At 44.9% G+C, this 144,179-nt stretch overlaps 2 protein-coding genes and 2 long non-coding RNA genes across 7 annotated transcripts; 2 read left to right on the forward strand and 2 right to left on the reverse strand.

Annotated features, from left to right (window-relative positions):
- Positions 1-17,440: 17,440 nt before the first annotated feature.
- Positions 17,441-21,167, reverse strand: LOC111094801. The gene is made up of 3 exons (XR_005386416.1): positions 21,106-21,167; positions 20,282-20,439; positions 17,441-18,195 (listed from the first exon to the last, which is right to left on the reverse strand). It is a non-coding gene; the product is annotated as an uncharacterized LOC111094801 (long non-coding RNA).
- A 16,305-nt stretch (positions 21,168-37,472) lies between these two features.
- Positions 37,473-45,370, forward strand: ZBTB33 (zinc finger and BTB domain containing 33). Of its 3 annotated transcripts, none has more exons than XM_038588205.1 (3): positions 37,473-37,730; positions 39,428-39,491; positions 40,393-45,370. In XM_038588205.1, exon 3 carries the CDS (start codon positions 40,395-40,397, stop codon positions 42,411-42,413), a length of 2,019 nt encoding a protein of 672 aa, XP_038444133.1. In that variant the 5' UTR covers positions 37,473-37,730; positions 39,428-39,491; positions 40,393-40,394; the 3' UTR covers positions 42,414-45,370. The 3 variants fall into 3 exon arrangements, with proteins under 3 accessions (XP_038444133.1, XP_038444132.1, XP_038444134.1); XM_038588206.1 differs by lacking the exon at positions 37,473-37,730 and adding an exon at positions 37,884-37,964; XM_038588204.1 differs by lacking the exon at positions 39,428-39,491 and having other exon boundaries at positions 37,474-37,730.
- An 882-nt stretch (positions 45,371-46,252) lies between these two features.
- On the reverse strand, positions 46,253-98,338 carry TMEM255A (transmembrane protein 255A). Of its 2 annotated transcripts, XM_038588207.1 has the most exons (10): positions 98,071-98,338; positions 91,219-91,361; positions 81,681-81,743; positions 79,334-79,423; positions 74,181-74,249; positions 72,841-72,912; positions 72,332-72,420; positions 63,536-63,698; positions 56,557-56,700; positions 46,253-48,656 (listed from the first exon to the last, which is right to left on the reverse strand). In XM_038588207.1, exons 1-10 carry the CDS (start codon positions 98,126-98,128, stop codon positions 48,498-48,500), a joined length of 1,050 nt encoding a protein of 349 aa, XP_038444135.1. In that variant the 5' UTR covers positions 98,129-98,338; the 3' UTR covers positions 46,253-48,497. The 2 variants fall into 2 exon arrangements, with proteins under 2 accessions (XP_038444135.1, XP_038444136.1); XM_038588208.1 differs by lacking the exon at positions 72,841-72,912 and having other exon boundaries at positions 98,071-98,334.
- LOC119868506 lies at positions 82,977-90,016 on the forward strand. The gene is made up of 3 exons (XR_005386417.1): positions 82,977-83,276; positions 85,622-85,771; positions 89,162-90,016. It is a non-coding gene; the product is annotated as an uncharacterized LOC119868506 (long non-coding RNA).
- Positions 98,339-144,179: the final 45,841 nt, after the last annotated feature.

Genomic DNA, 144,179 nt, shown 5'->3' on the forward strand with positions numbered 1-144,179 from the left:
TCAAATAACACCGCACCACTTTATGGACAGTGTGGGTATCCCCAGCTCCCCACTCCCACCCGTCAGTAATGCTGCTACCATTTATCGCACTGACCTGTGTGCTGTAATCACCCGCACATTGTGGCTGTTATTCCTTTGAACAGTCGTCCTTTAGATTAAATAAGAGAAATAAAATATTCTATTTTAATCTTCATTTATTCCTTCTCTAACACCTTTCCTTTCTTTGTGTAAGTCCAAATTTCCAACCAGTACCACGTTCCTTCTCTCTGAAGAACATCTTTTAACATTGACTGGTGACAAAAATTCTCTCAGTTCTGTTAGTCTGAGTGCTATGGACTGAATTGTGTCCCCTTCCAAAATTCATATATCAAAGCTCTAAATCCCAACATGACTGTATTTAGAGACAGGGCCTTTAGAAAGGTCATTAATGTCATATGTGGTTATAAGGGTGGGGCCCTAATGCAATATGACTGGGTCCTTGTAGGAAGAGGAAGAGACACCAGGGATGCGTGCACTCATGCACACACATACACACAGAGAGGTAAGGCCGTGTGAGGAGATGGCTGTCTCCAAGCCAAGCAGAGAGGCCTCCAAAAAGGCAACACTAAAGCACCTTGATCTTTGACTTTCAGACTCCAGAACTGTGAGAAAATAATTTTTGTGTTGTTTAAGTCACCTAGTTTGTGGTATTTTGTTAGGGCAGCCCTAGCAAACTACTACAACCAAGAGAATCATTACTTTCCCTTACTTCTGAAGGATGATTTTCCTGGATATAGACTCCTTGGTTGGGGAGTTTTTTCTTTCAACACTTCAAATATTTCATTCTACTCTCTTCTTGTTTGCATGATTTTTGAAGCAAGTCTGATGTAATTCTTATCTTTGTTCCTCTCTAGGTAAGGTGTTTTTCTTTTCTGACTTTTTAAAAGATTTTTTTCTTTGTCTTTGGCTTTATGCAGTTTCAATATGATATGCTTAGGGGTTTGTGTGTGTGTGTGTGCGCACGTGCGTGTGCATATAGAGATATATATATGTATATTGGCATTTACCCTGCTCTGTGTTCTCTGAGATTTCTAGATTTGTGGTGTGGTTTCTGTCATTACTTTTAGAAAAATCCCAGCCATTATTATGTCAGATAGTTCCTGTTTCTTTCTCTCTTTCCTTTGCTTTTGATAGTGTCATTATACATATGCTGTACGTTTTGTCTTTGCCCCACAGTTATTAGATATTCTGTTCCAATTTTTTTTTCTCTTTACAGTTCAGTTTGGAAATTTCTATTGACGTATGTTTAAGTGCTCTGATTCTATCTCCAGCCCTTTCGAATCATGTGATGGGTTCATCAGATGAGGTATACTTCATTTCTGTTTCTCATCTTTCCTTTAGATTCTTTCTTAGAGTTTCTATTTCTGCTTATATTATCTGTCTCTACTTGCATGTTGTCCACCTTTCCCACTAAAGCCCTCAGCATATTAACCATACTTATTTTTAATTTCCCTTTCTGATGATTTCAGAATCTCTGCCATATCTGAATATGGTTCTGACACCTGCTTTGTCTCTTCAGATCGTTTCTTCTTTCCTTTTATCATGTAGGGTTTTTTTGTTGAAAGTCAGTTGGAAATTATCAGGTATTAGGAAGTAAATAGGCCTTTGGTATGATGTCTATTTTTAGCTGGCTAGGAGATAGGCTGTATTTACTGTTTCCTGTGTCTATAGTATCAGAGGATTCAGTTTCTACTGGTGTCTTTCTTATTGTTCCCCAGCATCTTTCATTTCCCTAGAAAACACTTTGTATGTAGAATTTGAGCCTTGTGGTTCTTTTTGGCTATAATGCACTGTTACTAGCCAGGAGCACTGTTGATGTTTGGTCAGGTCTGGACTGAGGACAGGCATTCTGTAATCCCAGGCCTAGATCTCAGTCTTTGAATGTACCTGCGTCATCCCCCCCTCTTCCCCAGCTGAGACCCTCCAGGTGTTTCTCTGCTTTCTTTCCCCACCTCATATGAAGAAGGAAGGCTCAGGGGGCCTGGGGCCAGAAGGTAGCTAATTTCCCTTACCCCAGTCCAGTCAGGCTTCTCCCTTGTTGGGTAAACCTTTGTAGTGGAGAATGCTCTTGGCTGCTTTCAAAATAGTTCTTTCTGGCCTCTCCCTGGCCCAACAGGAGGCAAGTTTGTTCTGATCATTATCAAGAAAACCTTTTGTGGATTCTAGGGGTAAGCACCACGATTGTGGAGGGGTTGGCTAACTTAGATGGGGCCCCCCAGGAGTTTTTCTCTCTCAGGCTAGTTCACACTTGGCTACCCGTAGCTCACTGAAGCTCCCCAAGTCCTGGTTGAAGTTCTGGTTGCGGATGCCAGCAGTTCCTGCCTCAGATGTGCGGAGTTGTATTCCCTGTAATCTGTCATGTCTGTCATCACTGGTTCCTCTGGGTTTGGGGTACACTTTGTCCCATGACCTCAGTTCTCTGATGCATCCAGAAAGAGTCATGGATTTTTTTTTTTTTTTTTTTTTTTTTTTTTTAAAGGTATTTTTTTTTTAAATTTTTATTTATTTATGATAGTCACACAGGGAGAGAGAGAGGCAGAGACACAGGCAGAGGGAGAAGCAGGCTCCAAGCACCGGGAGCCTGACATGGGATTCGATCCTGGGTCTCCAGGATCGCGCCCTGGGCCAAAGGCAGGCGCCAAACCGCTGCGCCACCCAGGGATCCCGAGTCATGGATTTTTAATCTGTTCGTGTTGTTTCTTGTTATGAAGATGGGAGTGAAGACTTGCAAGCCCTTTACGTGTTGGAGTAGAATCTTTCTTTAGATTTTAGACATTGTTCTTTTTGGCTCTTTGGACATATTAGAATATCTGATGAAAGTCTTTTTCTAGGAATTCCAATGCCTAAGCTTCTTTGGGGACAGTTCTGTTGATTGCTCTCTCCCCAATACATGGGCCATACTTTCTTAATTCTTCGTGTGCCTCGTAAAATCTTATTAAAAACTGGACATTTTGAATATCATAATGTGGCCACTCTGGAAATTAGATGCCCCTCCTGACAGGAATGTTGCTGCTGCCTGTTGTAGTTAGTGTCTGTATAGGACTTTTCTGAATTGATTCTGCAAAGACTCTATTCGTTTTTGTATATAGACACTGAAGTCTTGGCTCATTTAGCTCAGTGGTCGGCTAGTGGTGGACAAATATTCCTTAAATGCCTGGAACAAATAAATCTTCCCGTCATTTCTGAGAGGCTCTGTGTGTGTATTGCTTTCATCAATCAATCAGGCAGTTTACAACTCTGTATTAACCTTCACTAGCCTCAAGGTCAGCCAGAGTTGAGAAGTATAGGGCCTTCTCACACTTTCTTGAGCATGTACAATGCCCTAAGCATGTACTTGGCCTTCTAGATTCCCAGAAATATGTCAGAACTTTTCAAAGTTCCTGTGGAGATGTAGTTGCCCAGCCGATTCCTTTAAACTTCTTGGTTAGTCTGTTATTTCCTTCAAGTGTTATCTATTGCCTTAGGCATCCCCCCCCACCCACCCCCACCCCCGCCAAAAAAAAAAACACTTTCCAGTGAATGGTTTTGGCCAATGCCCTCAAGAAGAGATTTTTTTCTTTCTTTCTTTTTTTCTTTTTTTTTTTTAAGCACTAGGCGAGCTTCTCGTCAGTTCAAATAAAGATGAGTCTTTGGAGGAGGGTTTTCCAGTAATCCATTAGGTTAAATAATGAAGATTTGGGGGGATGAGGCCTTAAAAGAGGACCACTCTGCACCCTCCTAGTACTGAAAATGTGGGCTGTTGTTTTTCAAGGCTACCACAGAACTGTGGAGTGGTAGATGAAACTAGGGTAATTTAAAATACCATAAAATCGGCTGTTTTTGTTGAGATTCAGCTCTTTTGTTGAGTAAACACTCCTAGGTTGGGAGTGTAAAGTAGGACAGACGTTTTGGAAACTGTTTTTCCGGTAACTCAAACAGTTAAGCACAGAGTTACCATATGACCCAGCAATTCAACGCTTGGGTGTATTTCCCAAGAACATCGAAACCATATGTTTACACAAAAATTTTGTGAATATACTAAAACCCACTGAATTATGCACTTTAAAATATGTGAACTATCTCAATATAAATAAGAATTGAAGTTCTGATACATGGACGAACCTTGGAAACATGATGCTAAGTAGAAGAAGCCACAAGAGAAGACCATAGATTTAATGATTTCATTTGTTAGGAAGGTCCAGAATATTGCAGTTCATCAACAGAAAGTAGATTAGTGGTTGCCAGTGGCTGGGGAATGGGGAAATGGTGAGTGACTACTAATGGGTATAAAGTTTTTTTGGGGGGTGAGGAAAATGTTCTAGAATTAGATACAGTCAGGATTGAGGCACAAATTTGCAAATATACTAAAAACCACTGAATTGTACATTTTAACAAGGCAAACATCATGTTATGTGAATTCTATCAATAAAAATGTTATTTTACAAAGGAAAAAAGAATGCTATAAAGAGGATAGATGCACTTATGTATTCAAAAACTATCTATGGAGTATCTGCTGCTTACCTGACATGTCTAGGGACTAGGGACCAGGAATTGAACAAAAGTCCTTCCCCTCATATGCCTGGCTGCCTCAGTCTGAAGAGCGTGTGACTCTTGATCTCAGATTCGTGAGTCCGAGCCCCACATTGGGCGTAGAGGTTAGTTAAAAATAAATAAACTTAAAAAAAAAGTCCTTCCCCTCATGGACCATATATTCTGGTATTAGGGGAAAAAAAAGAAAATACATAGTTAAAACCTAGGATCCTAAGTGGTGCAAAGGAACAAATAAACCAGGGAAGGAAGAGTGGTATAATTAGACTTAAGGGAGTCACGAACCACCTCAAGAAGCAGGTGGCATTTTAGCAAAGTTCTAAAGGGCAGTAAAAAGGCGAGCCGTGAGAATATCTCAGGAGAGTGTTACAAACAGAGGGAACAGCAAATGCCAAAGCCCTGATGTGGGATGGGCCTGACAGTTGAGGAACAGCAAGGAAATGAGTATGGCTAGAGTGAGAAGATAGGTGGAGTCGGAGGCATAATGGGGTCACTGAAGGGGAAGGAGCTCAGCTTACATTGGGTCTTGCAGGCCATTGTCAGGACTGACCTTTGTCCTATACTCAGAGTGACCAGTGGGCTTTCTAGGGACAAAATTCTCTTGTTTGCCCCATTCCAGTCTGATTCAGGAACCTTGGGTGCACCTGGTAGGGTCCGTTGTCCAGCCCCAAGTGGAGACATGGTCCAGAGCAGGAAAGCCCAAGAGTACCAGATAATTTGCACCATCCATCCTCGCTCTGCTCTAGATACCCTCCAAGTGGGAGCAGTGAGCTGTGCCCGCTGGATCACAAATGGAGAGTGTGGAGCCAGAAATCCCTGAGCTTTCCTCGTTTCCACCTGACTGGGCCTTCCTAGGTAGGGCTAAGGAAACTGCCCTTAGGGCCGAAGGCTTTGACGGGCTGGCCTGAGGAATAGAAACAGCAGGAAGCTTCTCCCAGCGGTGAGGAAGTCTGACTCCCCCAATTTCGAGTGAGTAAGGATTGCAAGCCATTCTTCCTTCACACCTGGCAGTTATGCAGAGCAACCAAGCTGCCAGGATGAGACATAAGACAGGAAGGGGTCAGAGGCAGGCACAGGAGGAGAAATAAAAGGAATTCATGGGCATGTACCTCTGACCAGACAGTGAACACATGGCAAAACTAAGTCAAAATGATTTTTGGTCCATTTGCATCCTGTTAATATGAGCATTCTAGAGTTGATGCTAGAAGATTCCTTTTTTTGAAAGAGCCTCTCTCCCTCCATAGGCCACTAGGCCCCACATTTAATGCCAGCACGAGCAATATGGTTAACTGAGAATATATTTCTAGGGACATGGACAATTATGATAATACAGACACTGGAAAATACGATTGTGCTTTTCATCTTCGAAGACTTCCCACAGTTTGACTTTGGGAGTCAGCTGGGGGCATTGTTTCCTTATTCTAGACATTGATAGCATCTCTTAGGGTTTCTGTACTTCAGGCTTGTGATCAAGCTAGAGACATTTTGTTCTTTACCCTCGTTTACCAAGCTGGAACAGTAAGCTCACTGACCTGAGCTCCTCGGTTTGCTGTTCCAGGGTGTATTTACCCTATGCAACCCACTTTATCTTTCCGCTGGGTCTGAATTTCCTTCTGGGGGTGAAGAAAATGTTCTAGAAATAGTGAAGATTGATGTGCAAATTTGCAAATATACCAGAAACCACGGAGTCGTACATTTTAACAGGGTGAACATCAGGGTATGTGCATTGTATCTCAATGACAATGTTACTTTACAAAAGAAAAAATAATGCTGTAGAGAACATAAATCCCTCCATATATTTAAAAAATCCCAGTGGAGTGTCCACCATTTACCTGACATTTCAAGGGACTAGGGACCGGGAATCGAACAAAAAATTCTTTTCTCTTGTAGGCCATATATTCTGGTATTAGAAGAAAAGCAGTAAGCTTTTCTTAATAGTATCTCTTAATAATATCTTAAGAAGATCACTTCTTCAAATGTCTCTTAAATACACTCGAGAGTATCAAATAATTTGTTTTCTGGTTTCTTGATTGCCCTTCAGGTATGATCTAGTTTGTTGTTTCTGCTCATTAGGGTCCTAAAAGGCATTAAGTAAACTTTTCTCAAAACAAACTCCATGATGAAGCTTTACTCAGAATTGCCAAAACTTTGAAGGAACCAAGATGTCCTTTAGTAGGTGAATGGATGAATAAGCTGCGGTGCTTCCAGACAGTGAAATATTATTTAGCATTAAAAAGAAATAAGCTATCAAACTATGAAAAGACACGGAAGAACTTTAAATGCATTTTTACTAAGTAAAAGAAGCCAATTTGAAAAGGCTCCATACTGTAGGATTCCAACCGTAGGACATTCTGGAAAAGGCAAAACTGCGGAGACATAAAAAGATCAGTGGTTGCCAAGGGTTAGGTGTCATGGGGAGGATGAGTATGTGGAGCACAGGATTTTCAGGGCAGTGCAACTACTCTGTATGATACCATAATGGTGGATGCATGTCCGTGTACATGTGTTCACATCCATCGAGGGTCCCCTGGTTAATTCTCCAAACTTCTGTGGGGTCTCTCTCCTCCACTCCTGGTAGCCAGCCACATGGCCTCTTTTCAAAAATACGAAATCCTCCCAACTCAGGATCTTTGCCCAGAACGTTTCATCTGGCTTATTCATACTTATCTTTCAGGCTCATCTTTCACATCCCTCTCTTGGAGTAGCCTTTCTTGAGCTCACAGCCTCGATCTGAATCCATTGTATTCTCTCCTGTACCATGTTTCTTATGTGGACACACTTACTTACCACCATCTGTGTATTAGTTTATTGTCTGGGCCCCCAACTGGGTGGCACATTTCATGAGTGTAAGGAAGGCGTTCACCTTGTTCACTGATGTATTCCCACCACGTAGCCCAGGACCCACCTGGAGTCGGTGCTCAGTTGACCTATTGACTGCATGAATAAATGAATGGACTCTGTGAGGTTGATGTTATTAGCTCGGAGTACTTTCGTGATTTACCTGCTGCCACATAGCTAGCAGGTGGACATGAATGGAGGAGACCTCAGAATGATAGTTCCTAGGTGGATATACCACCTGGGAAAGTATTTGCTAAGAAAGTAGGTGGGGGTGGAGTAGGGAGCCTGGAGCAGGCAGGTGAGAAGATTCCAGACCAGTGACTCTCAGGGAGATGATCCCAGGTATGGGGGAAGGGGGCGAGAATGTGCAAGATGCATATTCAGTATGTTACATTTGTTGAAGAATATCTTCTGTTTTCATAAAACAGACTGCTGAGACTATCCCTTCCCTGGCTGGGAAGGAAAACAGGAAATAGGGCACTTTTCCTCTAAAAGGGCAGATTTTTCGGGTTTCCGGAAGGAAGCAGGTTTCAAAGGCGATGCAAGGGCTTTCTTGCATTTCCCTAAGCAGAGCAGCTGGCGGTGGGTGCAGGAGATGGGGGCGGGGGGGCTCGCAGAGGTGGAAGCGGGTCTTGGTGACACAACACCCCACAAGCTGCACGTTCCCATCCCCATCTCACAGACTGCCCTTCACATGCTCCAGTCTGCCCTCCACTTGGACACCACACGCCCCTCCACCCGCAGCACCCTCCCCAAGCTCCATTTTACCCCATGTCACCACCTTGGGTTTCACATCATCCCGCCACCTGGACTAGTCAGCTTGTCATCCTCTCTGCTGGGCAGTGAGTGCCTGCACTTCTCTGTGAGAATAGTTTCAGTGGCCCCATGGCTATCCGTGAAGAAAGGCTAGTTATTCTCATTAGATGGAGGGGGAGAGTGTGATCTGAAGGGAGAGGCCAACGCTGTGGAATAGGGACTGAGGGCAGTGGAGAGTGTGTCTGGGTGTGAATGGCTTTCATTTCTCTGTTGGCTTGGATTGTGGGGTGTGTTGTTTGGGCATGTTGTGGGTTTTTTTTTTTTTTTTTGTCAATATATAGGTTAAAAATAGTCTTTCTGGGGGAAAGACCCTTATTTTTCTAGAGTGCTTTGACACATTTTTGGTGAAATGCATTAACATTCCCTTTTCAAAAGACTGATGGGAAGCAAAGAATGGGAACAACTTCATATGCCAAAGAAACCGGATAAGATGTGAAGAAACTGTTGATCAACATTTAAATCCCCTCATGCTGGTTTTGTTTTTGTTTTTAAGAACTTTGCTAGGAATGAAATTAGCTAAGTCAAAGAATGTTAGAGCTGGGAGGAGCTTTTGAAATGAAAACAGCTTCTTGTTGTTACATATATGTAACAAGAAGCCCAGAGAGGGTAAGTGACTAGTCCAAAGTCTTAGAGCACTTGAGTGCGGTTGGGGGCTGATTTCTAGGCTGGAGCTCAAGTGGGAAGCAGTATCTCTCAGTGAAAGGACAGTAGTGTGATTTTTAAAGATTTTATCCTATTTTTTTGTTATATTGTTATAATAAGAGAAGTTGGGAGAACTTAATGTTTTAATTTACCTGGAGTCCTACCACTTCCCAAATGATCGTTGTTAGTATTTTAGCTGCATAATTTTCCAGACCTCTTAATGTATATGTATCCTGGCAAAAATGCTATATTTATTAAAATTGGATCACACTGTGCATACTTTCCTGCAATGTAATTCGTAACAGATGCTTAACTATTGTATTGAGTGGATGTACTCTTATCAATTTAATCAGTTCCTTATGATAGACATAAAAGCTTTTTCAATTGTTAAGCTCCTACAAAAGATGCTGCATTAAAGATTCTTGTTTGAACATCTTCTGCTGAAGTACTGTCTACTTATTGACTGGTGGGAATTTTTGTAGGAATGTAGTGCCACGGTGTAGGCTGGGTGTGAAATCTGGCTCTGGAACTGTGTCTTTACACAAATCACAACCTTTCTAGGCTCCAGTTTCTTCATCATTAGGTGGGAGTGATCCTACTACTGCTTGCCTGGAGGTGCTGGGAGGATTAAATGAGGGAATACGGGTAAAATCATTAGTACCTAGCACATAGCAAGTCCTAAATTTGTATTAGCTATTACTACTACCACAAGAGGATTAGTTTGTCAACAAAACCCCTTCAGTTTTCTATTACTCTGTAAAAAAAAGTAACCAGAGCTTCTCTTCATAAGGAGGTTTTTAGATGTAAAACTTAAACAGCTAAATTAATATTCCTATTTCTAACTTAATTTCTCCAGAAATCTTAGCTCAGGTCTTTTTTTTAAAGATTTTATTATTTATTCATGAGAGACACAGAGAGAGGCACAGACACAGGCAGAGGGAGAAGCAGGCTCCACACGGGAGCCCGATGCAGGACTCGATCCCGGGACTCCGGGGTCACACCCTGAGCCGAAGGCAGACGCTCAACCACTGAGCCACCCTGGCGTCCCTAATTTCTCCAGAGAATAAATAATAAATTTAAGTGAACTGTGGGCTGCTGAGGTACGTCCCACGCTCTGGTTCCATAGCTTAATGCCAGTCAAAACCGAAAAGTATGGCCTTTCATTGAAGGCTCTTGAGTAAAAATCAGCTGTTGGGTGATAAAGCCGCCTCTGACTCTGTCCTTTGGAAAGTGCTCAAAGTACAGCCGGTCCCGTAAAACCAGAGGGATTTCTCTGCGAACACCTGGAAAGTTCCCTCCGCCTCAGAGGACCAGGGCAGGTTGGGGAGGCAAAAGCGAAGTAGCAACAGCCATCGTGTCCTGAAGTTTGGTGTGAGGCCAGGCGCTGGTGGCACCGGTGGCGCTGGACCTCGGCCACCCCCCACCCCGGGCTGGTGCAGGCCTGCAGTGGCCGCAGGCAAGTGGAGCTCCCGCAGGATCTCTCCTACTGGCCTCGGCCTCGCTGGGCCCGCTTGCGGCTCCTTCTCCCGGCTGGAGGCAGAAAGAGGCAGAGCGAGGCCCCGGGGTCTTCCCGGGCTTTTGTCCTTGTGGGTTTGAGGGAATCCTTGGCGGGTTCCAGTTTGTCCTTGGTACAGAATGACGCCCCCGCCCCCGCCGACTCCTTAACTGCAGGACCGGCCGCCGGCGGAGTGCTCACCGCGGGTCTGTACTAGCGCCGCTCCACAGCGGGCGGTGCGGGCAGGTACCATTCCGCGGATGCGGGGGGCACGCACTTGCCCCGGGTCACACAGGGAGTGGAGGGCGGGGCGGGGCGGGGCGGGGCGGGGCGGGCAGTCGCCTCTCCAGCCCGTAGGAACCCACAGCACAGGGCAGCCCGGGGGGCTCAGCGTTTTGGCGCCGCCTTCGGACCAGGGCCTCATCCTGGGGTCCCGGGTCGAGCCCCACGTCGGGCTCCCTACGTGGAGCCTGCTTCTCCCACTGCCTGTGTCTCTGCCTCTCTCTCCCTCTCTGTCTCTCATGAATAAATAAATAAAATCTTAAATAAAAAAAAAAGAACCCACAGCACAGTGGCTGGCCCGGGCATCGTGACGCAGCCTGGCACACGCGCTCTTCACCCAGCAGCTAGCAGAGGCTTATTGACCGAAGGTCACAGGTGCAGAAGGCTACACGAGGGACCTTATTTTCACAAGACGTCCTGTCCTTGTTGCAGACCACCGGAGGATAACAATCTCCCTCCCTCTGCTCCCATGGACCCTCATAAATAAAGTGGCTGAAATAGTATATATAAAGCAATTTGGTGTGATCATCTGCAAATAACTGCTACTCTCAAAGACAGACTTCCAAAGACCACATTAAGGATGTGTGCACAAATCTTACACTACCCCCTCTCCATCACACCAGCACTAAAGTGTGATAAAAAAAAAAGAGAAGGATCCCTGGGTGGCACAGCGGTTTAGCGCCTGCCTTTGGCCCAGGGCGCGATCCTGGAGACCCGGGATCAAGTCCCACGTCGGGCTCCCGGTGCATGGAGCCTGCTTCTCCCTCTCCCTCTGCCTGTGTCTCTGCCTCACTCTCTCTGTATGTGTGTGACTATCATAAAAAAAAAAAGAGTGAGAAATTTAGGGGCGCCTGGGTGGCTCAGCGGTTGAGCATCTGCCTTAGGCTCAGGGCATGATCCTGGGGTCCTGGGATGGAGTCCTGTATTGGGCTCTCCATAGGGAACCTGCTTCTCCCTCTGCCTGTGTCTCTGCCTCTCTGTGTGTGTCTCTCATGAATAAATACATAAAATATAAAAGAATAAGAAATTTAAGAGGTACCTAGCGGCTCAGTCGGTTGAGCCTCTGACTCTTGGTTTTTGCTTCCGGTCATGGTCCTCAGATCAAGCCCCCACCCCCATGGGCTCCGCACTCAGCAGAGCGCCGGCTTGAGATTCTCTCTCCCTCACCGGCCTTTCCCCCTGCTTACTCTACAATAAAAAAGAAATGAAAAATTTAAAAGCATTGATACAGGGAATTAACTAATGACCAAAAATGATAAACTGATGCCTCCAGGATAAAGGTACTACGGAGCTGTTGAATCGAATTCCCATGTCCCCTCAATGGCGGGGTTGCTGACACAGCAGGCTCAGCCTCCCTCTCCTGCCCTTATTTTTCTCTTCCAACTCGCTAGAAGAAAGGCCACATCTGCAAGTCACGTGAGCAGAACCCTTTCCTTCATCAAGGCACGGCGTGGCTTGGCTATGGTGAGGTAGAACCATCCCACCCTGGCCAAATTTTTGTAAAAAGGGGACGATGATAAAGGTGGTTGTACAGGTTTTTACCAGGTACAGTTGTCCAGCATGGTCCCCTTCTCAATATTTAGGATATTAACACGTCCCAGGGTACCTGTAAATACATTTTAACCATAAAGGGGGACACATGGGGGGCTCAGCGGTTGAGCATCTGCCTTTGGCTCAGGGCCTGATCCTGAGGTCTCGGGATCGAGTCCCACATCAGGCTCCTTGCATGGAGTCTGCTTTTCTCCCTCTGCCTGTGTCTCTGCCTCTCTCTCTCTGTGTCTTTCATGAATAAATAAATAAAATCTTAAAAAAAAAAAAGCCATCAGTCTGGCCTGGCTCTTAGTTGACATTTTTCAGTGGGGAACAAGAATTCAGGAAGATAGTTGGGGTGGAGGGGACTATGGAAACTCGCCCTGGTCCACAACACAGGCCCAGTAAAGGGCAAACTTGCACTGTTGTGGGGCACCTGCAGCCACGGAGCGGAGCCCAGCGGACTCCACCGCTGTGTCCAAAGTCAAAGGATGGGCCCCTTGTACTGCCAGGGTTCTTGAATACACTAAGCACTGGGCAGGGGGGCCACTTGCACCCAGACGTGGGTTTACTACTAAAAAACGTGGAGTACTTGGGACTTTCTCAAGGGGCGTGTGGGGTTTCTTGTAGGGTGCATCTGAGCACCCAAGGGGCTCCGCTTTCAGCTCATTATCGCAAAGACCGGAAGCAAGCAGCCCTCACGTTAATCGCTTCGTCCGAATCACGGGGTTCGCGGACTCTGGGTGCGAACGGACCCCCACCCGGAGTCCCACCTATTAGTTGTCCACCGGCCGGAAGGGAAGAGTCGTGCTCGGAGCCCACACGGCGAGCGGCACTACCGTCGCTTGGCTGCCGGGGGCCCCGCGCCTTGTCCAGCCCTACCTCTCAGTCCCTCGCCCTGGAGGAGCTCGGGGCGACAGCCCTGCACCGACCTGCGTCCCGCGAGGCCGAGCGCTGAGCCATTTTCCCCGGCGTCTCCCAGGGCCCGGGGGCGTGGTGGGAAGTTCCGTTCTCCCGCTTCCCCGCCCGCGCCCGCGCCCGCGGCGGGCTCGCACCACGCTCCAAAGCCCCTTCCCCGGGCGGCGCCCCGCGGGAATCTGGAGCCGCCCGCTGAGCGGCCAGTTAGGACACCCGGCCCGCGCGCGCCCCCTGCCGGCAGCGCCCTGCAGCCGCCGCCCCGCCCCGCCCCGCCCCGCCCACACCGTGGCCACGCCCCGGCCGCGTGCTCGCCCGCCAAGCCCCCCCCCCCCGCCGCCCCCGTCTTCAGAGCCAAAAGCCACCTAACCGGCCGAAGGCCACCAGGGTCCCCCACCCAAGACTCCGGGGTGGGGGCAAACCCACTGGCCATCAAGGCAAATATTTTCATGCAGTGTTTTTTTTTTAAGACTTTATTTATTTATTCATGAGAGACACAGAGGCAGAGACACAGGCAGAGGGAGAAGCAGGCTCCAGGCAGGGAGCCCCACGTGGGACTCGATCCCGGGACTCGAAGATCAGGCCCTGGGCTGAAGGCGGGGCTAAGCCACTGAGCCACCGGGGCTGCCCATCACGCAGGGTTTAAATGCAAGTAGGGGGGATCCCTGGGTGGCTCAGCGGTTTGGCGCCTGCCTTCGGCCCAGGGCGCGATCCTGGAGTCCCACGTCGGGCTCCCGGCATGGAGCCTGCTTCTCTCTCCTCCTGTCTCTGCCTCTCTCTCTCTGTCTATCATAAATAAATAAATAAATAAATAAATCTTAAAAAAAAATGGAAGTAGGGAAACATCGGTCAGAATCCTGTTTTGTAAATAACGTTTTATTGGGGCTGTGCATGACACGGTGGAGCAAGTACAGGATCAGGTCCTACCTATATTTAAATTTTGATAATTTTTATATCATAAGTTATTTTTGCAATGACTTTAATGTTCACGTTAAGTACCGCACTAAACGGCGTACCTTGGGGACACCTGGGTAGCTCAGTGGTTAAGCATCTGCCTTCTGCTCAGGTCATGGTCCCGCAGTCCTGGGTTTGAGTCCTGATTGGGCTCCCTGCAGGCAGTCTGCTTCTCCCTCTGCCTGTGTCTCTGCCTGTGTCTCTCATGAATAAATAAAATCATTTTTTAAAAAAAGTGTACCTTGATTACTGATTTATTTAGTCCTACATTATATTTTGCATGGGAGGCAAAACCATCCCCTAAAGCAAACCTCAAACTGAGTATTTACATAAGTGTCCTGGGAGGAGGGGCATGAAGGGGATAGAAATCTCAAAACAAGCCTGAAATAATCTCCGTGTATTTAATGTCATCCACATCTCCAAATACCGGGCATTGGTGATTTTCTCCTCTCAGAAAGGAGCTTGCAGTAAGCATGGGTGTAAATGAAACCACAGTGCAGGTGAGTCAACCTGTGAAAAGCAATTGGGCCAGGCAGCCATTCTAAAACATGCTTCAGGACTTTTGTCCTGGGCTTTTTCATGTTGATTTTTATTGTTTTCCATGATCAGAAAACAAGTTTTGAATTTGGGGGCTTTAAGGGATAGAAAATCAGATAAATTCCAGATTATGGAAATTGCCCATTACCAATGGAAATGTTAATTCCTAAAGGAAATGAAAGTAGAACCATTTTTCTACACCTGTGCTATACATATGCAATTTTTTAAAGAAGGGTTTTATTTATTCATGAGAGGCACAGGGGGAGAGAGAGAGGCAGAGACACAAGTAGAGGGAGAAGCAGGCTCCATGCAGGGAACCCAACGTGGGACTCGATCCTCGGTCTCCAGGATCACGCCCTGGGCCGAAGGCAGCGCTAAACTGCTGAACCACCCGGGCTGCCAGCCATTTTTTTTTTTTTTTTTTTTGCAATAAAGCTCAACTCCTAACAGAAATCCTTTAGGGTGGATATGGTAGCCCTTCGTAAACTAGTATCTGTTTCTTGTGTAGTCATGCTGGAACATTAATGCACCGAGAAGCGGCTGCGTATAAGAGAGTTCAACTACTCAATTATTTAAAATATTAAAAAGCAAGCAGAAGCTCTGAGCTAAAATGAGTGATTTTCTAAGTATGTTGGCACTAGTGCAAGGGAGCCATTTGTCCACAGAACACAGAATAGGAGTGCCTAATGTCTGCTTAGTCATTTTGAGGCTGATGGAGGAAGAGAGCTTCCAGTCCAAGTCCTCCTGTTGTTTTTAAGCATTTGGTAAAGCAATGTAGGGAGAGGCATCCCTAAATTTGTCTAAAAACCAAAGCAAAAAAAAAAAAAAAACACAACAATGGATAAACTTCCACTGCTAAAAAAAGGGTGAAAATGGGTGTTCTGACACAGGGATTGCAGATGCCACACAAGTTCAATGTTATGAAGCTCTTACCAAAGGTATAAGTAAATATTCTCTTGAGGATTTTCTAATGTCTAAAGGACATTCCCCGCCCCCCCCCCCCCCCCCCCCCCGGCTTTTGGCAGTACAATTACAAACAGGTGGGTTTTCTGGAATTTGATGGGTAGGGGAAGGCTGTCAATTTTAGGTAGATTTGTACCTATGTTAATTTGAAGTACTTTTCTATTTTCTTTTTTTTTTTTTTTTACTTTTCCATTTTCTCAAGCAGTGATGATTTATTTGTGTGTCATGGGATCAAACGGTGATAACTTGAGATGACAGGGAAATTTTATCAAAGTATTGCAGGTGGAAAATCAGGATGAGCTCATTATTAGCTTTGCTGCAGAGCGTGTGTGAATGCATTGTTGGAAACAGGATGTGGCTCTAGCAGTGGGTGTCTGAAAAGCAGCTCAACAAAGCAGCCCCCTGGGATCCCTGGGTGGCGCAGCGGTTTGGCGCCTGCCTTTGGCCCAGGGCGTGATCCTGGAGACCCGGGATCGAATCCCACATCAGGCTCCCGGTGCATGGAGCCTGCTTCTCCCTCTGCCTGTGTCTCTGCCTCTCTCTCTCTCCGTGTGACTATCATGAATAAATAAATTAAAAAAAAAAAGAAAAAAAAAGTCTTGTTAAAAAAAAAAAAACAAAGCAGCCCCCTGAGTGCTGCAACCTAAGGCCACAGCTGGGCTCACCAGGCAGGTGTGGCCAGGACTTGGGAGGCTCAGGCCTCTTCCTTCTCAAACAGGCAAAGCAAACTCAGAGGAAAAGAAAAAGTTTGGTGACTTGCTTTCGCTGGGTTTATGTAGTGGTCCCTTGATGGAGTTCTGAAAAGAAAGAAAATGTTCTCATCTACTTTCAAACTCTACAGCCTGAATTCCAAGAAACTCTTAACATATGCTTTTCCTTAACTCTTTTGCAAATATAATAGACCTGTTTTATGAAGTATTGGGAACAGGGACCTAATATTGGCCAGGATGACAGCCCACTGTGGGCTCCGACTGTTTGTGGAGGTTTAACTACTGGTGCATGTGAATCCTTCTTTACATGTGAATCCTTCTTTACAATTACATACTCATGCAGGGGAAGGGCCTTAGATCCTGAATCTGAGAGAAAAAGCAAAGAGTCAGACAGGGAGAGGAGGCCCACAGTGTCACAATTTAGAATTTGAAAACTTCCAGACGGATTAAATACAATGTAAATTCTGTTAATTAGGATAATGGATGATGAGTGGACAGTGAGGTCAACTGAAATGTTTTTTTAAAAAAATAATTTTATTGAGGCATAACCAACATACATTAGATTCAGGTGTACAACATAATGAAATGTTATAATGGTCTGTATACAATGCAAAATGATCATTTAAGTCTAGTTAACATGTCATCAGTTACAATTTTTTTCTTGTGCTGAGAACTTTAAGATCTACCCTCTTAGCAACTTTAAAAATATGCAGTACAGTATTATTAACTAGTCATCATGCGTACATTATATCTCATGACTTATAACCAAAAGTTTGTACCTTTTGACCCTCTTCACCTATATCTCCCACCTCTAGCAAATGCCAATCTGTTCTCTATAAGCTTGGTTTCTTGTTTTATGGGTTTAAAAAAAAAAGATTTATTTATTTGAGAGAGAGAGCGAGCAAGAGCATGTGCAAACATGAATGAAGGGACGAGCAGAGGGAGAGGGAGAGAGAATCCTCAAGTAGTCTCCCCACTGAGTGCAGAGCACAACTCAGAGCTCGATCCCAGGAGCCTGAGCCAAAATCAAGAGTTGGCTGCTTAACTGAGCCACCCAGGCTCCCCTTGGATTTTTTTATATTCCACACGTAAGGGGCACCTGGGTGGCTGAGATGGTTGAGCATCTGTCTTCTGCTCAGGTCATGGTCTCCAGATCCTGGGTTCAAGCCCCACATCGGGCTTCTGGCTCAGCAGGGAGCCTGCTTCTCCCTCTCCCTCTCTCCCTGACTTGTGCACATTCTCTAAGATGAATAAATAAAATCTCTAAAAAAAATAGATTCCACATGTAAGATCATACCATATTTGTCTTTGACTGACTTAATTTAGCACCATGCCCTGGAGGTCCATCCATGACATGCAGGACTAGGAAGGGAGACACGGGTAGGGGCTGCATGACGAGGCTCACAGAAATCCGAGATAGGGAGAAATGCTGAAGCATACAAAACCAGAGATAGGGGTTACTGTTGGGGGTTGTGGAGGCCGAGAAAAATTAAGGCCATTCCACCTCAAGTTTAGCATTAGCACAAGTACAGCCATCTTGGGCCCCTGGGAATAAGAGCTGAACTTTACAGGAAAAACTGCAGAATGTCCTCGGCAGGAAATCCCATATCAGATCATAAGAAACTCCCCGACCCTTTCCCCATATTGGAAAGAAAAAAAAATTCCTCCACCTCTTCTGAAAATCCCCTAGACCAGCCCATAAAAAACCCAGCTGTAACCCACTTAGGGGTCCAAGCCCCTGCTCTGCTGTGTGGAGTATACTTGAACCCAAGCTCGAGCTTGTAAATAAACCCTCGTGTACTTGCATCGGTGTCGGCTCCTTGGTGGTTTCTCGGATTCACAATCTTGGGCACAACAGGGGTGAGTTAAGACTGCAGAGGAATAGGGGACCCTAAGTGTGTCTGGTCCCTGGAATTCAGCTAGATGGTTATCAAATCACCTGAATACCTGCAAAATCGATCAGAGATCTGAGATAAGAAATGCTGCAATTCTAAAATTAGAAAGGTGACTACTTTTTGGAAGGTATGAGGTGCCAAAATGTGAACCTGAGGTGATATAGCGATATACTGGAGGCTAGGTGGAGGGGAAGAAGCCTACTTAAGAAGGCTACTACAAAGTATTAGAAGTAGCCGAGCACAAAATCAGAACGTTTAGAAGTCTGCTCTGGTGGGGGACGTCCCTGGCCTAAAGGTGTTCAGGTAGTGAAGTGGGGGCGGAATCCCAGGTGGGACGGTGTGGTCTCAGGATCCCCAGGGCCACAAGAACAGTGGTGCCTGAGTGCAGCAGGGTTCCCAGGCATCAGAGTGGGGAAGCTGGGTGCAAAGAGCGGGCCTAGGCGCGGACTTTGCTTGCTGTTGCCATAAACAGAGAACTGCTGCCCACTTGCAGGACTACTCTCCCGGGCAGGAGCCGGGCAAAAGGCAGAAGCGCCCAGAGACCCCTGCCCTCCCCTGAGAGGAATGGTGTGGGTCTGTGCCATAGGAGTCTGTGAAGTTTGGAGACTCGACACTGGGTCACATGCCTAAGATAAAAATGCTCGGTCACAGGCTGGGTGAACACAGAGTGTGGGCAGAAACCAGGGAGACAAGAGTGACTGCTTTTCCGTGAGGGCTCACTGAAGAGTGGGGGGTGCAAACTTTCAGCTCGGGGGCTAGAGATGGGGGCCCTGCCATATTCATCCCCCACATCAGTGCTGAAAGCCAGCAAAGAGCAAAACAGCACCACATAGTGCAATCTGGAGCCGCTTACACTGAGCCGGGCCCCCTGGCAAGGAAGGTGCAGTTCCGCCCAGGCAAGGACAACTGAGAATCAGTGCAACAAACCCCGCCCCCAGACACCAGCAGGAGCTTCCGGCTAATACCAAGGTTAATGATCATACAGGACTGTAGAACTTCAGCGATCAGGGAAAACAGTATACAGCATTCATGGTCTTTTATTATCCTTTAGTCTTTCAGTTTTGTTTTTTTTTCCTTTTTAGCTATTATTTTTTCAAAAAAATTTTTTTAAATGATTTTATTTATTTATTCATGAAAGAGAGAGGCAGAGACGCAGGCAGAGGGAGAAGCAGACTCCCTGCAGGGAGCCCGATGTGACCCCGGGATCTGCTTGTCCAGGGGTAAGGGATTTTTGTTAAATTTTAGATTCCGGACCCCGGGATCACGACCTGAGCCGAAGGCAGACGCTCAACCCCTGAGCCACCCACGTGCCCCTTACTTTTTCAATTGTTAAATTATTTTTAATTTTTATATAAAAGTGTTCATATATATGTATATATATACACACATGTATATGTATATATATTTGGTTCCCTTTCATTATATTTTGTTTTATTTTTGAACATATATAAGTTTTTCCTTTTTTTCCTATTTTGGGATCTAGTTCATTGTTTTGTTCTGTTTTACTTCTTGTTTGATTTTTCTTATTTTGTATTGTTTGTGTTTTCTTCTGGTTTGTTTCTTTTTCAGGTGGTGGTGGTGTTATTTTTGTCTTTTCTGTCTTCTATTCTTTTCTGGACATAAGGACAAGGCAGAGAAACTCACCCCAAAAGAAAGAATGGAAGGATATACTCACTGCCAGGGATTTAATCAATATGGATATAAGTAAGAAATCAGAACTAGAATTCAAAACAATTATAAAGGGGATCCCTGGGTGGCGCAGCGGTTTAGCGCCTGCCTTTGGCCCAGGGCGCGATCCTGGAGACCCGGGATCGAGTCCCACGTCGGGCTCCCGGTGCATGGAGCCTACTTCTCCCTCTGCCTGTGTCTCTGCCTCTCTCTCTCTCTCTGTGTGTGACTATCATAAAAAAAAAAAAAAACGATTATAAAGATACTAGCTGGGCTTGAAAACAGCATGAAAGACACTAGAGAATCCGTTATGGTAGAAATAAAAGAACTAAGATCTAATCAGGCCAAAATTAAAAATGGTATTATAGAGATGCAGTCTAAAAGGGAAGCTCTAACAGTAAGGATAAAGGAGGCAGGAGAGAGAGTCTATGATGTAGAAGACAAAATGATGGAAAATAGCTGAGGGGCACCTGGGTGGCTCAGTCAGTTGGCCAACTGCCTTCGGCTCAGGTCACAATCCTGGGCACTTGGGATCTAGCCCCGCATCCGGCTCCCTGCTCAGTGAGGAGTCAGCTTCTTCCTCTCCCTGCTGCTCCCTCCGCTTGTGCTCTATCAGATAAGTAAAAACCTTTAAAGAAAAGAAAAAGAAAAGAAAGAAAGTGTAGCTGAGCAAAAGAGAGAAAAACAACCACTAAACCACAAGGGAGACTTTGAGAAATCAGTGATACCATAAAGCAAAATAGTATCTGGATAATAGGGGTCCCAGAAAAGGAAGGGAGGGCCAGAAGGTTTATTTGAACAAATTATAGCTGAGAACTTCCCTAATCTGACGAAGGAAATAGGCATTCAAGTCCAGGAGGCACAGAGAAACCCCTCTCAAAAATCAATAAAAATAGGTCAACACCACAACATATATTAGTGAAGCTTGCAAATTTCAGAGATAAAAGAGAAAATCCTGAATGCAGCTCAGGACAAGAGGTCCTTAACGTACAAGGATACAAACATTAGACTGGCAGCAGACCTGTCCACAGAGACCTGGCAAGCCAGAAAGAACTGGCATGATATATTCAGTGTGCTAAATAGGAAAAATATGCAGCCAAGAATACTTTATCCAGCAAGGCTCTCATTAAGAATAGAAGGAACAGACAATCTACAGAAACAGTGACTTTACAGGTAATATAATGGCACTAAATTCATATCTTTCAACAATTACTCTGAATGTAAATGGGCTAAATGCTCTAATCAAGAGACATAGGGTATCAGATTAGATTAAAAAAACAAAACCTAGGGGTACCTGGGTGGCTCAGTCGGGTAAGCAGCTGCCTTTGGCTCAGGTCAGGATCTCTGGGTCCTGGGATCAAGCCCCATATAGGGCTCCATGCTCAACAGTGAGTCTGCTTCTCCTTCTTCCTCTGTTGTTCCCCTGCTTGTGCTCTCTCTCTCTGCAAATAAATATTTTTAAAAACCAAGATTCATCACAATATGCAGTCTACAAAAGACTCATTTTAGATGTAAAGATACCACCAGATTGAAAGTAAGGAGGTGGAGAACCATTAATCATGCTAAAGGACATCAAAAGAAAGCTGGAATAGCCATCCTTATTATCAAACTAGATTTTAAACCAAAGACTGGAATAAGAGATAAAGAGGGACACTTATAATAAAAGAGTATCAAACAAGAAGATTTAACAATTGTAAATATTTATGCCCCTGATTTGGGAGCAGCCAAATATATAAACCAATTAACAACAAAATTAAAGGAACATTGATAATAATACAATAATAGTAGGGGATTTTGACACCCCAGTCACAGCAATGGACAGATCATCTAAGCAGAAGATCAACAAGGAAACAAGGGCTTTGAATGACACACTGCACCAGGTGGCCTCCATGGATTTTTTTGAAAGATTTTTTTATTTATTCATTCATGAAAGACACACAGAGAGAGGCAGAGACATAGAGGGAGAAGCAGGCCCCATGCAGGAAGCCTTATGTGGAACTTGATCCCGGCACTCGGGGATCACGTTCCAAGCCAAAGGCAGACACTCAACTGCTGAGCCATGCAGGCGTCCCCTTCACAGATTTTTCAGAGCATTTCATCCTAAAGCAACAGAATGCACATGGATCATTCTCCAAAATAAATCACATGCTGGGTCACAAATCAGACTGGGTCACAAAAAAGACTGAGATTATACCATGCATATTTTCTGACCATGATACGTTAAAACTTGAGCTCAATCACAAGAGAAAATTTGGAAGGAACATAAATAAATGCAGGTTAAAGAGCATCCTACTGGGATCCCTGGGTGGCGCAGCGGTTTGGTGCCTGCCTTTGGCCCAGGGCACGATCCTGGAGACCCGGGATCGAATCCCACGTCGGGCTCCCGGTGCATGGAGCCTGCTTCTCCCTCTGCCTGTGTCTCTGCCTCTCTCTCTCTCTCTCTCTGTGACTATGACTATCATAAATAAATTTAAAAAAAAAAAAAAAAAGAGCATCCTACTTAAGAATGAATGGGTCAACCGGGGAATTAAAGAAAAATTTAAAAAATACATGGAAACAAATGAAAACAAAAACACGACAGTTCAGGGCAGCCCTGGTGGACCAGCAGTTTAGCGCCGCCTTCAGCCCAGGGTGTGATCCTGGAGACCCAGAATCGAGTCCCACATCAGGCTCTCTGCCTGGAGCCTGCTTCTCCCTCTGCCTGTGTCTGTGCCTCTCTCTCTCTCTCTCTCTCTCTCTCTCTCTTTCATGAATAAATAAATAAATAAATCTTTTAAAAAAAACACACACGACAGTTCAGAACCTTTGAGATACAGCAAAGGCAGACCTAAGAGCAATACAAGCCTTTCTCAAGAAAGAAGAAAGTCTCAAACACACAAACTAATCTTACACCTAAAGGAGCTGGAGAAAGAACAGCAAATGAGGCCTAAATCCAGCAGGAGAAGCGAAATAATAAAGATTAGAGCAGAAATCAATGATATAGAAAAAAAAAAGAACAGATCAATGAAACTAAAAGCTGGTTCTTTGAAAGAATAAGATCGATAAACCCCTAGCCAGACTAATCAAAAAGAGAAAGGACCCAAATAAATAAAATCATGAATGGAAGAGGAGAGATAATAACAAACACCTAAGAAATACAAATATAGGGCAATATTAAGAGCAATTATATGCCAACAAACTAGGCAATCTGGAAGAAATGCATGTATTCCTAGAAACTTTGCACTACCAAAACTAAAACAGGAAGAAATAGAAAACCTGAACACACCCATAACCAACAAAGAAATTGAATCAGTAATCAAAAATCTCCCAACAGGGGCACCTGGGTGGCTCAGGTCATGATCCCGTCCTGGGATCGAGTCCTGAATGGGGCTCCCCACAGGAAGTCTGCTTCTCCCTCTGTCTCTGCCTCTTTCTCTGTATCTCTCATGAATCAATCAATCAATCAATCAATCAATCTTGAAAAAAAAATCTCCCAACAAACAATAGTCCAGGGCCAGATGGCCCTCCCAGTGGACTTCTACCAAACATTTAAAGATGAATTAATACCTACTCTTCTGAAGCTGTTTCAAAAAATAGAAATGGGGGACGCCTGGGTGGTTCAGTGGTTGAGCATCTGCCTTTGGCTCAGGGCGTGGTCCTGGGGTCCTGAGATCGAGTCCTGCATCAGGCTCCCTGTGGGAAGCCTGCTTCTCCCTCTGCCTGTGTGTCTGTCTCTGTCTCTCTCTGTGCCACTCATGAATAAATAAATAAAATCTTTAAAAAAAACAGAAATGGAAGGAAAACTTTCAAACTCATTCTATAAGGCCAGCATTACCTTGATCCCAAGACCAAAGACTCCACTAAAAAGAATTATAGACCAATATCCCTGATGAACATGGATGCCAAAATTCTCACCAAGTTACTAGTCAATAGGATCCAACAGTATATGAAAAGGATTATTCACCATGACCAAGTGGGATTTATGCCTAGGCTACAAGACTGGTTCAACATCTACAAATTAATCAACATGATGCACTACGTTAATTAAAGAAAGGACAAGAACCATATGATCCTCTCAATAGAAGCAGAAAAAGCATTTGACAAAATACAGCATCCTTTTTTTTTAAAGATTTTTAAAAATTTTATTTATTCATGAGAGACAGAGAGAGAGAGAAGCAGAGACACAGGCAGAGGGAGAAGCATGCTCCCTGCAAGGAGCCTGATGTGGGACTTGATCCTGGATCCTGGGATCACGCCCTGAGCTGTAGGCAGACTCTCAACCACTGAGCCACCCAGGTATCCCAACAGCATCCTTTCCTAATAAAAACTCTCTGCAGTATAGGGATAGAGGGAGCATATCTCAATATCATAAAAGCCAGGGATCCCTGGATGGCGCAGCGGTTTGGCGCCTGCCTTTGGCCCAGGGCGCGATCCTGGAGACCCGGGATCGAATCCCACATCGGGCTCCCGGTGCATGGAGCCTGCTTCTCCCTCTGCCTGTGTCTCTGCCTCTCTCTCTCTCTGTGACTATCACAAATAAATAAATAAATACCTTAAAAAAAATTAAAAAAAAATATCATAAAAGCCATATATGAAAAACCCATAGTGAGTATCATCCTAAATGGGGGAAAACTGAGAGCTTTTTCCCTAAGGTCAGAACATGGCAGGGATGTCCACTCTCGTCACTGCTGTTCAACATAGTACTGAAGTCCTAGCCTCAGCCATCAGACCAAAAAAAGAAATAAAAGGCATTTAAATTGGCAAAGAAGTCAAACTTTCACTCTTCACAGATGACATGATGGGTCATGTAGAAAACCCAAAAGAGGAAGGGTGCCTGGGTGGCTCAGTCAGTTAAGAGTCTGCCTTCCACTTAGGTCATGATCCCAGGGTCCTGGGACAGAGCCCCACATCGGGCTCCCTGCTTAGTGGAGAGCCTGCTTCTCCCTCTCCCTCTGTTGCTCCCCCTGCTTGTGCACACTCTATCAAATAAATAAATAAAAATCTTTAAAAAAAATCAAAAGATTCCACCCCAAAATTGTTAGAACTGATACATGAATTCAGCAAAGTCACAGGATATAAAATCAATGTACAGAAATCTGTTGCATTTCTATACACTAATAATGAAGTAGCACAAAGAGAAATCAAGGAATTGATTGCATTTACAATTGCATCAAAAACCATAAGATAAAAAAAAACAAAAAAAAAAACAAACAAAAAAACAAAACAAAACAAAAAAAACCATAAGATACCTAGGAATAAACCTAACCAAAGTAGTAAAGGATCTGTACTCTGAAAACTATAGAACACTTATGAAAGAAATTGAGAAAGACACAAAGATATAGAAAAACATTCTATGCTTATGGATTGGAAAAACAATTATTGGGGTGTCCGGATGGCTCAGTGGTTGAGTGTCAACCTTTGGCTCAGGTCCTGATCCTGAGCCAAAGGATCAATGCTACCCAAAACAATCTACACATTCAATGCAATCCCTATCAAAATACCGTCAGCATTTTTCAGAGCTGGAACAAACAATCCTTAAATTCATATGGACCAGAAAAGAACCCTGAAAAACCAAAGGAATGTTGAAAAAGAAAAACAAAGCTGGAAGCATCAGAATTCCAGACTTCAAACTGTACTACGAAGCTGTGATCATCAAGACAGTGTGGTACTGGCACAAAACAGACACATAGATCAATGGAACAGAACAGCAATCCCAGAAATGGACCCTCAACTTGATGGTCAACTCATCTTCGACAAAGCAGGAAAGACTATCCACTGGAAAAAGGACAGTCTCTTCAACAAATGGTGCTGGGAAAATTGGACAGCCACGTGCAAAGAATGAAAGTGGAACATTCTCTTATACCACACACAAAAATAAACTCAAAATGGATGAAAGACTTAAATGTGAGACAGGAATCCATCAAAATCTGAGAAAAGAACACAGGCAGCAACCTCTGTGACCTCAGCTGCAGCAACTTCTTGCTAGATACATCTCCAGCGGCAAGGGAAACAAAAGCAAAAGTGAACTACTGGGACTTCATGAAGATAAAAAGATTCTGCACAGCAAAGGAAACTGTCAACAAAACTAAAAGGGAACCTACAGAATGGGAGAAGATATCTGCAAATATCTTATCTGATAAAGAACTATAGGGCAGCCCCGGTGGCTCAACGGTTTAGCGCCATCTTCAGCCCAGGGCCTGATCCTGGGGTCCCGGGATCGAGTCCCACATCAGGCTTCCTGCATGGAGCCTGCTTCTCCCTCTGCCTGTGTCTCTGCCCCCCTCTCTCTCTGTATGTCTCATGAATAAATAAATAATCCTTAAAAAAAGATAAAGAAAAAAAGATAAAGAACTATAATCTTTATATTCTATAAAGAAATTATCAAACTCAACATCCAAAACACAACAAATTCAGTCAAGAAGTAGGCAGAAGACATGAACATTTCTCCAAAAGACATACAAATGTCCAACAGACATATAAAAAATGCTCAACATCACTGGGCATCAGGAAAATACTAATCAAAACCACAATGAGATACCATCTCACACTGGTCAGAATGGCTAAAATTAACAACTCAGGAAACAACAGTTGTTGGTTAGGATGCAGAGAAAGGGGAACCCTCATACACTGTTGGTGGGAATGCAAACTGGTGCAGCCACTATGAAAAACAGTATGGAGGTTCCTCAAAAAGTTAAAAGTTAAAAATAGAACTACTCTATGACCCAGCAATTATATTACTAGGTATTTATCCAAAGGACACAAATATAGTGATTTGAAGGGGCACCTACATCCCAATGTTTATAGCAGCAGTGTCCACAATAGCCACAATAGCCCAGATATCCATTCATCTGTCAATGGACATCTGGGCTATTATATATGTATACACACACACACACACACACACACACACACACACACAGAGGAATATTATGCAGCCATCATGAAGAATGAAATCTTGAAGAGCCTTGGTGGCTCTGTCAGTTAAGTAGCTGCCTTCCACTTGGGTCATGATCCTAGAGTCCTAGGATTGAGCCCTGCATGGGGCTCCATGCTCAGCAGAGTCTGCTTCTCCCTCTGTCCCCTTTCCTGCCTCCCTGCCCACCCCCACACTCTGCTCATGTTCTCTTTCTTTCCCCTGTCCTCAAACAAAATCTTAAAAAAAAAAAAAGAAGAAGAATGATACCTTGCCATTTGCAATGACAAGGATGGAACTAGAGGGTATTATGTTAAGCGAAATAAATCAACCAGAGAAAGACAAATACTGTATGATTTCACCCATATGTGGAATTTAAGAAACAAAACAGATGAACATAGAAGGGCAGGAAAAATAAAATAAGATGCGAACAGAAAGGGAGACAAACCATAAGAGACTCTTAACTAAAACAAAAAGAAGACTAGGAGGGCCAAGTGTTGGAGACATCAGAACACATTTTTTTAGTGTTTTGTTTTAAAGATTTTATTTATTTATTCATGAGAGACACAGAGAGAGAGGCAGAAGCATAGGCAGAGGGAGAAGCAGGCTCCCTGTGAGGAGCCCAATGCAGGACTTGATCTGGGAACCCTGATCATACCCTGAGCTGAAGGCAGACGCTCAACCACTGAGCCACCCAGGCATCCCCATCAGAAAGTTTTAATTCTCAAAAATATGTCCCCTGTTGCCAAGGGTCATGTTGCCATCATAATCTTAGATGGACCCTATAATGCCATTTTTGTTCTGGAGCCCAAATGGAGATGGATATTCTGGTGGCCCTGGGGCCCAGAACACCCAGGGCTAATCTAATGGGTGAGATAATGGTACTGTGGTTAAGTAGGAAAATGTCTTTTTTTTAATAAAAGAGCTGCAAACAGAGATATTTAGCATCAAAGTATGATATTTGTAATCTACCTTGGATACCTCAGCAAAAATCCCTTATTTGGTGGTGCCTGGGTGGCTCAGTTGGTAAAGCTTCTGCCTTCAGCTCAGGTCATGATCCCGGGATTCGGGATCAAGCCCCTCATCAGGCTCCCTGCTCAGAAGGGGAGTCTGCTTCTCTCTCTCCTTTTGCCCCTGCTCGTATGCGTGCTCTCTCTCTTGCTCACTCAAATAAATAAATAAAATATTTGAAAAAAGAAAAAGAAGAAAAAATCCCATATCTGAAAAAACAATGTCAAAATGCTAACAAACGGGACGCCTGGGTGGCTCAGCGGTTGAGCATCTGCCTTTGGCTCAGGGTGTGATCCCACAGTCCTGGGATTGAGTCCCACATCGGGCTCCCTGCAGGGAGCCTGCTTCTCCCTCTGCCTGTGTCTCTGCCTCTCGCATGAATAAATAAATAAAATCTTAAAAAAAAGAGAGAGAATACTTAGCAGGGTGACTGGGTAGCTCAGTAGGTTAAGTGCCCAGGGTCCTGGGATCGAGTCCCACATTGGACTCCCTGTTCAGTGGGGAGCCTGCTTCGCCCTATCCCCCTGCCACTCCCCCTGCTTGTGCTCTCTAATAAATAAATTAAATCTTAAAAAAAAAGAACACTTAGCATCCTAAAATCCACCAGCAACATGTTTGAATTCTTAGATATATGCCATGTTTTTATTTTTTAAACAATTTTTTTGTTTTGTAAAGTAAAAGAATACCATAACAAAATATACTGGGTGGCTTGAACAACAGAAATTTATTTTCTCGCCATTCTGGAGGTTAGGAAACCAAGATCAAGGTACCATCAAGACTGATTTCTGAAAAAAAAAAAAAAAAAAGACTGATTTCTGGAAGGCCTCTCTTCCTCACCTGTAGACTGGCGACTTCTTCCTGTGTCCTTACATGGCCTTTCCTCTGTGTACACATGGGAAGGTGGTGGGGAGATATCTGGTATCACTTCCTGTTCTAAGGATACCAGTCCTACTGAATTCAGGCTCTAGCCTTATGACCTCATTTAACCTAAATTACTTCTCTAAAGGCTTTATTTTTTTAAGATTATTTATTTGAGAGAGAGAGAGACCACGCATGAGCATGAATTGGGGGGGAGAGTGCAGAGGGAAAAGCAAACTCCTTACTGAGCAGGGAGCTGGATGCAGGGCATGATCCCAGGACCCCAGGATCATGACCCGAACAGATGGCAGAAAGAAGCTTAACCCAAGACTGAACCAACCAGGTGCCCCTAAAGGCTATATTGCTAAATACAGTCACTTTGAAAATTAGGATTCAACATTTGAATGGGGGGGGGGGAGACACACAATTCAGTCCATAACAAGGATTCTCTGTAGACAATATACATACTTCAGGAGCTCCTAAATCTTCAATCCTCTCCCCCTTTAATCTCCTAGAAGATACAGGCATCCAAATTATAACTCAGTGGCTAAATTGTGGGGTGTATGGGGTGCGTGTGTGTGTGCGCGCGCCTATTTATCTGGAGATAAATAGGTCCAATTCAATAGGTCCAGTTAAGTCCTATTTTCCCTTTACATTTTAAACTTTAAATTATTAAAAACTCATCATAAATGTAAATTCAACACTTAGGATTGATGTTATAATGCAAATGGTACAGACTGCAGCCAGCCTGAGTAGCCATGCTAGAAATGCAGCCTGGGGAGGCTGTCAAGTGCATCTCTTCTGCCTCCTGCATGACATAGTTCCTGATTGCTCATTTGTCTTCTGTAATATGTGACACAGTTTTACATTTGGAAACAAGTTTCATTTGTTTGTACATATTTATGAAAGGAGAAAGAAATCTATTTGAATCTGGTTAAAGCTTTGGTTTTCAGAAACCCGAGAATTAGTAAAGACAATTTTAAAAAAATGAAGTATTAGAAGTAGAGGGCAGTACAGGGAGCTCTGAAAAGTTCCAGGTCACAAAAGTTGTATTCATTGAGATTCAGAGTTTGTTCCCACTCTATGCTTCCCCTTTAGCCTCTTTTTGGAAAAGGAGTAGTACACTGTTGCTCTTTGGAGGACACAAATAATTTTTAAAGTTCTTACTCTATTTGTCATTTCTTCTGTTTCAACTTTTGTTATGTGCAAACTGAAAAGAAAAAAAATGGGCACAATTCTGCAAAATCTAGCCGCTTTTGTGTCTGTTTGGTTTTTCAAAAAAATCCTTACAAAATAAACATATTTGGGATGCCTGAGTGGCTCAGCGGTTGAGCGTCTGCCTTTCGCTCAGGGTGTGATCCTGGGATCCAGGATCGAATCCCACATCGGGCTCCCTGCATGGAGCCTGCTTCTCCCTTTGCCTATGTCTCTTCTTCTCTTTCTGTGTCTCTTGTGAATAAATAAATAAAAAATCTTAAAAAAAATAAACATATTTGGTTTGTTTAAATAAATTTTTATTTATTCAGGGGGAAAGGTATCAATCAGAACAATGCAGAGTTAGATTGAGAGGGTCTCCCACTTCAAGAAGCAATCTAAAAATAAACATACAAATAACAGTTCTTGGAAAATTTGAGGACTATAGGGACCAATGATGCTTGCCAGGCTGCAAAGGCACACAGTTCTTGTGGTGTACGGCGTAAAATTAAGGCCTATTATTATGTACTGCCTTGACATCTGGGAAAACCAATGGCCTAACTGCAGATTCTTCTCCCCACTCTGCTCCTGTAGATAAGATCCCCTAGCCAAAAAAAAAAAAAAAAAAAAAAAAAACCTCTTTATTATAAGGGATGGGCCCAGTTACAGATTTTATCCCTGAGTAGTAGGTTTCAGTACTCTGCCAGCCTATGGATCTCATCTGTCCAGTGTCAGATGTCCTGTGTTCAGCCTCCCCATTAACGCCAGGAGGGAAACCCCTCCCTCACCCACAAGGTAAACAGGACACCATTAAAATAGTCTCTACTGCTGCCTGGTTTCATCTGCACTAGTAAGATAAATTATTTATGTGCCACATGCACAAATGCAAATCGTTCTTTCATCTTTTAGTTAGAATTCTAAAATAAGAAGCTGTTTGGTTTGATTGACACAGACTGGGGGCATTGTTCTGAAACATTTAACTCGGATGTAGGTCTTCAGTGAACGAACTCAGAACTGCTTTTACTCTTTCTGCTCCCAGGCATGAAACCCTAGTAGCTAACAGGAATGTATATTCTGTTCCAGGCACTAACTCATTACAACAACCCTAAAAATATCAGCACTATTTTTATTCCCTTTCTACAGGTGAATAAATGAAACTAGGGAGGTTAAATAACTTGCCCAATGCTCTGACTTTGTTCAATTAACATTTGTTAGGTAGAACACAGGGTGCAGGATGGTGAGCCAAAGTTCACCAGACCACAAGAGAAACTAAAAGAGAGCAGTTAATTACTCACAAGACCTGGAAGAAGTACAGGGAATGCCTCCAAAGGCCACACAAGGAGGTCAGGGCAGAGTGCAGATAGAGACTAGGGACCTGAGGCAAGTGCCTTTACTAGGGTCTCTGGACGTAGGGCTTTGGAGTTCCCAGGTTAGGGCCAGATCCATCAATTTAAACCAAAAGAGTGGAGTTTTGGTAAGCCCCACAGGGATCTTATCTAAGGGACCTATAGAGCAAACAGGCACTGGGAGGCAGGGGAACAGTTGATCACAAGGGCTATTGGGGAAGTCATACCAGGAACTTAACATTTGCCTGTGATTTTGAGGGCTGCTATCTAGGGCATGTGCTTGCATGAGGCAGGGCTAGTGTAAGTTTAAGGTCCCTGCAGGCCACTTGACGAAACCAAATGGATGCCCAGACAGCAGTACCGTGGAGCAGCTTTGCTAAACTCTTGACACTCAAGGCCACACAGGTAATAAGTGGCAAAGCAGAGCTTCAAACTCCGGCAGTCTGAATCCAGAGACTCGCCTCCTCACTATGCTTTATTACCTCCCACTGCTAGGAAGAAAAGGAATAATCAAGACATGGCCCAACTGTTGTAATTTCAACCTAACTCTCAATGCCTATAATGATTTTTAAATTTCTAATTTTTTAAAACACATTCAAGGCCCTCAGTATGGGGTATCTGACGTTCAATAAACAGTAGACATAACACTCACACAGCAATAATTAAAACTCTTTTCCTTCTCTTTCTTAAACTACCTTTCCACTACAATACTCACTTTCATTAGAGGAAAGCCGATCTCACCCTCCTCCTTTCTTAGGTCAAGAGTGAGACCTCCCTTTTCTTTTCTTAGATTTTATTTATTTCTGAGAGAGAGAGAGGCAGAGACACAGGCAGAGGGAGAAGCAAGCTCCCTGCGGGGAGCCAGATGTGGGGCTCCAATCCCGGAACTCTGGGATCACAGCCTGAGCCACCCAGGCGCCCAAGAGTGAGACCCCTTTTAACAAAACCTTTGTAGGTAGCCTCAAATCCAGTAGAGCACATCACTTTTTCTACACTCATCCAATCACCTCTTGGAGAAAGGTTCTACTTTCTAATTTAAACCCGTTTCCAGGCGCCTGGCTGGCACAGTCGGTAGAGCGTGCAACTCTTGATCTTGGGGTTGTCAACTGGAGCCCCACACTGGGCACAGCGATCATCAAAACAAAAACAAAAACAAAAAACAAAAAACTAACAACGACAACCGTAACCTCGACCCTTCCAAACTCCCTACATATTCCACTTACATACCTGTTATCTCAAACCGATCTGCTCATCCAACACGCAATGGATGCGCTAGACGCTGTGAATTCTGTAATGAATAAAATCCTCCTTTCCACGAACTCAGTCCAGCGGAGTATAAAAACATGCTCATGAATGGCAACTTAACGCGAATATAAATGCTTTACATAAATCTGCGACCCTTGGCCATGTCCACTAGAGGATGGGAGGCGGCGGGAGACCAGGGCACTGGAGGCGCGCACCCGAGGACAGAAGAACGTTAAGGGAGCCAAGGGGCGAATAAGCGGCCACCGCGGGCGGACTGAAGAACAAGATGAAAACGGGCGCAAGGCAGGAAGAAGGGTTCAGAGAAGTGCGAACACTAAGCAGCGGGATGAAGGATGGAGGCGACTCTGAAGGCCGGCGGGCTCCTCAGGGCGAAGGTGCGTCCGTCTCACTCACCTCCCCTCTCTCCTCGCCCAGGAGGCCAGGCCCCGCCGTCGCCCCCAACTCGCAGGCGCGCGCGGGCTCCGCGGCGGGGGCCGAGGCGAGGGCGTGCCCCGCGGTGCGCAGGGCGGGCCCTGGAGAGCGAGGCCGCGGACGGATCGGCAGGACCGGTGTGGGGAGCCTGTGGCGAGGCCGCCCCCCCGACCGCTCAGCTGCGCGGGGGACAGCAGCGGGCCCGCGGGGAGCGGGCGGGCCGGCTGCGCTCCGCTCTCTTCCGGAAAGAACTGCGACGCTTCCCCACCCCCGAACCCGAGGCCTCCGTCTCCGGAGGCAGACCGGGACAGGGGGGCCATCGCTGCCGCGAAAGCAGGGAACACTCTCACGAGCCTGGGAAAGTCTCCGTTGCCTTGGCTCCCAGAAGGCCGCTGCGCAACCTCCCTAAAGCTGAGAAAAACGTGGAAACCGTTCCGGGTACGTCGGCAAAATCCTTCCCCAGGGCTACGTGGCGTCCAGCCCATGTGAAAGGGGTGGCGTATCCGTGTAAATAAGCCGCCGCTGCCAGCGGCTCGGAGCGCTCATTCTTCCAGTTCCGTAGGGGGCTCGGCAGGTCTCATTTAGATAGAAAACCGTGTCTTTCTCAGCCTTACACTTGAAATAACCGCAAGGGAAGGATGACGGACCACGGGATACATTTCACAGAATGGCCATATCAACAACACAGCCGATTCTGCTTGTGTTTCAGGTCCTTTCTGTGCTTGTGTGTATGTAGCATATTACATAATATTGGGCGCTTAGTGTGCCTCATGTGTATGCGTGTATATGTATGTTTGCATACTATATGCATAGATATGTGTGTACATGTACACATATATCGAAATGGCTCGAGTCGAGTTACATGTTTTTTTCTGAGCCTATCCTGAATTAAAAGAAAAGTCTAAATGGGGGATGGGAAGAAAAAACACAAAGTATTCAAAGTATTTCTACACAGCTGACAGTGTGTTTATTTTAGTGTTGTCATATTTAGCAAAAAAAAAAAAGAGTAGACCCACCTACATTCGAATTTCAGATAAACAATGAGCAACATTTTAGTATAAGTATGTCCCATATGTATGACAATAATAATGCAGTATTAAATGACTATTTTTTTTTGTTAAAGATGAGAAGGCCACTAATGTGCCTCCTCCAAGCTGTTCACTTGCTGTTTGAGAAGCAGGAGGCAGCCCCTGATATCTGGCAGGTAGCAGAGCAGGCATGCCATGTTCTTCTGTTGGACATAAACTCACACAACATTAACCTAAGACAAAGTCACTAGGAGACTGATGAAGTGAGGCAAAACAAAACCAATTTATAATTTTGTCTAATCATAGCTTTTAAGACAGGTCACTGTGTCACTCAGAAAACACCAAAATAGGTGACTGCTATTTTATCAATTATAGCTTTATTCCCACTCTCCTCTGCCCTCCCTATAGATAAGATTTATTGAGATGCCCGATCATAAAATTGCTCCTGCTTTCCGACAGCGTCTGATCTAGAGTGAACTCCCCTCTCCTTAGATCATTCCCTAAATAGCCCAAATACTTACTACAATAGGTTCTTTTTAACATCCTTTTACTGAAACACCCCACAGTTCCCTATGGTATTCGTTCTCCCTCCCTGTAAAGAATAATAAACCCAACTGTGGGTGTATTCCTGGTGATCTTTGTTTGAAGGGCATTGGCATGTTCCATTGCCTAGAATGTTCTTCCCCAGATATTTGCATAGCTCTTTACCTTAGTTTATTGTGTTCTTTGCTCATACATCATCTTTTCAGAGAGGTCTTTCCCGACCACACTATTTACAATGGCACCCTCATCGTTCTCTGTTCCTTTACACTGTTTTTCTTCACAGCATTCATTACTATCTGATATTATGCACTTAGATAACATATGCACATATGTTTATCATATGTCTCTCCCATTAAAATCTAAGTTTCATGAAGACTGGGAGTTCATCTTTTTGACTGTACCCACACTGCCTACAACATTGCCAGGCACAGAATAGGTATTAAATGATAGGTATTTAGTGAACATATGAACACATGGATTTTTATTGTGTCAGGATTTTTTTTAAGATTTTGGGTTTTTTAAAAGATTTTATTTATTCATGAGAGACACACAGAGAGAGGCAGAGACATAGGCAGAGGGGGAAGCAGACTCCCTGTGGGGAGCCCAATGCAGGACTCGATCCCAGGATCCCAAGACTATTACCTGAGCCAAAGGCAGACACTCAACCATTGAGCCAGCCAGGTACCCCTGAATGTCATGTTAAAAAAATTTTATCATCATCAATTGAATATATATTAAGCACTCACAAGAATCTTGGCACTTTAACACAGAGGAGGACAGTTGCTGCCCTCAAGGAATTCATTGGTTCAAACAAGTCAAGCAAACACTGACAGTAGGGTTCTAAAACCTAACTGATTCTGGGCATCTGGGTGACTCAAAGAGTCTGCCTTTGGAGTCCTGGGATCAAGTCCCACATGAGGCTGCTGCCCCCAGGGGGCCTGCTCTTCCCTCTGCCTGTCTCTCTGTGTCTCTCATGAATAAATAAATAAAATCATAAAAAAATAAAGCCTAGAAAATAAAAATAAATTTTAAAAATAAATAAAGCCCTTTCAGGAAAAGAAAAAAGGCAAGGCAATTCTCTTGGTGACCCTGGTGCTGGCAATGCTGGCACAAAAGAAATGGTATTGCATCTTCCAGTTTACTAAGAGGTAATCAACAAACCTTTGATATCAAGCATGCAGCTACTGCCACTGTGATCCGTATTTCAAAGATATGTCTCATTTTAGTTTTAGCCAACTAAGCTACTGAAAGGTAAATAGATCCTAAATTTTCAAGCAGTACTTCATCCTGGTTTCTAAAAACATTTTTTTCCTCCTAAATTTTGCACGAGGTTGACTCAGGAAAACGGTCATTAATCTGCTAACTCGTTTGGTTAAATCTGCTAACTCGTTTTAAGTTCTCAGTTCCAGGATAATACTACTATCTGCTTTAGTTTCTTTTATAACAGTGTACTCCTGTCTCCTGTGAAATGTCTTTTATTCTTTAAAGATTTTATATATTTATTCATGAGAGACACACAGAGAGAAAGGCAGAGACACAGGCAGAGGGAGAAGCAGGCTCCATGCAGGGAGCCGGATGTGGGACTGGATCCCAGGACTCCAGGATCACGCCCTGAGCCCAAGGCAGATGCTCAACTGCTGAGCCACCCGGGTTGCTGGAAATGTCTTTATATCAAACAATGAAACTCATACTTTTAAGTCCTAATTGAAAAAACCCCAATAATGCAATAGTTCTCACATTGTTTTCTCACAATACGAAATCTTGCAGAGCCTGAGAAATTTCGTGTGTATTTCTTATTTCCATGTGAAAATACAATCACTGTGGTATTTTTCTATGTGGCTTTACTTTATCGAGGAGAATGTAAAATAGATTAGGAATGGTTCGATGGTGACATTCTTGTCTGATTTCAGGTTGAAGGACATTAGATATAGTGATTTTTTCATTCTGGAATATCCTGACGGACATTTTCAGCAAGATTTTTGTAGGAAGGAAGCACAGGGATTCTGGCTGAAAGGTAAACAGATGCAAATTAACGTTTGGGGGAATGGATGCAATATTATCCTATACTTTTTTTTTTTTTTTAAGAAAATGAAGGTAGTGGATGGCCTTAATTGTTGACGAAAAAAAGCTAATATTTTGGCTCCGTAGTTGGATGCGATAAATAACCCGCCCGAAGGGAGAGATTTTGCTCTCCAAACACCCATTCTGTTGCTTCATTTATCATGGTACTCAGGCAGAAGTGTATTAGCAGAGGGTTTTAAAAAATTACCACGGCTCACTCATTTATTCATTCATTAAACAATTATTGAACACCGACTATGTGTCAGATGCTAAAACCCCCTGGGGAGGAAATGTTACGTAAAAAGTAAAAATAATAAATCAACAGTGCAAGTGTTCATTTATTCCTGTTTCAGGATACAGCTCAAATGGGGACATTTAGTTTGCGCTTTCCTTCTCTGTGTTCTACGCCTTGCACAAAAACACTTTGGTCGACATTTGTGTACCCATCTAATGAGCTCTTTGGGAAGGGAGAGACCCTGGTTTACTCTTTTTTGTGTTCCACGGCACCTAGCCGGAGATTTGGTATAGCTCAGACACGTGGTCAGTAAACGCTGGTCGAAGCGAAGGAATGAAGATAGTACCGCATCGCCTAGTATTCAATTAAGAAAACTGTCTAGTGTCCTAGATTTATTTCTTAAAAATAGTTTCTGTAATGTCGTTTAACTTGTCATCGTCTAACTTGAATCATCCAGAGTCGATCAGTTCGACCCGATTATATTTATTCCGGTTATATTTCAAGGTGGCTCATCGTCTAAGATCCGGGCTAATCGGGCAGTTTCAAACTTGCAAAAGTAGTGAAACTCATATGGTCTCGAAAAGTTTTTCCGCCCTAGCAGCTTGCGCCCAATTTCGGTGAAGGCGACTCGCTTCCCTCCCGTCCCCGCCGCCTGCGACGGACCGCATCACCCCATCTTTCCCTTCCCTTTTTCCCACCCTTTCGCCCTCCGGAAAGGGCCGAAAGGCTCCCAGAGCTTCCCAGTCTCTCTCCGCCCCCTGCGGAAGGAGCCGAAGGCAGAGCAGGGCGCCGAAACGGGGGCGGCTAGGAGCTCGGGCCCTTCCGGAAAGACCCGAACTGCGCTCGGAGGAGGAGGGCGCCTTCGACTTCAGCGCTGCGTCCCCGTGCTGTGCCCTCTGTCGGCGGCGCGGGGCAGCTGTAGCAGCGGTGGCGGCAGCCGCGTCGACGTCGACCAAGACTGGAGCGACGTTTAAAGAAGGAGCCGAATCGCCGCGGAGTCTGGCTTCTGGTTGTTGGAGGGCTCCCACCCGTCCGCGCGGCCCGACGAGGAGAAGCGGCGGCGCCGGGAAGCAGGTGAGGACCCGGCCCTGCGCCGGGAGGGGCGAGGGAGCGCGCCCGCTGCCTCCGTCGCTGGGCCGCGCCTGCGTTTGCATTCTCCTCACTTGAACCAGGAAGCGGCGGAGTCGGAGGCTCCGCTCCTCCGGCCCTTCCTTTGTGTGGGCCCGGGAGCGAAGGAGGGGACGAGCCCGGAGGGCCGCGCCGCGGTCCCCTCCGCCGTCAGGGGCCGAGGGGCAGCCGGTGCCCCGGGTAGGCCCGGCGCGTGGGGAGCCCACCGCGGGGACCCACTTGGCTTTTTCCTAGCCCTCCGCCTGCCTTTTTGTGCCTCCTTTTCTCCTCGTAGCCCCTACTTTGATTTAGAGCTTTTCTGCCCGGCCCATCCTCCCCTCCCGTCCCCTTCCCAGGGCACAACAATGCCGCCTGCTTGGCCTCATCCCCTCCCAGCACCCCACCCTCCCGTTCGCCACCTTCTACTTTCCCCGGCTTGCCCGAGGACCCCCGCCCTCGCCGTGTCGTTCGTACCTCCATCTGGATTTGCAGGAAGCTGCCTTTTCGCGTGAATTGGGGTGAAAAAAAAAAAGCCCTCGGCTGCAGCCGGCTGGGTGCAAATGGGGAAGAGGGGGTGGAGTAAGGAAGATGGGGTTCAGCTGCCGCAGGGAGCCGCGTGTCGGTTCGCTTCGGTCGCGGATGGCGTTTCTCTCTTTTCCACCTTCACCTGCCCTCAGTCAAGGGTTTGTCTCACAGGGATGCGGAATGGCTTTTCCGTAGGCAGGGCGCAGGTCTCGGGGGTGGGTGCAGAGCGCTTCGTGGCGTTCCTGGGCCCACCCTGACGGGGAGACGCGGGAGGAATCTCAACAAAATGAAACCAATTCCCAGTGTCACCTGGACGCGTCCGTTTTATTGCATTACCCCGTTCCGAGAGTCCATTTGCAAACGACAAAAATTGCATTAAAAAAAAAAAAAACCTATCTACCTACTTAAAAGCGACTTCTGTCGAAATCCCCGTATTTCGGAAGCCCTGGTTGCTGGCTCGCCGTCCAAAGGTCACCCTTTCTGATGAATGCCTTGGTGGTAACCTGGAATTCCTTGGTACTGTTAAACGAGCAACGCCTTCTAACGGATGTTTCAAATCGTCATTTCTAGACTTTTTGCCTACTTTTTTGTTTTTAAGCTGCAGTTTTGAAAATTTCGAAGATGCTTGAGACGCCCCACCTTCCACGTGTATATAACTTAAGCACTGTGACGACAGTGCCACTATTTTGGTAACTTTAAAGGGAAAGAATGTTGGCAATTAAAGTGTTTCTCTACTTAAAGTACTTATCAGCTAGTTGTTCATATATATGTAAAAAAATATAAAAATTAGATATATAAAAATTAAGTATATATTTAATATATGTATATATTTTCAACAACTCAGCGGCCTTGTTACTGGGAATATATTCTGTGACTTCCAAAAATAGAATGTTCTGGGGGTGGTACACTGCATTGCTCTTTACTGACATCCCCATCCCTTTTTCTAGAGTAATTGTCTGTTCTCTTCCAATAAGTTTATGTTTTCATTTTCACTAACACATCTGGTATAAAAAAGTTCTGCTACCAGTGCACATAATTCTTTACTTAATTCTTTACCAACAAATTGAAATGTTTCGTGTTTTCGTGCAAATAAGCATTAAGAAATGGTGACCTTTCCTTTGTCTTATTTTTTTTCACAGTACCATCTGTTGACTTCGCTTGGCACTCTAACATTTCACCTCTGGAGATTGTAAGAGTAGAGAGGTGAGGGGAAGGGGCAAGGAGATGATGAAAGGGGAGAGGGTAAAAAAGGTGTTTCAGAGTTTATCTAGATGAGGCACCCCAATTTAAATAAGAAAGAAAACTGACAGTCTAAAGGTAATAATTGGCAGCGTTTATAAACACTAATTCAGTCATTGGCTGCAGGGAGTAGCTTTTGAATGTATTTTTAAAGATGTTCTTTTTTTTAAGATTTATTTATTTATGATAGACATAGAGAATGAGAGAGGCAGAGACACAGGAGAAGGGAGAAGCAGGCTTCACGCCGGGAGCCAGATGCGGGACTCGATCCCGGGACTCCAGGATCGCGCCCTGGGCCAAAGGCAGGCGCCAAACTGCTGAGCCACCCAGGGATCCCCTGAATGTATTTTTAAAGACCAGATAAAATTTAGGAAGAGTATAGGATAGATATTGCACACAGCAAGCTTTTCTGAACTGAAATCATTCATTTACAGGTGAAATAACTTCTGTGTGTTCATGATGAAGAGTTTTCTTAAAGTTTTAAGACCGTTAAAACTGAACTCTCAAGTCTTCTTGAGGACAGAACCCAAAAGTGGAACTAAGAAAATTAATTCTAATCTTAAAAAAACTGCTCAGTGGTGACGCATGTATCTGAGATTCAGAGGAAGAGATTACCGTTCAAATCTGTAGATCAATTAAAAACTCGCTTGTCTCTTCTCAGGGGGAAGTCATGAGATTTGATGCATGGTCCAAAAACCAGCCTGTATGAACAATTGACATACAAGCCAAAAAAGTTATGCCAAACTTCAGTTAAAACTTGAATACACTATTTAATGTTGCCGCAGCTTACATTCTGAATGATAGAGTACTTCTTGGTTTTCTTTTTTCTAATCTTCTACTCCTTCCTCCTCCCTTTCTCTTACAGGCATGGAGAGTAGAAAACTGATTTCTGCTACAGACATTCAGTACTCTGGCAGTCTACTGAACTCCTTGAATGAGCAACGTGGCCATGGACTCTTCTGTGATGTTACCGTTATCGTGGAAGACCGAAAATTCCGGGCCCACAGGAATATTCTTTCAGCTTCTAGTACTTACTTCCATCAGCTCTTCTCAGTTGCCGGGCAAGTTGTTGAACTGAGCTTTATAAGAGCAGAGATCTTTGCTGAAATTCTCAATTATATCTATAGTTCTAAAATTGTTCGTGTTAGATCAGATTTACTTGATGAGTTGATTAAATCGGGGCAGCTGTTAGGGGTTAAATTTATAGCAGAGCTTGGTGTCCCATTGTCACAGGTTAAAAGCATCTCAGGTACATCTCAGGACGGTAATGCAGAAACCTTACCTCCTGGTTCTAGTGACAAGAACCTTGAAATACAAAAATCAAAAGATGAAGCCCAAGATAACGGGGCCACTATAATGCCTATTATAACAGAGTCTTTTTCCTTATCTGCTGAAGATTACGAGACAAAAAAGATTATTGTTACCGATTCAGATGATGATGACGATGACGTCATTTTCTGCTCTGAAATTCTGCCTGCAAAGGATACTTTGCCGAGTACCAATGCAGTGGCTCAGGTCCAGCCTAGCCCGGGTTCCGTTGCCATTTCAGATGTTGCACCTTGTACTAGTAATAACTCTCCCCCTTTGCCAAATCTCACACCTACTCAGAAACTTCCTACTTCTGTGAATCAGGCAACTCTGAGCCAGACGCAAGGAAGTGAAAAATTGCTGGTATCTTCAGCCCCGACACATCTGACTCCCAACATTATTTTGCTAAATCAGACACCACTTACTACACCACCAAATGTTACTTCCTCACTTCCAAATCATATGTCTCCTTCAATCAATTTGCTTGTGCAGAATCAGCAGACACCAAACAGTGCTGTTTTAACGGGAAACAAGGCCAATGAAGAGGAGGAGGAGGAAATTATAGATGATGATGATGACACTATTAGCTCCAGTCCAGATTCGGCGGTCAGTAATACATCTTTGGTCCCCCAGGCCGATATCCCCCAAAATGCCACTTTTGATGGATCGTTGGTACAGAAGATGCAGATTCCTACACTTCTGCAAGAACCACTTTCCAATTCTCTAAAAATTTCAGATATAATTACTAGAAACACTAATGATGCAGGCTTAGGATCAAAACATCTAATGGAGGGTCAGAAGATCATTACTTTAGATACAGCTACTGAGATTGAAGGCTTGTCGACGGGTTGCAAGGTTTATGCAAATATCGGTGAAGATACTTATGACATAGTGATCCCTGTCAAGGATGACCCTGACGAAGGGGAGGCCAGACTTGAGAATGAGATACCAAAAACATCTAGTGGTGAGCCTGCAAACAAGCGTATGAAAGTAAAACATGACGATCACTATGAGTTAATAGTAGATGGGAGGGTCTATTATATCTGTATTGTGTGCAAAAGGTCATATGTCTGTCTGACAAGCTTGCGGAGACATTTTAACATACATTCTTGGGAGAAGAAGTATCCTTGCCGTTACTGTGAGAAGGTATTTCCTCTTGCAGAATATCGCACAAAACATGAAATTCATCACACAGGGGAGCGAAGGTACCAGTGTTTGGCCTGTGGCAAATCTTTCATCAACTATCAGTTTATGTCTTCACACATAAAATCAGTTCATAGTCAAGATCCTTCTGGAGACTCAAAGCTTTACCGTTTACATCCATGCAGGTCTTTACAGATTAGACAATATGCATATCTTTCTGATAGGTCAGGCGCTATGCCTGTAATGAAGGATGATGCTATTGGGTATAAGGTTGATGCTGGAAAAGAACCTGCAGTAGGGACCACATCTACTCCTCAGAACAAGCCAATGACCTGGGAAGATATTTTTATTCAGCAGGAAAATGATTCAATTTTTAAACAGAATGTAACAGATGGCAGTACTGAGTTTGAATTTATAATACCAGAATCTTATTGAACTTTGAAATCTCAGAAAGTTTGGTTTGCGTTCAGGGGCAGGGGTTTCAAAAGACCTGTAAAACAAGGTGAAAATGAGTTCCTTTGATCTGCTGTGTCATCTGAAGGCAGTCTAGTTGGATTATTTGTTGATAATTTTTAGAAGAAAATTATTCTGAAAGTTTTGAGTAGAGATTGAAAAGTCCCCCTCCCCCCACGAGTATCTGTTTATATAGTTAGCTTTCAGCTCGTTTTAAAGAGGCAAAGAGAAAAGAAGCTTGGAGAGATAGTTTCCTGAATAGAATTTGAAGCAGTCTGAATGTTCTTTGAAAATAACTGGAGTTATTAGCATACCCTAGTTTATAACTTTCCCCTTCCATGTTAGCACTTTACTGCTAAATTCTCAATTATCTTAATATTGAGACTATAAATGTGTGTTGTGTTTTGGATGTGGCATAAAAAGTAAACAAGAACTTCTAAAGTTGTTCTGGAAAATTTCAGAATAAGTCTCTGCTTGATTGTGTATTCTGCTAGTCCAAATGGATAGCAACCTCCTGCCTCCCTCCTGCCATGAAAATGGCCGTGCAGACAAGTGTCTCATCTGAAGAAAGAGTTTTGGCTAATTAGAGTTAAGTTTTGCTTTTATTGCCATCGTCTGGAAAAGACATTGGTGGCTGGACTACTGTATATATACCTTTGCAGTGTGGTCTCTGTGGGCAAACATGTTAATAGAAAACAAATCTCTGTATTGCAGACAGGAGGAGAGGAAAAGTTCTGTTGTGTTTGTTTTGAATTCTGTGTTCTTACGATAGAGAGTGGAAGTGAATGGAGAGTTCCTTTTTTGTTTGTATGGTTAAAAATATTCCCTTGAGAAATTTCAAAGTTTGAATCTGAAAGCCACCAAATAAATCTTTCATTATGTATAAATCTTTATAAATGATAGATTCCATAAATGAGACTCCTACATATTTTAGGTGGGAGGCTACTGGTATATATTTTTAAATGTTCATATTACTTAGAATTTCTAATAGGAAAAGTTTTCATTTGAAATAGTTGAATCCGTGATCTAGTATTTTCCTTTCACAAGACGTTTTATGTTTTTACCCCTTCTAAAGTAAGTTCCATTCCATCTGCAAAGTGCTGCAATATTATAGCAATCAGAAACTATATATGGAAATATTATATAGGCTTGTCGATTCCTGTTTATCTTGAGAACAATAAGTGTACCTTTCTTCCTTTTAAAAGGACACCTATTTAAACACTTCGAAAATAAAGTCAAAACTCCTTCAAGTGCTAATACTAAAAGGAAGCAGGTTGGAACAAATATATAGCCTAGCCTTTATAACAGGATTAATGTGTTGAACTTCTGTAAATTACTTTTTGCAAAGGAAAAAAAATTAATAGATACTGAAAAAGATTGTTGTGCATAGTTGCTAGTCCTTTGTAACCTTGCTTAAATATTTCTTAATTCAACATGTTTTCTTTCTCTGTGTATTTTTAAGAATAGTCTATTTCTTGACTTTGAACTTAAAGCTTTAATCACATTTTCTCATGTATACATCATTCTTCTGACGGTAAGCTAGATTTGAAGATAACGGTTTCAGTGTTTCAGTTGGTAGGTGAGGTTATCAGGCCTCAGTATTTGCAATAATATGAGAAGGAGGAAAAATATCCCAATCTTCGGCTTACCGAGGGCTAGAATGATGTGCATCTGTCTGTTTTCTGTTCTGTGAGTCTGGACATTCAAACCATTTTGTGAACTAATCCTTGGAAAAGTTTAAGTTACCTTATAACTTAAGACTCTGATCTCTGGAATCACAATATCGGTTTCCTTTCTGGGTAGATAGTAACAACATTACTCTTTGACTATAAGGTGCACTCAAATATTTTCAGTGGAAATTTATTCGAGTTTCATTAATGCTGTCTCACCAGTTAGACATAAGGACTTCTGCAAGTGTGGGTGATACTGATGGCCAGCAGAGCTTCCAGACCTTTCAAACTTAATTGCTAGGGAAATTAGTTGATCATAATAAAACCTGAGAGTTTCTACCAGGCTATTTTGACAAACCAGGAATTGAGTCTGTAATAGAAAACTCTCCATTCTGAATAATATGGATGTAATTATTTGCTGCTGCTGTGCAAATTCTGAGTATAAAACTTAAACTCTGTGCCCAATGAAGATATCTTCTAGAGTTTTTTGGGAGAAGGAAAACTGGAATATTAACTTGTATTTTTGCCAGAAGACTCTTCCTTGCATGTATGTCAGGGTCTTCAGTTTTTTCAGAAGTTTCTATATCCAAAGTTCAGAATTCTTGTGAACTACTCCTTTGGGGCTGAAACCATTCACTCCCACTGTTTATTGGGTTGGAAATCTGTAGCAAGATTCTGTTTAAAACTTACCGTGGTGTTTTCCTATTTCATACTTAGCTTTCTAGCTATTAAATTCCTTCTTTTTTTCTTTCAAGTTGGCTGCAAATTTGCTCCTGTGCTAAATTACCTGTAAACCTTCTGGATTGGAACTGTTTGAAATAGCAATTTGTTGAAAGAGATGACAGAAAGTGAAAATGCTAAACTAGGCAAAGATCTTAAAATGCCATAGCAATCTTGCAAAATTTACTTTAAAATATATCTTAAATGATCATTATCTCGGTAGTACTGATCCCCCACATGCAACTACTATGAGGAATCCGTGTTGTCTCTTTTCCATTGTACCAAAAAGATAAATGGTTAAAAATGGTCAAGGTATTTTGTATTGTCAAGGCATGCGTATTCTGAAGGATCCAATGTGAATTCAATAGCACTGGCTTCCTCGCCTCTGTCAATCATACGAAACCTTGTTCATTTCCACCCAATACTGTAATGTTCATACTTGTACAATCTTTCCTGTCATATGACTTTAAGTTCTACTTTTCATTAACCATTTACCTGGTATTAGTTCGTAGAGCTTCTTATGGCAAAAATAAAATGTTATAATTCTGATTTTCGAGTGTATTTTTTATAAGATTATCTTTCAGAAATTATACCTGGAGCACCTGGCTGGCTCAGTTGGTAGAGCATGCCGGTGAGTTTAGGCCCCACATTGGCCATAGAGCTTACTTTAAAAAAAAAAAAAAAAGAAATTACACAGACTTCACTATTGTGTTGTTTTTCAGTTTTTGTGGTAGGAGACTGGGGCTATTTCTGATGACAAGAAAATGAAATTTCCTACTAGTTTTGTAGGAGTGCTAATGATACTCCATCTTTGGCTCTCCATCTTGTTCATGTCTGTGCAATGACCTCCCTTGGGGCTACATGTTCCAGGCTGCTTGGAGGTTAACATATACCCTGACCGGACACAAGGAGGCTTGTTTTGATCTTTCCTAAAGTTGTTTAAACAACTATACTAGAGTTAACAATTTCTTCCCCTCCCCTCTGGTATACAGATGGCAACACTTTAGATAACTACACTTTGACTTCACCACAATGCTCTATAAAATCTGTGGATTAAGGTCCAGACTTTTTTTTTTTTAAGGTCCGGACTTTGTGGAGAATAGCGGTGTAGTGCCTGGATTGTGGTCTGCTCCATTCCCCCGTCACCACCCCCCCCCCCAACAATAAGTTATCCTGAGTAAAACTGTAAGCCACGTGGAGTGGCATGGAATGGCTTGCTTCGCTTGCTTCCTTGTTGGGTCTCAAAATGCCTTCCTACTTTGGAGGATACTTTACTGTCCCTCTTCTATCTTCTGACAGGTTTTATATGTTGGTTAATTGCATCCCCATTGTACCTTGAGCTCATAGTCAAAAGTGGGTGGGCTTTTCTGTCCGTTACTTCAGGATGTCTGTAATACTTCTGTAGGTTCCATGAAGATGCACATACATGGATAAGGAGGACGATAGTTTTATTAATTTGAAACATCACAAAAGCAGTCTGGGTTTCCAACATGGCAGTGATACAGATTTTAAGCAACATCCAGTTTATACAGGTTCTGGATTAATATTTTAATGTTTCATGCCCAGTTCAATACTGTAAAGCAGAATTAGGAATAAAGCAGTAAATATTACAAAATGCAGTCAAGGTACATATTGGAAATACAAATTCCTTCATTACAGCAAATGTTTTGCAAAAGAGTAAAGCAGCAAATATTAATTTTTCTAAGGTAACATGCACTTTATATAATTCAATGTAATAAAAAAAGAAGCTGCTCAAACTAAGTGTTACAAAATCTATTCTGTTTCAAGTTATTTTGTAAAGTAAGAAAAATACATAGAAATGAGTCAGAGTCTTAACATTTTAAGAAATGTGATAAATGTAGGATATACTGTGTAATGGTGCCTTTTAAAAAATTAAATACTCCTATATGTTCACTAAAGCAAAAGGTACAGTGTAAATGGCAAAAAAAATTTCATCGAGTATTACAAGTTGGTATTTGTATAGTAAGTCAATTGGTTATTAGTCCCTTTTTGAAATCCAATAGAATGTAATATGCTCAGAACTGTAGAAAATAAGAGTTAATTTTATATGACACAAAGAGATTGTAGTTTGTCCGATTTGAACTCTGGATGAGGCATCATTCATGATGCTGGAAGTTAAACTGAATGCTTTGCAGACATTTACTGTGAACAATGAGTGCACTTGTTGTGCCTTGATAATTCTTGATGGCTGGGTGTCTACAAGGTAGATGGGAGCACCAGCATTTGCCTGCTACCTCTACTCCATCAAGTCGGGAGGTAGCGAAATTGGCCGGAAAAATTTCCAGTATGTGTTCTGTGTGTTTGCAGAACTGTCAAATTAGGTACCCTCCTGTAGCCCCTGTATTTTTTACATTATACTAGTGTAGGATTATCAGTCTTCCTTTAAATCAATCATTTCTCAGGTTAACATAAGATCGCAGTGAAAGTGTTCATTCTGAAGTGAAGGCATGGGTGCCAAAGTGTTAAATTCGTCAGGTGGATGGTTTAAAGCTATGCATAAATAAAAGAACCGAACAAACACCTATCACAATGTGCCAGATGGATTTTTAAATCTACGGTAACACTTAAGATTTGTCAAGTTAGCTACTTTTGAGGTTTTGCAGACTTAAAGCGGCATTGCAACACTTTGATAATCTTGAACACTGTCATGATTGGTCTCAACAAAAAAAAGGACCAATAAGAGCAGTGGTGTTAAAATACAGATGATTCTTTTGGGGTGGGGTGCGGGATACGTGCGGTTTGCTGGGATTGAAGCACAATATTTGAAGATTAAATAGTCACAAAGATTAGTAACAATTCGTATCACCACCCAGGAACCTAATCTAGCATTTTTGATTCCGAATTTTAACTGTAAGATTTCTATCTCCCATAGCAAATGTCTTTTGTAATACTGCACCACCACTGTCTCCTAAGTTACGGATGTGTAACAGATCAACTCAAAAAACCTCACACGTTGCTCTTTGTATTTCAGTGCATCCTAAACAATCGATCCTGTTCCCCACGACTCGAGGGAATATTGCACTTTTCCCTTTGGGAGGTACTGATAACGAAAGCTGAGCCGAATGATCACAACAGCCATTTTTACAATACAGAGAAGAAAGGAGTACAAGATACAGGCAGCGTTTTTCGACATCCAGACACAAGCAAACAAAATCTTAGCCAGAACTCTCTGTATTGGAACCACTGGGTAGCTCCATCTGGGAAATTTTCCTTAGGGACTGACTTTAGTGGTAGGGAAAGATAGGGCCTATATATAAGCCAGGTGCTTCACCCAAGGTGCTAGGGTGGCAATCTGCCAAGGGTCTGAGGACAAAGTGAAAGAGGTGGCAACCACGCTGCCGCTGAATACAGAGGTGGTGCCATAGGGAAACAATGCAGGTCCAAACGGGGACAAGCTTCTTGTGGGAATGGGGGAATGGCTCCCCAGTCTTGCTTAGAGAGTGCCTGCTGCCCTTGGAAGTGCTGGGTTCAGCCTCGCCACCCCTGCTCTGCACCGATAAGTAATAAGCTTCATCCCTATCTTTCCCTAGCTTGGCAGGCCTTCGTAAAACTTTATGCATTAAGAATCACACTTTAAATTTTGTACCCTACACACTTCCACTAAAGCAGAAATACAAAAGCCACAGTAATCTCAACAGCCAGCAGGTATTCCTCTTTAGGGGCTGTAAGGTGGTGGTTTTTCAAAAGGCGGGTAGTAGGGCGGAGAGTAGCGGGGTGGTGCGCTCGAGGACCACATGTAGCTGGGCGAAGGCGAGGCCGACTGGGGCTCATCAGAAAGTCCAGAGGGAGGGGAGGATGGGAAGACACCGGAATGCTGTGTAATAAAAACAAAATGTCAGTTTAGGCGGGCCGGGTTGCAATTCCTCCACGGCCCATCGTTATTTAAAAATGAACATGGACCAAGTTTGCTCCTGTTTGGAACAATAGAATGCTCCTAAACTTCACGAAGTTCATGAGGAGCATGAGCCGGTTGGTCCCACTATCTCCCAGCCACTCCAACTGCACAGCTCCCATGCAGATAGCATGGAATCCTCCTCCCCGTTCCCTCGAGCCCTGCATCCAGTTCTCGATTCTTGTTGCTCCTACTTCTGCGTTGTGTCTTCAATCCACAACTCCCTTTTCCACGTTTACAGCCCAAGCTTCCAATACCTCTCCCTCGAGCTATGTCAACAGCATCCCAGCTAGTCTTTGGAAGGGTTCTTTGGACTTTAAGAGCATCTGAGGTTAAGCCAGTAACATCTGGGAAAGGCTTTGCTACCAGAATATGTCATCTCATCTCACAGACCAAAACACAAGACAAAAACTAAGGTCAGAGAGGTGAAGTGGGCTTTCTTGGACCTAGGCTCTTCCAAGCCCGACAATTTCTATTTCACCATAACTGTAGCCCACAACCCCCGTAGCCCACCACTCCCCAGATGGGAGGGCAGAGAGGCACACCGGCTTGGAGGGGACAATACCAATGTTAAGGACAAGGAATAATTTGTCAGGTTGCAGAGACACTGAGGATTCAATTTTACTCTGAATTGTCTAACTTTGGTGATCTTTGAAAAGAGAGGAGATAGATTTTAAAAAAACAAACAATGAATTGACATATCACGAGTCATTTGCTACTTCTCTTTCTCTGGCTCATGTATACCCTTGACCCTAAGGATTTTCCTGCTCAAGGAGAGTTGACTTGTTTTTGCTTTGTTCATTGCCATAGCCCCCAGAGCTCAGAACAGTGCTTGACACGTATTAGGTGCTCAATTAATGTTGAATGAGTGACCCTAACCTCAGGAGAATGTAAGATGGACTTGGCATGTTTTTTATTTTTTATTTTTATTTTTTTAAGATTTTATTTATTTATTCATGAGAGACACTGAGAGACAGAGGCAGAGACACAGGCAGAGGGAGAAGCAGGCTCCATGCAGGGAGCCTGATGTGGGACTCGATCCCAAGACTCCAGGACCATGCCCTGGGTCAAAGGCAGGCACTAAACTGCTGAGCCACCCAGGGATCCCCGCCATGTTTTTTAAAAGTAAAATCTATTTTCTTGAAAAAAAATTTTTTTAAGATTTCATTTATTTATTCATGAGAGACAGAGAAGGGCAGAGGCAAAAGCAGGCTCCCTGGACCCTCCTCTGCAGGGAGCCCGAAGTGGGACTTGATCCCAGGGATGGCAGGAGGCCAGAGGCCAGTTTTAGGCTCTCAGGAAGGGTGAACACAATAAAGCCAATAAACAGGGCTGGAGAACTGCACATTTCTGGTGTGTCTTAGCTTTAGGAGGAACCAATATATTAAAAGAAAAAGAAGGACCCTAGGTGACTCAGTCAGTTAAGTGTTGACTCTTGGTTTTGACTCAGGTCATGATCTTGGGGTCCTGGAATCGAGAGCCCACTGTAGGGCTCTGCACTCAGTGGGGAGTCTGCTTCTCCCTCTCCCTCTGCCCCTCCCCCTGCCCATGCTCTTAAATAAATAAATAAATAATCTTTAAAATATGGCTTTTAGAAAGAAAAACAACAACACCACACCAATATTTCTCAAGAGATCAAGTGCTGTTTGGGGGAGGTCATGCCTTTACTTTGTTCAGCTGGCCAGAGTCTGAGTAGAACATGTCATTTTTCTAGGCCTGGGGCAATCGAGAGTCAGGCTTGACATGAGCTTTCTGGAGCCTGAGACCATTTGGCTGAGTGTCCTTATCCCCAGTCCTCACCCCTGCACTCGTTAGAAAGGGCCGTCCAGATTTCTAGGTCTTGCCCGAGACACTGAAATATCTGTCCACATAATGTTGGGACCTACGAGGGATGTCACTGCCATCATTCCCTCCACCCCTCCTTCCATTATTTCGCCCCAAGTGCAGGAATGACAGGGTCACAGAACCTGCAGAGCCTTGAAAGACAAAACAGCTTGAGTCAGTGGACTGGAGACAAAGCCTGGTTCCCTCCTAAAATCTCAATTTCCCAGCCCCCTCTGGGAAAATACGCTTCCTTAAGACTTGCTAGTCACTATACAAACGTCCCCAGTGGGGTCAAGAGTCTCTGTGCCCTGGGGACGTGGGAGTCTGCCCATCTCAGTGCCACTACAGGATAGTGAGGATCAGGAGGCTGCTGTGAGGTGCTCCTAGCCACGGACGGGAGGTGCTCCTATTCACAGACAGGAGGCGCAAGTTTCCAGCAGCACAGCAAGAGGCAGTTCTGTCCCGGAGGTGCTGAAAGGCTTCTGTGGGCAGCACTGCTGTGGGTGGCAGTTGTACACTTTGATAGTAAAAGGGGGTGGCACAACGGCCTTTGGTTCTCACTTCTTGCTTTCAAGTTTGGGAAGTATTCAAGCGGAGGGTGGGGGTGGGATGATTCTCACTTCCCTTTGAGGATACTGGAGTCTTAAGGATAAAACTGAAGGGCTCCTGGCAGAGCTAGGGAGCGAACTGGTTGCAGTCCACACACCCTTGGGGCCAGTGGGGGGGGGGTGAGGGGGTGGGGGTGGGTACAAGACCCACAGTACCAGCACGTAGTTTCCTAGCAACAGGCAGGCACCTTGGGAAGGATTTGGCTTTGTTGCAGCTGGGGAGCTGGCCTGGTGCGTTTTGGTTCCTAAGAGTCGACTTTCCTAATGGGACAGGCAGCTCAGAAGAACAGAGCTTTGAATCCTTGCACACCACAAAGCATGAAAAGCATCTAAATAGCCTACTGCTGGGCCTCCTGTCAGCTGGAGCTTCCTGAGTTGCTTCTTCCAGGCTGAGGCGAGAAGGGGGACAAGTGCAGGAGGCCGATGATACTATCAGAGGAGGACCACCCTCTCAGGACACACACAGCTCTCATCTGTCGCCCTCACCTGCCCCCTCTCTGCTAGATTGCTGACCCACACGCCTTTGGGATCAACCAGGTGATAGAAGTTACAGCAAAAGATGCTGTGTCCCCAGGGTAAGATCCAGGCTTTCTTGGTTCTTTGCGTTCCCCCTCTGTTTCTTTGCTTTTGAAAGCAAAGCAAGGGGTGATGGAGAGAAGAGTGGATCAAAGGAAGGCAGAGGAAGAAAATGAGAGATCAGAAATGAGAGAGAAGAAAGGACAAGAAAGAGAAAAGAAGGGACAAACTTGGTAGGTGAGGGAAAATGCAGAGAAACAGCTGAGGTGGAGCAGCCACAGCCTTCTGAGGTTCTCAGCGACCCATGCCATACACCGCCCCCCACCCAGAACTAAAGCAACTCTTTCATTAAATGGGCCCACTTTTGGGACCCCTGGCTGGCTCAGTGGTTGAGCATCTGCCTTCGGCTCCGGTCGTGATCTTGGGGTCCTGGGATCCAGTCCCGTATCAGGCTCCCCACAGGGAGCCTGCTTCTCCCTCTACCTATGTCTCTGCGTCTCTCATGAATAAATAAGGGAAATCTTTTTTAAAGAAATAAATAAATGGGCCCACTTTCTAGTGGGTCATTTTTGGTGGCTAAAGTGAAACCTCATCTACCCTCATGTGCATTAGTAAACAGCATAAACAGAGGCATTTGCATTTTGCATAGGCTGAGACTGGTGTTTTAAGCTAAACGTGGCAATTCACCAGGTGGACAGGAAAGGTTTACTTAAAACTACCCTGGGTTGAATTTCCCAGCGGAAGTAGAAACTGATGCTTTTCACTGTACGGAATTTGGACTACTTGGCTAAAACTGAAGTACAGGTGGGAGGGAAGTGAACGTGGAGGCAACAGAAGTGAGTGGGGAGGCTAGCGAGCAGCAAAGATCCTCTCAATTTCTATCCTTCCTGCCTGGGGGGATGGGGAGCTTGTGAAGCAAAGATGCCCTGGAATCCAATGTTTGCATGATTCTTGTTTCTCTAAGCTCAGCACTCACAACATCCTCGCTCATGGACTTCGCTCATGTCTGACCACAAGGAATGTTTCCCAATCTTCCTAACTGGACAGCTACCCAGTAAGGGCACGACTTGGAGGGGTTAAAACAAAACCCTATCCATTTCTTTCCTCTCCCTTCTATCAACCTCAGGGTAAAAAGGAGCAGTAGTCTTCAAGTGCAAAGTCACATATATAGTCCTATTTGGAAATGATTCGAATGGGGAAGTCATTCAGAAGAAAGTCTAGAAAGGTCATTTGTAATGTGGGTCCTGTTCCAATCTGAGAAGATCATAAGGAAGCTCTGGCTTTTTTGGTGACGGGGGGTGAGTCTGTAGTCCTGGAGGTTTTATCCTCAGAGTTGGTGTGTGTTTTGCTGATTGCCTTCTATTTATCTGGGAACACAAGCAGGTGTTCCCTCATCCTCTTGGCTTTCCTGGGTAAAGATTGGTATTTCCTCCTATGAAACTATAAGGGAATGAAAGTGTGTGAACAAAAGAAAGTGCAATTCTAACACACCATTTAAGTTCTGGGAGGAAACAAATAATTTAAGACTGCATCACTTAGGGCGCCTGGGTGGGTTAGTCGGTTGAGCATCCAATTCTTGGTTTTGGCTCAGGTCCTGATCTCGGGATCGTAGGATCGAGCCCCAGATTGGGCTCTGCTTTCAGTGTGAAGTCTGCTGGAGATGATCTCCCTCTCTCCGCCCCCCCGTTCCTCCCCCTGCTCGTGTGCTGCTCTCTTTCTCTAAAATAAATAAATAAAAACTTAGAAAAACTTGAAAAACCCACATTACTCAAAATCCACACCACACAACTCTAAAGTCTCCAAAAAGGAAACACAAAGACAGTTCAAACCTAGAGAAAGAACTGGGAGAGGGATGAGAAATGTCCCAGCAGCCCCTGGAGTGGGGAGTAATTTAATAATTAATTGGAGAGAGTTTACTCCCTAGAGAGCCCTTCTGAGTCATGGTTAGGAAGTCAATAATTTAAATCAGTAAAAAATATAAATATCCTGAACTTAACTGGGGAAAAGATCTATGCTGTGCTCAGATTTATAGCTTCTCCAAAAAATTCTTCAAGCCAATTCTAGAGTCAGACAGACTCCAATGACAAGAGACTGGCAATGACAAGATATTTCCCTCAAAGGATTAAATTGGATGATATATGTGAAGCACTCAGCACCATGCTTGGTGCATAGCAAGGGCTCAATGAATAGGAGCTGTTACTAACAAGTAAAGGCTTCCACAAACCCCTGACGTCCGTGCTATAAACCCACAGTGTAGGTTTCGGTTAGGCAGCTAGATTTGGATGCCTTCCTTGGGACAGGGACTCTGTTTCTGGGTTTCCACAGCACTCAACATCTGTTGATGTTTTTGTCTCCACGGCTGTCCTCTGACCACCCCCTACCCAAGTCCCTAGACTGATCTCTCAATGCAATCAATCTTTACACCCACAGCTCCTAGCACAGTGCCTGGCACATGGGAACACAGATGAAACAGTGACTGAACCGAAGCCAAGAGCCTGAGTCACTGCTGGTTTTGTCAGTCTTGTTTTCATCCCGGGGGTAGTGTTTGAATGAGGAAGGATGGACAGAGAAACATCTCCATGCCCTCAAGAGAGGCTTCCTGTCTTAGAGTGTGCAAGGACCATCACCAGGGAGATTACTGTTCCTACTTTGCGGATTTGTTATAAGGTGAAAATTCCTAAAATCGATATAACTGGCATAATTTTGCTTTGATAAAAACTAAATGGAGGCAGGGTACCTGGGTGGCTCAGTGGTAAGTTAAATCCTTTTTTTAAAGATTTTATTTATTTATTCATGTGAGACAGAGAAAGAGAGAGAGAGAGAGAGAGAGAGAGGCAGAGACGCAGGCAGAGGGAGAAGCAGGCTGCATTCAGGGAGCCTGACGTGGGACTCGACCCCAGGTCTGCAGGATCAGGCCCTGGACTGAAGGCAGTGCTAAACTGCTGAGCCACCCGGGCTGCCTGGTAAATTAAATCTTAAAATAAATAAATAAATAAATGGAGGCAGCCTCTTGGGCTGGTTGACTTTTTTTTTTTTTAGCTCTACACCCAATGTGGGGCTTGAACTCACAAGCCTGAGATCAAGAGTCGCGTGTTCCACCGACTGAGCCAGCCAGGTGCCCCCAAGATGACTTTTTATTCCTGTGTTAATTTCAACGTGCCTGTATTTTCTCTCTCTCTTTTTAAAAATATTTTATTTATTTGAGAGTGTGTGGCAGAGAGAGCATGAAGGGGGTGTAGAGGGAGAAGCACACCCCTCGCTGAGGAGGGAGCCCAATGCAGGACTGGATCCCAGGACCCCAGGATCATGACCTGAGCCAAAGGAAGATGCTTAATTGACTGAGCCACCCAAGCGCCCCATCCCTGCATTCTCTTAAAGGACTCCTTTTGCCTCTGTCACTGCTGAAATTATCTACACCATTTTTGTTTTTTTATTTATTTTAATTTATTTTATTATTTTAAAAAAGATTTTATTAATTTATTCATGAAAGACACAGAGAGAGAGAGGCAGAGACACAGGCAGAGGGAGAAGCAGGCTCCATGAAGGGAGCCCGATGTGGGACTCGATCCTGGGACCCTGGGATCATGTCCTGAGCCAAAGACAGACGCTCAACCGCTGAGCCACCCAGGCATCCCATCTACACCCTTTTTGAACAGATTTGTGTTTCCCAGTCTGTAGCACCTATTTGGATAATGAGTTCTATCTGTCAATACTATAGGCTTTAGAACAAGTTCTAGCATTATTTTTTCCCAAGCTTGGATGGACACCTCCTTGTTCTGATACTGTATTTTATAAGAGCGAACAAGTCCGTGTTCACAGTATGTATATTACTATTGCAATATACAGTCCTAGACCTCTGCACGCGGTATCTAAACCGAACAAAAGTATGCTGTCTTCAACAAAATGGGGTTTTCCGGGTTCAATTATTTTGTTAATCTAAAGCTGAAATTAGGTTGCCCAAGGGCTTTGTATTTGTAAACTGGCTGGCTAATTGGAAGCACCCCCAAACAGTCATGCCTTTATGTCCCCCTGGTCAGTAGAAGCAAATTCATTATGGGCACTTCTCCTTTTAAAGGTATTTCCTTTGGTCCTCAACTTTTCAATTAACCAGATTTCAGTGTAATCCCACTCTTCTATGGCCAAGGGTTTACGAGCACTGTAAATGTTGAAAAGACCATTTTGCTTGTTTTCCTGAAGTGCCTAGCCCCGTGCTCGGCACACAATGAATCCCTTTTAATTAAGGGCCTTTCTTCGTTCTGTTTCTCTGTGCTTAGTCTCAGCTCAAAAGGAAAAGGGGAGAGTACAAATTCGGTAACTCTATTTCTGACCCACAAGGCAGAAAAGGGGAGAGGGCTGTTATTAAAAAATCAAAACAAAAACAAAAACGTTTCTCTGTTTTGTTTCCTAGTTAAGGAAGTCTGGAGAAAAACAAGGGATTTCTTCCTTATTGCAGATTTCATTCAGTCCCTTGTGTGGCCAGAGTCCCTTATGCTAAGGAGCAGGACTAGGCCTCTTTTTGTGGCAGAAGAATGGGAAAAGCCACAGTTGGACAGGGGTCCCTACCAATGTACTAGAGGAGTATGCCTTCTCCTAGGTGCTGGTCAAGGCAATTTGGGACACTTCGATCCTCGCTCCTTCTCTCCCCTTTCCTTCCAGCTCTCCGTTTCCTGTGTCCTTCCCACCCTCCCCATCTCTCCCTTGTTGCCTTGCCAGAGTCTTTAAGCTAGGCGCTGGTACCCAGGGCTGCTGAAGGCCATCAGGGTTAGAGCCTGGCTACTCTGTATGTAGTTGGGAGGTTCCATAATCAGCGAGAGAACAAGACAGCATGAACAGCAGCAAGAGTAAGAGAGAGTTCTTTTTCTCTCAAAACATACCTGAAAGTCATAAGCAGAATATGGTGGCAGGTGGGGAGGGCTATGGTAGTAGGTATTGTACGATGCCACTTGAGGACGAGCATAGTAAGAAACAGTGGGATGGGCGTTTTCAACAGAACAGTTCAGTGCTGGCAGAGTTGGGTTCTGTAAAAGAACACAAATCAGAAACACCATCAACGTTCCTCTTCAGGAGAATGATTAAACAAACTGGCACGTCCATGCTGTGGAATACCATGCAGCTATTGATGGACCATGATGTGGACCTGTGTCTAGTGCCAGGGAAGGTTGTCCAGCAGACATCGCTAAGTAATAACAACAACAATGAGCCACTGGCAAAACTAAGGTGACAATAAAGCCATCAGGGGTTGCTCGGGGTTGTGGCTGGGGACAGGGAGGAAGAGGCAGGGCCCAGAGGATTGTTAGGCCAGTGAAGCTGCTCTGTAGAACAGCAGCATGGTGGACGCATGTCGTCATACATTTGTCCAAACCCACAGAATCACCACCAAGAGTGAGCCCTGAGGTAAACTATGGACTTTGGGTGATAATGCCTTGTCATTGGAGGTTCATCGTTGACAATAAGTGCACCACTCTGCTGGGGATGTAGTTAATGGGGGAGGCTATGTGTGGAGTGGGAGCTGCGAGGGCATGGGAAATCTCTCTACTTGCCTTTTCATTTTGCTGTGAAACTAAAACTGCTCTAAAAAATATAGTCTTAAAAATTTTTTTTTTAAATTAAAAATATAGTCTTAAAAAAACTAGACTGGCAGCCCCGGTGGCTCAGCGGTTTAGCGCCGCCTTCGGCCCGGGGTGTGATCCTGGAGCCCTGGGATCAAGTCCCACATCGGGTTCCCTGCATGAGGCCTGCTTCTCCCTCTGCCTGTGTCTGTGCCTCTCTCTCTGTGTGTGTGTCTGTCGTGAATAAATAAATAATATCTTTAAAAAAACAAAACCCAAAAAAAACCTCCACTATGTTATATAGCATGATTCCCGACTTACATAAAAACAAAGACCTGAACAACTATGTGTGTGTGTGTGTGTGTGTGTGTGTGTGTATTTGTAAATGACAACAGACCATCAACTGTGGTTATCTCTGGGGAGGGGAGTAGTATCAGGAGGTAAATGGTGACCCTTTCTTTTCTTTTATGTATTTATTATTTTAAATAGGTTCCACAATGGGCATGGAGCCCAACGGGGGACTTGAACTCATGATACTGAAATCAAGACATGAGCTGAGGGACACCTGGGTGGTTCAATGGTTGAGCGTCTGCCTTTGGCTCAGGGCATGATCCCGGGGTCCCCGGATCGAGTCCCGCATCGAGCTTCCCACAGGGAGCCTGCTTCTCCTTCAGCCTGTGTCTCTGCCTCTCTCTGTGTGTGTCTCTCATGAATAAATGAAATCTTTAAAGAAAGAGACCTGAGCTGATATCCAGAGTCAGACCCTTAGTTGACTAAACCATGCGGGCAGCCCTCTGTTTTTTTTTTTTGTTTGTTTGTTTGTTTGTTTGTTGTTTTTTGTATTATCATATGAATTAGTTGTGTGATTTTCCAATTTTTTATTTTGAAAAATTCAAACCTAGAGAAAAGTTGAAATCGGTCATTTACGTGGTTTCGGAGAACCAAAAAGACAGAAAAGAATAAGACCCAAAATACAAAATGTCACATAGACAAGGCTGAACAGGCTACTGCGCTTGCCGTGACTGAAATGCAATGAATCGAAAGGGTTTGTAAATGTCGTGAGGATTCCTTCGGATTCCAACCTTGCTAAGGAGCTCCTGTGCGACTGCCAAAGGTATTTATTTCTTGCCGGCCCTGCGGGGGATGGGGGGGGGACAAACCCCAGCAGTGCACAGAAACCATGAAAGATGAGGTGGAGCATATTGATCCCCCTTGGGGTGCACACAAAACAACGCAGGAAGAATTTGATGTCATTTTTATAACATGATTCAGGTGTGTGTAGCCCTCCAAGGGTCAAAGCTGATCTTGCTGTGATGGGGAGTCCTGCTCTCAACTGGGCCAAAGCACTGCTAAGGGAAGTCACCACTGCTCACTGGTTCCCAAACAGGACTGTCCCCAGCAGGACCTTGTGAGTGCCATATGGGTCAAAGTGCACGATAAATGTTTTTCCCGTTTTCCGTGTCATTGACACCACTGCCATTTGTGTGGATAACCAAGAACGGTCTGCAAAATCAATGCGTCTTGATTCGGGTCCGTATCTACTCCACATTAGTGGAGAGCAGAAGCTTCCTCTGGAGTGATGAAAATGTGTGGGCAGGCTTTGGCAGTGGCTACAGGCAGCCAAGCCGGGGTGTTGGCAGAGGAATCCTCCTCCTAACAAGTTTCAACACAGTTCTGCTGCTCTCTTCCTGGGAGTGGGCTACTGTTTACATCTCTGGGAGGTTTGAAGAGCTACAAATCTCAGGCATCACAATGCAGCTCCCAGACAGGCAGGGAAATGTTTGTCAGCTCCTCCCACGTTGGGGAGAGGGCTGAGATTCTTGACCATTCCAAGGACTGGATCGCTTTACAGAAGAGAAAGTGCTAGGAAACGCCCTTACCTCCCTACCAGAATTCTAAGAAGGAACCTCATCCCCCAGGAAATCCCAGAAAGTATGTTCCCTTGGCCTTCTGTCAATTAAAAACACGCCCTCCAGCTCTTGCAAAATGAAACCAGTCCTTCTATGCAAATAAACTAAGCCTACCCAGGGAGAAACAATCAGGCAATGTAAACTCTATCTATAAAAATTTTTGTGTGTTCAGCGAGGCCAGGGGCCCAGGATAATCTTTGAAAGGAAGTTGACTATTACAGAGAGAGCAACACAAGAGGAAGATTGAATGAGCACAGGAAAGCCACAGAAGAGAGGAGAGTCAAGGGTAGAGGGTATAGACAGAATGGACAGGGCAAGAGCGGTGGAGGGAACAAAGAGGTAAATGGGTGGGCAAGGAAGGAACAAAAGAGATGACTCTAGGGGCACGTGGGTGGCTCAGCGGTTGAGCATCTGCCTTTGGCTCAGGGCGTGATCCCAGGGTCCTGGGATCAAGTCCCACGTCAGGCTCCCTACATGGAGCCTGCTTCTCCCTCTGCCTATATCTCTGCCTCTCTCTGTGTGTCTCTCATGAATAAATAATCTTTTAAAAAAGAGAGATGGTTCCAAATACATGTCTGGTGAGGTCTTAAGCTGATAACTCTGACTTTACAGCAAATTTGGGCTCTGTGTCTGTTCGTGCATGCATACAGCTGCGTGTGTACTTCTGTTAAAACTCTGGGGTGCCGAAGTTCTGAGGCTCCCGTTACTAATCAGTAGCACTCTGAGCTCCGGAGAACAAGAGGTTCCTTGGTGGCCCAGGAAACGGTGAACGCAATCTTGCCTGGACAAAACAGAGTCTATTCTTAGATGATGATTGCGGACTTTGAAAAGACTGCCTCTTTTACTCCTCCCCATTTGACTCCAAACCAGGGACCCCGATGAGGAGCAAATGGTAAGATACGGTCACCTTTTATTTATTTTTAAAAGATTTTATTTGTTTATTCATGAGAGAGACAGAGAGAGAGAGAGGCAGACATAGGCAGAGGGAGAAGCAGGCTCCCTGAAGGGAGCCTGATGCGGGACTCGATCCCAGGACCCCAGGATCACAACCTGAGCCAATGGCAGATGCGCAACCACTCAGCCACCCAGGCATCCCACCATGTCTCATTTTAATAAATTGATCAAAGTAATGGCTCCCTTTTGGCACCCCATTTTCCATTCCCACTCGCTCTCCCATCTCATGAACCGGATGCCTTGCCCCTGATCTTTGCTCTCATCTTTCCTTTTCCCCACTGGCCTTTGACCGAGTTCCCAGTCCCAGCATTTGTACTTCCCTGGCCCTCCTCCTCCTTTCCTCCTAAAGAAGCTCTGGATGGTTGGAAACAACTCGCTTTTACTTGTTCTAAATTAAAGCAACTAAACAAAGGAGGTAATGTGTGTTGAAGCACTTGTAGAACCGGAAAGGGCTATCCAAACGTTGGTCCGGGCAACTGGGATGCAGTAGAAAGAGCAAAGGCTCTGGCATCTGACAAACCTGGGCTCCAGTCCCAGCTCTGCTGCTTAGTTCTGGGCAAGTCACTTGACCTCTGTTGGCTGTTTCCTCATCTGTTAAATGGGGGCAGTAATGCTTAGCTCATCAGGTAGTAATAGTGGTGAGCAGTGAAGAAAGTAATTGTGTGGAGCGCCTGGGTGGCTCAGTGGTTGAGCGTCTGCCTTTGGCTCAGGTCATGATCCCGGGGTCCTGGGATCGAGTCCCGCCCAGGTTCCCTGTGAGGAGCCTGCTTGTCCCTCTGCCTATGTCTCTGCCTCTCTCTGTGTGTCTCTCATGAATAAATAAAATCCTAAAAAAAAGAAAGTAATTGTGCAAAAGCCCTTTGTATAAAGTGCCATCACTGCTACCTCTCAAGACAGACCCTCAACAAACCCCCTCCCCACCAAAGATCAAAAGTCACAGTGAAGAGCCCAGAAATAAACCTGTACATCAAGGGTCAACAGATTCCTTGCAGGAATTCCTTGCAGGAATTCAGGCTACCGAGTAGTCACTGCCCACTACATTTCTGCCTCAGGCTAGCTTGGCCACGGAGGTCTGAAAGCACTAGGAATGTTCCAGAGAACCCTTAACACCCATCCCGATGTCCCATGTCCTCAACTCACCAACCCCAGAGCTTCTCTTCCAGCCAAAGTGGCTCACATTCTATGCAGTGCCTCGGCTTTCACCTGTCCCCTGGGGAAAGTCTCCAAGAACACAGGGCATTCTTTGTTCAACCCAGAAACAGCTTTTCTGAAGCCTCCTCACCCCTAAGCTCCCTCAGGCCCAAACCTACAGGGCCTCCTCCCTCCAATGGTCCTACTGATGCTGGTGTGCCCCCCACTCATGAATGCATCGGCTTGCCCTGGTTCAGTTCCGGGAGAGGCGCGGGAATGAGAAATGTGCATATGGGCCCAGCGGTTTAGCGCCACCTTCAGCCCAGGGTGGGATCCTGGAGTCCCAGGTTGGAGTTCCATGTCAGGCTCCCTGCGTGGAGCCTGCTTCTCCCTTTGCCTGTGTCTCTGCCTCTCTCTCTCTCTGTGTCTGTCATGAATATATAAATAAAATCTTTTAAAAATTAAAAAAGAAATGTGCATATGAGGGGTGTCGGGTGGCTCAGTGGGCTGACTGACTCTGGGTTTCAGCTCAGGTTGTGATCTCAGGGTCGTGAGATCGAGCCCCACGTGGGGCTCTGCACTGGGCATGCAGCCTGCTTGAGATTCTATCTCTCCTGCTCCCTCTGCACCCACCTCCCATCCGCTCTTACTCTCTCTCTCTCTTAAATAAATAAATAAATAAATAAATAAATAAATAAATAAATAAATAAATAAATAAATAAATAAAGTTTTTTTAAAAAGCATGTATGAGAGGAAGAGAAAAAAGACAGACTGGCCGGGAGCAGGGAAGGAAATCTCTTGACTTGGAGTCACCGGCAGGAACACTCAGTGACTTCCTCTCCACCTGCTCCTGCTGTGTTGAGTGTTTTCTTTTTCCTTGTTTTACCCCACCTTTCACTTACCATTGCTTAGCCTTTTGACAGTCCGAGGTCAAATTACAAACTGCTTCTCAGGTTCCTGTTCCTCAGGGACCCAAAAATGGGACAGAAGCAGCCTGGGGCTTAGGGGCTACCTGCCTTGTTTCTGAGGTCAAAGGAAAACCCCTTTTAGGCACAAAATAATTCCCTAAACACATGTGGGTCGCTTCCCTAAAGCCGAGGTACTCAATCCTGGCTGCAGAGCAGAACCGCCCCGGGAACTTTTAAAACTATTGATGCCCGGGTTTCAATTTAGAACAATTAAATTAGAATCTCTGGAGGAGGGGTCCAGGCAGCTGGGCTTTTTAAGATCCTCAGGTGATTCTATTCTAATAGGAAGCCAGGCTGACAACCATAGCTCTAAGGCTATTATCTCCACAATTAGAGATCAAGGTTTTTGTTAAATAAGCAAATACTTCCCAAACAAACAAAATCTTTAAAAAAAAAAAATAAGCGGGATCTCTGGGTGGCGCAGCGGTTTGGCGCCTGCCTTTGGCCCAGGGCGCGATCCTGGAGACCCGGGATCGAATCCCACGTCGGGCTCCCGGTGCATGGAGCCTGCTTCTCCCTCTGCCTGTGTCTCTGCCTCTCTCTCTCTCTCTCTCTCTCTCTCTCTCTCTCTCTGTCTCTGTGTGACTATCATAAATAAATTTAAAAAAATAAGCAAATAAATGCTTAGAAATGCTTTAAAAGCAAAGGAAGGAAGAAGCCCACTATTATAGAGCACTTACTGGGTGCTGAGTCCCCGGTGCTTTTGTGCATGCATGCGTGCACACAAATATGGCAAGGAGTGGAGAGGGTGGATAGGGAACTCAGGGAGGCCAAGGTTGAGGACAAAACCCCACAAGCAGCTTAGCCCAGGGCTGGCCCGTCACATGGAGAAAGAGAAGAGCTCAGATGGTCTTTCTGGAGAAACTCCAGGATGAAATTCCTGGGGAGGGGGAAACTAGCATTACCCTTACCTGAGCTAAAACAAAACAAACAAACAAACAAAACCTCTTTCCTTCCATCTCTCCCAAATCTGTCAAGGGAAAAACTATCCAGAAAGGTTTCTACTAAAAGTGTGTGTTTGTGTGGGGGGTGGGGGCGGGGGTGCATGAAAGGCTATGTTTACATAACTAGCATGAACGGGAGAATTGAGGACACCAGCTCCTCATCCCTACCTGCAGAATGTGCCTCAAGAACACACGCAACTCATGTTAACAAAGTTTTGCGCACTGATGACACTGCCTGGCTCCTTCAACTTGAGATGTATGAAGGCAGCTACATTCTTAAAGCAATTGCTTCTGATTCCTCCCTGGAAAACATGGGTCCCCATTGCCTCCAACCTCCCAGCCTCTACCCTGGCCCCTGACAGGGGCCTCTGGAATGGGAAGGCACTTCCTTCCTTACCATGTCCTTAAAGCCTCCAAGGACAGCGGCAGTGATGATGCCCAGGAACAGACCGACGATGTTGAGGATGGTGGCAGACCAGAGCAGGTGGTAGAGGTGAATGATGTCCTGGCAGCTGCTGACGTCAATGTATTCGTAGTACCCCCCGGTGATCTCCACGCGGCTGGACAGGGAGAAGCACACACCAGTCAGTCCCCAGGGAGCAGGCTGTCCCCCTAGGGCTTTGGCTACCTTGCAGCTCAGCGAAAAGACAGGTGAGCAGGCGGGGAGCTATGGTAAGGGACACCATAGCCATGAATACACTGAGGGAGCAAGGCACTATACTAAATCAAAGTGTGATTGCTGTTTACCCAAAAAATAAATTTAAAAAACCACCTCCTACCTACCAGAGAAACACTTGACACCATCACTAACAGAATATGTATACCTATCCATCTATGATCATAGATGTAGATCAAATCTACGATTTTTGAAAAATAATACCTGTATAATAGTAAAAAGTGCTTTAGTCCTTACTACTAGATAGCATATATTGACACTTGCTCCATGCCAGGCACGGTGCTAACTAAGCATTTTACATATGTGAATTCATGAAATCTGTGCTGTCGAATATGATAGCTACTAGTCATGTGACTGTTTAATTACAATGAAGTAAAACAAAAAATTCAGTTCTTCAGGCTCACCATCCACACTTCAGGTGCTCAAGAGCCACCCCAGTGGCTGGCTACTGCGCTGGACAGAGCAGATTACATTCTCATCATTGCCAAAAGTTCTATTGGACAGCACCACAAATCCTTACGATATTCTATGAGGTAGGTACTATCACCATTCCCATTTGCCAGATGAAGAAACTGAAGCACAAAGTGCTTAGGAACCTGCCCAGGTCATAAGTGGTAAAGCTGGGCTCTGAATTCAGGCTTCAAAGATTTCCAGCATTTCCTCTTTCAAAACAAAACAGCAACAAACAAAGAAACAAAACACAACATCCCAGTAAAGAACTAAAGCCAAGCTACTGCATAAAACCCGAATCTCACCTATTTGGAGAGGCCGACCCTGGCTACTCTGTCCAAAGACACCCTCACCCCCACCCCACCTGGCCGGCCACCGTCTACCATATTACTTTCTATGGACTGAATTGCATCCCCCTCTAAAATTCATAAATTGAAGCCCTAACTCCCAACATGATTGCATTCTGACACAGGACTTTTAGGAGCTAATTAAGGTTAAATGAGGTTAGAAGGGCAGAGCCCTAATCCGATAGGATTGATGGCTTTATAGAAAGAGGAAGAGAGAGATCTCGCTCCATCTGCACGCACTGAGGAAAGGCCAGGTGAGGACACAGGGAGAAGGTGGCGGTCTGCAAGCCAGGAAGAGAGCCCTCCCCAGAACCCAGCCACCCTGGCACCCTGATTTCAGACTTCCAGCCTCCGGTACTAGGAGAAAATGAATGTCCAGTTGTTGAAACCACCCAGTCTATGGTATTTTATCATGGCAGCCCAAGCTGACTAATACATCGTTCTCCTTGAATCGCTCTCTAGCACTTATTCGTTACTGTCTGTCCCTCAGACTTGAATGTAAGCTCTACGGCAGGGACTCAGTTTGTTTTGTTCACTGCTGTCCCTGACTCCTAGCTGGTGCTACATAAACACCTGTTGAACTGATTAAATGAAAGTTCCTGTCTTCTTGGATGTTGCAAACTAGTTTACAACTTGGCCACTGGAATCGCTAATGAATCTCCAACACTGTGGTCCTTAAAATTAAAGTCACGACCAAACACCTTGGCACCGGATGGTTATTACATGTGACTCCCCTCTTATAAGAACACTGGCAGTGAAAAAGGACAAAAAAAAATTAGGGGTTAACCTCCAAAGAGAATCAAGGAGGGATTGTTCACACAAGAAAAGACTTTTAAACCTCACAGATGATTTTATCTTAGGATTCTTTAAAATCAGTGCTTTCAATGTTTTTCTGAGGAATTGCAATCAGTGTGGTTATGGGACAGACTGCGTCAGAACCATCTGTGTTTGTGTGCATGTGTGCCTGCCGGTGTGTGTCAGTGCCTTGTGTGTGTGTGCATAGGTCTTTGAGAAAGAGATGCTTAAACATGCAGATTCCCAGGCCCAGCCCCAGTCCCACAGAATCTGGCAAAATCTCTGAGGGTGAGACATGGGAAACTGTTAACAAGTTCACTGATATTTGAAACCCACTGTTCTATTCATTTATTTATTATTTTTTAAGTAAACTCTGCCTCCAACTTGGGGCTCCGACTCTTGACCTTGAGATCAAGAGTCACATACTCTACCTGACTGGGCCAGCCAGGCACCCTGAAACCCAGTTTTGTTTTATTTTAATTTTTTATTTTTATTTGAGATTTTATTTATTTTCCATGAGAGAGAGGCAGACACAAAGGCAGAGAGAGAAGCAGGCTCCCAGCGGGGAGCCTGATGTAGGACTCCATCCCGGCCGGGGGACCACAACCTGAGCCAAAGGCAGATGCTCAACTACTGAGCCACCCAGGTGCCCCCAAACCCACTGTTTTAAATAGTAAGCTTCCATAGTGAAATTTTAAAAGTGTCTTAATTCAGCAGAATTTGAACTGGATTTCAGTATTTCAAGGGCATAGCTGCAGACCACCCATAAGCAGGAGGGATACACAGAAAGCTTACTGCCCAGTGGCTTTCTGCATACATCAACAAACAATAAGTCCAAAGTAATCATTACTCGTGACAGGGAAAATGTTTTCTTTTTGATAATATTAACTAAGAATATGTATATCTATCATCATAGATGTCAATCAAATCTACAATTTTGAAAACTAATACAGTTATAATAGCAAAAAGTGCTACAGTACTTACTATTACCTGGTACTATCTTAAGCAGTTTGCAAACTCCAACTCACTTAATCTTTATAATAACCCTATATGGTAGGGGCTATTTTTATTCCTGTTACATCCAGATGAGAAAATCAAGGCAGAGAAAGAAACTAATTAAGTATATATGATGGCTAATTGAATTTAAATTTTAAAAAAAAGGAAAAGAAAGAAATTCATTAAGTAGCAGAGGTGAGATCTGAACTCAGACCCTCTATGAGTTTATACTTAACCATGACACTTTGCTGCCTCTCTAAATCAAAACTGAGAGCCACTGACATAAATCATTGTTGAATTCTGTTCCCTATCATTATCAATTATGATCAAACAAATCAGATTTATATTGCATGCTACTTTTTTTTTCATATTACTTGCACATATCTTTTATTCTTCACTGAACTTAGTAGAAAATAACATCGACTCCATAGCACCCAGGATATCAGATACTAGATGGAGAAATGATCCATTAAAGAGGGATTTAAAAAGAAGACATATTTCATTCTCCTTTTCAAGAATTTTAAAAAATTTGTTTCCTTTTCAAAAATTCTTGTTTCTGATATAAAATATGAACATATCCCGTGTTTATTGGGATGTTAAGGCATTAAAATCTCTGAGGTTTAAAAGTCTTTTCCTGTGTGAACAATCCCTCCTCGATTCACTTTGGACGTTAACCTTTAATTTTTTTTGTCCTTTTTCACTGCCAGTGTTCTTATAAGAGGGGAGTCACATGTAATAACCACTCTCAAGAGTATCACTTATTAATAAAGAGATTTATGCAGTGAAATGGAAGATAGCTTACTGCCACGAAGTGGCACAGACAGGACTGTCCAAAGGCAGGCCCCATGGGTAAGAGTGGGTATGGGGTTGTAGGGGCGCAGGAGAGGCTGGAGAGTCAGCTTCTGACTTCCCCCAAATTATCTTTGTTTACTTCCCAACACACTGAGGGCAGGCTGGGAGTACCCACGGACAGGCAGTAGAGCACAGCCGACTTTTGAGTCGGACTGCATTTGGATCCCAGCCGAGTCACTTATTTGTTATCTGACCCCGAGCAACTTTCTTAACTTCTCCAAGCCTGGGGGATTTAATAAGAGAATGCATGAAAGCAGCATTCCACCACAGAGTAAGAGCCCCCCAGCATAACATGTAGCTATTTTTTTTCCCCTTCTAAGAGCCAGCCTCTGGCAATGAACCTTTAAATCTTGTTCTTGAAGCGTTGACACTTTAAAGGCACAGACCACACACCACCATGATAGGTTAGTGGTTTGTTTAAAAATATTCAACAATTTTAGATACGATATGTTCGGTTCTAGTTTGAGCAGGTTCAGCAGCTATATTCAGTAGAATATATATATATATATATATATATATATATATATATATATATATCTTTTTTTTTTTTTTTTTACTTAACCATGAAGCAAAAGAACATTGGTACTTAGATCTGGTTCAGGGTTTAGCAGAGTAATGCGGTGTGTTTCTGTTTGAGATTCACAATTCCACTTGGTTCCGTCTGCATGACTGCAAGGCCCTCCTACCAGACCCCACCACTGCCCACCTAAGTTTCCTCAAACATTTTTAAAACTAAATTATCCATTTATTCAAAATCCTTCTATGGCTCCATTACCTTCCGGAAAAGGGGTCCGGAATTTCCTCAGTCTGCCATAATCCAACTCCAAAATGGTATCCACGTTCCAGCTAGGCTGGAATCATCAGAAACCCCAAAACTGGCCATGCTGGGTACTTCTTCCACAGGCTCAGATTTCTCTCCCTGCATGGAAGGCTCTGCCTTTTGTTCTCTGCCTCTCCTAAACCTCTCCTGCTGCTCGAAGCTTCCGTACCCATCCCTCTAGTGTCTTCTTCAAGGAATCCAGTGCCCATTCATTGGCTTTTTCCCGGGGCTCCCACAGCCTCAGACAGTCTATTCCTCTTAGTTTGGCCCTTCGCAGCTGTCAATCACTCAGTCATTTAACCCGATGTTTAGCGAGAGCCCACTCAGTGCTGAGTACCATTCTGGGGGCTGAGGCTATAAGCAAGGTGGACATAACGTCTGGCCTCAACTGTAACCTCTTGAGGGTGAGGGTCATCTCTTACATTTCTTTTGTGTCTCTCTCACTGCCTAGCACAGTAGTAGAAACATTATAAGTCATCAATAAGTACCTGGTGAATGGGTAACTGAGTTCAAAGGCGGATTGTGGCATTGATCATGAGATTGATTACCCAATATGGGCTTTCACTCTCTCTCAACTTGCTGGGTTTGCCTGGAGAAACGGATACCCTCTCTGTGTTTCAGTCCCCATTTAACAAAGCAGGAGGCGACAGATCTTGGATAAGGCACAAGGTCATCGTCCTGCTCATCCCCCATAGGGGCCTGAACCATGGGAATCTGTGTATGGGTCTAAGCTATCCTTCCCACACACCCCTCCCCCCCAGTAAAATGAGTTCCTTAAAGGTACGATTATGCTTTCTCCATACCTGTTCTTCTCGAACAGTCCCTGGCACACATTTTTGGAGCTCCATAAAAGTTTGTTGAAGGGAAGAATGACTGAAAGTAAGCTACCTTCTACCAGTTGAAGCAGTCCGCAAACCACCCCATATCCTTCCATTTCCTTGAGGAGACCCACCGGAAGCCGGGGATATTGACTTGACCTCTCCAGAGCTGAGTGAAGTACTCTGAGAGGCAGTTGCCGAGGAGCTGTGTCCTAGAGAAAGCCACCGTCCTGCACAAGGGTAAATGGAAGAATCTATGTTTGGTATTAAAACCTCACTGCCTTGACGTCAAAGAAAGTTTGTGGGTTTGAGGGGACAGTAGGAACTCTGTTTCCATAGCACTGTACAAATGACTGCCTGATGTTTTTCTTCCCACTTTTTTTTCTCTTGGCCTCCTTTCCAGGAAATGGACTGGAGGAGCTGGCAATTGATTAAAAATAGGTTTCGTGTGAGGAAAACAAATACACGCTCGGCAAAATTAAAGTCCCCGCATCTGTCAGAGTGCTTGTTGCTAGCTATATTTAGGCCTGGAGTTCAGGTCTCTTTGGTGCTGGCTGGAAAAAGCCTCGGGTCAAGGGAAAGCTTTTCCCTCTATTGTAGGATTATTGCCTCTTAGTCACAGGGCCTTGGTTTAGGACCCCCAGTGGGGCTGTTCCCTGATGGAAAGTTCAGTGACTCTTTCCCAGTGGCTTTGCCTTCGGGAACTTAGCACTACAGGCAGGGCCTCAACTGATCCCCGGGGCTGGTCTCGGGGCATCAGGTAGGTGAAAACCATTGCCGCGCTTGAAAGATCTTTAGGGACAATGTCCCTGTGACCCCTCTTAGTTGCCTAGTGCAAGATTTTATCTTCGTGGTAAAAAGGGCGTCCTTCCTCTTGGGACTTGCCAACAAATATAGCTCCTGTTTCATTAGGTCTTTCCCCATGCCCGGTCCTGTGCCTGGGCCTGGGGCTGTGGATAAGACAGAGTCATGTTCCCTGCCTCTAGGGAGCCCAGAGTTTAGCACCGCTCCTCATACAATTCCTTTAGAGCTTTGTTTTTTTTTTTTTAATTTTTATTTATTTATGATAGTCACAGAGAGAGAGAGAGAGGCAGAGACATAGGCAGAGGGAGAAGCAGACTCCATGCACCGGGAGCCTGATGTGGGATTCGATCCTGGGTCTCCAGGATCGCGCCCTGGGCCAAAGGCAGGCGCCAAACCGCTGCGCCACCCAGGGATCCCCACCTTTAGAGCTTTGAAGACCATACTGGTCTAACTTGCTTGAAGAAAGTAAGAAAGTCAGTTAAGATCAAGTTCAGATTGACAGGAAGATAAGCTGGGCTCGAGACTCCACTTTGGGAAAAGAAATTCACCTAAGGACTCGGCTAAATGGAATTTAAAGTAGAATTACTGTATTCAAACCTCTTCCAGAAACACACCAAATTGCAGAGAGAAAGGTGTGTCTGCAAGGAATCACTTCGCAGCCCTCCCGGCGCGGGCCTCCCCTCTTCTCCATCTCAGGCCAGGCTGGTGCTGGCCAGCTCCCAGACCCCCCCTCCCCAGCAGGCCAGGATGTGGGAAAAGAGGGAGAGCAGGCCAGAGGAGGGGGCGGGGAGAGCAGTGAGCGGGTGAGGGAGGGCGGAGTGGGGGGAAGGATGGAGAAGGACAGCGGCAGGGAAGGCAGGGGAAGGGGAGGCAAAAGCAAAGATAGCAAAATAACCCCAATTCCCCTAGGACCTATTTTACATTCCTTTGATCATTTTTGGAAGGATGAGCTCAGGAAGTACAATTATAGCCAGCTCTCCATCACCGCTGCTAAGGAGGGAAGTCCTTTACAAGTGTTAGTTATTATTACAACATGAATAATTGAACCTCCCAGATCATCCCCAAACCTCATTTGAGGCTTTAAGTTTCTCTTCCACCGCCGCCAAACCTTTTAACGAAATGAGGCTGGTGCTAGGGAAGAAGGTAAAGGGCTGGTGAGAGTCCCCCCACCTCTCCTCCCTGCCTCCAGTCTGGTGGATCTTGATCCTCAAACCAGAGAAAGGGCCCCCCAATACCAAGAGTAAGGGGTGGGAGTGAGGACCCCTCTGGATCGAGTTCCATCCAGGCCCACTCTGCCAACAACTTCCTCTCTTCCCCGTTCCTTCTCCAGGCTCTCAGTGCCCTCATCTTCCATGCTATACAATTCAGTGGCTTATGGGGTCAAATCCAAATTGCTTACAGGGTCAAGTACAAAGTCATTCCTGTGGCCTGTGAGCCTGCCATGATCTGGCCTCTGACTACAGCTCAGCCCTCGCCTCCTACCCCCTGTAGAACTGCCTCCACCTCACAACTGCTGGGAATACCCTTCCCACCTCTACCTCCCTTTTGGTTTGTTTCCTAAATCCCTATTTACCCTTTATTTATTTTTATTTTTTATTTTTTTCCTATTTACCCTTTAAATTTCACCTCCCACATCACTTCCTCCTTGACACTGTTCCCCCAGCAACTCTGACCTTCAGTCACTTGGGTCGCCGGGGTGCCCAGTATATCCATTGATCCCCACTGTACTTCTCACTCTCTGTCATATGTAATCAATTATTCACATGTCTGTCTTGCCTACTAGTCTGTGAGCTCCTCAGCGGTAGACTCTATATTCCTACCACCTAAATATGTTTTAAAAGAAAGAATAAGTGATGTTTTTGCAATTAGAAGGCAGAGAGCCAAAGTGGTTTTGACATGCCCAGCACCAACCCTGCTCCTGCCTCAGGGCCTTTGTACTTGCTCTTCCCACTGCTTGAAACACTCTTTCCCCAGGTATCTACTTGGGTTGCCTTCTGGCTTCGTTCAGGTCTCTGCACAAATGTTACCTCCTCAAACAGACCTTCCCTGGCTACTGTCTCACATAGCGTGCACATTCCTCACCTTGTCACTATCTATCTACAAGTCCTGGCTCATTTTTTCCTCAGACCTCTGATCAACACTTGGCGTATTATATATTCATGTGCTATCGACTGTTTTCCCTAATAAAATATAAGCTTCATGAGGCCAAAGACTTATTTTGTTTGCTGGTGGCAGCAGTGTCCAGAACAGGGCCAGGCCCAGAAGAAGTGCTCAGCAACTATTTGTTGAGTGTTGTTGAACTTGGCCTTAGATCAAACTGGGTTTGGACCCTACCTCTACCATTTCAAGTTCCGTGTGACCTTGGGCCAAGTGTCTGTTTCCTCTGAGCCTCATTCTCAACATCTGTGAAATGGAGATAACCCTACGTACATCAGAGGTATGAAGTCAAGGAGATCCAATATCCCCAAGCACTTACTTAGCACGGCGCCTGGCACAGAGAAAGCATGTCATGCTTATTAGCTGAAATCTGTTGACAGACCAATGTCTTGCATTTCTCTGATCCCTACCGTGTGCCCTCGCGCTCCGCCCTCCCGGTGCCCACTGAGGGGTCAGAGCCTGGGTGCTCGGCACGTACTTGCCACAGTTGTAGAGGTCACAGCAGAAGCAGGTGTTGCCCCGGATGCGAGGCGTGCAGAATCCAGGGCTGAGGTGAGGGCAGTTCACCTGAGGGCACAGAACAGTGAGGAGATGGGCTGGCAGTGGATGGGAGGCAGGACCCTCTGGGACTGGAAATATGAGTTCGTGACTGATGGAGACGGTGAGGACGGTAAGGATGGCTGTCCGATGAACACAGCAAGGCGGGAGAGGGATGGGGCCAGGCCCTGGGCTGGCTGAACTTGTGCCTGAGACGAGGTACCGTGGAGCCGGGGTCCGTCCAGCCTCGGCCACAGCCCTCGGTGCCCCATCCCTGAAGGGCGGGGATGCAGAGGCAGAAGGATGGATGGAGGACAGACGGAAGAACGAATGACAGCAGGAAAGGAGGACAGGAGGACAGGTGGGGGAGGGGACTCAGGGGGTGGGGGGGGAATCAGAGGGGGAGGAAGACAGAGGGGCCGTCACATGCACTCTGAAGTACGATAGTACCTCTCTAGCTGCCTGGGTAAGGTTCCTCATAACCCTCGCGGAAGGAGAATTTTTGGTTGAGGAACTTATGACCTTTTATAGGAAAAATAGGGTTAGGGGGACCAGGGTTACAAGTGAACCTATGGAAGTCATTATTAATATTTTTACAGTCACCAAGTTAACACAAGAAAGCGATCACCACGAAATCAAGAGAACAGCAATGACATTTTACACATCTCAAGTTTGCAAACAATTGAGACCATCGATTTTTCCATTTACCTGTCTTTTGCGTTTAAGAACTTTTCCAGACTTTCTTCCCCATGTGGATGCAATGAAGTGCTTGTGAATGTGTTTCACTGTGTTATAGACAATTCATAGCAAACGGGCACTATCTTTCTGATAAGCTGTTGGCACACGCACCTTTCTACTCCTCCTTTCAGACCCGAGTATAATTAGAAAAACAGTAAATTTGCGATCGAGGGGAAGGGGGGGGCAGGTGACAGGCAGAGCCATAATAGAAGTATCCGCCCTGGTGCCTTGGGAGCAGGGCCATCACTTTGCCGAACTCCAGGGGCACCATTCTCATTGTATTTTATGTCAAATGGTAGTTTCATATTCAAGGGGTCTCTGGGTTGGGGTGCAGACGGTGGGTTGAGTTGCTTTCTGAAAATGACCCAGAGCCATGCTTCACCTCATTGCCCACTGCCTGTAGTTGCGTGTGAGGTGGCACAGAACGCAAAGACAGCTGTGTGGGGCGAGAGAGACAAATTGTCATGCTTCCGCAGCCTGGCCTATTGGGGTCATCATGAGAGGGGCCAGGCCGACAGTACAGGCCTCCCCAGAGCCTTAAAGTGGACCAGGTTTCTCAATTACCCTCATGTGGCTTCCTGACTCCTCTTGTTCCTCTTGTGGGCGGGGGGGGGGGGGGGGTGTGCGGGGAGACCCAGGCTCCGCCTCCCTAGTCCAAGCCCAGTGCTTTGCTGGGGTTCCTGCTTTTCTTCCAGCTGGGCACCGAGTCCAGGCAACGAAACCATCATCTGCAGGGCTGGAGGAGGGGCCTGCCCTGTGGCCTCTGTGCTCATCTGTCCCCCTTGGGATTGAAACCACATACTGCGAGGCTGCCTGCTGGGGTCAGAGGGGCAGCCTGTGGCCACAGAGCAAAGTAAATCTGATTAGGTCTCATGAGGCTCCAACCTATGACCATGGCCTCATTAGCACTTGTGCTCTGACCCACTGAACAAATCAACTCCAGACACCTAGCAGCAAGCCTTAGGCCCATGAAAAGGAGTAAAAGAAAGGGGGTTTCAGGCAGAACAGAAGACTTTCCCAAAAGGTAAGGCACACAGCCTCACCCAGCTCACCTCCTCAGCTTCCTTCTGGGATGTCTTGGGGACGTAGTGGCACCGGTTAGCATAGAGAGGTTTCAGATCCTGGAAAGGGAAACAGCAAACCAAAGGAGTTTGGGTTTTGGAAAACAAAGCAGCAAGTACTCTGATGGGTAATAAAAGATTTGAAAACACACACATGGACACACGCACACACACATGTGCACACGCACACATGAGCAGGCTGTGGGTTGGGTTAATTTCTGAAAACTGCCCATCTATGGAGCCTGAGAATCTGAGGATTAGATACAAATGTCCTCACAACTGCTTTCTACTGGGCCACTTGGTTAATGAGAAATTAGGAAATTGAGAAATGGGCTTCTTGACATTTCCTCTCTGCTTTCATTTCTAGTCTTCATCTTCCTCCCAAGAGGCCCCAGGGAACAAGATGCAGAACTCTTGCAACATAGTCCCAGAAGGAGGTCTCGTTATCACCTGAGGACAGGACTTGGGCTGGCTGACATGTGCTCCCTTCTGTCACTGCCACAGCTTTTCCAGAAGAAAGAGCTCAGGAAGCCAGCCCCAGGGGGATGAACAGCGACTGAGCCTGTTGTAGATTTTAACTCAGCTGAACTATTTTTCACTCAGCTACACAGATTAGATAAGGACCATGAACTCCAAAAATACTGCTAAAACACAGAAAACTAACATGGAGTTCAAGGACAGTTGACTTACCCTCCTGGCTTGGCAACTTCCTGGTGAGGGAGCTCTCAGGCATGGGGTTTAGGGTAGAACAGACACAATCCAGGGCTGCCCAGACACTTGCAGTCAGGGGATGTTGTTCCCTTTTGGGGTGATGCCAAACATCCCTTGAGTGGTAAGGGCTCAAAAGCAGGTGAGGCCAAAAGCAGGTGAGGATGGGACAAGCAGTCTGCGGCCAAAGCCCCCTTCCTCCTGCCTCCACTTTTCTCACCATTTGCAATAATCCCAGTGGCTGCCGTTCCCCACCCATGATTTAACATCTCCCGTTCCTGGCACCTGAGTGCCTCCAGTCTCCCAGCCTGTAGCCCTGTCAAGGACCGAGGACTTTCCATCAGCTGCTCCTACGTGAACCTCCTGTCTGTACGATGCTCTGAAAGTACATTGCCCTGTTGGCCGAGGCTGGAGTCTGGCACGAAAGGAATGTGTTCGTTCACAGCAGGGTTTATTTTCCGTGTTTGGGGACTAGCAGAGGCCCTCACTGTCCTGTGGAAGGGGAGGCTTGATGTGCTGCTTGTAGCCCTCCCAAGCTCCCGCTTCTGCAAAAAGCAATCAGCCTCCAACGGCCCAAACAAAGACAGACATGTTCACACGTGGGGGCTGCCCGTGTGCTGCCTCTGGCTGCTATTCTGCATTGAGACCCCCAGGGAGGAACAAGCCCTAAGCCCTGGCAGTTGGGAGGTGGGAAAAAGTCACTCAGCTCCGTTCGGCAACCTTTTTAATCTGGAAGGGAGACCAACTCTGGAGCAAAGAGTTGGAAATGAAAACTGCTTTATGGCAAGCATGTACTCTGTGCCCAGCCCCCTTAGGGCAGTTGCCACCCATTATCTCATACGGGCCGCAGACTAGGCTTGGGAGGCAGGGTACTGTGCCATCCAGCTGAGGAGGAGGCAACGGTGACACAGGAAGGTAAAGTGACTTTCCCAGCTGGCTGGTGGCCACGTTAGTGGAAGGGCAAGGGAAGGGAAGAAGAGACAAGAGAGAGAAGGAGTGAGACACATTTGGAGGGATGTGTAAGAAGGGTAGGTCTTAAGAGGAAGCACACATGACCCCAGGCCAAAGGACAGGGCAAGATGGTTCAGAAGAGCTCCAACAACAGAAAAGCCTGGCTTTAGGGGCACCTGGATGGCTCAGCAGGTAGAGCGTGAGACTCTTGATCTCAGGGTTGTGAGTTCAAGCCCCCATGTTGGATATGGAGATTACGTAAAAGAAAAACTTAAAATATATATATATATATATATATATATATATTATTTATAAAAAAGAACAAGAGAAAGAGAAAAGGCTGGCTTTAGCTCACCAAAGTGGTGCTAGGGCCCCAAAATGCCTTTCATTAGACAGGCCAACAGAGATGGCCATACCTTAATAAAGCCTTCTTCCTCAAAACGCTCTGGGTGTTAGTGAGGACTGGCAGATGTCATAGGATAGGCACAGGGTAAGCAGAAAGGTTTTTCTTAAAGATTCATCCAGCGTGACTCTAAGTCCTTGAATCAAATGCTCTACTGCAGGCCACTAACTGTAGGGAGTACAAAGGGTCTGGAGGCAGAGACAGGTAGGTGATCATTACAGGACACTCCCAGTAAATATAACTGGATTTTTCCCCATTGCCTCTGGCTTAGGCCAGTGATCAAAGACATGAGGAGTATCAAGGAAATTCGAATCAAAACCACGATGAGGTACCACTTCGTTCTCACTCGGATGGCTAGAATTAAAAAGTAAAATAATAAGAATTGGAGAGGATGTGCTGAAATTGGAACTCTTATACATACACTTCTGGTGGGAATGCAAAATGGTGCGCCTATTTTGGAAAAGTGTCTGGTAGGTCCTCAAAAAGGGTAAACATTAAAAAAAAGCGTAAACGTAGTTACCCTATGACCCAGCAATTCCACTTCTAGGTATACACCCCAGGAAAATGAAAACATGCGGCCACACGATACATGAATGTTCACAGCAGCATTATTAATAAAAGCCACAAGTTGAAAACAAGCCAAATGTCCATCACCCGGTGAATGGACAACCAAAATCTGGTCTATCCATATGATGGAATATTCAGGCCATAAAAAGAAATTAAGTGCTGTTACATGTTACAGCATGGATGAACCTTGAGAAAAGAAGTCAGGTCGCAGAAGACAATAATGTTATATGATTCAGTTAATGTGAAATGTTAATTAATACAGGGAAATCTGTAGAGAAAGAAAAGTAGCCTAGTGGTTGCTTAGGGCTGAGGAGAATGGGGTATAGGGAGGTGAGAGTCCAGAATATGGGGTTTCTTTTGGGGGATGATGAAAATCTAAAATTGATGTGGTGATGGTTTGCATGTAACAGTGAAGATACCAAAACCCGCTGAATTGTTCACTTTAAGTGGGCGAATTTTATGGGATGTGAACTACATCTCAATGAAGCTGTTTTTTAAAAAAATACACATTAGGAGTGGGAGGAGGAGGGCAAAGGAGGAAGCCATTTTAGCTCATGATGCCATCAAAATCTACTGCAGGCTTCTTGGCCACTAGGCCTCTGTTACCATGGAGACTGCCTCAGAGTGAATACTCCTTGTCAAATGGGGATTATAATGCCTGCCCTACATATCTCACAGGATTGCTGGGGACCTCGATAGAGATAATAGATGGGAAGGCACACTGAAAAGCTAAATGCGCTACATAAAAACAAGGCATTATTGTTATTAAGATGGCTCCTGTTGAATACAAAATAGCACGCATGCAATGATTGGCCGTAACCACACTACACAAATAGGTGTGTACTCGGAGGGTAATATGCAGAAATGCTCAGATTTGCTATGCTAGAGTGGTAGGCTTATGGATGTCACAAATTCCCGATGTGTCATTGGCCTTTTTAAGAAGAAAAAGATGAAGGAGATGGCTGGTCTCGGCTAAAATCAGAAGGGATGGCTCTGACATCGGGGCCTACATTTAAATTCTTGGCCCTGAAAAGAAAATTGGGCAAAGAGCCTCTCTCTCCCTCCCCTGACTCTGCCCCCTGCCCAGAAATGATCTCCAGAGACACCAAGTCAGAGACTTCTGGTGGGGCAGCACTGACCACATGAGTTCTTCTCATGGCAAATGAGGGACTGACTCTTATGCCCGAGAGGGGGGTCCAAGAGGTAGCTGGAATTGAAATAATGATGATGCAGATCCTCCTTCTGCAGATCCAATCATACTCATGCCATTCCCTCAGGATGACTTGCACTATTAGCCAATGTCATTGATCCGCAGAAGATTCTGATGATACAATTTTGCTCCAAATCAACTGTTTTGGAAAACAAAACATTTCCAGTTAGCTCATGAGATGTTTTCATTTTCCTTGCTGATTCAGTACGAATAAAAGGAGTACTTGTGTTTATTGTAGGGGCCCAGTAAGTTGCAGTGGCTCACTTTGGATTTTGATTTGTGGGCCAGATTAGGGCTATGTTATGACCTCCCTGGGACCTAGGCACTTTTGCTTTTGTGGGTCTCTCTCTGAATTAAAAAAAAATGAAAATTATATTTTCTTTATCTTAATTATATTCAATGACTGCATTGATCTAAAGACAAATATATTTATACGCGAAAAACTTTTCCTTGACCTAAAAGCTCATCACTTTTCTACTCATCTGAAAGGAAATGATACTGTTTTTATGAAACCCTGAAAGTCCTATGGGTCATAGGCACTATGCCTATTGTGCCTAATGGAGAAGTCAGCCCTAGCAGAATTGTCTGGAATAGTATGAAATGGAAAAGTGCTAAAAGAAGGGCGAGGGCTCCCATAGAGAGCCACATGGGAATGCCCGGAATCCTAGGCTTTCTCAGAGCAGAGCACAAGTTTGGGTTTCAGGAGTAAAATGGCCTTTCTCAAGGTGCAGCTTTGCGGATTTGGCACCTAAACTCCAGGACTGGGCTCTGAGTGGAAGTTTCTAGCATTAGGGTTTTCTCTGGATCCCAATGACATCACTAAACGCCAACTCCTGTTATAGGGACAGAAAAGTTCAGGAATCTGAGAAAAGGTGACTCCGTCCTCATGGTCTGTTCTTGTTGCTGTTGAAACTCCCAAGGCTCCCAGAACTCATCCACTTTCCTGCTCCTCCCTACCTCCTCGCTTTCAACGTCACTTCCGTTCCCCTGGCCCCAGTGCCCTTGCCTCTGCCTTTCCAAATCTCACTCAGATGTCAAAGGCTCAGTGCTTGCCACCACCGGGAAGCCTGCCCTGGCCACTGGAGTCCAAGATAAAGCACTTTGACACTTAAGAGTTTACACCAGCAGGCATCTCTAGATGACTGTGTGTCCAGCGGTATCCTTGACTATCAGCAGCTTGAGACAGGGATCCTGTTTTCTCCCTCTTCTGTCCCCATTGCAGCGCTTAGCACACATCCTGGCACACACTCAATGAAACCTTGCTGTGTTGCACATTCACTTTAATCCAGGGCTGAAAGTACTCACAATGTGTCTGGCAGCAAAGACCCCGTCGACTATGGCACAACAAAAGGCTGCAATCACACCAAAGCTGATAAAGACGATAGAGGCCACCAGCTGCAGGGGTGAGAGGTGAGGGGGACAGAACAAAAGTGTTAGCCTTCCACTCTTGCTGCTCCCGGAGACTAGATGATCCCCAAGAGAATGCTCACCAAAGCCCAACTCTGGCCTGCCACTCAACGGGGTGCTTTTTTTCAACCATGCAGGATGAGGGCAGCCCTGGGTGGCTCAGCGGTTTAGCACCGCCTTCAGCCCAGGGCCTGATCCTGGAGACCCGGGATCGAGTCCCAAGTCGGGCTCCCTGCATGGAGCCTGCTTCTCCCTCTGCCTGTGTCTCTGCCTCTGTGTGTGTGTGTGTGTGTGTGTGTGTGTCTCATGGGTAAATAAATAAAAATCTTTTTAAAAATTTTTTAAATCTTGCAGGATGAGTGGGAGCTGGGGGAGGCAGGGAAGAGGCCACTGAAGGCATTTTTTTCCATTTTCAGGGCAAGCCAAGAAATTCACTCAGTGAGTCTGTGAGCACCAAATCCAGGGGAGGCTTGCTGATAACGAGCATACGGTCGGTGAAGGAATTTGACTTGTGTGGCTCCTCCATTCTCAGAAAGATGTTGGACCTTTGATATCATGTAGCCCAACCCCCTACTTTATTTATTGTGGGAGTGGAGGCTCAAAGAGGGGAAGTTGGTGTGCCCAGGGTCACCATCCAGTCTACAGAAGAGCCTGGTGCCCACCATCTCCCAGTCCAGTGTTGTTCTCAGTCCCTCACAGTGGGCAGTGATGAAGACAGGGATGATTTGGAGGCCCCACACAACCTTACGTGGCCTTCTGCATGGTTGCAGAAAGAACATTCACCCTATTAAGATTTAAATATCAAAGACATTTCACAAGGCCGTGGAAGCCTCTGGAACTGATCAGCGATGTGTAGCACATACAAAAAATTTTAAGTCAGAAAAATGTTTGCTTGAACCAGACTGCCCTATACTCTGGTCATGTTGAATAATACATTTTCCTCATAATTTGTCTTCCATTACAAAGGTGATGCTACAAGCCGGTGTGGGGGAAGGTGCTCACAGGGGCAGGGGCAGGGGCAGGTGCTGCCTAAGCAAGCCCACCATCTGCCCCAGGGTCAACTCTCAGAACTAGACAGAATCAGTCCTTTTGTTCCTTGAGATGTCTGGGGTAAAGAGGGGGAAAGAGCATGGCATCAAGCTGCTCTCCAGGGCCAAATCAAATCCAATTCAAGGCCACCCTAAGGTTCTCCTTCAGCAGGCTAGGAGGAAATATTTCTCTCCTTCAAGAGTTGTTCAGAAGCCTCTCCCCATAAATCTCACTTCACAGCACTACAGAGAATTGGTAAATAATGGATGAACGATGTCATGAAATTGGCATTATTAGCTATGCTATGATCAGCTCTACAATCAAAACTCCCCCGTTATTTTGAATAATGTAAGCCCAAAGTGCAAACACAACTGGCAGGGGAGGCAGGGAGTCCAGGTGAAATGGAAGAAGAGAACTCTGAGAGCTCCCCTGAGGGTGATTCTCCACATTGCTGGGGGAGAACATATGGTTAGAGTTCTCTGTCCCTGGAGCTATTACATTATCTGATTAAACTTGCTGTTAAATAGGCCCCATTATCAAAGTCTAGATGCCACAGAGGCTTGTACTAGGGGAGACTAATCAGTCCACCATCTGACCACTCACCAGGCATCTTGATTTACAAGCCTCTAAAGCTGCAATGTGCTTGCAATTCTGTAGGTACCAGGAAATCCAGCAGCTTGCCCTCGTGGGACCCCCATTAGGACACAGAACTTTCTAAGTTTTACCTCGGGTTATACGCTCATTCTTCCTTCGAAACTTACAACACACTTAGCTTTGAACTCTGGGTAATGGAAATGCTTTAGGTTGGTCTCATCATTTTATTTTGTCTTCTGCGGGCCCCAAGCGTATTTGTTCTCTTAATCGAAGTCTCTTAGTTTGTAATATCCTAAAAGGCAGGAACCCTCTGCAAAAACTTCCCCCAAAGGTTACACCTCAGAGAGGGAGGAGGAAAGCAAAGGGCAAGATCCAGAATATTCTATCCCTTTGACTTAAGGACACTAACTAGGGTGCTGAGGGAGCATCAGGCAAGATGGGAACAAGTCCCATACCACAGGTTCACTTCAGAACAAGTTCCCTAGAGCCCGAGGAGAAAAGGCAAAGGAGCAGTTTCTTTTATGGCTCTGATCTGGGAAACCTTAAGAAGTGTGTTACTTATCCATATAAATACTGAGCTCTGTCAGAGGAAGAGTGTGATTCTATAGTGATGCAAACTTACCATCTGCCGTTTGTTTTCAACGAGGTTTGATCCGATGATTCCAAGGAATGATCCAAAGCCGAGCTGCAAAACAACATGGCAAACATAGAATGTGGGAAGGTGATCAGCCTGACTATGCAATCATTCCAGCTCCTGGATATACGATTCAGGACAAGAAAAAAGACCTGGGGGTACAGATGCTAAAGCCACATGCAGTTGTTACACAGCTATGACCTGTTCAATAAAAGTATTTCTCCCACCATTTGTCAATTTTTCCTTGCAGAAATGAGTCAGACTTAAAAAGAAACTCATATGCCCAAAAACTAAAAGTAAAGGTCAACCAGAGCTTTGCAGAGCCTGCCTATTTCAATGTCAATATCCATTACCTAGCGCATGACTGGTGAGTCAGTAAGAGGCATAAAACGGTGAAAAGCACGCATTATATTCTGATCTTTATCTTTTTTTTTTTTTTTTGAAAGGAGACCGTCTACTCTCTGGTACATGGATTACAAAGTAAAAATTTGAAATAGCAATTTCTGATGCATCCGGCACACTAATCAAACCCAGGAAGTACTTTAGAAATCAGCAAGCACCTTAACCTAGACTTAAAAAAAAAAAAAAACCTATTTTTTGAAAGCCTGTATTTGTGGCTGACCCACTGCAATTTACGTTAGCACTTGTTCACCTCTTCTTCCATCTCTGCTTCATTTATGGACAGAAAGCATTCATTAGAGGGTGAAGAGAAATGGCCGTGTAAAACCCTGAAAAAACAATCTCCCTGTCTAAGTGGCTGGGATGATGGCTCGATGTAGCAGGTCCCATTTTCCTCTCACTTCTGCCATTAGTGGACTGAGTGGGCCAGGCTCGTCTGCACATGATCAGTAGCCAACGGCTGTCGGCGGGGGTAAAAATGCAAGAAGTAAAAAGTGGTGAACCCGGACCAATAAATCTTAACACAAGCTCGCTGATGTAGTTACACGTCTCTTTGGCCTCACTAATGGGCCAGGTTTCCATCTGCAGCCTTACCTTGGCTAACAGGGGCATCCATTTCCATCTGAGGCCCCCAAGCCTTCCAGCTGAACTTGGAAATCTAACGGACCCGAGGGCCTGGCAGGAATGTGGTGGGGCAGTGGAGGGGCACTGGGTAGTTGGCTCAGAAACCCAAGAAGGAAAGGGAAACGAAGGGAAGGAATGAATGCAAATTTGCAAGGACTCATTCTGCAGGGCCACTCGGCCAGCCACTCCTCTTGGGAAAATAGAAGCTGAAGTGCACAAGGAAGGGTATGTCCCTTGCCCTCCAGGACTCTACTGAGAACATCCTCACTCAGCAGTTAAACTATGCCCATCTCCCGTCTGCTTGTATTTTAAATGTAATTGAAATGTGTTGTCATAGAGTGTACTGATTAAAGCCTGGTTCTCTCACTAGCCTGGCTTTTTACCCCAGCTTGCTTTCATCTCTGTCTGTGGAAGAGCTCTTGAACAGACTGATTGGCCTCTCTAAACCTCAGTTTCCTGATCTGGGAAATGGGGAATCTAGCAGTGGCTATCTCATCGGGCTTTTGCAAGCATAAACCAGGATGGTACATCCAAAGGACTTAGCACAGTGCCTGGCACACAGTAAGTACTCAGTAAATATTACCGTTCTGGGGGTTATTAATATTTTTGAAGACATTTCACTTTTGAGCAGCTCTAACCTAATTTGAGCTGGAAAATCCTATCATTGTTTGCTTGAGCTCATAAGAGGCCTTCATGTTTTCTCTTAGCTTTGCCTCCAATATATTCCACAGCTTTTATTATTCAGGAAGAATTCTACTTATAGTCTGTGTTTATTGCACCCTAGTACCCTGGACCACTTGGGGAGATTGAGAGAAAGTTGGAGGCAGCTTCTGACACGAAACAGAAGTCCTTTGACTGAGCAGTGTATCAGTTTCCACAGATATTCACTTGATGTCTCCTGAACCCCCAGAGCAGTCTTGGCCTTCAGACCAGAAGCGAAGACTTTGGTTATTCCTAGCAGTCTCAAATGACTCCCTGATGGTAGTGGCCAGAAGAGGTGGGCTGAAGCCTCATGGAATTGACTGGAAAGACAAGGCACTCAGGACTAGAAGTCCCAGGTTAGCCAGTTACTTCATCCAGTTCCCTCTCTTTCTTTCCATCCCATTCTAATCCAGTCTGATTCATTCGGCTTTCTAATAGTCGCTAAGTACTTGTGTCCGATAATAAGATATGGCCCCTGCCCTCTAGGAGTTTATAGTTCAGTGAAGGAGAGACAAGACTGTGGGTTAAGGACCATAGGCAAGGAAGAAACACAGTGCTATCGGAGAAGAGAATCATTCATTTTGTATTACATCTCTGGCCCCACTACCTGTAAACTGTGTGACCTTGGGCTAGTCCCTCAACCACTCCGTGCTTGTGATTCCCCACCTATAAAATGGGAATCACAATGGTAACTACTGGCTGCCGTGAGCATGAAATGAGATAAAGTATGCAATGTGACTTCTACTGCGTATTTACCGCCCCCAAAATGAAAACATGAATTCAAAAAGATATCTGCATCCCTATGTTTACTGCAGCATTATTTATAATAGCCTAGGTATGGAGGCAATCTAGGTGTCTGCTGATTGACAACAGTAAGGAAGATGTGGTATATATATGCGATGGAATATTACTCTGTCAGAAAAGGATGAGCTCTTGCCATTTGTGACAGCGTGGATGCACCTAGAGGGTATGAGGCTGGGTCAGATAATTCAGGCTGAGAAAGACAAATACCGTATGGTCTCACTCATATGTAAAATCTGGAAAACAAAACAAATGAATAAACAAACAAAAAGCAGGATCAGACCTATAAACACAGAGAACTGACGGTTGTGTCAGGGGGGCAGTAGCGGATAGCAAAATGGGTGAAGGGGAGTGGGGGATAGAGTCTTCCAATAATGGAATGAATAAATCATGGGAATAAAATGCACAGCATAGGGAATACAGACAATGGTACTGTAATAGTGTTGTATGGTGACGGATGGTAGCTACACTTGTGGTGGGAAGAGCATAATGTATAGAGACTGAGTCACTGTGTTGTACACCTGAAGCTAATGTAGCATTGTGTGTCAACTACACTCAGATTTAAAAAAATTTAAATAGAGTATGTACTGTGACTTGCATAAGGTAGGATGCTAAATAAATGGTAGTTCTAAGATTTCACATAGAAGGAGACATTTTAACATGGGGTCAAAGGCAGGTAGAGTTCATCAGGCAGGGAAGTAATATCTTTTGAGTCATGGCTGAAAGAATTCACTCACCTGGATGATAGGTTGGTGAACTCACTAGTGTTGCTGAAACCACTGTACATTTGAAAAGCATTTTAATTTAAAGAACAAGGGGGGGCACCTGGGTGGCTCAGTGGTTGAGCGTCTGACTTCGGCTCAGGTCATGGTCCCGGGGTCCCGGGATCGAGTCCCACATCGGGCTCCCTGCAGGAGCCTGCTTCTCCCTCTGCCTGTGTCTCTGCCTCTATCTCTGTCTCTCATGAATAAATAAATAAACTTAAAAAAAAAAAGAACAAGGGGTAGTGGAAGGGGAGGTGGGCAGGGGGTTGGAGTGACTGGGTGACGGGCACTGAGGGGGGCACTTGACGAGATGAGCACTGGGTGTTATGCTATATGTTGGCAAGTCAAACTCCAGTAAAAATATATATATACAAAAAAAAAAAAAGAAGCATGTGCCCTCCATTTTGGTCACAGTAATGCTATGGAGTTTAATGGAGCTGATACCATTCCATTTGATAGACAGGAAAGTGGTGGCCTCAAGAATTGTATGGAGTTATCCCCACTTAAAGCAAGTTAATGACAGGGACAGGACTAGTTCACAGGTCCCCTGACCAACAGCTGGTGCTCTTTCAGCCACTCTGCTGCATTTGTGGTGTGTTAATAGAATAATGGCCTTCATCACTGCGCCTCCCTCTCCAGGAAAGAAGTTCCTGGCAAGGATGGAGTGAGAAGTCCTATTTGAAGAAGAGCTGAGAGGTCGAAAATTAAAAAAAGGACAAATCAACAGAATTTCCTGAAAGTGGGCAGCTGCTTCTAATCAACTGTTTACTCTCCTGAGGCCTCAGAAAGGTAAGCTCTGTGGTCATCCCTGAGAACTGCATGGAATCATGGGAAGTGCAGACCTTTGGACCTCCATCTTGATTCCCCATTACCTGAATAAATAACCAATTTACTTTGTTTTGGCTGCCCTCCATGCGTTGAAGAAAAAGTCAAATAGTTAGAAATCCAAGTCAGATTTAAGGGCTCTCTTTGGCTGGGCCCTGTAACTTCTGCCGATTCCCATTCACTGCTGCAGACGCCCAGCTGACGTTCAGATGGATTCGTCATTCAATACATGGTAGTTGGACACCTAGTCTGCGGCAGGCGCTGCGCTAGATCTGGGATTTGGAGGCCAGAGGTTGGGGGTGGGGTATGATACCCCGACCAATGAGACTCAAGGAGCTATAATTAGGTAAACTGGTCCACAATTCGTTCCCATAATCCTGACATCCACAAAGCTGTTAAAACCAAAAGGTTTTTGGTTTTTTTTCTTTGTACCTAACTTGGTGGCAAAACCTTGAACTGATGTGAGATTATTTTATAATCTTTATCCTCTTAGTATAAAAATTCAGTTTATTAGAGAAATATAAGGGGCTGATGATGAGGTTTTTCTCAAGACCCCACTGGGATGTTAGATAATATAAGATATGCACCGTATTATCTTTCCAAAATAGAAAAAAAAAGTCTAAACTCGCAAACACATCCTATCCAAAGATTCAGATAAGGGATGGTGGACCTGCATAAACCAAGCCAAAGAATATGGCCCAACAGACGCCACAAAGGAGGATGTAAGTATTTTCCAGGAACCATGAGTAGGAGAAGTCTATGGTACACCCCACTTGTGGAACCCCGCAGTTGAAAAACATCCCAGCCGTGTCTTTAAGTTGAGATAGAGCATTTGGATCAACACACAGAGAGAGAGAGATCAAGGACGACATTCCAGACCAGGGTGAACAATGAAAGTCAGAGCAGCAAGGCAGGAAACCCCAAGGTGTGTTCAGGGCCAGGAACTGACAATTTTGGCAAAAAAGGAGGAATGGGAGACCGGACCAAGGGCATCTTCAGAGATCCCCCCGAGTGACAAAGCTAAGGAGGCAACAGGGAGCCAATGAAAGTTAGAACTTTATGGCACGAGAAGTCTTATTTAGCAAACCTGGATTCGATTCTCATCCTTGAAATGTACTTCCGAAGGTAAGAACTGTATTTTATTTTATTTTTTTAGAACTTTATTTTAGGATGATCTTATATTTTAGAAAGATTTTCAACAAGGGGTGAACAAAATTTCTGCCTAATTCATAATAAATCACAAAATCCCACTATCCAGAGCTCCGTCTGTTTCCTTAGCAGTCAATTCTTTAATGTAAACTTGTTGGGTTTATCAAGAGTCTTCACATGTGAAGCGGAAGCCACACTTGCCTAAAGAAAATTTCTGTGCTATTGCCTTAAACGATTCCTGTTGTCTCAGTCTCCTACCATCCCACGGTACCTCTGATATAGTTTTTCCATTAACTCACATACACCCCCACCTCGGAGATGGGGCTGAAACTCTTTTTTTTTTTTTTTTTCCTGAAAGAAAATCCAGGCTAGTATGGGCCTTAGCTGGAGAGAAGGTGCGAGAATGAAAGGATTTCCATGCTGATCAGGTGGCCAACCCCATCTTGTGGGTTGCTGGGGAAACACATTTAAAGGCCTCATTCTTCTGGATCTAAGGTTAAAGTGTTTACTGGGGAGGAGCAGGCTCGGTCTCCTGCCCTTTATACAACAATCGAGCCTCTTGTTTTTTAGGCCTCCTATGCAGAAAGCTCACCAAAAACTCTTCTGTAAAAATCCCCAGCCAGGTTGTCTTTCTTTATCGGTTTTCATTTTTTAAAAATTGCACAGTTCAGCTTTTATGGATGACCACATCTTTAAAGATGCATGTGTGCATATGTGTCTTAGAATGGTGGTACCACATTCCAGCTCGGATAGAGTAGCTTATGCTCTATTATAATGCACCTCACCATACAAGGGCATCTTGCTTGGCAAAATAAATATGCCCCAGAAAAGTTTCACGCGAGTTTGAGCTGTGCAAATATAATTATATTTTAAAATCCCTGAGATCTCAATATTTAAATGGATTGTGTGTATGATAATTCTTTTTTTAATCTAATAACTCCTCCCTAATTTGTCTGTTCTGAAATTTTAAATTCTCACATACTGTTAACACATTTAACCAGCAGAGGTAATGCCCAAACAGCAGAGTTCCAAGTAGCCTGAAGTTTTTCACATTTCTGTACAAGGATCATTTATATTCGGAGTGACCAATTTGCCAGTGTGGAATCTGAAAATGCCACCTATGCTCATTGTGGTTTTATCACAGAGCATATTTTATTTATTGGGTTTTAGTTCTCCACGTGGTTGCTCGTTCACCTGAATTCGGTTTCCCTAGGGGTATTTATTAAAATGCAAATTCAATTTGTATTAATTTTTCAATCAAAATTAGTTCATCAAAGGGAAATTCGGGTTCCTGGGCCCTACGTGAACCTGCTGAGTCAGAATCTCTGGGGATAGGGAGTTTGGGGTCTGCATCCCCCCCCACCCCGCGCTCCCCCACCAGTCATTGGTGTGCACACCAAGGTGGAGAAACCACTGGCTTAGAGCTTATATGGTACCTACCTCTCTAATAAGAAAATGATTCAATTAGTGAAAGCTCCCCATTCCCGGGGAAATCTGGATTCTCAGGCATGGGTCGTTACTCTATTTGTTACAACACAATCTGACCTCTAAGCCCAAATGGATTTTCCTCCTTTTCAATCTGCAATCTTCCCCATTTGCTTTTGATAATTAAAACGCATTTTAAAGAAACAATCAGGAACTCTAAGAGCACATTTTTAAAGGTTAAAGCATGGGGCACACTGTCCTTTAGGGATGGTTGTCCTCTTAACATTTCCAGATTAAAAAAAAAAAAAAACATTTCCAGATTAGCTTTTAGTGAAGCACACACACAGATACACACCCCCACTGCTTCAACTTCCCGGGCTAGCTGAACATCAGGTACCCGAATAACAACAATCGTGAGCCCTCCATCCTTTGTTCGTGTATTCCAACCTAGCCAACCACAGGCCCATATTCTACAGAGAGGGTTCATAGCCACCGTTCCAGAAGAGGAGTTCCTACTCTGAAATGACGTGGAAAATACCTTTTCCTCACCCATGGGGAGTCTGAATCTTGGCTTGAGCCTTTGCTCATCCGTCAGAAATATTTTACCAAATGCAGCTACCTGAAGCACGCAAAGTCATACAGACCCTATAAATTGCCTTTCCAAGCCACCAAAGTACAATCTTACCTCCCCTTTATCTCCTCACCACCCCCACCCCTCTTGCTTGTGTTTAAAAATAAAACCCAATTCTGCTGACAACTGGTTTTCTTGCCTCACCACAGGAAATGGACTGGGTGAGTTCTCATGTCACATGGTTAACAGAGGGCACCGCACAGTGTCTGTGGGACACCTGCTGTTGGCGGCTGGAGGGAGCCCTGCGGGCCCAAGATCTGCGAAGGAACTTCCCCGGGGCGCCGCAGCCTTGGGCTCCTGGGAGGTGGGAGGCGCCGCAGCGAGGGCTCGCCTGGCTCCCTAGGGCTATTGAGGAGGCTGACGGTGGACCCGGTGGCCTAGGCAACCTGCGTCAGGCTTGGTCACTCACAGCGCCTGGCTTGTGAAAGGCATTCATCTTTAATCCCTTCCTGTCCCTTGACTTCTCTCTCCAACCCCACCTTTCAAAAAAAAAAAAAAAAAACACAAAAACACAAAAACACAAAAGCACAAAAACACACCAAACCAGCAACATAGATACATCTGCCCTCTTTGCTCTACTAAAAAGGAAAAAGGAAAAGAACCAAAAAAGAACTGTCCTAAACTTCCTTCCTGCTCTCTACAATTAATTACAAATTAGAACTGGGAAATCATGCATATGATAGTGAAATATGATGAAAATGAAATATGATATGAGCCAACCTCTAGATTTAGGCTTTGGGTTCAACAGCAGTGTGTGTAGATCCAGATGAGGTTTGTGTTTGTTTTTGTTTTTCTTTTCTTTTTCCCAGACTTATCGAGGTATAAATGACAAATAAAATTGTGTATGTTTAAAGTACTCAACGCAACAATTTGATGTAATATGAGGTTTTGTATGTCGAGAGTTCGGTGGTTTTCATGCACCCTGGGGATGTGAAAAGCAATCCACTGACCTCTGGAAGAAAACTTGTTTCCTATTTATTGTTTATCTAAAGTAGTAATAAAGAAATTGAGCATTACAAATATTCAGTAAACAGACTGTCACTGGTGCCCTCCCCAGGTCGTGAATGTCAGATGACAAGGTGGGCTGTCTGGCTGGAAGGAAGGCGAGATCCAAGCAGCAACAGGTTGATGTTGATGGTGGGGCATTTTACGTGTGTCTGGACTGTGTTACCTAGTTTTAACTAAACTAGTCCCTACAAAATGGACAAGTGGTTAGGAAAGGCTCCTGTTGAGAAGCCACAAATTGATGATGCCCCTAATAATGTAAGCAGAAGCCAGCCACAAGAAAATGGCAGAGTTGACACTTGTCTTGGGATGAGCTTTCTGTCAGCTACATTGTGGGATCAACATTAAAAAACAATGATGCCATGTTGTATGGTGACAGATGGCAGCTACACTTGTGGTGAGCATAGCATAATGTATAGAGATGTTGAATCACTATGTTGTACACCTGGAAGTAACATAATATTGTGTGTCAACTGTACTCAAAAACATTTTTAAAATGATGCCAATGATCATCTGATCATCTCTGATAAGTCAGGCAAAAATACTCAAAATTATCTAGTGGGCTATTTGAAATAAGGATGTATATAGCCACTACCTTTAATGTCAGACTTCAAGTGAAGTGCGAATCGTTCTTTGAAATTTTAGTTAGTGTTAGTATGAGGGTATTGCAAATTACTGTTTATTTTAATCTAATCTTTGAATTTCCATTTGTGTATGTTTTATGAACCTGTAGAAAACTTCTAAGTGAATAAATACACACATTTTAGAAGCAAATATTCCACATATCTTTCTCGATAGGAATGCAGGACTACTTTGGAGATCAGTACTGTCCGTCACAGTATCGAGCTGTGGTCAGATTTCGGGTCAGATCAGGTGACCCCCATTATATATAGGAAAGCAGACGCCCAGAGAGAAAAGGACCTTAGCTTAGGGTTAGCACTGCTAGTTAGTACCATCCCCTCGACCAGAAAACCAAGGTCCTAGAGAATGAGGTGACTTGCTCAGGATCACACTGCTAATTAGGGACAGAGCCGGGATTCTTCTGATTCTCAGAAGTTGCCCCTCTATACACACAAACATAGGGAAATACGAAAAATGAGCAAACACTAGAAACTCCCGCAGAACTAAAAACCATCAGAGTAGAACCCGAAAGATGGTAGGCAAAAAGCCATTGGGACCTACCTATGCCCATTATACTTACAATAACTCCTGGGTAATAACCTCCGACAGTCACATTCTGGGTCCTAGTGGTTGCGGCAAGGCCCACCGTGAGAATTAACACGGACACGATAAGCAAAGTCACGGTGACATAGATGGAGTTTCGTTTCCTTCGATTGAAGGCTCCTGAAAGCACACAGAAAAACTGAAGCTGCTCATTATGGCCAGAGAAGGAATGGGCTTACAGGAGAAATTAGGAAGGTCTTACCCAGGATCAAATCCCACGTTGGGCTCCCGGTGCATGGAGCCTGCTTCTCCCTCTGCCTATGTCTCTGCCTCTCTCTCTCTCTGTGTGACTATCATAAATAAATAAAAGTTTTAAAAAAAAGGAAGGTCTTCCTTTCCTACTCCAACTGGTACCTGGGGTTATCTATGGGGAAGGGATGGGGCTTCGTTTTTTTTTGCAGTCATCAGGTGCCATGTTTACAATAAAAAAAACATATTTCTAGTTTGAAAATGAACAACAGAAGAAATCTTACCAGTTACATAAAAACGGAAAACAAATTTTTGTGCTCTCCGCATTCTATAAAAGATGTGTCATATCCACTTAGTAGAGTGTTTTTTTTTACTACAAATTATAAGGCATATGATAAATGGGAAGTGTACGTGTGGAGGTATTAAATGAAAATATTTTAAAGCCATTAAGCAACCGAGAAGGGTTTTTTCATAAGCTGGAGATAGGAAATTTCATTTTCAGTGTAAATATCACAACCAAGCCAGGTACTGGGATTTTTTTTTTCATTTATTTCTGACATTTGCCACCTCATGTATAAACTTTAAAATGGTGTGTTGGCAAGATTTCTCACATAACAAATGTGTGTAATAAAGTAAGTGTTTGGAAGCCATTAGTCCACAAAGATATGTATCGGGGGAGGTAGATGGGAAAGATTATAACTTACACACATTTGGGCTTATGTGAGGGTGACATAAATATAAATGACAAGAAACCCGTTCTCCTACTCAGTGCTTATCAGACATGATAGCGCAAACCAATATTTTTTTCGGAAACAGGCTTATTAAGTCAGATAGAAAAATGGCATCTAGACTCGCTTTTGAATTTAATTTTTTTTAAAGGAATCAAGCACCGCTCCACACTCTGCCTGCATTTCTCTGGCGAGGGGAAGGGGCTCTCAGCAGGAAATAGCAGAGATGAGTTCCCACCTAGGAGTTCGGTAAACATAAGCAATGGGGGAGGGAGTAAGAGAGTCCAGTTCTCCAGTGAGAAGGATGAAGCAGCGGGGAGCCTTATGATGGGGTTGCCCACCCAGGCGGCTTGAGTGGCATTTATGGGTCTAAAGAGGCCACTAGAATCTGCTCCCAGGACCCCATCATTCTGGGAGGCCTCTCTGCAGCCTCCAGGCAGCAGCCGCCTTTGAAGCAGCCCAGACTGCACCACTGGGAGGGAGGGGAGAGGGGACGAAGGAAGGGGGAGGGAGACGAGACAACTGGGGAGACCCGGGGGCCAGGTGTGCAGAGGGAAGGGCTGTGCCCTCCGCTGTGGACGCAGAGAGCCAGGAGTGCCACCCTGGGTTCGCTCCACCACCCATCTTGTCTTGCCCAGTGCGGGCCCTGCCGAGGGCTCCCAGGGAGGTGGGAGGGGCTGGCGGTCTCCCCTGACGTCAGCCTGCAAAGTGAGGGACATGACTCATCAGGGTCATTTCTAATGCGATCCTGTTCTAAGACTATTTCACATTGAAATGTACTAGGGGCCGCAGTGGTGACAGGGACCTATGACCTAAAGCGCCAGACCTTGCCCTGGGAGGAGAGGTAGGGAGAGTTGGGAGATGAGGCTCCTCTCCAGTGGGGCCTGAGTCCAGCCTCCGCGGGGAAGGGGCATAAAGGAACTCTAGTGACATCCGTGACATCAGGGCCCTCCGTGAGAGAGGGCTATTTGGGATGCAGATGGCAAGCAGACTGGCGGAAACACCGTGAGCAGGGCTGGGAGAGCGGCCCAGGGTGGGGAGGGGGAAAGGGGGGCAGGATTTATTTTCTGTTCACCTGAAGGTTAGTTTATCCTTCGGTGGCATCTCCAGAGGCCCTAAATGAGTGTCTGAACCAGGGTCCCTGCGTCTATTTGATGACAGACACTTCGCAGTGAATCTTCGAGTTGGTTCCACTGAGGGGCTCTAACAGAAACCTACCATCACCATCGCCTTCCATTCCACCTGCCTTCTCCGATGTCACTCGCCCCATCTAAGCCTTCCCCTGCCTCAGATTAGCAAAAGACAGTGAGGGAACATCTGGAGACACCACGGGTATCTTTGTGACACTGAAAAGTGTCGCAACGCCTCACACGGAAAACGTAGAACTTTAGAGACTAAATTGGGGGAGTGTGCATGTGGTCTTCCTCATTTTTTTCCGCTCTCACTTGCCTGCTCCTTTCCTGCCAAGTGGCTTTAAATCCTATTCACAGCTCTTGGGTCTCCTTTGCAAATATCACTCTAGCTCTTAAAAGCACAGGAGCCAGGTCAGAAAAGTGACTCAGCAAACCACATGGTGTCATTTGAAAAATCTATTTTTTCCCCCCTGCTTTAGAACCTGAACTGAAAATCCAGTCAGTTGAGAAGCCCAGGCAAAGAGCCTACACACTTACCAGGGCCTTTCCTCCAGATAGGATTTGCTTTGAAAATTCTCAAGTAAACTCTGTCATCAGTAGGTTGAATGTCTACTCTGTCCCCCTCACACCTTCCCCCAAGTCACTCCCTACTTTACACTATAAGGACTATAATTGTGTAAGTTGAAATTATTTCTAGTTGCACTTGGGAAGTTGACCATCATAAGGAACCTCGGGGTGAATGCTTTTGAAAAGTGAAGAATCACGTCTCCATTTCCCTTTAGTGTCAATTCCACTTAAAATCTCATCTACTTAGAGCAAGACACACCTGCTCTCTGAATGCGTGGTCCAGGCTACTAAAAGGTAGCTCATTTTGTCTGTTTGGGATATTTTCCTGGTGGTTGTTTCATTGCAGAAGGGAGCCCTGTTCTTATCAGGGTATAATGTGGGGCCTGCCTTAGATGTTCTCATGAACCCAGGAACATCTGATTCTGATTTTGTTCAATCAATCCATCGAAAACCTCCATCTGATACCATGAGGTATTTAAATAAAGCAGGAGGTTCTTGAAAACAGTGCCTATCGCAGTGTTTGATATCTAGAGTGCAGTCAATACTTGTTGAATAAACAAGAGGCAACGTATCAGAATTGCTTCCCTTCTAAGCAAAAAGGCGTGTGCGTGCGGGGGAATTGTGTGAATAAATATAAGCTGCGTTCATAGACTGGATTTTTAAAAATAGGGCACACCTGAGGGGTCCCCAGAACTAAAATCCTTCTGTTCAACTAGTGTCACACAACCCCGATGTCTCTCACTAGCCTGTCAACTTGGCACCCAGTATATTTCTGTTTAAACAACCACCACCACCCCTGCAACCAACAGCAGTGGGAGAGTCTGAAATCCTGTCATGGGCTTCGCCTGCTCCCCTTCCGCCCCCAGCAGCTTCCCTGCAGAACTACTGCAGACCTCTCTCTCTCTCTCTCTCTCTCTCTCTCTCTCTCTCTGCAGTGCCCCACCTCCACCCCAGATTCGTGAGGACCAGGATGCTCAGCTCTAGAAGCGCCCAATTATTTGCTGTCTCCACCCTTCCAGATACAGCCTGGTTCCCCCCCCCCACTCCCTGGTCAGAGCCCCCACCTGCACTGCGGTCTTTGAATCTGAGTCCCTCCCTCCCTCGAAAACCTGCTCAAAACTCACCTCCTCCAAAAGTTTTCCTTACCAGACTTACTCTCCTCTAATTGCTCATTATCTCGTGTCCCAGAGCTCCTATATATACCTTACTCAATACACATATTAATTGTAACTGCTACGATCACCGTTGTAATTGTGGGTCTGGTACACAACCCATATGATAACTCCAGTTCGGGATTATGTATCTGACAGGAATGCAGGTGTGGGTTGCCAGGGGGTGGGATGATTGTCTCTGCTTACTGATGTTTTACCCTGTGCATGTTCTTGGTCACCCCCTTAATAATAGGGTGCAGTAATCGCTGTCACAGGGCAGCAAGGACCAGGGCCCAGTATCCTGTCCTGTACACTATGTTGTCGATGACTGGCTAACGGGGATGGGGGGGGTGCTCATCTTTTCAACGGATTAGGATTTGCTTACCTGAGTGAGCTTTGCCACACAGGGAGGGTCCCAGGAAGTCCCAGCCTCACGTAGGTGGAAACAGGTGGCTGCCCACAAAAGACCCTCAAGGCTCTACCAATCTCCCAAACATTTCCTTAAAGGTGCTGATATCCGGTGTCCTGACCCCCCTCCTTTTGCAGTTCTTTGACCAAAGACCTCCAAGGCCACTGGTGAATTACAAATGTGTTACTTGGGAGGGAAGGAGGGGTCCCCCGCTGTAGTAGAGATGCCTTAGCGCCTGGGGGCGGTGTTGCCAAAAGGGAAAAGGGGGTTGCTGGGAGGCGGGATGTAGGGGCGCTGGAGTCCAATTACCACCTTCATATTGCCCAGCGCCGCTAGGACCGTCCCTCTCCAGGCGGCCAGCAAGCCTAGCGCGCAGGCACCTTGGTGCAATGTGTGTCTGTGTGTTTTAAATTTTATTGTTGGGGCTGCAGTTGTGTCTTGCCGGTGGAGGAAATCCCCTCTGAAATGCTGCCCCTTGGGGGCTGTAAGACTACCCCCACCTCCACTCCCCTCCCCCGCCATGCAAGGGAAGGTGGTGTTGCCAAAGCTGAGTTAAGTGGGAGTAGCTCCTAAATAGCCTAGACGCTGATTCAGGCCTGGGTTGTGCGGGACCCGAGCCAGGGAACTCCGGGGAGACTTCCCTGTCCAAACTGTGGAAACCCAGGGTTACCACTCGACTCAGGAATTCGCTAGTGCCCTCGGTCTGCGGACTTTACAAAGCGGGATGCGTGGAGCAGGCTCGCGCGTCTATAAGGGATCTACAATTCTTTGCCCGCAGTGTGGAGTCTGGGCTGGGCAAAACCCACTCAGCTTCTTGTTGCGCAGACCTTTCTAGAAACGTAAGATTGGCCGAGGGCCCCTAGGAGCCCAAGAAAGAACTCTCTTCATCGTGTTCCCCCACCCACAGAGCCGTGTGCCTAGTAGCGACAGTTAAGGCCCTGGCCCCCTAACCTGCGCACTCCCCCGCAGGCAGAGGGCCCCGCGCGGGAGGCCGGCTTTGCGGGTGGCTGTGGCCCGCTGCGGGCCCTCGCGCTCCCCCCCCCCTACCAGCCCTCCCTGGCGCAACAGTCTGGCGTCGGGGAGCCTGGGGCTGCGCTGGCGCCACAGCTGGCCAAGGTGAGGAGTGCATTCTGTGTGCAAGTGTGCGCGCGCGTGCGTGAGTGTTTGTGTGTGTGTACGCGCGCGCTTGTGCTAGACAGCTGGGGGGAGTCTGGTACTGCTGGGTTCTGGATTCGGACCCAAGTCCTTGGCCTTATTTGGACCACACTCTTAAAAATAAAAAAGATCAAGTTCTTATACTGAATATGCAGAACCATTGAAAATACGGATCTTCCCACCATCTAGGAGATGACACTTTCAGGGGCCCCTTCGGTGAACGAATTCTGTTGAGACTCGGTCTTGTGCAGGCTGACATAGGGGGTTCAACCCTCTCCCCGCCCCCTCCTCTAGAGATGTTCCCACGAATTCATCACAGAAGACCTGAGCAGATTGGATGGCAGGAATTCGGGACGGAGGAAATTTGTAGAATGTAAAGTATGTTGGCAAGACATAATTTGATTTGGTTCGAGTGTATCCGAGGCGAATTTTAAGATTAGGTGGGATCATGGTTTGACAATCCCCTCCCGCTCTCCTGGGCTCCAAATTAATTTCTCCGCCCAGTGAAATCATAGGGCTTGGGAAGGTGCCTAACAGCTGAGGGGGACTGGGTTTGTGTTCTGTTTGTAACTACCAAAAAGCAGCTTCAAGGGACAGCCAAGTTGGTGTCTAGAGGTAGCTGTGGCCCAGATGTGATGAGGAAAAGTGTTGAACCTAATCAGGCTGGTGGGTCCCCCCTCCCCCTCCATTACACCCCGAGAGAGAAAGCGCGACTTCGGAAGATGCGCGGGCTCGCGCTCGCTCTTTCTTTCTCGCGCTCTCACTCGTCGTCCCCCCCCCACACACACACTTTTTTTTCCACACTCACGCACATTCCTTGCATTTGGAGCAGAATAGGAATCAAATTCAAGGAATGTGGATCCTGACGCTGCAGACGGCAGGGATGGGCTGTCTTGAGTGATTACTTAGGAATTCCCCTCCCGCCAACCCCCCTCCTTTCTTCTCCCCCCCACCCATCCCCCAGGGTTGCGCAACACCCCCCCATCAGCGAGGTGCAAGTCTGCCCCCCCCCCACTGCAGCTCTGAATTTCTGGGCAGCTTCGACAGAGTTGGGAGGGGGCGAGGACTCTGCTTCTCCTAATTGTCGTTAGTCGTGAGCTCTTAGAAGTGACGGGGACTTTGCAAACAGGGAGCGTCGAATGGAAAGCGAAGGCGCAGGTTGCAGGGAAGTGTTCTGATCCCCAGACAGCTGGAATTTACCACCGGCTGCAAGTCTGTCGGCACACGCACACGCACACGAACACGCACACGCCCGCACTCCGGGGCGCGGGTACCCCGACGCAAGCTTGGCGCCCCCATCTCCGCGCGTCGCCCCCGCCCCCCCGGGCCGCTCCCCTGGGGCCCCGGTCGGCCACCCAGACGCTGGGGCGCGCGGACCCCCTACCTAGCCCCGCTTCCCGCTCCATGGCTCCCGGGGCGGCCGGGGCGCTCGTGGTCCAGAGGGCAGCGCACTCACCCCTAGCTGCCCCCGCCCCGAGGAAGGGCGGCTGGACTTACCCATGGAATCGGGCAGGGACATGTCGCTGGACCGCTGCTGAGTCAGGGACTGATGCATGGTGAAAGCTGCCCTGTGGCCCCGGCCCCCGAAGCTGCTTCAAGCGCCCCCGGCTCAGGGCGCCCCGCAGAGCATCCTACTCCGCGGCTGCCGCTCCCCGTCCCTCCGAGAGCTGAGGGAGACTGCCTCTGGTTGCGAGCTGCAGCCCAAGTGTCGCCTCCCCCTCCCTTCCCCTCTTCTCCCTCCCTCGTCTTCTGCCTCCCTCTGCTCCGGGAGGCAGCAGCATTGGCGGTCCGAGCAGCGGCGTGCGCTTGCGCAAGACCCCCCCTCCCTCCCCCTCGGCCCCCCCATCCTAGTTATCCACCTCCCAGCCTCCCAAGCCAGACAGGGAGCCGTTTTCGCCCCTTGGGGCCAGGGCTGCGCAGAGAAAGAGGGGGAGGCTACAGCCTGGGGCCAATCGGCCTTCTCTGTACTTTGGAGAGAGGGTCTTGGGCAAGCATCCTGTTCTAGGATTTATAATTGGGGAGGGGGCACAGTCAGAGGTTCAGAGCTGATGAACACACACAGGCACGCGCGCGCGCATGCACACACACACACACACACACACACACACATTTGTGCAGGTTTGGTCTTAGTGCTTCCAGAATGACATAATGGAGCTGGAGATGATCCAGAGAAGGGCCACTCTATAATCAAGGGGATGGGGGAGGGTAGAGGGGCTGCCATATGAAGATAGATTAAACAAACGCAGACTCTTTAGTCTAGAAAGATGAAGGCTGGGAAGGGATGTGACCAGAGTGTATAAAATTATGCAGAGATGGAGAGAGGGAACACAGCCTTATTCACCAGGTCTGAGAATTCTAGAACCAATGGCCCCCTAAGAGCTAGAAGGAGATTCAGCTAAAGCAAATATGACTCTGCATCAGCACCATCCCAGTTTGTGCTTTGGTCAAGATGCTTTTATGTCAAGGATCTCATCTTCTCATCACAGCAGCCGTGCAAGGCAGGAAGAGGAAGAATCCATAATCCCATTTTACAGATGAGGAAACTGTATCTCAGAGAAGGCACGAAAATTTCCTGTAGCCACTCAGCTAGTAAGTGGCAGAGGTGGGATTTGAACCTAGATCTGTTGGACCCTCAGGTTGGTGCTCTTGCTGCCATGGCAGCTGAAAAGACATATTACTCTATATGGTGTATTGAAAACCTAAGGAATTCATTAGCCCCAAGAGGTGCAACAGGATGTAAACACAAGTAGCTTTGGAAAGAATGAAATAGCTGTGGCCGCCAGAATCTGCTGTGGATTGCTAAGGGAAGGGTAGAGGGGAAACGTTCTTGATCTTGGAGGACAGCAAAGTCCCTCCTAACTGATCCTTCCAGACCCCGTTAGGATATTGGGCTGGAATCACTACCTTGTCAGCCCAGAGGGTGGTTTTGAGTCCTCAAAACAGTAGCAGAGCAGAATGAGGTGGAAGGTGAAGAAGAGGATAACAGTGGGCTGCAGTTCCCTCGGCAACCCAGCCCTGTGGGCTCCGCATCCCATGGAATTTACCTGTTTGAAGGCATCCATTCTGCCCAGTGAGAGCTCCCAGGTTCTTATTGCCAGGTCTCCTTCCAACCACCTCCCCTGATGGTAGTGGCAACCCTCTTTCCACGTCCTCCCGCCAAAAAAAAAAAAAAAAAATCAAGTATAAAATTCACCTAAGAGTCTATGGGATGAAGAAGAGAACTTGGTTCTTTCCAACTCTGGCTTGCTCATCTACTGTGAGGCTTTGTTTCATTATCCATGAAATGGAACCAAGGGCCCTTGCCCTTTCCCATCTCCCAAAGGAAGAAAAAGATGCTTCCTGAAGGTTAAAAAGGAAGCCCTTTGTAAAGAACTTGAGCACCCCAGGGGCCTGGCTGAATGCCGTGTCAGGTATTATTAGCAGCTTTACACTATAGATGTGGTTTAGAAATCTGTGATATATGTCCTAGATAGAGACAAGATGCCCACGGGTGTAGAGGTGTGTGTCTTAAGCATGCTTGGCTCATGTGTCGATCTCCAGTAAGCTCCACAAAGGCAGGGAGCAGTCCTGTACTTATACTTTTGCCATGTTTGTCTTCAATTCTGGTTACTTATCCCCACCCCTTTCACTCTAAATATCTCATATATTTAATGTGAAGACTTCCTGCAACCAGTATTAATTTTTCAGGAGTTCTTCATAACTAACTGATTTTGTTTCTGTGAAAGTAACCTTGGAGAAAAGGGGGTTTATACAGGCTGGAAAAGACACCTTTCTACATTCTTTAGAGATTTTGGCTCCCCTCTAGCAACCAGAGAGCTCGCAATCCCTAAAGAAGCCAAATAGAAACTTGTTACCATGTTGGTGTCGATGGACAGACAGAGGTGCATTACCCATCAATTGATACAGAGGGCCTATGTAATTTGACCTTTACAAGCAAAGCCATAAACGAGCGAGGGAGGGCTTGCTTTATGCAACATCTGTATTTCCAAATCCTGCGTGAAAATTAAAAGCTATTTCGAAAAAGTATGAGAGGAGCTGGCCATTTAGAAGAACTGCATACTGTATATTTCCTTCATATGTCTCTTGGGGGTACCTTATGGGACTTGGAACACAGCAGGCTCTCAGTCAAGTTAAAAATGACTTTGAGACCAGGAGCAATGACCATAGCAGCAGCTGCAGCAGCTCAGTGAGTAGTAGCAGGCTTCTCCCCAGAGATAGTGTGCTTATTTGGACAGAGGATCTGGGATAAGGGGAGGGACTAGGATGGGAGCTTGGAAAAGAAAAAAATAGAAAGAAAGCAACCCACATTTCAAACAAGACTGGCACAAAGACCCCTTTTCCTCCCCCCCCCCAAAAGAAAAGAAAAGAAAAGAAAAAAAAACAGTGTATTTTACTCTGAATGAGCTGGACAATTAAAAAGCAAGAGGCAGTTTTTTCATGGGCTCTATCCTGATTTTTTTAATGTCAAAATGCATGTAGATTTTATACAGTAATAGGCTCGTAGTAAAATTTACCAATAGTAAAGCCACCTAAATGAAGGAACAGGTCTTTCAAGCCAGCGAAGGCTACTATAAAACTGCTTGGTTAGCTTTGGATAAAAAATAAATTATTAAAATGGCTTAAAATAAATCCTTTTCATTGCAAGCTTAATCAAGCATACAGTGTTGCCCTAGGTTGCAAACTGTTTTATAGCACGAGGAAACATTTGCCAATGGGGCTCTGCAGCCTGCTTCTCTCCATCTTCTTCAAACCAATGATGAGAATGCTCCCTAGAAGGCTTCGGACCACTAGAAAAATGCCAGATGGTGTTCTGTCTCTAACACATTCACCCTGGGAATAGCCAGAGCACTCCATCACCTTCTTATTTTGATGATCAATTTGACGAAATTATTGTAGAGCCTCCCTGATTCCACATTTGAGAAATGTAGGCTGGTGGAGTCATGTCCACATGGATACATACACATAAAGGCATTCATGCATATTTGGAATGATGGCCACACAATTATTCACAAAAGCACACACACTTACACACGCACACATCCCAGCCATTCTCTGTCCACCCTGGTTATCACCACCTACCTCTCTCAGTTCCTACACTTGAGTTGACTGAAGATAGAAAGGAGCTTCAGCATAATGGAGAACCTCAAAGTGTCCAAACATCCCTAATTGAGGTTGGGGTTGCATTTTCCAAACTACCTTAGGTCAATGCCTACCCAGCACCTGCGCCACAAACAGCTGAATCTTCACTGTGGAGAACCACGTTTGATGGTGTGATTTCGTCCAAGGAGCTTGACTGGTTCCCATTGTCGGCTGGTCATTTTCTTTGGGTACCAGGAAAAAGCATCTCAGCACCAGAAAACAATGCTTGGTACTTATCTTTACTTTGTCACTGTTTTTTTCCTATCTTAGTGACCGAACACTGTAAGTACCAAACATTATGTTTTTCAATACCAGTAAGAAAATTTTGGTAACATGATTTTAAAGGAACGGAACATCATTTAATCACCAATACCTGTTATCGGATACTTCAGAGGTTTCCAGTTTTTCAACATTTATAAATAACACAATGAACTAAATATTCGCATCTTTATTATCATAGGATATAATGTTATAGTGGAACCATCGGTTCAAAAGTTTCACATACATATTTTCTAACAAAACATTTTTATCACCATACGTACGGTAAGGTGCACAGGTCTTAAGTATACATATCAATAAATTTTTATATATACACCCCTGTAGCCACCACCCAGATCAAGATGTTGAACCTTTCCAACATCCCAGATGGCTCTCTTGAACCCCCTTTCCGGCCAGTAACCCCCCCCCAGAAGTAACCACTATCCTGATTTCTATCATCAAGTCTGAATATTTTTAAAAGATTTTATTTATTTATTTATTTATTTATTTATTTATTTATTTATGAGAGAGAGAGAGAGAGCATGAACTGGGGGAGGCCAGAGGGAGAAGCAGACAGACTCCTTGCTGAGCAGACCCAGGGGTCGATCCCAGGACCCTGGAATCATGACATGAGCCAAAGGCAGACGCTTAACGGATTGAGCCACCCAGGCATCCCCAAGTCCGAATATTTTTGAGGCTTTTTTTTTTGAGGCTTTTAATGCATATTGCCAAATTGTCCTCAAAAATACTTGTGGCAAAGTTCCTTCCCACCATCAACATGTCCAGCATGTGTGTGGATCCTCACACTCTTCTTGGCTTTACCTTGCAAAGGAGATGTTTCAGCACTTAAGACACACACCTAGTTAAAGCCAGAGGCAGGAAGGGCCAGTCAGGAAGCTGGATCGGGGTTCAGCTGGGTACTAGGCACCTGGTGGGAACCACAGATCTAGGAGCCAGGAGGGAGACAACACAGTGTCACCGTCCATGAGAACCTTAGAAACCTCCAGCTGCTTAGATGTTCTCATTATTGTATTCATCATTGTTCTCTGTTGCATGTACCCAAAGTCTCCTTTTTACATAGCTTTCAAAATGTCCATAGCAATCACATAGTTATGCCTGGTCCATAGTAGGGACTTAAATAACTGTTGAATATATGGCACTTTTAATCTATTGCTTTTTTTCTGCTTACTGGAATAAAACATGACACTGTAAAAATTCTCCAAACTGCAGAGATACATGATGCAGCAAATTACTGTCTCCCCCACAATTCTACTTCCCAGAGATAACAATTTATGGGTTGAAATACATTTTCCTGATTTTTTTTCTCCAGGCATACTTTTGTTGGTTGGTTTGTTTTGAGAATGAAATACTCCTTTTTAAAAATAAACTTCTCAATAATAAAACACATTTTTTGTTAAACTATGTAAGTTGTATTTAATAGCTTTCAAATACACCTCATCAACATCCATCTTCAGTCAATCAAACATTCGTACACAATAAAACTCCCTTTGACTTATGTTATGATATCTATTTAGCTCTTAGGGGCAAGGAATGGAAATTACAACTCATTTTTGATCACTAATGTGTGATGAAGAGCATCAGGAGAATTCTATGACAATGAATAGAAAGAAATGATTCAGATTTCAAAGCACATTGCTTCGAAACATTAACAAAAACATTGAAATGCTACAGGTATACATGCTTCCAGTAAATTCTTGATAGAGTAGTTCAGAAAAACATCTGTTTCTTGCTACAGAAGGGAGGGTTTCCTTTTAAGATAAAAGTCTGTTTTTTCACAGAATTTCACACGTTCCTAATTTGAAGGGATAAAACAGCAACAGAGAATAATAATGCATGCATCAATGAATACACTAGGGAAATCTTGATATTCAAAAAGGCTAAATGATGCTTTTGTGAATTGTAGAATAAATTTAACAGAGGTTAATATTCACCAAATGTTAAGGTTAGAGAGAGACGGGTCAATGGGTAGACATAATTAACATATTTTATACAGTAAACTTTATTGAAGGAAAATCCATACAGAAAAATTCACCATACATATGACTTTTTAATCAGGGGGAAAAAGGGCAGGGGATGAGAGTGAGTGGTCTTAAGGCCACAGGACTGGGTTGGGGGATCAGTCGGTGGTTCTCACAGTTTGGATATTCTGGTTCACCTGCCAGAGACGGCGGTTGGTGGGGATAGCGGAATAGCTTTCATTTAAGCTGTAACTGCCCTGTTTCCTTTCTTTAATTAATTACAGAGCTGAGTACATCCTTTCCCTGTATCCCCATCAAAAACATTCATTAAACACCTAATTAGATGTGGCATTGTCACAGGTGCAGGGTTGGGGGGGAGGTGCATCCCACTGCTTGGTTCAGGTTTGAACTGGAGAGGATTTCTGTGTTCAGTAGTTTCTGGGAATCAATAGATTTGCTCCCAGTTCAAACTGCTCCACAGAGTCTTTAAAAATGTTTACACACTGTGACCCAGTAATTCCACTTCTGGGAATCTGTACTAAGGAAAGAGAAATCTAGACCAAGATTTATGTGCAAGGATGTTCGTGGCAATGTTCTTTATAATAAGGGAAAAATTGGGGAAAAAACCCTGAAATGCCCCCAAATTAGGGACATAATTAACTAGATAACACAGCCACATGGTGCATATGTTATGTAGCTGTTAAAATTGTGTTTTCAAATATTAAGGACAAAGAAATATCCATAATAATGAGTGAAAAAGCAGGCTGTATAGTTTGATCTCAATTTTGTTTATTTTTTAAAAGATTTTATTTATTCATGAGAGACACAGAGAGAGGCAGAGACATAGGCAGAGGGAGAAGCAGGCTCCCCGCGGGGAACCTGTTGTAGGATTCGATCCCAGGACCCCGGGATCATGACCTGAGCCAAAGGCAGACGCTCTACCACTGAGCCACCCAGGTGCCCCAATCTCAATTTTGTTTAAAATTGTATATATGCACAGAGAAAAATGACGAGAAGGGAAGCCATAAAGATAATGTAGTTAACTCTGGGTAATGGAACTACAGATGACTACCTTCTTTTTTATACTTTTCTGAGTCTTTCAAATATGTTCAGTGAGCATGTATTCTTAAAATTAGCCCCCTAAACCTTCCAAATTCTATTTTGTAAGCAGATTAAATAAACCTGTGAATGTTTCATAACTTGCACTCTGTCCTCCCTGCAGTGTGGGCAGTGTGGGCTGCTCAGGACCTACCTGCTTTGATTCCCTGTGTCTCTGTCCCTCTGTCTCTGTCTCTCTGTCTCTGTCTCTGTCTCTCTCTCTCTCTCACACACACACACACACACACACACACACACACACACTCGGCTCTGCTTTCAATCTTCCTTGCCCGAGTGCAAGTTTCAGGCAGTGTGTCACCTCTTTCAAGGAAATTTGTACTTCTCTTTCATTGTGTGATTAGTAAAGCTTGGTGGTGCTGGCAGGTGGGCAAGTACTTTCTCTGGTCCAGCTCTTTCCATGCCCCTGAAAGTACGCCGGTAGGGGGCTGTCTACTCTGTGGATTGCCTAAAAGGAAACCGCTTTTCTGAGTGACTGACCCGCCTGGGAAGATGAAAGGAACTCTGCCTGGGTTGGGGTGGGTGGGTGGAATTTGAGGGAGAGGCAAAAGAGAGAGGGGGAGAAAATGAGCACCTTTGTTTATTAGCGAGGACTCCTCCGGTAAGGTTGCAATTTAGCGTCCTCCTGTTTAGAAGAAACACAGCTTTGCAGTTCAGTTGGAGCTGTAAGAAGTTCTGTTGAAGATGAAATGCACCTAACTCCAGACCTGCCTCTCGGCTCTGACCAGGAACCCAGAATCCTGCTATAACGAGGAGAGGTTGTCTAAGAAAGCCTGCTCCCCTTTAGCAAACAGCCGGCAGTTGCAGAAGTGAAATAGGCACCTCGAGCTCAAACAACACAGAAGTGTGTATAAACTAAAAAGTGAAAGTCTTTCCCTTCCCAGTCTCACTTTTAAAAAAATGTTTTAAATATTTTATTTAAATTCAATTTGCCAACATACAGTATAATAACACCCAGTGCTCATCTCATCACGTGCCCTCCTTAATGCCGTCACCCAGTCACCCCATCCCCCCACCCTCCTCCCCTTCTGCAACCCTTTGTTCGTTTCCGGAGCTAGGAGTCTCTCATGGTTTGTCGTCCTCTCTAATTTTTCCCCACTCAGCTTCCCCCAGTCTCACTTTTAAGAGATAACCTCTATTAGAAGTCTGGGGTGTCTTTTCCCAGACTTCTCCGTTTTTCCTGTGCATATGCAAGTATACACGTGTACACACACGCACATTACACACATAGGTAGCAAACAAAAATGGAACCAAATCATAACTCTTATTCTGCCACTTACTTTAAAAAAAAACAATTCTATTTCATGGGCAGATAAGCATGTCCGTATATACAGATTTACCTCATTCTCCCCCCTCCCAGCAGCTGCCTAACATTCCATCTTGTGAACGTCTCAGACTTATTTAACCAACCCCCCATGGTTGGACATTTAATTTAGTTCCAGTTTTTCATAGTTACAAGCAGTACTGCAGTAAACATCCCTGTACATATACCATGGAATCAATTTAAGGGGAAATCTTCTTTCCATCAGCTGTGCATTACCTAACCATTTGCAATTAGTTTCCTGGGCTCTGGAGAACAGTTTTTAATGGCTATGCCAAATGTTCTGTAGCGTCCCGAACAGTCCAAGGCATCCTTTCCAATTAAGTTGCAGTCTGCTACCCTCTGCATTTTAAACGACATTATGCGTTAAGGACAGGGCACTGTCTTACATTACTGGTACAGTGGTACGATGCTGTAGCTTAATACGAATGCTCTGCACTTGAACGGGCACCGCCTGACCAGAGTGGGCGGCCAGAGGCTGGGGGGACCCAGCACCATCACCCAGGGCAGCCCCACCCAGGGACCAAGATACGTGACCTTCCCTCCTCTGCTTACTTCCCAGCCTCTCTCCACCACTTCTGGCAGGAAGGCCCAACTAGAGAGTAAGGCACTTTATGTGCCACCTATGGGCTCGAGGGAAAGAAATAGGGAAGCACAAATGCCAACATCCGAATTGAAGGGCATCAGGTGGCTTTCTGCCCCTTTCACCCCCGTCCCCCAAGTGCCCCCTCTTGTCCAGGTACTCCTTGTCTCCGCTGCTGTGCCTTCTGGAGGCGTGAAAGGCTTTTTCTTTGAAGCCTTATTTGGAGAGGATCTCAGTCATCGCCTGCACCACCATCAAAGCCCGTCTGTTCTTCGAACTCCCAGTTGCCAGGATTCGTTTGTGTTAGCGGGACAGACAGACAGTGCTTAAGGCTCGGCCTCAGGAGACCCTTTCTAGCCCTGGGCCTTGGACCACACTGATGGCTCAGAGCCTCCATTTTGACATCTGCAAAATGGGGACGATAAGAGCACCTTCCCCATGGGGCTCATGTGCCATGAGATGAGATCGTACGTGGCAAAGCGCATCGAAAGCAGGGGAAAGTGCAACGTGATCGCAAAAGGTGCCGTGATGATTTATGAATGCTTCCTCCAGACAAGCCCGTTTTGATTTGTTTCTGTTGAAACCGGGGATTTCTGGAGACTACGGTGCTTTAACTGGGAGGAGTGCTTATTCCAGCGAAAATGTCCAGGCCGTGGGGCAGGCCAGTGGGGAGGCTATTTTGAGAGGGGGAAACCCTTCCAGACTTCCAAATCCACATATGCAGGGGCTTGCTGGCACGGCCAAGGAAGAAGACTGGCAGAGGCCCCCAGGCAGAAATGTCGGGAAGGTCTCCTTTACTCCTTTCTGTCTCCAGCTGAGAGGAAGATGGGTTGGAGGGGGGCGGGGGCAGTGAGGACAACATGGATTTCTGAGGGCTGGCCCGAGGACCTGTCCTCCCCAGGGAGATGTGTTCTAGCAACTGTTTGGTGTATTTTTAAAGGTCAGAGAGGCTTTGGCTCTATAGGATGGAGTGGCTGTGACACCTGATTAATGTCTGTGCAGTACTTTCCAGAATGAAATTTAATCAGCAGAATGATTGCAGCAAGCAGCTGCCTGGAGGAAAATGATCCTGTTCTAATGGTGGCTTGTTTGATGTGTTGGCATTGTAGTGGGGCACGTACATTATTAGTCCAGCCCAGGGGGCCCCAACCAGGACACTGGATCAACTAGTAAGGAAATGCAGTGAACACCAGCAAGCCCCTCTCTGGCTCCTATGTGAGGCCATCACTGTCAGATTGCCAGCTCCTCCCTGCTCCCAGGACCTTTGCTGTCAGCCTCCTTCATACCCCAGGGTCTTTCCTGTCTGCTCCTTCAAGTTCCTCCTCGCCTTGTTACCCATTCCTGGAGTCCCTCTGATCCATCACTCGCAGCGCCCCCCTCCCCAGCCTCCAGGCCTTCCCTGACAGCCTCCTCCAACACACTCACAGGTATGCATGTTCGTCCATCTCTCTCCTCCCCACCAGAGGTGCTCTCCAGGCTTCAATGGAATGAAAAACGGCCTCTCCTCACCAAATGACTGGAGTCCCCTGGTCTAATTAACCCTTCTTGGCCTACTTTTCCATCAGAAGCACAGAGGTTATTATGCTGATGTGGCGATTCTGTCGTCCGTCTTACATTCTCTAACAGGTAGGAATCCAGCAGGGACTGAGGTGACCGCCATGTCCCATCATCCAAATGACACAGTGTGCTTTACATCTAGGCTGACGACGTTGGGCCTTCCTCAGCAGGATCTATGGTATGAGATGCTTCCCCAGTGGCAGAGAGAGGTTGAAGGAGCCAGGCACAATTTCTTGCTGATCTTTGTTCCCTGGTTTGAAAAATGTCCATACAACCCCTCTAGAGCATACTCTACCATCACCATGGGGATCTGATCCAGGATGAGGGCAGTGCTGGGAATTGTTAAGGCCCTGGCTTATACTGGAAAGGGTAACCTTTGTGTGTGTGTGTGGGGGGGGAGTGCCTGGGTGGCTCAGTCGGTGAAGCGCTTGCCTTTGGCTCATGTCGTGATCCCCAGGGTCCTGGGTTTGAGTTCAGCATCTGGCTCTCTGCTCAGCAGGGAGCCTGCTTCTCTCTCTCCCTCTGTGTGCTCTCTTTCTCTCTCTCAAGTGAATAAATAAAATCTTTAAAAAAAAAAACAGGAAAGGGTAGCCTTTCAGGACCAAGAGGATCAAAATGGATAGTGTCCCCCAAAGCCCTCTCTAAGCTCAAAGAAAGAGTTGAGCAGTCTCTTCCCCATGCGTAGTTGAGAGTACCTCATGACTTCCAGGCCTTGACAGAGGAGCGAGAAACAGAAGAGGTCAAGAGAGAAGCAGCAGGAAAAATTCAGCCACCGTCAGCGCCACCTCCCGCCACCATGTATGGGGTAAAAAGCTGCCCTCACTGGAGATGGATGCAGCTGCCATCCTGTCTCCTACTTCTCTTGGCCCTGGGGAAGGATTTCCCAGATGAGACAATGTGCAGGGTGGGCAGTGGAAATCCCCACTGTGCCCGTGATTAAAGGAGAGAGGGACAGAGAGACAGTTATCTCGAGGAAAAGAAGGGGAAGGCCAAAGAATAAAACAAGGATTTCCCCCACTAAAATAAAAAACAAAAACAAAAAAGAAACACTCCTAGGCTTTGTCTGAGGCACCACCCTGGGGCCCTATGTATGAAAGGAATCTGGAATCCAGGAAAAAAAACAATTGACTAGTGTTCCTAACCACATTAAGTTGTACATGTGTTTGGGGATGTCTGGAGGTGAAGTTGGACCACGGGGGGCAGAGATGGCATCCAAAGTTAGAAAGCACTATGACTAGCACACAACAAACCATCGTTGAATACTTGCTATGTGCCAGATACTGGAAAGACGTAAGATTCAGATCTTGCTCTCAAGGAGTTCACAATTTCACAATTAAGTAGGGGAGAGAGATTTGTTAAAAAAAAAAAAAAAGATAATTTCGGCACAGAAAACTAAATGCAGTGGTAAAGGTGTAAGCTGGATATCGAGAAAGGACTGAGAAGGTGTTCCTCACCCAGGCAGGAGAGATGGAGGAAGTGGTGCCTGATTTAAGTATTAAAAGATTGACTCATTCATCCATTCATTAGGATTTAAGCCCCATAAGGTCAAGGACTTGTTTTGTTCACTGTTGTAAGTCTTTTTTTTTTTTAAGATTTATTTATTTATTTATGAGAGATACAGAGAGAGTCAGAGACATAGGCAGAAGGAGAAGCAGAAGCAGGCTCCTGCAGAGATCCCAAAGTGGGACTTGATCCCACGACCCTGGGATCATGCCCTGAGCTGAAGGCAGACGCTCAATCACTGAGCCACCCAGGTGTCCCATTCCTGCAATTCTGACACTGTTTGCCTCAAGTATACGGAGGTGGGCTTTTAGGTGTGTATATATTTATCATTGTTGTATCTCCCTGAATTATTGATATTATTATTATTATTATAAAATCTTCTTCGCCTCTACTAACAACTTTTGTCTTAAAGCCTATTTTGCCTGATATTACAATCTCCACTCTAATTCTCTTTTGGTTACTGTTTTCACTACATCTTTTCCATCCTTTTACTCTGAACTTAATTGTGTCTGTGAATCCAAAGCACGTCTCCTGTAGACAGCATATAATTGAATCATGCTTTTTTATCCATTCTTCCAATCTCTGCCCTTTGGTAGTTGTGTTTAATCTGTTTGGATTTAATGTAATTATCAAAAAGGTGAAATTAATGTCTGCTCTTTTGCTATTTGTTTTTTCTATTCCATGTCTTTTGTGTTCATCAATCCCCTCATTACTGCCTAATTTTGTGTTAAATGGATTATTTTCTGGTCTGCCATTTTGATTACATTATTGTTTCTTTTACTATATTTTCTATTATTTTCTTAGTGGCCTCCCTGGAGACTGTAATGAACATATTAACCTATAAAAATCAAGTTGAAATTAATGCCAATATTATTTAAGAGCTTTGCTCCAAGAGAGCTCCATTCCCTCCTCCCTCCTTTGTGCTGATTGTCGAACCAGTTACCTCTTTAGACACCATATGTCCATCAACACAGGTTTATCATGATTACTTTGTACAGTTGTATTTTAAGTCAGAAAGGGAAAAAAGGAATGTGTCACACAGTCTAAAGTTAATATTACAAGTTGCTTTGACATCTGGGAAAATTGGGAATGCCTCCACTGGCCAAACTGCAAATTTCCTTCCCTCCTCTGCTTCCACAGATAAGGTCCTCTGACCAAACAACCCTCCTTATCACAGACACCAGACATGGTGCCTACTTATCCCTGAGTAGTGGGCTTTCGTTCCCTGCCAGCCCATAGAATTATTTTAACTAGCCCATCACGTCTTCCCATGGGAACCAGGGATCATCCCTTCCTCTTGATACTACCAAGCCTGCTTCCCACAATGCTTGGTTGTTCACTCTGATCCCAAGTGCAAACCCTCTGTGGCTCTATGTGACATGCAGTGCCCTCCTCCTTCAGGCTCTAAGTATATATGGTTAATAAACTGCCATCAGTCTCCTGTGTCCAGCTTTGGGTGTTGTATGTTCAATCATCTCCACAATTCTAGGGAAGAATCCCTCCCTCATCAATGGGGTGAAGAAGAGGAGATCAAAACAATTGGCATCATGAAGCGGATAGACCAACCATGATAAGGACACCTGGTTTGTTTTAATTAAGTGCTCATGGCTAAATAACTGATTCCACGATTTGGCAAATGCTGTCTGGGACAGAGTTGCCAATTGCTGATGGATTTGCACTTTGGCTTGTGGGGCACTCTGTGGTCTTTGCCAGGTATTGGTGGTGGCTCTTCTCTCTCTAAATGCTCTAATCCTCATGACAAGCATTGTTGCTAATTGGCTATACCCTAGCATGACATACTGTTGGGTTTGGCCTGGATTTGGCAGGTGGTCTCTGAGGCCTCTAACTGTGAAAGCAGCACACACAGTATCCTAATCACTTGGCACTTTAGTCCCAACTACCAAAGATGGGCTGTAGCTCTCTGGTTACTGTGTCTAGCCTGGTTATTATCACTGGCTACTTGAGTGGCCATGCAAACCTTGTTTGTGCACTGCCAGGAAGGGCCTAGAGACAGCTCTTGGTGAGGTTTGAGGAAAGGAAGGGGACCACCATCCTAGGAAGAATTAAGCATGGCATCCCAGTTTGCCTAATAGTCATCGTTGTCCAGACAAGGGTAACATCTTTGTTTCTGTAATGTGCTGCTACTTCCCTTGCTACTGTCACGTATGATCTCCTGACCCTCTAAAGATATTGAGGTGCACATCCATGGTAACCCATGGCCCAGGTACTGATTTTTTAGAATGGTAAGGGGTAGGACACCTGGATGGCTTGGTTGGGTAAGCACCTGCCTTTGCTTAGGTCATGATCCCAGAATCCTGGGATCAAGCCCCACATCAGGCTCCCTGCTCACCAGGGAGCCTGCTTCTCCTTTTCCCTCTGCCCTCCACTCATGCTTGTTCTTTCTCTCTCTAGTGCTCTGTCTCTCTCTCAAATAAATTTTATTTTATTATTTTTTTATTTTATTAATTTTATTATTTTTTAAAGATTTTATTTATTTATTGATGAGAGACACAGAGAGAGGCAGAGACATAGGCAGAGGGAGAAGCAGGCTCCATGCAGGGAGCCTGATGTGGGACTCGATCCTGGGACTCCAGGATCACGCCCTGGGCCAAAGGCAGGCACCAAACCGCTGAGCCACCCAGACGCCCCTCAAATAAATTTTAAAAATCTTTAAAAAAAATTAAAATGGGAAGAAATATTTTGTACTTAATTGCTTTCCCAATACATAATCCCTGGCCAGGGTGTCTGGGCTTTGCCTAGCACTGCTGCTCACCAGCATGCCAAAGGGCTAATTTTATGATCATAGGACTAGATGGATCTCATTCAGGCCATAGACAAAATGATTTTGCTGGATGCAGACCTCAACCCTGGGAAGATTGACATTCCCTGGAGGAAGAGACAGCTGCCAATGAGGCAGGCCCCAGAACCCCTGAAACTTTCCTCATAACCACCGAGAGATCCACATCACAGGTGACTGGGCAGAAACAGAAACTAAAAGTTGAGGCTTTCCTTGCCTAGAAATCTAAATTATTATAAGGGAATTTTTACAGATAGAAAAATACGGGGGAAAAAAGGAGGCCCCTGTGGGGAAAAGAGTAGAGCCATAGCGAAATTGTGGACACAATGCTCTTCTGCGATGCCATTCTGCTGTTTATGCCCTGATGACAACAAAGAACTCACTCCTCAGGGTTGAAAGGAAAAAAAATAAATTGAAATAAAGGTACACAATATGATACAATTGGAAATATAAAATTTACTAAAAGAATTTATATAGCAAAAAGACAAAAAGGCACTGATTGACTTTTGTGCCTCTACAACATAGGCTCTGAATTAACGTCAACATTTGCTGAAATGCACCAATTGGCAAACCTACATGGACTTGATCAATACTAGGACTCAAATTACAGTTATACCTAGGGACCCATTAAATTTAAACAAGGTACTCTCTAGAATCTTCAGGGAGTTACTGAAGATACAATAAAGGACAAGTAGGTATGCCTCACCTTAATGATCAGAATTGTTATTTTGCCTAAATTCCCCATGGCCATAGCACCCATTACCATAAAATATCCTCTAGTAGGCCCAGACATTCTGACCCAGGTGAGTAATAAATTAAAATCGTATAAAGTCTTCGACTTTTATCAACTGGCTTGGCTAAATGAGATGCCATAGACTGCCCAGTTTATTTTTTTAAGATTTTATTTATTCATGAGACACAGAGAAAGAGAAGCAGAGATAGGTAGAGAGAGAAGCAGGCTCCATGCAGGGACCCTGATGTGGGACTCGATCCTGGGATTCTAGGACACCCCGGGCCGAAGGCAGGTGCTCAACCGCTGAGCCACGCAGGCATCCTGATTGCTCAGTTACAAAAGTTAAGATGGCCTGATGTGACTTAAAACAGGGCCCTAAGGGATTAAAAGTGATTATAGAAGACCTAATTAGTGAAGGGGTGATTATCGCCATTGCTTCTCCATTTAACATCCCAATTTGGCCTGTTCTAGAACCTGGAAAGAATGAATGGTGCCTCATAGTAAGTAACTGCACATCAGTGCTCTGGCCCCATCCATTAGGATCCCCATATCCAATACTGACTATTGGAATTACTGACTTCATCCACTCAGCAACTTGGAAATATTTTGCTATTATAGCTTTGAATAATATGTTTTGTTCAGTGTCTATTTCAACTGTCTCTTGACTGCTGTTTGCCTTCACCTCTGAAAGGACACAATACGCCTTTGCCAGGCTACCCATGGGGTGCCTCGGCAGCCTTGTCATTACACACAGTCTTTGCCAGCCAGATCATAACTGTACCCACCTTTCTCTAGAAACACAGACATGACATGACATTGATGACATCCTCCTCCAAGGAGATTCATTTGACACATTTATTAACAACATACAAATACTCATAAAAGAACTCACAAAAAGGGGACAGATCATTGCCACCCATAGTGCAAGGCCCCTCCATCTCTGTTACATTCCTGAAAATTCATTGGCAGACTGAGGGCTATTCCATCTCTGACAATTAAGAACATACCTGTTGACCCTTTCAGCATTCACAAGGTTAATACAAGTCCAATATTTCCTAGGATTTTTTTTCTCTTGGTTCTGAGGATACCATGTTCTTCATTTACAAATTTTACTTAATCTCATTGATGTTACTTACAAATTGGCCCACCTTGGATGGGTCTCCAACAAAAAGCTCCAGAATCTGTCCAAATTGAGATCAACAAGCACTGCTATTAGTGTCTTCAGAGACTCCTTCAGGCTTCCTTTCATGGCTCCTAGAATCTCTAGAGAACCTATGATAACCATAAGTGGTCCATAGGCTTCTAAAATAAGTTGCTCTTCATAGTCCTGTACTATACTATTAAGGCAGTAATTTGCTGGCCACATACTAAGATCTCCTGAAACTCAAGGCCCTCACAGTCCCTTAGCCTATAACCCTCTACAACCAGCTGCCCATTATGCTTTGGGTCATGAAAACAGCACTCCACAAGCACATCACAGCTACTGAGACCTCCTTGCTCCAGGATGGAGGCTGGCCTTCTCTATCCTTACTCGCCAGATGCCATGATGCTATCGAGGAGGTCAACCTCTCTCAGACCGTTGGCTACCTAGGGATGCTTGTAGGATCAACCAAGTGACCAATAATGGAAGTTCATACACTTTGTGGATGGCATTGCACCGTCGTGCACGATGGAGTTCAGTAGAATATTGATGGTTTTTCATCCCTTAACCAGAATGTCCCTGAAAAGGATGGCACCCAAGAGTCATTACAACTGGCCATACTTCAGGTAGTTGTTTTAGCATTGGATGCCTGGCCAACAAATAGTATCATTTGCACATTTAAAAAAAGATTGTATTTATTTATTTATTTATTTATTTATTTATTTATTTATTTATGAGAGAGAGCAAGCGAGAGCACATAAGTTGTGGGGGGTGGGTAGAGGGAGAGGGAGAAGCAGGCTCCTTAGTGATCAGGGAGTCCAACACGGGACTCAATCCCAGGACCCCAGGATCATGACATGAGCTGAAGGCAGAGGCTTAACTGACTGAGCCACTCAGACGCCCGTCATTTGCAGGGCCACTGCTTAAGAGTTGCCCCTTTAGAAGTAAAGAACTCTGGGAATCTCTTCCCTCACAGATATCCAAAATATAAATGAAAGTCACATGTCTTTACATATGCTAAGGCCACAAACAATACAAGGCTTTCCCAGAATATTCCTTATCACTTTTGGAGTTACATTGCCATTAGTGACAAGGGCACTCATTTCATTTCTGAGTACACCATGCTGGCTCTTAAAGAAGGCATTCAGTGAAGTTTTCCCTATAGGACCCAGGAAGTTGGTTTAATCAAAAGGCATAATGGGCTCCTCAGATAACTCTTATTTAAGTTACAGAGTGGCAAATGGACCCCCCCCCCACTGGGTGTCACTATTGTCACAGGCATTGATTTGTCTAAATTCATGGCCTCTGGGGACATGCACTCCTTGCACCAATGCCACACGGGTCCCTCAAATGCCTTTTTTGGACATAAAGGGGGATACCTCTAAAGTTCCTGTTTTTTGACCATCATTTCACCATATGGTCCTCTTCCTCCTGGTCAAGTACTTATTTCACTTCCTAGGGAGGCACTTTTACTACCTAAAAATCTCATTCATAACCAGGGTTGAAATTGATAAGACATTCAAGGGGTCAGGTGTGATGTCAGTCCTAAAATTAATATTCTGTGCTGCCGTGACAGCTGTAAAAATCAGGAGAGCCTCAAATAGACTAACCACAAGTTTACCTCCCCACTCTGCTCCCATGGATAAGGTCCCCTAGCCAAACAAACAAAACAAAAACTTCCTTTCATGGGGACCTGGCACAGTTATTGCTGATCCCTGAGTACCAGACCTCAGTTCCCTGCCAGCCTGTGGAATTATTCAAACAAGCCAATCACATCCTTTATGGGAACCAAGGGTCACCTCTTGATACAGACTTGAAAGTCTGCATCCCACTGACCCTGTTCCTTCGTTCTGTTCTCAAGTGCATGGCAGGTGGTGTCCTCCTCCCTTGGACTGTGAGTACACATGACTAATAAATTATAGTCAGCCTTTCAGATATCATGTGTTAAGCCATCCCCATAATTCTACACTGGGGAATCCATTCTTCAACAGTGGGGCAAAGAAGAGGTGATTAAAACAAGGACTTATAAAGAAAAAAAACCCACTTACATTGTCTTTTATATTTACCTAGGTCATGAGGTTTATCAGTTTTTTAAATGTGAATTCAAGTTACTATCTAGTGTTCTTTCACTTAAGCCTGAGAGTCTCCCTTTAGTATCTCTTGTAGGTCAGGGCTGCCAGCAATAAATTCCCTTAGTTTTTCTTTATCTGGGAATGTCTTGGTTTCTCCCTTATTTTTCAAGAAAACGTTTGCTGGATATAGAATTCTTAGTTGACAGTCTTTTTTTTCTTTCAGCACTTTTAAGGAGTCATCTTATTTCCTTCTGGCACCTATGGTTTCTGATGAGAAATTAGCTGTTAATCTTGTTGAGTAACTTTGCATCTAATGAGTCACTTCTCTCTTGTTGCTTTCAAGATGATTTCTTTTTCTTTGTTTTTTGACAGTTTGATATGATGTGTCTAAGGTATGGATCTTTCTGAGTTTTTCTTACTTGGAAAATCTACTTTGTTTAGTTTCTTGGCTGAGTAGATTCATGTCTTTTTTTTTAGTGAAATTTGGGAACTTTTCTGACATTATTTCTTCAAATATACTTTTTGCTCCATTCTCTCTTTCCTCTTTTTCTGAGTGTCCCATTATGCGTACACTTGGTTATGTCCAACAGGTCTCTGAGGCTCTGTTGATTTTTCTTTCTGCCCCTCAGATTAAAAAATCCCAATTGACCTCTTTTCAAAGTTATGGATTATTTCTTCTCTCTGCTCTATTCTATTGTCAAGTCCTTTCATTGAATTTTTAATTTTCTTATTGTACTTTTTACCTTTGTACCTTTTATTCCATTCACGTTATAATCTGTATTTCTTTATTGATAATTGCTACTTCATGAGACATTATTTTCAGACTTTGCTTTAGTTCTGTAGACTTCAGTTCCCTTATTTTAGCATATTTAAAACATCTCATTTAAAGTGTTTATCTGGGGTGTCTGACTGGCTCAGTTGGTAGAAGAACATGCAATTCTCAATCTTGAGGTCATGAGTTCAAGCCCCACATTTTGGGCATGGAGCCTACTTAAAAATAATAATGAAGTGCAGATGCCTGGGTGGCTTAGTGGGTTGAGTGTCTACCTTTGGCTCAGGGCCTGATTCCAGGGTCCTGGGATCGAGTCCCACTTCGCGCTCCCCACAGAGAGCCTGCTTCTCCCCCGCCTCTCTGTGTCTCTCATGAATAAATAAAATCTATAAAAAATAATAAAGTGTTTTTCTAGGAACTCCAATATTTGGGCTTTCTCAGGGACAGCTCCTATTGACTGCCTTATTTCCCCTTGTATGAGTCAATCTTTCTTTTTTCTTTGTGTGTCTCTGTGCAGGGCAGAAACCCAAAATGGAGTATAAACAGAAACAAATGAATATAACAATAAATAGCATAACAACTTTAGGGATTGGGGTGGAGGGAGAACTAACCCCAGAAACTTTTGAAGGCAATTTTTTTTTACTATGTACCATCAAACAAAATAATTGTAAACAAATACTATACTCTAGTTAGTAGGGGTTTTTTTAAGGTTAAAAATTCTGAAGCTACAACATGGAAAAGAAGAAAGCTAGAATGAACTTTGTGGTATTGAATTTCAATCAGAGCTATCAGTATGAACTCATGGTTCATAATATATTTTACTTGTATATTTTCTGGTTCTGTCAACTGAGAAGGCCAAGTAGTAATAATGCCCTAATAACAATGAACACATCTAATTCCCAGAGCCTGGTATCTAAGTACTCTTCCTTAGTAAAAGGGATCAGGGCTACTTGGAGAAATGGCTGATTCCAAGGCTGGGATAGCAGAAACAGCTTGTGGTGCCAGAAAATAGGGAGGTATTCAAAGAATGAAGCTAGCTTGAAATGACTTCCAATAGCCCAATATGGGATAATTTGATGAACAAAATAATGATAGTAGTGAAATGTAACCCATAGAATAAAACAAATGTTGATGGGTCTATACTGATATAAACAAACAGAAATTCTTTCTTTTAAAATTTATTTATTCATGAGAGACACAGAGAGAGAGAGAGGCAGAGACATAGGCAGAGGTAGAGGCAGGCTCCCTGTGGGGAGCCCGATGTGGGACTCGGTCCCAGGACCTGGGATCATGACCTGAGCCAAAGACAGACGCTCAGCCACTGAGCCACCCAGGTGCCCGAAATTCTACTTTCTTACAGTAGAATTCCAATTAATACATGTAGAAGGAATGGTGGAACTAGAAAACTACGATTTGGCAGCCACCATAACAATACTTTATTCAGGCAAGAATCATCAATGGATGCCAAAACCAGTGAATGAGAATCTAATCAGAAAAAGGATATCTACATAGTATTGAAGCTTCTTTCCATAAGATATATACTAATTACCAAGTGTAAAACGTAACTTTACAATGGAAAAGCCTGTTAGGGACCACCTTAACCAAATGGTTACAGTTAATAAACATTATGAGCAACAGCACAAAGCAATATCATGTATCTCTAATGTGATGCATTGTAAAAGACACATCACTCTTTGGTATTCCTGCCAAAAATGTATAACCTAAATCTAATAATGAGGGAATCTTCAGAAAAATCCAAATTGGGGGATATTATATAAGGTAACTGGCCTGTACTCTCTAAAAAGTCAAGGTCGAGACAAAGAATAAGGAATTATGCAAGATTAAAAAAAAATGTCGGGCTGGCCAGGTGGCTCAGCGGTTTAACGCTGCCTTCAGCCTAGGGCCTGATGCTGGAGACCTGGGATCAAGTCCCACATCGGGCTCCCTGCATGGAACCTGCTTCTCCCTCTGACTGTGTGTCTCTGCCTTTCTCTCTCTCTCTCTGTATGTCTCAAACGAATAAATAAAATTTAAAAAAAAAGTCTAAAGTGTGACAATTGGTGAAATTTAAATTTAAGACTAGTATATTTAATAATAGCATGATATCAATGTTAAGTTTTGGTTTTGATCATTGTTCTGTAGTTATATATGAGAAGTTCTATTTATAAGAAATACATGTATAGAGGTAAAGGAACATCAAGACTGCAACTTAATTTTAAGTGTTTCAGTAAATATATGGGGGAAGAGAAAGTAAATGTTGTAAATTGTTAACATTTGGGCAATCTGTGTATGTGAAGGGTATAGAGTACACTTGTTCAACTTTTCTGTAGGTCTGATATTATTTCAAAATGAAAAGTTTTAAAAATCCCTAGGAGGGGCAGCCCGGGTGGCTCAGCGGTTTAGCGCCACCTTCAGCCCAGAACCTGATCCTGGAGACCCGGAATCGAGTCCCACATCAGGCTCCCTGCATGGAGCCTGCTTCTCCCTCTGCCTGTGTCTCTGCCTCTCTCTCTCTTTCTCTCTCAAATAAATAGATAAAATCTTTTTTAAAGTCCTGGGAATAAACCTAATAAAATGTATGCAAGACCTCTGTATGGAAAACTATAATGCTTTACTGAGAGACATTGAAGATCTATATAAAACAGATATATATTATTCATAAATTAGAAGACTCATATTGTAAAGATGTCAATTCCTTCAAATATAGATTCAATGAAATTGCAATCACTGCCCCTATGTTTTTTTTTTGTGTGTGAGAGAGACAGAGAGAGAGAGAGAGAGAGAGACTTAAAAGCTGAATTTTACATGTATATAAAAATACAAGAGGTATTATAGACACTTTTTTAAAAGGATTTTATTTATTTATTCATGAGAGAGAGAGAGAGGCAGACACAGGCAGAGGGAGAAGCAGACTCTGCACAGGAAGCCCAGTGTGGGACTTGATTCCAGGACCCAGGATCACGACTTGAGCCGAAGTCAGACACTCAATCACTGGAGCCACCCAGGTGCACTTTGGGGACAAGTTTTTGTAGTTTTCACATATGCCTCTCTTCCTGAGTGAAATTTATAAGAGGGAAGTTAATGGGAAAAAAATCTAGAGCCCCCGTCGCTGCAGTTGGTCCCAGAACTACAACTGGAATGCGTGGTGTCCTCCCCACTATCCCTCCTAAATTCCTCTCCCCACCAGCTATTGCCTGTGCTAATCCCAGTGGCTTACTTGGTAAAGTGAGTAAAACCCTCATTACTGAGAGATCGGAGCCCCAGTAACCATATACACCTCGGTTTGGGGTTCTGCACTCGCCTATTCGCAATCGAAATGGAGCAAGGCAAAGAAGTACCAAGAGTTGTCCAAATGGATTACCTAAGCTCCATTCCTATTTCACCCTGTCCCCATTTTATAACTGCAGCCCACTGGGACTTGCCAGAAACTCTACAATGCATGTCTTCTCACACCTTACTCTTCCACCCCAAAGGGTCTGCTAGATCATATGAGTTAAGCAGCCGGGCTGCTTTTACTGCCCAGAGTTCCTGCTCTGTGACTTACTCCAAAGTGGTGGACCTCAATGTCTCTGGGTATATGGAGTAGATAGGTATTCCCAGGTATGGGGTGACTTGCTGTAAGAGTCAAATGGTCCTTCCTGGTGCTGTGCTTTTTTATCTTTTTGGTAGGGATTATAAGATGCCACAGTTTGTCTTTTCCTTTGGCAGGGATTTCCCTGCATGCTCCTGACCACTGGATTCTTTAAAACGTCATTAACGTCATAGGCTTTATCTCCTACAATCTGGAGCACCAGATTACCAGGGCCTCCAGAGTGCTAGTCATGTCTTGCTCATCCTGCTCAATCAGCACAGTGAGGTCATCGATGTAATGGATCAATGTGATGTTCTGTGGATGTCCGGAGAGACCAGATTTCTTTGAACTATGTTATGACAGAAGGCAGGAGAAATAACACATCCCTGGGCAAAACTCTAGATAAATATTGTGATACATTCCATATGAATGTGAGCGCTTTCTGATTCTCTCTCGAGATAGTAAAGAACACATTTGCCCAATCAAAGGCCATCTATCATGTACCTGAAGCCAAATTAATTTGCTCTAGCAAAAGTACACTGACTTGCGCAGAAGCTGTGATTGGCTTCTACCTTCTTGAGCTTGCAGTCATCTCCAGCCCTCTTTCAAGTCCTATTCAGTTTCTGCAGGGTCTATCCCAGTGTATCAAATAGGGAACACCATTCTTTCATCATTGAAATCCTTAAGGGTGACACAATCTATGCCATACCCCAATCCCGGGCAGGGGATGGAGTATTGATTTTGATTTACTATCTCAGCCGTGGGCTACATTTTCAGAGCTTTTGACTTGGCTTTTCTACTACTGTAGCTCTTATGCCACAGGACAAAGACCTAATGCAAAGGTTACTCCAGCTGCTAAGAATGTCAATCCTAATGAAGACTCAGTGGCCAGGGAAATGACCACCTGGTAGGTCTACAGGCTCAGTGGACGTAGGTATTAATGTCCAGTAGTCTTCTAAATGTCTCCCCTTTCCCCAGTGTACAGTCACCCACATAAATGGCCATATGTCCCGTTAGGGAAGAACTGGAACTAGTATTATGATATATAATTGTCATGGTGATTTAGAGTCCTTCCTTCTGGGGACCCAGCCATCTCTCCAGTCAGTGGGTTCAGAAAATTAACTCTCAGATCCAGGGACTCAGCAAGGGATCATAGTTTGCCCAGACTCCTGTATACCCTATATATATATATACCCTTGTTGGCTGTCTATCTATTTCGCCCTCAGGACCATACTGTATTAATCCTCTTGACTCCCTGAACTGGGGAAGGATGAGGCCCTTGTGTAGGTTCTAAGGGTGCAGAGGCAGAGGGCTTGAGGTTGGGGTAGAGATAATAAGAGGGATGCCCAATTAAATTAGAATTTCAGATAAATAAATTTTTAGTATAAGTATGTCCCATGAGACATTGTTTTATTTGTAATTTTTACTTGCTAAATCTGGCAGTGTTGGTTTGGAAAGCTGATATGGTCTGAATCTTTATGTGCCCCCAACCCCAGATTCACATATTGAAATCCTAATGCCCAATGTCATGATATTAGAAGGTGGGGCCTTTGGTAGGTGATTAGGTCATGAGAGTGGAGCCCTCATGACAGGGTTGGTACTTTTATTAAAGAGACCCCACAGAGCTCCCTAGCCCCTTCCTCCATGTGAAGACACAGCTAGAAGTCTGCTGCCTGCAACAAGGCCCTCTACCTGACCATGCCATCAGCCTCCTCTCAAAATTCTAGCTTCCAGAACTCTGTGAGCAGTAAATTTCTGTTTTTTATAAGCCACCCAATCTGTGGTATTTTGTTATAGTAGCACGAACAGGCTGATAGTAGCCAAAATGTTCAGGGTCATTCACCCATGTGTCCCCAGTCTTCCCAACCAAGGCTCTGATTTCAGCATAACGGACCTGTCTCTACTGAGCATTCAATCATCCTTGAAGCTCCTCCATTCTTTAACGTCCCGAGTCTGGTCTTCATGTTTTTTTTTCTGCTCCTTTACTGCACAAGATAACTTTGGTGTAAGCTACCAAAAAGAAACTCTGGATTTGGCAGTTAGATTTCAACTGTTCCTTCATGACCTTCACCTTTTCATTATCCTTCTATAGGGCATCAATGCAACCAAAGAAGAGCTGGCCAACTCTGCTATCTTTGTATGATTCCCTCCCCCTCCCCATTTCCCCAAACCCTGAATCGTTGCACTGACCACAGCGTTACCCCCCAATGAAATTTTCCTCGAGACACTGACTATGAAAGTTTTAGCCAGGGTGGCCCCTCTTGTGCCTGGGACAGTCCATACCCCACATACCACTGGGGATGGGGACCACACTGACAGCCTAGTGGTGGGCAATGCCCATTTTCAAACTCCTATCTGACTGCCCGATGGATCAGATGCTACATCTCCTTGTGTCTATGCTTAGGTGCTCTGCTGAGGAGATCTTGAGTAGGTGTTGTAAGGACAAGAGGCTTCTTAGAAGATAATCTCTGTGAAAGATAAAGAGAACGGAGGACCTCAGACTGGGTTTCGGCATCTGGGAGAGCTCATCAGAAGAATCGCTCCTGGGGCCACAGGGATGGGGCCTGAGTCCACCTGCTGTGCCCAGTCAGGGGCCAGGGGCTGCCCGGGGAGAGCCTGGCTTCTGCTCAAATGCTTCAGCAGATCTGCGAGCTGCAGCAAGCAGCTTGGGGCCCATCGCCGACTGCACTCTTGGGCAGCTGGATGGCAAGTTCTTCTTCAAAGAACAGCCAAGCGGCACAGATGGTTCTTTTCAAAAATGGTGCTGGGATGATTGGGTGCCCACATGGAAAAACTGAAAGAAATTGGGCCCTTACTGCAATGAATACACCCAAATGAGTTACAAGTAGATTATACGTCTAAATTTAAAAGGCCAAATGATGCTTTTAAAATGTACATGATGATGTTCATAACTTTGGGATAGTGATGAACCTCTGAAACAGTACACAAGACTCTTAGCTGTAAAGGGAAACAATTGATGACTTTGACTGCAATAAAATTAAGCGGTTTATGGAAAGACACCATGAAGAGAATGAAAAACTGAGCCATACAGTAGCAAAAGATATTTGTAATATATATATGCCAACTAAAGTTCTAGGACCCAGGACATATACAGAATTGTTGGAAAGTGATAAGGAAATAAGAAAAATGGGCTAAAAGTCATAAACAATTACTCCACAGAAGTGAAAAGCCAAATGACCAATAAACATACAAAAATGTTCTCAAAAAAAAAAAAAAAAAAAAAAAAAAAAAAATGTTCTCAATTTTATCAGAGAAATGCAAATTAAAACCATTGTGTGCAATATCACCACATATTCACTAGATTGGCTAAATTTTATTTATTCTTTATTTTTAGTTTTTTAAAAGATTTTACTTATTTATTAGAGAGAAAGCACAAGCAGGGGGAGCAGCAGGCAGAGGGAGAGGCAGAAGCAGGCTCCCCGCTGAGCAGGAAGCCCAACATGGGGCTGGATCCCAGGACCCCAGGATCATGACCTAAGTGGACGGCAGATACTTAACCAATTGAGGCACCCAGGTGCCCTAAATTTTATTATTTTTTTAAAGATTTTACTTCTTTTTTTAAAGATTTTATTTATTTGTTCATGAGAGACAGGAGAGAGAGAGAGAGAGAGAGAGGCAGAGGGGGAAGCAGGCTCCATGCAGGGGGCCCAATATGGGACTCGATCCCGGGATTCCAGTCACGTCCTGGGCTGAAGGCAGGTGCTTAACCGCTGAGCTACCCAGGCGTCTCTAAAGATTTTATTTCTTTTTTTAAAATTTCTTTTTTTTATTTCTTTTTTTGAGAGACAGAGTGAGGAAGTGTGAGTGAGAGAGAGCTGGAGTGGAGGGACAGAGGGAGAGGGAGAAGCAGGCTTCCTTTTGAGCAGAGAGTCCAGCGCGGGACTTGATCCATGGACCCTGGGATCATGACCTGAGCTGAAGGCAGACACTTAACTGACTGAGCCACCCAGGGGCCTCTAGAATGGCTAAATTTAAAAAAAATTCTTATAATACCAACACTTGGCAGGGCTGTAGAGCAACAGGAGCTCTGACACACTGCTGGCTGATTGAACCACTTTGAAAAAGTTTGCCATTATCCTGTAGATTTGAAGCTAATGCATTTTGTGACTCAGTGATTTCACTTCAAGGTGTACACCCAACAGAAATGTTTCCGTATGTTTATCAAAAAACCACATACGAAGTGTTTTTAGCAGCATTGTTTTAATAGCCTTTACACTTGAATCACCCAAAATGTTGATCAGCAGACAGTAGATAAGAAAAAAAAAAGTGTAATATATCCATACGATGGAACACTATTCAGCAACGAAAATTAGTGAACTACAGTTACATTCAACAACATGAACAAACCTTACAGACCTAATAATGATGCAAAGGAGCCAAGAACAAATACAACTGACCCCTGAATAACGTGTTTCAACTGCGCAGGCCCACTTATATGCAGATTCTTTTTCAATAAATACAACACAGGACTGTAAATGTATTTTCTCTTCCTTATGATTTTCTTAATAACATTTTCTTTTCTCTAGCTTACTTTATTTTAAGAATACGGCATATTGGGGTGCCCGAGTGGCTCAGTTGGTTAAACGTCTGCCTTTGGCTCGGGTCGTGATCCCGGGGTCGCGGGATCGAGCCCCGCATTGGGCTCCCTCCTCAGTGGGGAGTCTGCTTCTCCCTCTCCCTCTGCCTGCCACTCTGCCTACTTGTGTCTCTAATAAATAAAAATCTTCAAAAAAAAAAAAAAGAATACGGCATATCATACATATAGCATACAAAATATGTGTTTTGGTTAATGATAAGGCTTCCAGTCAACACTAGACTTAGTAGGTAGGTTTTGGGGGAGTCTGCGCAGCGGGTCGGGGCCCCTAATCCTGTGTTAAGGGTCATCTATATTATGTACTATGTGACTCCATGTATATAAAGTTGAAAAACAGGAAAAACTAAACTGCACTGTTTAAGGACTCAAACGTAGGTGGTAGCACTCTAAAGAAAAGCAAGGACTGGGGCAGCCCGGGTGGCTCAGCGGGTGTGATCCTGGAGACCCGGGATCGAGTCCCACGTCGGGCTCCCTCCATGGAGCCTGCTTCTCCCTCTGCCTGTGTCTCTGCCTCTCTCTGTCTCTCATGAATAAATAAATAAAATCTTAAAAAGAAAAGCAAGGACATGATTAATCCAAAAGTTAGGATATCGGTTACTTCTTGGAAGAAGAAAGGTGGGAGGCACACATGGGGGCTTTTTCTACTTTTTCCAATTTTTTATTATGGATGTTTTTACAGATATAGGAAAAATGGAAAAGATAATACAATTAATACTTATGTACCCTCCAGTTAGATGTAACAGTAACATTTTAGCATTTTGTTTTCTCTTCCTCCATGTATACATACATATGTTTTTAACACCTTTATTGAGATATAATTAACCTCCCACTACAATTTACCCATTTTTAGTGTACAACTGGTGAGTTTTAGTATGATCGCTGGTACATACAGCCATCACCACATTCAACTTTAGAACGTTTTCATCACCTCAGAAATAAATTCCATACTTTTAGCTATTAACTCCCTATCCCTCCAACCTCCCAGCCCTAAGCGAGCACTAATACACTTTCTGTCTCTGCCGCTTTGCCTATTTTGGACATTTCATATAAATGGAATCATATAGGGGATCCCGGGGTGGCTCAGTGGTTTAGTGCCTGCCTTCGGCCCAGGGTGTGATCCTGCAGTCCCGGGATCGAGTCCCACATCGGGCTCCCTGCATGGAGCCTGCTTCTCCCTCTGCCTGTGTCTCTGCCTCTCTCTGTGTGTCTCTCATGAATAAATAAAATCTTTTAAAAAATAAATGGAATCATATAATATGTAGTTTTTTTGCAATTAGCTTCTTTCAGCTAGAACATTTTCAAGTTCATGTATGTTGTCACATGCGTCAGTCCTTGCATTAGTCCGCTGTACCATAATACAACATGACACACCGGGCGGCTTAAACAGCACACGTTTGTTTTTTCACAGTTCTGAAGACTGGAAGTCCAAGAGCAAGGTGCCAACAGGGTTGGTTTCTGGTGAGGCCTCTCTCCTTAGCTTGCAGATGGCCATGTTTCCACTCGGTCCTCACATGGCCTTTTCTCCATGTACCTGCAGAGAGAGAGAGAGCAGTATCTCTGGTATCTCCTCCTCTTCTTATAAGGATGCTAGTCCTATCAGATGGACACCCCACCTGTATGACCCCATTTGATCTTAATGATCTCTTTAAAGGTTCTGTGTTCAAATATAGTCACATTGAAGGTCAGGGCTTCAACATATAAACTTGGGGAGGGGAACAAGTTCAGTCTGTGACAGTACTGCATTCCTATTCACTACTGAATAATATTCCATTGTATAGCTATATCGCACTGAGTTTCTCCATTCATCAATTGATAGACATTTGGGTTATTTTCACCTTTTATCTATTATGAATACCGCTGCTATAAACAGGTACAAGTTTTTGTTTAGATATGTGTGTTCATTTCTCTTGGGTTATACACCTGGGAGTTCAATGGCTGGGTCATGTGGTGACTCTATGTTTAACCATTGAGGAACTGCCAGCCTGTTTTCTGAAGTGGCTGCACTGTCTTACATTCCCACCAGCTACATATGTGTGTTCCAACTTCACCAACTCTTTGACAAAAGCTGTTGCGATTGGACTTTTTATTACAGTCATCTCCATGTTTGTGAGGGGCATCTCATTGTGGTTTTGATTTGTATTTCTCTGATCACTCATGATGTCAAGCATCTTTTTTACCGTGCTTTTGGCTATTTGCCATTTCTTCTTTGGAGAAATATTTATTCAAATCCTTTGCCTAATTTTTAATTGGGTCATTTGTCTTTGTATTATTGACTTCTAAGAGTTCCTTATATATTCCTTGTTTTGTACTTCTTTTGTTTCCTGCTCTGGTCTCATTTTGTGTTTCCTCAGTTTATTGAGCTTTTGGGAAGCATAAATGAATGTTTTTCAATAAATCTGTGAAGTTTTCAGCCATTATTTCTTCAAGTAGTTTTTCTGCTCCTTCCTCTCTTACTTCTGCTTCTATTGCCCCCACTGCATGTAGGTTGGTGATCTCTGCATTTTTTATCATTCTTTTTTTTTCTCTGTTCTTTGGATTGGATAAACTATTGTTTTATCTTTAAGTTCACTAATATTTTCTTCTGCCAGTTCCGATCCACTGTTGAGTCCCTCTAGTGAAATTCTTGCTTCAGTTATTGTACTTTTCAACTTCAGAATTTATATTTCATTCTTTTTTTAAAAAAAAAGATTTTCTTTTTAAGTAGGGCTCGAACTCACAGCCCTGGATGGAGCGGTGCATGCTCCACTGACTGAACCAGCTGGGTGTCCCTATTTCATTCTTATAATTTCTACTTCTTTACTGATGTCCTCTATTTGATGTGGTGTTGTCACCATACCTTACTTTTTCTCCCTTAATCATGATTTCCTTTAGTTCTTTGAACCATTCTGGTTTTTTTTTAATATTTTATTTATTTATGAGAGACATAGAAAGAGAGAGAGGCAGAGACACAGGCAGAAGGAGAAGCAGAGTCCACGCAAGGAAGCCCGATGTAGGACTTGGACCCAGGAATCCGGGATCACACTCTGAGCCAAAGGCAGATACTCAACTGCTGAGCCACCCAGGTATCCCTGAACCATTCTTTGAATGGCTACCTTGCAGTCTTTGCTCAATCCATCATCTGGTCACACTATCTGTCTTAGCTTAGGCTAAGGCTAACAAAATACCATAGATGGAGTGGCTTCAACAATATAGTAATTTATTTCTCATAGTTCTGGAGGCTGGAAGCCTGAGTTCAGGGCACCAGCTGGTCAGGTTCTGGTGAGAGCCCTCTTCCTGACTTACAGATGGCTACCTTTTCACTGTGTCCTCACATGGTGTGGTAGGGGTAGGGGTAAGCGAAGAATAGTTATGTGAACACTAATCGCATGATGATGGCCCCACTCCCATGACCTCTTCTAAAACTGATTACCTTCTAAAGGCCACACCTCCAAATACCATCACATTGGGGGTTAGGGCTTCAACCTATGAATTTGGGGTGGGGGACACAAACGTTCAGTCCCCAACACTGTCACAAGAGTTTTCTGTTGCCTGCTTTTTCTCCCCACGGTGTTTGTCATACTTCTTGATTACTTTGGATGTATCATAATTTTAGTGTTGGAAATTGGACATTTTAGATCATATATTATAGAAACTCTGGGTACTGGTTTCCCCTCTAGGGCTTGTTATTTGAATGTATTTATTTGTTTGTTTTGTGACCATCTGGATTAGTTAAGTTAAGACTGTCCCCCACCCACCACTACCACAGTATGAAGGCTCTGACGTTGCTCCTCAGAGAAGTGCAGATTTGGGTATTCAAACAGTCACCTTGGGATGACAGTGGTTTTCACAGGGTTCTCCTTATGTCTTTCCCTAACCACATCTAGCTGTTGAGTTCTAATAATTGTCAGCTGACTGCTCTACTGTTTTCAACAATGCCCAGGGCCAGAAACTTCTCCAGAGACCGATCCAATCAAAATCAGAAAGGACGATTCCCATGGGAAGTGTTTTGAAATTTGTTCTGACACCAGAAGCACTCCTCCCAGCTGTATCTTTCCTAGGTTCTCTCCACTATAGTTAGTTAGCCCATATAGCTTCAACAAATTTACCAGTCTCCTACCAATTCCTTTTCTCCATGACCTCCACGATTTTTTTAAATTTTTATTTATTTATGATAGTCACAGAGAGAGAGAGGTGCAGAGACACAGGCAGAGGGAGAAGCAGGCTCCATGCACCGGGAGCCCGATGTGGGATTCGATCCCGGGTCTCCAGGATCCCGCCCTGGGCCAAAGGCAGGCGCCAAACCACTGCGCCACCCAGGGATCCCGACCTCCACGATTTTTGAGAGCTCCTTTCAACTAGAACTCCTCAGAGCACCTGGGGGGCTCAGTCGGTGAAGCGTCTGCCTTCAGCTCAGGTCATGATCTCAGGATCCTGGGATTGAGCCCCACCTTGAGCTTCCTGCTCAGTAGGGAGTTTGCTTCTCCCTCTCCCTCTGCCCTTCCCCCCTGCTCATGAGTGCATGTGTGCTCTCTCTGTCTCTTTTTCAAATAAATAAATAAAATATTTTAAAATCTATAAAATAAACTAGAACTTCTCTACATTCTGTTGCAAATGAAATCAGTTCCTTTGGAAAGAAATCCAGGAAACATCTGTTTATGGCCTGCTTCTCCCCCCAAGCAAAGTGTCTGAGTTGTGGCTCTGGATCTGAGGGTGAAGATAATGGTGCACTTCTCTCTGAGTGGCACTCCCACTCTAGAAGCTTAGTGCTCAGTGGAACAGGGAACAGTAGCCTCAAGTTCTCAAGTTTTCTAGGCTTGCTTCTCCCAACACAGAATCACCACCTTACAAGCCAGGGAAAGGGTGTTTGGGATCCCCACATCCTCAGTGGTGCCATGCCCAAGGTAGAGGCCTCCCTCCACGGTGGTGGCTAGATAAAGGAAGGAAGCCTGCACCTTTTCCCACTCACTGGATCTTAGACTCAGCAACTTGTAGCTAAGGGCCACGTGAGAAATGCTCATCTCCTGCCCCTCCTGAGAAAATAGCCCTCCAACTGGGAGCTACGAGAAGGTAGAGCCTTATGTTTTTGGCTGCACGAATCTGGGGTGGAGTTTCCTCCTCACAGAGCTAAGAAAGGGAGAGGGACAAAATGGGTCTTGGTTCAAATACCATAGATACTCCCATGTTCTCACGAAATTTTAGCAGACTTTCTTGAATAGATGTTTCTTAATTTGCTGAATGTCCTTAGGATCATTTCTAGAGACTTTTTAAAAAAGATTTTATTTATTCATGAGAGACACACAGAGAGAGGCAGAGACATAAGCAGAAGGAGAATCAGGCTCCCCGCAAGGAGCCCGATGTGGGACTCGATCCCGGACCTCAGGATCACGCCTGAGCCAAGGGCAGATGCTCAACTGCTGAGCCACCCAGGTGTCCCATTTCTAGAGACTTCTAATGATTGTATGTATTTTTCCATAATTTTCACCAGTTTCATCAGGGGCTGGTTTACAGAGCTCCTCACACTGTCATGCTGGAAGTGGAATTCCTATATATATATTTGTTTTTGAGCTATCCCAAAATAAATTGCAGACATCAGGAAATTTTATCCCTAAATACTTCAGCATGCATCTTCCCGAAATAAAGACATTTTTCCACATATTGACTATACTATTATCATTCTTGAATAAATTCTATAGTATCATCTAATAAACATTCCATATTCAAATTTCTCTAAGAAAGTCTTCTATTAACCTTTTTTGTGGGGGGAGGGCAGGGACAATAACAAAACAAGGTTCACATATAGCATTTTGTTGCTTTGTCTTTTTAGGTTTCTTTAATTTAAAACAAACCTTCCAACTTTTCTTTTTGTTACTGATATTTTGAAGAGTCCAGACTAGTTGTCTTTTAGAAGTTCACATGGGAAGAAGGTTATTTCTTGAGTGCCATCAATCTTCTACTTCTTGACCTGGGTAGTAGTTTCTCTATGGTGTTAGCTTTAGCTCTTTAAAAAATTTTCATTAGGCTGTACAATAATATTCTATGTGTCAAATTTGTTTATCAGGACTAAAAAGAAATGAGCTCTCAAGCCATGGAAAGACATGGAGGAATCTTAAATGAATGTACTTAGTGAGAGAAACCGATCTGAAAAGGTTATATACTGCATGATTCTAAAACATTCTAGAAAATATAAAACTATGGAAACAGTGAAAAGGTCAGCAGTTGCCAAGGGTTAGGGAGAGGGTATAAATAGATGGAGCACAGAGGATTTTTAGGACAATTAAATTATTCTGCACGATACTGTAATGCGTAGATGCTCATTATTATACCCTTGCCAAAATGCACAGAAAGGCCGACACCAAAAGCGAACCCTAATGTAAACTATGGACTTGGGGTGATAACGATATGTCAGTGTAGGTTCACCGATTGTAACGAATGTACCACTGTGGTGTGGGATGCTGATAGTGGGGGAGTGGGCAGGGGATATATGGGAACTCTCTGTATCTTCCATTCAGTGTTTCTGCGAACCTAAAAATGACTTAAAACAATAAAGTCTATTTAAATATCTGTAAGTATATGTCACAACTTTTAAAAATGGAGAAGTATCCAGAAAGAAGTGATTACAGCTCCAGTGCTCTAAGTTTCTCACCGTCTTTAGGAGTTATGTCAGGTATGTCAATATGTTAATTTTAGACTTACTTAAGCGCAATGGACTGTCAAAGCCCAAATTCTGCTTTTCCCATTACACCATCCTTCCTCTCCAGAATCAAGTAAAGAGCTATTGATCCTTCTTGGGAAAGTCTCCTCGCTGCCACGTTTGAAAGTTCCCTCCAACCTCACTCTCTCCAAAGAGTTGCTCTGTTCCTGGGCCACCATGTTGCAATAGCTGAGAGGTAATGACCTCCTGCTCTCCCTTGAAGTTAATCGCCATTTGCCCCCTGCCCCAGGGAGGAACGGGAACAGAAGACTTGGCACACCACTCGGAAAGGTCTCTGACTCATGATCAAGGGGATTAGATGAAGAAAGAGGCCGAGCTAATGATTAAAATGAGAGTTAGGGATAATGTTTCCTTGCTTCTATTCCTAGCAGTACTGCACTAGCACGGGATTGGTTCAAATTGACACCTGACTCTCTATCTGGGAAACTGGGGAGACCAGTTTAAGCTCACAAAATACTTGGGGAAAAATATTTTTGTTGATAGCCTACGACTGACTGACCAGAGAAGTCTGAGAATTTTATAAATAAAATAACCATGAATCTGCTTGTAAACACCATGCCAGTCCATGCTATCATTCATATATATATATAATTTTTATTTATTTATAGAACAGATTGTGTCATCTGTTCAGATGCAGGCTTTGCTGGGAAGGGAAGGAGTGGAGGCGACTTCTGCCTTCAGGGTTCTTACAATCCTAGTGGAGCAAAAAACTGTTCAGCTAGGATGAGGAAGGATGGTAGCAAACCGTATGAAGTATCTCACTGGTTTGGAGTGCATGATCATTTCTTTACCTGCCAGAGGTGAGGCTGACCTTTGAAGAGAGGGAGGGAGGTTCTGGAGCTAATTAATCGTGAAAAATGAGGGCACTCTGTAGTTCCTTAAGAGTGAAGGCTAACAGATTAGCTAACAAACGTTCCTTTGGCAGCTGTGTTTCTTCTTAAAGAATGGTTCTGCTAATGTCAATGGAGATCTGTTCTTTCTCAAGTCCTCAGCAGATTCTAGAGGCCTTATTTCCCTGACCCTCCTTCCTTTCTCTCATCAGTGTCTCTGCCTGTCTTGGAAAGTAATAGGACTCCACTCCTTGGACCGTGTTCTACATCCTAGCTGGTCCACAAGTTTAGATTGACCTTTCACCTAGTTAGGGCCCAGAAGTGAAGTGTGACTCCATCAAGGAAAAGTGGTAAGAGATACGATCCTATGTGGACAGTGTCTCTCAATGAGGCAGTACAATCAAGAGGGAAATGGGGATGATCCTCTCTTCCATATATTATGTTCCCCTGGTGACCAATAATGTTTTGTTTGCTTAAGGTCCATCTCCCCAGCTGAGGGGAAAACTATATGAAGGTGGTGACCATGTCTTTTTCATTCTCTGCTGTTTCCTTGGTCCCTAGCACGGTCTCTGACACACAGTACGTGTCCTATAGATATTTGTCAAATGAATGAAGAATGAGTTAATGAACTGAGTGGGACTTAAGGCCTGGCAGGATGTGGATGGAAACTAGCAGATGAGTGAGAAAAGGTGGTGAGAAAGAAACTGAAGTTCTCACCAGCAGCCATGGAATGGCTGCAGGAACAGGACAGGAAGTGTGAAACAGCAGGGCCTTCCAGCAGTCGGGGTGGCAGAGTGAAACTATCATCTGCTGAGCATCTTCTGGGTGTCTGGTGCTTTAACATGTACAAACTCATCTACCCTTCACTGCAAGGAGTGGGTACTATTGCGATCTACATTTTACAAATGAAAACTAATGAGACGCAGAGAGGTTAGAACTTGCTCGTGATCACTGGTGTGAGACCATGCCCCGTGGACCCCTCATGTTTCTGCGCATCTCCTGAGCTGACACCGTTCCAGAGTATTTTTTTCAATGATATTTGTGTAGTGAACAGGTTTGGAAGAGACAGTGTCTCCCTCTGGATCGAAGGAAAGGCATACTTACTGCCCATTATAAAAGATTTGGCTTCAGGAAGCTCAGTGTCACTCTCCTGCAACACAACCCACATCAGGTAGAGGTGTCACCTGGCCCCTTTCGAGTAAGCTCCTGGGATATCTGGAGACAAGGGGAAGTGACACAAGAAAATCTTTATGCTCTGGCTACTAGTATCGCTGTGAGAAATCAAGCCCCTGATCTCTGACCCAGGAGCCAGGCTTCGGTCCGGCAGATTCCTATCAACGGACAGGAATTCCTAGAGGGCATGACAACAAGAGCACCTAGATACTTCATAAATCACCATCTAGTTTTAGCTCTTTGGGGGATCCTTGAGAGCTCTGTATCAAAGGCACCTAGGTGGCAGCTCAGGAGGTGTATAGTGGTGAGATCCCAGTATCACATTCTGTAGAATTCTAACCCTCCCTTTCCATAAAGTGGTGTCAGTAGGGATTTCTAATCTCAGGAGTCTGCAGTCTCCCTTTTGTTTATACAGGTCTTTGTTCTCATTATTTACAAACTCTTTTTATCTTCAGCAACATGGGGATGTTAGACAATCACTCTCTCTGTTCGCTGAGGCTACAACAACAGCTGCCAGCACCAGGCGTGAAGAGGAGGAGCAGGAGGCTGTGGAGAAGCGAGGCCTTTCCCACTTACCACAGCCCCAGGGGGCTGCTGTCCCAGAAGGCATGATGATGTGTCTAGCACCTTTCACCAAAGTGATTACTTGCTGTCCTCATAATAGCCCTTCAAGAAAGCTGAGAGCGTGAGTGTCCATTCCAACACCACACTGTGCATTGATAGTGGGTCTGGGGCTAGAACTCATCTCCCTGCCCTGGAACCTTAGTGAGTTCAGAGGACAGTGCCCTGGTTTCAAGAGGAAGAGGAGCAGGAACATCAGCGTGAGGATGCTTCCTTTTGACAACTTCTGGTCATCCTGCCTGGAAGACAGAACCTCAGGAGACAAAGGGCGGGCAAAGTCAATGCCAAGCCAGGCCACGCTTCCTTCCACAAAGGCAGGGCGGAAGAGTGGCGGAAGGAAGGACCAGTGTACAGCAAAGAACTGGGGACTGCCAGTCTCAGAGTCTGACCCGATCATGATTTTGTCTCTCATCTCCCTGCATCCAAAATGTAATGGTGTAGGTGTCTTCAGGCCTGAGATGGTTAGTCCTTCCCTCCCAGAGTCCAGCCAGATGGCTGGTCCCCCTGGCTGAATGTCCCACTGGCAGAGTTTCGAGTGGTGGAAATAACCTCCCCACAGCCTTCAGCTATCCCTCCCCCAGCCCCCTCCAGCAGCTGTTGCTCTTGTCTGAATAGAGGATGATTGTTTCACTTCTTGACTTCTGGGCACAGATTTACCAAGCTGAGCCCCACTTGTGTTGGAGCCAGAGGTGGCGGGAAGAAAGCAGTTCATTAAAGGCCTACACAAGTTGGGGTTGCCACCATCCCGAACCATGTGAGGAGGACTAGGATAGGCAAGGGAGACCTCTGGGACACAGGCATCCATAAGATAGAAAGGATCGTAGGAAAGCGGGCTCACGGTTTCTTTTCTTGACACGGGTGTTGGCTTGAAGAGACAAGAGACAAGGAAATAGTTGGCTTATTTCAGTCTTGCCCGCTCCTCAGGTGAGCAGCAAGACACCCTAAAGATGCTTTATTTCTTTCTTTCTTTTTTTTTTTTTAAAGTGTGGGCATCGGACATTCTCTAAGAACTGGGAACCTCATAGATGGTGCATAAATTTCACCCTTTGGTCAGAAATGGTGTCGATCCACTCAGGATACCTCAAGGGAAGGAAGATTATGGTGAGGGTACACATAGCCTGGGAAACAACTAGATTCCAAAGCAGCTCCAGTCATCAGCATCTTGTTCTCCTCCTCTCGTGTAGTGTCCCTGCTTGACACTGGAAGTCGGCTCTATTCTTCTCTTACCACTAACTGGAAAATTCTCTCCAGAGTCTATAGGCACAGTTCCATGGGTTGCTGGTCTGATTGCTTATTACCCTCAATCCTATTAGGCAGAGCCCTTTGTCCCTGGCTACCTTATCTGTCACCAAACTGTGGGCCTCATTGCTGGCACAGTTAGGGTCACCTCCATGCCACAACTAGCTGGATTTGCCTTCCTGAGTGGGAGGAGGTGAGAAGGGTATTGGACATGGGGCCACCGTGACTAGTGGGTCTGGTACAGAGGGCTTTCCTCTGAAGGTTTACCTCAGCGTTGGTGACAATTCACCTGTGACATATTCAGTGACCAGGAGAGAGACAGGGCCAGTTTTCTGTGTGAGTGAAATAGGCAACTGCTCCTGTCAGCATTTCCCAAGTCATGTTCTTCAAACCCTGTTATCAGAGTAATCTTCATACTTTCCAAGCCTCCTAATTCCTGGCCTGCTTCAGACCTACAGAATCAGAATTTTGGAGTTGGGATCAGAGGATCTGCACAGTAAACAAGCTCCTCACATACTCTGTGGACACTAAACTTGAGGACCTCTGCTCTATGTTCTTCAAGTTTCACTTGAGTTGTAGCCTCTTTCTGGAAAGTTCTTTCTCTGCTATCTCTGCTTAGCAAAATCCTTTCCCACCCCTGGAGGCCAAGTTCAGATGTAGCTGCCTTCATGAAGCTTTCCTTGATTTCATGACTCCTTAACTCCCACTATCTCCTGTTGTTATGAAAGAGGGCAAAAAAAAAAAAAAAAGAAAGAAAGAAAGAAAGAAAGAAAAAAGAAAAAAAAGAAAGAGGGCATATTAGGTGTATAAGAATTAAGGTACACGGAGGTGCTGGGGAGGAAAGCACATCTGGGATGGAGCTCTAAGAAGTGATTTATGTTTTACCCCCAACTTTTCATTTGGAATAATTTGAAAGTAAACTATGATGAATCGTAGTATAGCCTTCACCTAGAAATCGTTAATGTTTTAGATTTGCACATATGTTCCCTCTTCGTATACATATATGTAATACACATCTGTACGTATTTGGAGACATATTTGAAATTAAATTGCAGGCATCCTGTCACTTTATACCTAAATGCTACTTCAGCATGTAGCTCCTAAGAATAAGAGCATTCTCTCATTCTCTTGCATAATCATAATACCATTATCACATCCAAGAATTGTTATATTGATAAAGTATCCAGTATCAAACCCATATTGAAAAATTTCAAAAGCCCTCCAAAACATCCTAGATGTTTGTGTTCACACAGGATTCCATTAAGAATCATGGATTTCGGGGTGCCTGGATGACTTAGTCAATTAAGCATCTGCCTTAGGCTCAGGTCATGATCTCAGGGTCCCGGGATCAAGCTGCAAATCCGGCGTCGGGTTCTCTGCTCAGCGAGGAGTCTACTTCTCCCTCTCCCTTTGCCCCTACCCCTGCTCGTGCTCTCTCCAATAAAAAAAAAAAAAAAAACTTAAAGAATAATGGATTTCACTTGTGTCTTTTTTTTTTTTTAAGTCTCCTTTAATCTAGGTTCTAGAATAGTACCTTTGGCTATTTTCCCTAAACATATCGACGTTTTTGAAGAGTCCAGGTCAGTCGTTTCATTTGTAATCTGGATTTGTCTGATTGTTTCTTCATGATTAGATTCATATTCAACGTCTTTGGCAAGAAAACTCTAGAAGGAATATTGCTTACTTCCCAGTGCATCACATCGGGAGGTCCACGTACCGTTGCCCTGTAATTGGTGATGCTAAACTTGATCACTTATATAAGGGGTGTCTTCTAGAACTCTTCATTGTATTTTTAAATTTTTTTAATATTTTATTTATTTATTTGACAGAGAGAGAGCACAAGCAGGGGGAGAGGCAGAGGGAGAGGGAGAGGGAGAAGCAGACTCCCTGCTGAGCAGCAAGCCCGATGTGGAGCTCCATCTGGGACCCTGGGATCAAGACCTGAGCCAAAGGCAGCTGCTTAACAGACTGAGCCACCCAGGTGCCCTTAGAACTTTTCATTGTAAAGGTACATTTTTCCTTTGAAATGAGTAAGTGATCCGTGGAGTAATTAGGAATGTGCATATTTAACAAGCTCCTACTGGTTTTGAGTGCCCTAAAGTTTGAACCACTGTTTTGCATGTCCTGATGTGAAGGAAGGTCCTCAAAGGCCTTGTCCACCTCCCAAATACAGATTAGGCCTGAGCTGAGCGTGTCTTCACTGGTCACCTCCCACTCCACCTCCAAGTGGCCGCTCCCTCTTGCCTGGCCCCAAATTCCTAGCACAAGAGACACTAGTAGGCCAGATGGGGATATCGCTTTCAACGTGAGGGAGCTTGCTCCCTTTACCGGTGAGGTCATTGGCTTTGTGAAGAAGAGCCCTTAGAAAGGGTCTTTATATCAATCCAATGATTGTACAGATGGGAAATTGAGGTTCAGAGAGGTGAAGTAACTCCCCCAAGGTTGCACAGCTATTCAGGGAGGAACTGGATTTGAATCTGATTTCAGCTGTCGAGCCCATACTTTTAAGCACTATGCTATACTCCCTAATGAGCGCTCATTCCACCTGACTTCAGAATTCCCTCACCATTTTCTTCTGAAGCCTTCTGGGCCCTCAGCATTCCTGAGAGTAAGGAAGCAGGGGCACCGGACTTATTCTCTTTCAAGGTGGAGAGGCGATGCGACACAGAAATCAATTGGCATTCCTGTGGTCTTACAGCAAGCGAGTAGCTGCACAGGGCCGCTGATGGAGAGACTGTACGCTCTTGCTTATGAATTTGATTTTGATTTAAGAGGCAGCTGAGAGCCACTGTGATTTCTGACTGGTGCTTGCTGAATCCAGAGTAGGTTCGGGTTGGATTAATATCACTGTCCTTTGTGCAGGGAAATGCTGCTGCTTGATCATAAACAGGTTTGCAGGGTTTGGTGGAAAAGACCAATGTTGCCTAACAGCCCCTCTGTGCTTGGCACATGTGATTGACCGCCTTTAGGTTTCCGGCTCTCTGTCCAGCCTGTCATGGGGAAAAATGCAACCTCTTCGACTCTAGTTAGCTCCAGAAAACCTCTCACCCCTGCCCTCCGCCCTCCGCCTTCCATTCCCAATAAATAGAAAACGAGCCTTGCGAAGGCGCTCCACATTTGTGTAGCCCACACTTTTCCCTAGTCTCTCAATTCTTCCCTGAGAATGCCCAGTCAGGGGCGCCTGGGGGCTTCAATCAGTTAAGCATCTGCCTTGGGCTCAGGTCATGATCCCAGGGTCCCAGGATCAAGCTTCGCATAGGCTTCTCAGCTCAGAGGGGAGCCTGCTTCTCCCTCTGCCCACCCCCTACTTGTTCTCTCTCTCTCTCTCTCTCTCTCAAATAAATACATTCTTAAAAAAAAGAGAGAATGCCTGGTCAAATGCTGCAGTGAAATGAAAACGACACGACAAACAAACCCACAAAAAAACAAGACCGTCTCCTACAAGCCACTTGTAATTTGGGGGTTTATTGCACAGTTTCATCTTTAGTTTCAGGTTGCCCATTTCCTAGCGGCAGAGATATCGGAAAAACATCGCTGCACCTGTTGTGAAGTCTCAGCTACGGCTGGAGATAGACACAGACAAACACATATAGAGTATCATCCCAATTTTAGCATATGTGCTATTGAAGTGAGCACATGTACATATAAAGTATCATCCAAGTTTAGCGTGTCCTGATAAGTTAAAACAGCGTCATATATAGACACAGAAGATTTCAAAGTGGGAGGACTCCGAAGAGGTCACCCGGCAAAGCCCTCCATCCTACTCGTCACCCCCTGGCCAAGAGACCAAAGTTCGGGCAGCTCCAGTGACAAAGTTGCTCACCTGGCTTTCAGAGGCAGCTGGCCTCTGTGACCAGCTTCTATTCAACAAGGGTCTTTTATAAAACAAGGGGAAATCCGCCCTCCTGGTACCTGCTAGGCACTGGGGGCTACTTCCTTCCTCAGAGCAAGGGCTCTCCTTTGCCACCTGGGCCCCAGCCCTGACCCTAGAGGGACTGAAACTTCTAGCACTACAGCCTTGAGCCAGAACCCTGTCTGAGCCTCTGCTGCGCCTCCGACTGCTCCCTTCGAGGGCATGCATCCCTGAGCTTCGTTCTCTGGTTGGCAGGGCTGCCCCACTATATTGCTCCACTCCCCCCTGCCCACCCAGCAAGTACAAGGCTCCGGGGAAGCTGGGCCTCCTCGGGTCCACTGCAGTACCATCACTCTGCTTGCCAAAAGCCATTTGATGCAGCAGGTAAGTAGGCAGTTAGAGAAGGTGCATTGGGTTTCTGAGAGGCACCAGTCTAGCTAAAGCAGAAATAGGCTCTAACTTAATAATCTGCTCATCACACACAGTAAGAGACACCCTGACTTATTCAAAGACACCGTGGGCGGTGCAGGGGATGAATAAGCATGATTCACTGCCACTCTGGCACCCGGGGCACGAGGAATAATAAAACCCAAAGAATTGTAGCCGCCTGAGTAGTAAATTAAGAGATCCAGGGCTCAGCTAGACTCTAGACATCAATGTTACCATGGCGATAAAGGGCCCCAGCGTTCAGCAGCTATTATAGAGCAGGCATCTAATAGGCTAGTCTATGTCACAGCCAAAGCCCAAGGGGCTAGCAAAGAAGACCAATTAGCATATCCATTCATTAGGGGCCTCTGCACACTTCTTCTCTTAATTCCAATTAGTTGTTTGTTTGAACCAACGTCTCCTGCCTGCATTATGCTCATTAGTGCCTTTTAGCCACTGGAAATAGGCTTGAATCTCCACAAGGACCTCACAATTTCCTGAGCCTTCATTTTTACCCCCTAGGGGTCTAGGCTTATAGAGTCACAAACCCATGGCCCTCAGTCCCTCGAAATGAAAGCATCTCTCACTGTACAACTGTACTCGACAGATGGAAACTCTGCTCAGGAATGTGATACGCTAAGGGTTCTTCCTGGAACCCAGCGAAGTAGGGATCCGGGGCCATTATCTGGACCATTCAGGTCAAGGAAAGCCTCTGGCCTTAGCCAGTGAGCCTGTTGGCTATGCCTGCTGGCCACTACTCAGAGGCTAGCTGTTCGGGAGGGGGAGCCTTGGGCACCCAGGACCATACTGGCATCAGCAAAGTCGGGCAGTAGCTGTTCCAGCCTGAAGGACAGCCCTTCGAGGTCCAACCCGCACCCTGCCTATTCCGGGAAGCCTTTTCTGATCTCTGCAGCCCCAAATAAGTTCCCCCTCCTCTCCATACACTTTGAAGATGACACCCTACACTGGGCAGTATTCACGGGCAGCCTCAGGCCCTCGGCTGGCCTGGAGTTTCGGCACCCAGGATTCCAGAGTCCATAGGTCCCTAATGCTGGAAGGGTCTGGGGTTCTTGAGGGTGCCCAGCACTGCCCGAGTGACTCCAGGGGCAAAAAACTCTTAAGCCCCACTGCACGTGACCTCCCAGAGACTCCATGAACATTTAGCGAATCCCTAGGTAAGGAAAGCACACAGCTGCCCTTTGATGGCTCTGGGACACCCTCCCCCTCCGCACCCCACCTCCCGCCGTACATACACACCACTGCGGAAGTGACCCACCAGAACAGATGTCAGACACTAGCCCATCTTCGTGGTGAAGGCAAAGATTCTCTGAAGAATGCTACCATCACTTCCCTCCTTTGGGAACAGGAGGACCCAGTCCATAGTTTTATAGTGCCCGTCAGCACCCCAGTAACCGTGTGGTTTTACCAGCGCAGGCAATCAGGAGAGGAGGCTTAATAGAAGCAGCTGCTCACACCTGCACCCAAGGACTGGGCACAGTTTGAGAGACTGGAGTCATTTGTCGTTGAATCTGCTGTCAAAGCCTCTCCTTGCCTCCATAGCCCCGTTCATTTGCCGATCTGCTGGCCACTTCTGGCTCCAGCCTGCTGCACTGTTTAGCAGATTGCTTTCCACACCCCCTAGAATAGGCAGGAATGGTTTCTCCTGTAGCTAGAGTCTTTTGAGTATGAATTCATACAGATTTCTGTCTTTGAGGTCCTATGGGATTTTGTTATTTTACCCCACCCAACAGCTGGCATTCCAGAAGGCAGCCTGAGTTATAGTCAAAATACATTGCAACTATACTAAGTGTATAGCAAGACCCCAAGTTATCCAGAAGGCTCGGGCGTGGGAGATTCTGGAGAAAGGAATATTTTGTTACCTGAGATCACTTTACTCCAAATCTCCTTTCGTCTTCCCCCTATTGGGGTTTCCCCTTTAGCTTTATTGAGACATATTGACATATAACATTGTCCAAGTTTAGGTGTACAAGGTGATTTGATTCACTTCTACACTGCAAAATGATGATCACCAGAGCGTTAGCTAACAAAACCCTTCATCACGTCACATATGTGCCATTTCCTTTTTATGGTAAGAACACTTAAAGTCAACTCTCTTAGCAACTCTCAAGTGTCTAAGGCAGGACTGTTAACTGTAGTCACCATGCTGTACATTAGCTCTCCCAGAAATTATTCATCTTACACCTGGAAGTTTATACCCTTTTACCAACATCTCCCCAATTCCCCACTGCCCAGCCCCTGGCAATCACCATGCTACTCTGTTTCTATGAATTTGGCTTTTTTAGAGTCCACATAAGTGAGAGCATACAGTATTTGCCTTTTGCTGTCCGACTTACTTCACTTGGCATAAAACGCCCTCAAGGTTCATCCATGTTGTCGATAATGGCAGGATTTCCTTCTTTCTCATGGCTAAATGATATTCCTGTGTGTGTGTGTGTGTTTGTGTGTGTGTATCTCACACTTTCCTTATCCGTTCATCTACAGACAGACACTTAGGTTGCTTCCAGGCCTTGCCCATTGTGAATAATGCTATTCCCCCTTCTTGTTTTTTGAAATCTTGCTTACATGACTGTGCTCTTTTCTACTTTAGGGAGATAAGACCAGTTAATCTATCATCTGGTTTTTGAGGCTTGCAAAGGGCCTCGGGATTCTCATATTTAACATTAGGAGTCACACAAAAGACTTAATTGGAGAAAGAGAGAGCTCAATATCTACTGAGATCAGGTTAACCCCTGGAATGTATTTTGCTTTTATTAAAATCTGAAAAGAGGAATGAGCTTTCTCTGTCTCTCTCTCTTTCTCTCTTTTATCAGTGGCCTCTTTCTCTTCAAATAAGGGTATGGTGAGGGGGAGGGACTCTGTTAGGGAACAGGCCTAATTAGTAACGTTCTAGTAAATGGAGTCTTTATTTTAAATTAACCACTATTGAAGCTGTCTTCATCAGAATAGCCTAGGTTTGGAATTATGAATAAGTCAATCTATCTAAGCTATTGTGCTGGTTTTCTTGGTTATGTATATGCCCAGAATCTCATTATTTGCAACATTCTCAGCCACCTGGGTATAATGGTAGTGGTGGTGGGGTGATTTGTTCACAAATTCCATTCAAGCTTTTTATCCACCCAGGCTCTGGTGGGGTGGGCCAAACAGACCGAAAATGCTATATGCTGTTTTGGCTCTTTCTACTAATTTTTCTTTTGTTGGATCCCACTTTGACTTCAGGAGTTATATATGTCTGGGAAACTGACACTGCAAAATTCTGGCCTGTTCCCTGCCCTGATGCTAAGGGATAAATATAGATCTCAACCACTACAGAAATGTGGCCAGGATTCCAAGGGGTGTGTGCATGAGGGGCAGTGACTGATGGAGCCATTCTGTCACGTGGGCTAGCAAAAGGCTTCTTTATGTCCAAGACCCTCTTTGGGGAGGGGAGGGGTAAAGCGGGAGCCTGGCCTCTAAAATCAGAATGCATAATCCACATTTCAAGGGGCTCCTACATTGACACAAATAAGGAATATTGTAGGTGGTTCGGTGTGTGTGTGGGGGGGGGGAGAGCAAAGGGAATCTTTCCCGACACCCTAGATCCTTTTGCATGAGATCA

The sequence above is a fragment of the Canis lupus genome, chromosome X (genome assembly GCF_011100685.1).
Source record: "Canis lupus familiaris isolate Mischka breed German Shepherd chromosome X, alternate assembly UU_Cfam_GSD_1.0, whole genome shotgun sequence".
NCBI classification, from domain to species: domain Eukaryota; kingdom Metazoa; phylum Chordata; class Mammalia; order Carnivora; family Canidae; genus Canis; species Canis lupus.

Coding starts and splice junctions, on each gene's coding strand:
- ZBTB33 (XM_038588205.1), top strand. CDS start 40,395: ATGGAGAGTAGAAAACTGATTTCTGCTACAGACATTCAGTACTCTGGC.
- TMEM255A (XM_038588207.1), bottom strand. CDS start 98,128: ATGCATCAGTCCCTGACTCAGCAGCGGTCCAGCGACATGTCCCTGCCC. Junction 91,362..98,070: donor GTCCCTGCCCGATTCCATGG/GTAAGTCCAGCC, acceptor GTGTGCTTTCAG/GAGCCTTCAATCGAAGGAAA. Junction 72,913..74,180: donor CCCAGAAGGAAGCTGAGGAG/GTGAGCTGGGTG, acceptor TTCCTATAAAAG/GTCATAAGTTCCTCAACCAA.